Here is a 142,534-nt window from a genome sequence, read left to right on the forward strand (position 1 = left end):
AAGACATTGAGATGCAAGATACAGGTAGGCCTTCTCCACAGGTGGAAAGATATAATCTATTTTATCAAAAGACAAAGAACCTGTTTCATATCTAGACACATGCAGTGGTTAGATATGAAAACACTCCTCCCGTCACATGCATTGGTTGCAAATGAAAGCTTGCATCCTTGCTCACTGCGAAATGAAGATGCAACGCTGCCAAATATATAACTGAAAAAAACTTGACAGTTCTTCCTGTCAACAACACCCCATCCCCCTCTCCCCGGATGGCAGTATAATTCAATTCCAGCACTGTTAAGTGTATGAGCTGTATGATGGCGTGCTATTGTTTCAATTAAAGGGACTTGTTTCCCCATTCACCCACTCAACAAAAAAAGTACTAATAGAAGTTAAGTGGAAGTGTTCTAATGAGGAACTGAGGTGATTTACAGGAACAAACACAATCGTTTCTGATCTGTGTGACAGTGGAAACTTCTGGTTTATTTATGGCCACGTTAAAGTGTTCCATTGAAAAGAGTATTTGATTGCCGTGTGTGTGTCGGGGCTTCAGAGTGTCCAGTGCAATACATATACTTAGAATGCGAAAAGGTCACTTCCTGGAAGGAGAACAATGCACTGACATTCTGTCCTGGTCACCTGGTCATGGTTTCCCTGGAAGAAAGAAAGTCTGCTGAATAAATCACTTGAGGGCCAAGAAACAGTGTTTTTGTCAGCATTGGCCGCTTATTGTGTTGTATAAATCATTTATGTTAGTTATTTCCTCTGTCATCTGATGTAGAAGTAAAAGCATGAATACAATTGAACTGTGCCCTAACGGTGTGCGGTGGTCTGTTAATAAACAGACCATTGTTACATTTGGCTTTTATAGATCATTGACTTCTGTGACCCCTTGTTTGAATAAAGTTCTCTACCGGGCCTATATTTTTGTGTACATACACAGGCTTCATTTAACAAAGTGATAAGGTGGCAGCGATATCAAGGACAGGGTTTGTGTCTTGCGTACGCACAACTGTGATGTTGAAGTGTGTGCATGTGGACCTGGCGTTGTATTAAAACCGTTGTCAGAGTGCTCAGAGTACAGGCCCTGATAGCTCTTCTAACTCATTCTTAGAATTCTTTCCGATGGAAACAATCTCGTTGCTGATCCCAGTGTGTCAGCAGAGTCTAACCCCTTCAACCCTCTCTCTCTGGCTCTCAACTATAGTCAACCTCCAGCCCCCGCCCCCCGCTTCACTGCTACACCCTCTTTATGCACCCCCAACATCCCCCCCCCCCCCCCCACATCGGACATGTCACAAGAGCAACATACATGCTCAACTCATTTGCACTTCCTCTCTGCACAGTGCGTCGGTTATTAGTTTTGGTTAATATGTCTCTCTCTTTCTTTCTCTTTCTCTCTCTCTCTCTCTCTCTCTCTCTCTCTCTCTCTCTCTGCATGTCTGTCCTGACTTTTAACTTATTCTGTTCAGTCTCCCTCACTTAACATGGCCTCAGAAATTATACTTTGCATTCCCACAATAGGGGAGGCAAGGGGGGTTATGTAATGTAGGTTAACACTTTGAGGACAGTGCCTCTAGTTCAATACCTGCTGTGGTTTGTGCGTTGAAATCCTGTCTCACGATGCACACGAGAAGCCTTCTCATTGTGGATGTGCGTGCGCACGTTTGCTTTAGGGTGTGTGCACTGTAGTGAAAACAAATATAGGAACGTGTGCCTGTGGATCTTGTTCTGACCCCTGGTGTGATGGTGAGTGCCATGTGCGTAAGAGAAAGATTATTTTCCCATGGTTCCTCAAGTGTGAGAAGAAAGCAGATCTCTGAGGACATGAAGTGAAAAAATGTGCCCTGTTATTTATAACCTGTCTGGAAGAAGAGAGAGCGAGTAGACACATATCTGGCACTGTCAACAAAGGGGGGAGATAGAATAAGATATAAAGGAGAAGGCAGTGGACCGGCGGAAGGAGAGGAAGTTGAATGAGTCACAGAAGAGAAAACATTGGGAGCTGAAGGTTTAGAAGACAGCCAGACAGAGTGAGAAGAAGTCAACTGAGATAATACTTGAGGATGGCAATAAGGGACACAGCTCATCTAAGACCACCTGGCAAGTGAAGCATGGTGACCAAGTGCAAATGCCCCCTTGAATAAAAACAAACAGATATAGATAGAAAGCCCTTTTCAGCGGACAGAATGGTTAAAATAATTCTCCGTCATGTGGTCTTTCTTCCCCTGACCCAGAAATAATCCAGAGACTTATTTGAGATGCTCATCTGGGAGGCAGCGTAATGACGCACTGATTACTATTCAAAACATAACCCCAGCTGACATCGCGATTAATCAAAGTCTGGCTCACAGTCAACACTGCTGCACAGACCTAAAACATGCACTCCCAAACAGTCGACGTAGACTGTGTTGGCCATAACGCACACTGGAAGAACTCAGCCACATTTAACATTTATTCAGCTCGATGACATTTTCACAGACGGCCCCCCGGGCCTTACATAGGGATGAGGTAACGGTTAGAGCACATCGCTATCTTGCTCTGAAGCTGATTTTCAAGCTCTTATTAATGGAGATGTATTAGGTGTGTGCAGTTGCCTAGGTTACTTTCTAACATTTAGGGCTGGGGGTCTGGGGGTCGTACCTCAGTCACTTTTTATGTCAAATACTTATTATTCAAATATTAATTTCCTGCATCCTGTTGAATCTTAAGGCCTCATTTTGTGCCTTTGCTGCATCAATTCATGATGTAAATGTCTATTTACACAATGTCTATTTCAACAAAATATTTAAATATATTGCAGTATGACTCTCAGGCATTCTGTATTGCTTTCAAATATGTATGTGTGTGTGTGCGTGTGTTTGTGTATGTGTGTTTTTAAAAACACACACAAGACCTAGGAGTGAGAGTCAAAAAAGACCCAGTGCTGAACATAATAGACCTGCCGCAGTCAGAAGTATTGTTGCATCTATGAGTAAGGTTATGTAGTTCTTAAAAAAAAAAAGTCCTGTGCGTCATTCATTTTCTTTGGGGGGCGGGGGGGGGGGGACAAATGCACGTGTTCAAAATATTGAGTGAGACATAAACCAAGCATTCCCCGAAAAATCTACGGCTATGGATGTGTGCCCTTGCGTGTGTTAATGTGCTAAGCCTCACACTGCCTCTCTTCCATAGGCTGGCTGTGATATAAATAGACAACTTATGCCACCGCTACTCTAATCCTTATTGCCTAGAGACCATGGTTGGGGGTGGTTGGGGGTAAGAGATAGAGAGAGAGAGAGAGAGAGAGAGAGAGAGAGAGAGAGAGAGAGAGAGAGAGAGAGAGAGAGAAAGAGAGAGAGAGAGAGAGAGAGAGAAGGATTGAAAAGAGGGATTGTGTAAGGTGTGCCGACCTGAAATACATGGCGTGATCTTCGAACCTATTGGAGGCACCGATACAACCCAGGTGACACTGCTTTTGAAATCGACATGCATAGAGGAGGAGGAGGAGGATGAGGAGGAGGAGGAGGAGGAGGAAAAGCAGGAAGAGAGAGAGACATGTGGAAACCCAAGAGTCGAGTCCAGAGGTGAAAAAAGAAGATTTATCTTTTGAGTAAAGTAATCCACGTCCCCACTGTGAACCCCCACCAACCCCTTCCTCCTCGTTTCAGTTGGCTTTCCATTACAAGGAAGCACAGGGGTCCATAAGAGGCAAGAATTTCTAAAACCAACAAACCAGATGGGTTCTATTTTCAACAAAGCCTAGTTAAAGGACTATCAATAGACTCTTCTGGGGGAGAGAAGAGAAGGGGGTGCTGGGGGAATCAAAACACAGAACGGTGTTAAAGGCCCAAAAAATGTTTTGGTTTCTTAACCCCCAGGGACTGGCCTAAGTGAAATGGCATGTACATGGCATTTACAACTGCTTTTTGATCTCTCCTCTTTAATCTGGTATGTTGCTCCTCCTCGACCTCTCTTAAGGAAAGAAAATCTTACTTTGAAAAAGGTTCTGACTGTTAACATTGTTGGCCCCTTGGACTTCTCAGTGGAGTTTTAGTGTGGGTAGCTTGTGACATTACTGTCAATTACAAGGAACAAATGTCTTGAATGCGTGCGGGTGTGTTCAGAAGTATAATACATTTAACTAAAGCCACTGTAAAATACAACAATACAAATATAGATATGCCTATAGGCATAGTTTCCAGTGCTGTTTTGACCTGAGGTCAAATGGATCACGGATTAAGAATGCAAGTGAATTGTGATGCCAGTTAAACAAGTTGTATCAGTATTGTGGACATTAGCATACAGGGAAGTCAGAGAACACTTGCATCTGGAAGTCAAAAGCACATCCGATATTACAATATGAAAACGTCCAGGTGTGTTTCTCTGCCACGTCATTGGATCGCACTAAAGCAACAAAAAAAGGTTGTCTTTTCCTCCTAAGTGATGTATTGACCCTTGGCAGTTTATACTGATAAACCTATACAGCCCATCCACTCAGCCTCTTAGATAGTGCATGCCACAGAGTCCAGCTCATGGAAAAGTCTTGAGTTTGACTAAGTGCACTCTCTTTTTTTGCCCTGTCCTTACTTCAGTCACAACTCACACACACACACACACACACACACACACACACACACACACACACACACACACACATACACGTATGCAACACACGCATGCATGCTCACTCACACACAAATGCACACACATGTAAAGACATATGTGCACACAATCTCACGCACATCATGAATGCTGAGTTAAATGGTAGACAGTAGATCATTCACTGTCTGTATAATAAACCATGGCAACGAAAGATACGATTTACACAGCTTTACAAGGACTACATGGCAGGGTCACGGTCGTTATCTGTCATCAATACATATTTCATATAATTACAACAAACATTCGGACATATCGCTAACATTACATAACATAAAGTCTTGTTATATTGATGACCGTCAGCGATTTAAAAAGCAAACAGGCGACGCAGTTTGTACTGCAGTCCATGGCTGCAGTGCTGCTCAGTGTATGTCTACCTGAACAGCGCCCTCTGTATGCATCTAGCCGCAACTACATAGCTAGAGTTAAAAGTTGAGAGGTCGATTGAGCTAAATAGTATGGCTACGTTTCTGATGCATTCATGGGGGGATGCACTGTCAACACAATCTGACAATGAATAAGCATGTATCTGAACACTTTTCGAAGTGTAAATACACCGGTGTGATTTTCAAGTGATCCGGGAAAGTAGCTTTTGCAGATACACATGGTTACATATGGAAACTGAGATTATGACATGCTGGCCGCGCACCTCTACGAGCTAACAGCTAACTAGCTGTTTGAGCCAAGCTGCTCACTCTGCTTCTAAGAGGAAATTAAAAACAACATCTAAAGGTGGGTAAGATTGGCACTTGTAATTGTGTATTTTGCATTTATATGTATGTACTAACGCTATCTAAAGGAGTCTGTTCAAGCATAACTTCACCATTAATAGTAGCGACGCTATAAACTACGACGGTAGCATGGGTCATGTAGTTGCATTGCATCCAGAAGCTGTCATTTGCTCTCCTTTTTGGACATATTTGGGTTTTGATCGCTTGAAGCTTGTTATGGCTTGGTCCTAAAGCATTTATAATGTAGTAACCAAGCCCTGATACACGTCCCAGATTATCTTTTGTTATTGTTGTTATCATTATGCATGTTGTTGTTATTATTAATGCCATGGTCGCAAATTGGATACTAAGGTTTATTTTAAAGACTGTCTGACTACGTATCATTATTATGTGTCAAATAGGACGATGACAATAATTACAATAATCAACGAATACCGTGATTAAGATCCGATGCACGTAAATGTGTTAGACCATGTGTTATTTTGTCATTTATTATATTGAATAAATGCTAACGTGTTTCCTTCTAAATGCACCCATTTAATAAAGAATAATTATTTATTTTGGAACTCGTATTCTAAATGTATGAACGTATCTAAATGTATGAACTTGTTAGTACAAACATTAGTCATCATTTGTACAAACAGCCACTTGCACCTTGGCAACGCCTAGCTTGTTGGCAAGCTGTAATACTCAAGACAGTGAGACCTTTTGGGATTTCAGTGATGGATGATGAATGAATAACACGCTGGTTCAAAGTAATATTGGCAGTTAAGTACTATGGTTAATGTATTACAGTAGGTAGTTTGGTAGCAGAGCTTGTCACTGCCTCTTGAAAGAGTGCATGTACACTGTATTGTATTCAGGTAATCTATGGTTGGATAGAGCAGTTGTTATAGTGTGGAAGTTGCAGATAAATAAACAAGTACATTTGCATATGGTGGCTGGGGGACAGCAGTTTGAGTTTGAGATAGTATATTTTGCTTCCCCAAGGAGGATCACCACTGGATCACTTACAAAGTTGTTTTTTCTGTTTTTGTGTCGCGCCATTAGATATCCTTAATACAAATAAAGAGTTGTCCTTGGTTTTTGGCTGATAGAGAGGGTCGAAATTGACTTTTTGAATTTATCTATATATTTATTTATATACTACAGGCAAATAAGTCATTTGGAAAAATGTTCCCTTATGGTGTGCCTTTATGAAAGAACGGTGATTCTAGTCTATGCTGTGCCTGTTGCAAGTCCAGGCAGGTGGAGAGGAAAAACTGTAGTCCGACACCACCTGACGAATATCCATATGCGTATTAGTTTGAATCATCTGTGTTCATATCTGATTTCCAATAAGTGTGTTCAACGGGCGCAGATCAAAATGTCTCTGGACCTTTAGGATAGACCTGCAACCAATCAGAGCAATGAAGCGTTAAACGTATTCGTGGCAGCCACCTTGATTGTTTGTGAAAATGCCACATACCTTTATCCAAACATTGACAAAAAGGTTTGCCAAACAGTGTACCTTTATGATTCAGGCCAACATTGGAATAGCAATGGCCCTGTATGTTGGTTAGAAGAGAAATAAATAAGGAGGGCATCTAGACCCATACCCACATCCCATAAGCACTGGTTAGCATGCGGCGAGCTAACTCTAACCCTATCTCTGGCTCCCGGCTCAGCTCAAAGGAAGGAATGCAAGATGCTAGCCAGAAAAATTCCAGAAGAATTCTTTGTGAGCACTGAGCAGTGTCTTGTGCATTACATTCATGTTTGTGGAAGTGCTTTCAGAAAAATCGCCCAAGTGATTAAATGTTCAACCCTGGCCATTTCGTTTCTTAATAAATCATCCCGACAAGTGGCTTTGTTTGTAGACGGGCGAGAGGAAACGACTTGCCGCTCTGCTCTGAATGGAGCAGTCTAAATATTCAGACTGCCTTGTTGAGTCCAAGCCCTCGTGGGCACAGACTGGGAAAATAACATGTTGTGTGTGAACTCTTAGAAATTGCCCCCTTAATAGCCCATGATTTCCATTCGCGAGCTCACTCCCTAGGTGTGTCGGTTCGTTATACATCAAATTGCCCTCTCCCATTTTGTTCCACCCAGGGCACCCAAGGGTGTGTTCTCCGCACAAGTCGGGGCATAATTGTGACAATAGCGCTGAGCCAGCTTGCTGCTCTCCGCTCGCGTGTCTCATATTTTCCGTTGTTAAAAACCAACAACCCTTAGACCCCTATTGCTTGTGTGTAAGTGCTGTGCACACACATGCACACACAAGAATGAAATGCACCTTCAGCCTGCTTGTGTGCTGACCCAGGACCTGCTGTGTCATGGTTGCTGGGTTTGCCAGGCGTCAGCGAGGGAGGAACTTAGAGGGGAACTGCAGGCTTGTGCAATCACAGCACTCATGGGCCTTATTCACCTAGCTGATGGTGGAACTAAAGGTGGAATTCCACATTCAGTTCCCCCCCCCCCGTCCCACCCAGATAGTGTAGTACCAAGCCAGAACCAAGATTGGCCCTAGGTCAATAAGGGCCATGGAGGTTAAAAAGTTTTGTATCATGGGTCTTGTGAGGCAATAAAAAACACCTGCCAGACGACCTGGTTCCCTGGTCAATGTATGTAGTGCAGTATCCCCGTGTGAGCGGCCAAGGCCAAATCAGATTCTCACTTCTGGATATCCATCGTTATCTACTGCTAACCAAGGGTCATACAAGGTTACGGACGGTGTTTGCCTTGCCCATGGGGCTGTGCATCTCGGGTATGCTGTAGCTACAGGAACTAGCGTGTCTAACCAGTATGTGGTTACATACTGTTCCTCCTCAGGGGCAATATTCACGTTTCTCTTGTTGTGCTCTCTAGTCTGCCCAACCAATGTCTTTCAATTTATACAACTCTGAAACCACTGCTTGTACTTAACATTCAGGAGTCAAATTAAACAACAACCAAATAGAGTGCAGATTAGCTGAAAAATGTTGGGTAGAGTGCTTCTGTGAATCATAACGTAGCCCACAATGAGTATCCCACAGTCAGAAATTGTTCCCCTATTTACATTCCAAACAAGGGAATGTCTGCCTCGTATTTTCCACTGTTCGTGGGGAAAATGTTTCGGAAGTATACGTAACCATTGTTTCCCCTACATGCATACAGTAGTGGTGCACTGCCACTGCTGAATTACCAGCATCACTGCCATCAGCCATGCAACCTTTTTCGTAATTTGTTTAATTCACAATGATGCTGAGTGCCCCTACAATTATATTTGTGATTAAGAACATGTATATCATGTGCACCCAAATTGTTGCATTGTCAATGGAGATTTCTTTTGCAATAGTGTGTTGACAAAAAAATGCCTTAAAGTCCACATGCATGTGATTTGTTTCTATGTTATAATGTTAAACAATTTCTCTCCATGACTGTGCCAATCAGCACCGTGCGCGCACACATCAGCACTAGGGCTGGGTGAAAAAATCGATTTAATCGATTTTGGATAAATTTTGCATAATCGATTCATAGGGCACGACATCTTTATTTTTGATTTTTTTTTGATTTGTTACCATTAATATTTTTTTTGCACTTTAAGAAACAATGCCTTAATGTAATTTGCAGTGATGGAATGTTGTAGTTCAAGTACAATTTCACTTGCAATTCCTTTCTAATTTCAAAATTGCACTTTTGAGACTTGAGACAGTTTTGTTTACAGGTCAGGTTTAAACTGTCCAATTTCCAAGTTTGCACTTAAAACCTGTTCTTTAAGATGAAGAGAAAAAATAAAGTACATTTGTATTTTGTAACACAGTTGAGCCATTTTCATTATTTAAGAGCGGTTTGAATCTAATCGAATCGTGATTAATCGATTCAGAACCTTATGAATTGAAATTGAATCGATTTAGGAAATTGGCCACGATACCCAACCCTAATCAGCGACGTGTACACAGACATCAGCACCGTGCATGCACACATCCGCACTTTGGCCTCACGCACATCAGCTCATAGTTCACCTCACACACATCTGAGCAAAGCTGCTGTTAAACTTTTATTCTCTAGTTAGATAGGTTAGTTAAATAGGGGCTCCTGCCAGCTGAGGTCTGATTTAGGAATGAATCCCATTGAAACATGATCCCAGCCATCCTCCACACAATAACCCTATCGTTATTCAATACCTAGAATAGCTTCCCGCAAGTCTGATTTGGGCTCCTTAAACTATGAAACTCAAGCCATAGGGTGGTGGATGCTTTTATCCGGATAGCCATGCATTACAGTGATTGATTGCATCTATACTTCCCTTGCTGGGTATTCAACCTTCTTTTTTTCTTTTTTTTACCGGTTTCTCTCTCTCTCTCTCTCTCTCTGGTCTCCTCAGGTATGGCGGTGTCTGTGAGGGGCCTGTACTTTGTGGTGACCCTCTTCTTGGGCAGTTTCTTCGGGAGTGTGTTCATGCTGGGCCCCTTCCTGCCCCTCATGTTGGTGTCTCCGGCCTGGTACCGCTGGATCACTGACCGCATCGTAGCCACCTGGCTCACACTGCCTGTGGTGAGCGACAGCAATGTTTTTGTTACATCACATAAGAAAATTGGGCCCTTCCCCTCTCATTTACTGATAATTATTCAAGCATCTTTCAATATAGGCTGTAGACATATGATATTGAACCCAGCCAGTATTCCATCCTGACCCATTTCCTCTACCTATCTTCCTCCCCCATTTAAGAATAATTATCCAAACTGACTGACTGATACTACTATGAACTATTGGCATACAGTCTTGTTCAACATGATTTCATTTCCTCTCAGTCTGACTCCCATCTCCAACTTCTTATTCTCTGCATTCATGTCCCAATCGTTCTGTTCGATCCCCTCTCTGGCCCTGGTCTCCAGTCCCTGCTGGAGCTGGTGTTTGGCGTGAAGGTGGTCATAACGGGCGACGGCTTCGTCCCGGGTGAGCGCAGCGTCATCGTCATGAACCACCGCACGCGCCTGGACTGGATGTTCCTGTGGTGCTGCCTTCTGCGATACAGCTACCTGCGGATGGAAAAGATCTGCCTCAAGGCAGTCCTTAAGGCTGTGCCTGGCTTCGGTGAGTAGTGCCCTGCCGGATGTAGTGGTAGAATGACATTTAAATATACTGTAGTTCCCATTGGCTTTGATCAATAGTTTTGAGTTTACAGAACATGAGATCATGATGGTTTCACCATCAGGCTAACAAAGATATGCCAACCTCTCACTTTTTATGCTGAATTTGCAGATTTTAAGTCATTCACTTGGATCGTGATCTGTAATACTAATATTTTGCCTTAGGGCTCAAGACTGCGACCATTAATCATGTGGTGCAAGGTAAAGGCATGAGTGCCTGATAAAAAAAAAAAGTATATATATTTGCAGGGTTGTCCCTGTAACGTTTAAAAAAATGGTTGCGACAAAGAAATTTGATTTCTGAAACGCTCTAATTGGAAACAGTTTTATTGGAACAACGCTTTCAAAAGCAAAACTCTAATATCAAGTCAGTACTGTGTGGAGGACTTCACTGGCTTTGGGATCCACATTTGTTCCGAGTCCCACTCTGTCTGTGCAGAGCTTCAACGTAAAGCGTGTCGCACACCAGACGAGCCCCGCAGCGCCATCAGCACTGCCCAGTAGAAGGACCACACACGTCGGAGGATCGGATTTAGGTCTTGTTCTGTGTTTAATCAAATGAGTGGTAATGGATGGCGATGCATGCCATCTGCCAAGGTTTTGTCAAGTGCTGGAAGTTATAGGGTAGAGTGTATTGCGGCGCCGGTGTGAGTGCTCTATTTGGAAACAAGACCCACTTAACTTTAAATGAAGACACGCTGTTTTGATCAAAAAAGGAAAAAAGTTTTTTGTACATTGTACAAAGTGTCAGTGAAATTGCACTGCAGCACTAGCGCTATCCAAGAGCATGGGAAGAAATGCATTGTTCTTGATGACGGATAGCCAGAAAATATCTTAATTGGAGTATATCCCCCAATTAGCAGCCTCTTATTATTACCAAGTATTTAATATAGGAGGAGGAGAGTGATGAGTTGGTTCATGAGGAAAGAGATGTTGATGAGCTGCTGGTTAAAAATAGAAAAGGTCCCCTATGCAACAAAAACTAAATCTAAACTGAGTGAATCTGTTCATATGAATGAACCAAATTAAAAAGTTTGTGGCATCAAAGCCTACAGTAGAAAATGTTAGTCTTGAGCCCTGGCCTACAGAGCAATGAATTTACAGTCGAGTGTTGCCGATACTGTCTGTTGAAATGCATGGATTCAAGTCAATAACTTATGCACTGATTTGACCCAGTCATGCTGTCATGATGATGGGTACTTCGAATTAGGCAGGCATTACTTACTGTAGCTTACTTTCTTGAAACGTGAGCTTGCTGATTAGCACACTAACTTAATCTCATTCCTCAAATCTCTTCAGCCGTATTCCAGAGCTCATCTCTGAATTTAATAAAGGTCGACCGACAGTTGAATTTTAAAGGCAGATATAATAACGAGAGTTGTTATATCTGGGGAAGAGGCTGATGGCTTTGGCTTATAGCGTAACGCCACGGCTAATAATTCTCTTACACAACAACATTACAAAAAAATGTGCCACAGTTGGATAGGGGATTACTCACCCCACCTAACTTACTAGAACTTTTTTTTGTTTTTAATCTCACACTGTTAAATTCCAGTTGCAACAGCATGGCCACCCAATTTTGCCCTACAGTAATAATAAATAAAGTTGCAGGGTACCATGACCAGGTCCTACTGTCCTCTCCAGGTTGGGGATGTTGAAGCCGGTTTATTGTTAAATCTGCTGATAATGATACATGGCCTGTTGCTCCATGTTGCCATGTAGGAGCACTATCTCTGAGTGTGTGTGGTGATTAGAGATGGGCGATATGGCCTAAAATCCATATTGTGATTGTGATTGCAGCCTCTTGCGTTAACGATATATATCACGATATAAAATCATAAAATAACCGTTTCAGAACAGGTTACATAGACCCTAAGGAAAGCCAAACTGCTAAATGTATTTAAAAAAAAGAGAAATATAGTATGTCATTTCGAGAACATTTATTGTGAAACACTGTAATCATACAACATAATGTTGCAGATAAATAAAATTAGTATTGGGTTTCTTTCCTTTAGTGCAAACCATTCTAAAAGGCACTACACTTAGTTTAAGTCCTTGGTTCTTAAATGCCACCCAAGATGCAGAGAACAGGAAAAACGGGTGTCTTTCTAGATAAGGAACAGACACTGTACTGACAATTAGGGATGGGCATGATTAATTGATGATCGATCATTTATTGTTAAGATTTTTGTCGATTACGTGATATTTTTAACCATCAAAAGGCGGTTGACCCAGCCGGAGAGGTGGTCTCGGAGACGTTGCTCAACATGGAGCAAAGAGGAGACGGAACGTCTTTTGGATATTTGGGTCCGATATCCAAAAGACATTCCTTCTCCTCTTTGCTCCATGTTGAGCCACCACCTGACGGTCCGACAAAAGCAAGTAAAAAGTATGCTGGAAAACATAACTTAAAAATGCCGATGCATTTAACACATTCCGAGTCAGGATGAGGGAGAAGGAGTTGGACCAGTCCGCAGATCAATGTATATCACGCTGGATATCCATGATTGTTGACTTTCACCGGTGCTTCCCCCCCCCCTTTTTCTTTAACGCTTTACAACGCCCCAGACCTTTTTGTCCAATGATTTAACCCATTCAGACCGGATCACGCATCTGTGCGTGTTTACCTTTAAGACCGGATTGCGCATCAATGCGTGTTTACCATTAACCCATTTGTACCTGCTGCGCGGAGCTACATTGTATCTACTAGATACAATGTTGCGCCGCACAGCAGCCGGTACAAATGGGTTAACGTTCTTTGCACACATGCAGGTTTGTTGACGAATTCTGGCACTGTTGCGAAAATTGCAATGTGAAAAGGAATTGCACCAAACCAAAAATTAAACATTGTATTTTGCGTCATCAACATGCATTATCGCGATAGAGCGATAGAATCTCTATCGTAGGCAATTTCTTTATCGTTTATATCGTATATCGTTTATATCGCGCATTACTAGTGGTGATCATGGCTGGTTTTACCTGAGCACAACAGGAGTGCAGCCTCACCCAGCCTCAGAGTCCAGTCAGTCTGACTCTGCCCAGGTGAGGCTGCTTAAAGCAGCCGTCATCCACACACACTCCCACAATTTGATCCAATTTAAGCACTTTAGAAAATGATAAGTTGATGATTACTGGATTCTGCAGCACTGTTCTCCGCCTGCTACATATACAGGCAATGTCTGAATGGATTGTTGCTTTACTGAATATTCAGATATGCGTTTGGAACAGCTTGAAATTATGTATTCAGGCCAGCCCTAACTCTAGTCTGGTTGAGCGAGGCCAGGACCTTTTTAGATGTTTTGTCCCCCAGATCAGAAAAGTCCCCCAGATATTATCCATTCTTCAAAGTTAAAGTCAAACCAAACGTGTCCTTTTCCTTTTTAGCACAGACAGGCTCATAGCGTTTTCTACTGCACCAAAAAACAACCAGAGGCAGTCGGAGTCTGTCTACTTCCACTGTCACCCTTTGCTCAAGGTGCTCTATACTTATCCTGCAGGATGGGCGATGCAGATGGCGTGCTTTGTGTTCATCCAGCGCCGCTGGGAGGACGACCGCAAGCACATGGAGAGCATGTTGGGATACTTCTGTGACATCAGAGAGCCTCTACAGCTGCTGCTCTTCCCCGAAGGCACTGATCTTACCGGTAACGTTTTTTTAAATTTTTTTTGGTATTCATTTTGTATTGTCTTGTTTTTGTGTTTTTCCAAATAAGCGTCTTATCCTGCTTTCACATGGATTCAGGTAGACTGCAAACAGGATATCAGTGTAGTGGAGAAGAGCAGGAGGTAATATTAGGAGAGGCTGACAGAAAGTACCAGCAACTGTAATGGTAGACGACAGTGCCGTCCAAAGTTAACATATTGCACTTTTTGCTGTCCTCTGCGATGGATTTATAACCCCCGCGGGACCAAGCTCCCTGCCAGGGAGAAAACGGGGGTGATATGGACAATGAGAAACTGATATTTTTTTATTAATGACCCGATATTTTCGATTTAATTAAAATAAATATCTGCAATAGAATATTAAGAGAAAGCTGAATTTCATAGTTTCTTGCATTACCAGAGCAACTACATAAAATAAGACTCAAATTAATAGTATTTATATATTTTATCCAATCTTTGTAAACAAAATATATCACCAGAGCAATCTTTCATCAATTCTTTTTATTTTTGCAATCCTGCAATTCGGTCAGACTTTTTTTCTAATGCTGTCCAGAAGGTGTTGTTTGTCTGCCGTCTACCATCTGCCTGAATACATGTGAAGCCAGCATTAATGTATTTAAAATACAATTAAACCGGTTTTTGGTTTTGTGTGCCTTTTAGTTTAGTCTTGTTTAGGTTTTTCAAAATAAGTGTCGGGTGTCTTTAAAAAAAAGGTTTAAACAGGGTTTTGTTTAGTATGCATTTTCTATTGGCTTCTTTTAACTTTAAACAATAAGGGTCTTATTGTTGTTTTGTATGCATTTTTTTTCGCCCTGCTTAGTTTTTTTTTCTAAATAAGTCTCTGTCCTTCAAGTGACACAGTGTGCCTGAGCTAAGGCTCTTATTTTGACACCTCCCCTAGGTCATCGCAATAGCATGTTGTGCAAAGGCTCATTTCAGCAGTGATGAGACCACAGCTGAATCCCTTTTTACCACATACATGCTTCTCTCATTTGTATGGGATTTTCTTTCATTTTTTTCCCATCAAAATAACAACGGTACCGCATGTGAAAGCCTCTCAGATCCCTGGCTAAGCCAATTGATGATCCCAAGTGGTTAGAGCCAGGGTCGAGCCTCACTCCCCCCGTGACGTTGGAGATGACCAATCGGGCTTCGGACGTTATGTCATGTTGGGCTTTGCGGGTTTTGGCCCCTTATAGCCGTCCAGCTCTGTTTTCCTTTTCTGTGTTAGGGTAAGGGTCAGTCTGTGTCTCTGTCTCAGTCACGGTCTGTGATGGTTTGTTTGTTCAACCTTCCCTAAACATTTGAGCTTCATTCACCTTCACACTGGCACTACCTTATCATGTGATGGCTTGCACACACACTTACACTTAAGTCTCAAGGGTGCACGTAAGCCCCTTCACAAATTTCCCATCGCCTTGGTTGGAGTCAATGTAATTCAATTTAAGAACACAATATGGGTTTGGGTGGGCACTTATGTGAGAGTGAAAAGTTCAACCTAACACGCCCTTCACGTTGCAGACGCCCGTTACATAATATGAATAATAGGACGTCCATGGTGGTGGATGTGGAAACCAAGCAGTGCGGCAACCATGTGTATACGGACACTTTGTGGCTATTCTGGATGTAAAACGTCCTGTCCTGGCTAGAGGACTCTGTGAAGGCCATTCCATCGGGCTGCTGTGTGATTATTAATGACAAGTCTTGGTTAATCGTTTATTTTAAGAATGACATTTTATGTCATTTTTATGAAGTGGAGTAGTATTTTATTAAAGGTACTGTTTTAGTTTTTGTGATTGATCTACAGTTTACTGATGAATAGCAATATAAACAACACTAAGAATAAAAGTATGCTAATAGATCCGGTGCACATTGTTCTCTCCTTTGCAGGTTTCATATCTCGCTATCAAAGGTTAAATCTGAACTTTGTGTTTCTGTTGCAGAGAACACCAGAGCGAGGAGCGATGAGTTCGCTGTGAAGAACGGCCTTCCCAAGTTCGAGTATGTGCTGCATCCCCGCACCACCGGGTTCACCTTCATTGTGGAAACACTGCGCAAAGGTCAGAGGTCACTCCCAAGATCGTTTTCAAATGAGCGGGGGGGGGTAAACGGATTCACCCGGTATCTGTCAAGAGTCAAACAGCAGATTCGAGCAGTTGCTCATGACTATTATGTGCCTATTGAACACTGCGGTGGAAAAGACACCAAAGGCTTCCACCAACACTGGAGTCTCTGCTGTGCACGGGGGGAGACAGCGACACATTCTCCCTCGGTGACCTCAGGGGATCCAGCGGTTGCGTTATTGGAGGTGGATCATACCTGTTAGTCCTCAGGCCTCGAGACAACTACTTCATCCCCGTGCCAGCCATTACAGCATCCCGCGAGCGTCTCATGTTTCCCCTGTGAGCTAATCCTGGCAGCCCTCCAGTCGCTTCCCTTTGCTCAGACAACGCTCTGGCCCCTCTGGACACCCAGTACGGCACTTACCCTTCCCAGCAGGTGCTGTGAATCACAGTAGTGTCAGCGGCCTCGACTAGGCCTCTCTCTCTCTCTCTCTCTCTCTCTCTCTCTCTCTCTCTCTCTCTCTCTCTCTCTCTCTCTCTCTCTCTCTCTCTACCTCTCTCTCTACCTCTGTCTGTCTCGGTCTCTGTCTTCCTATCTCTCTCTGTCTCTCTCACTGTTTACTCTTTGTGTATGTCTCCTTGATGTCACCGGGCTTAGCTAGGTCTCTGTCTGTCTGTCTCTCTGTCACTCTGTCACTCTGTCTCTCTCACCCTCACCACTAACAAGTCATGTCTGTGGGTCTTTGTCTCAGTCTGGTGCGGTGCTCTCATTGCTCTATTAATACCAGGGTAGCGCTAAGCTGTACGTTGGCTAATAATACAGGCAGGTGTCATCCCGCCTGGCATCATGCTGTGTAGGGTAAGTAGAGGGGGATATGTGTTATGTAAGGCGGGCTGGGGTTGGTTGTGGTGGGGAGGACGATGTTGTGAGAAGTGAAGGAGGGGGAATCATGCAGCACTAAGCCCCTGGTTCAATTAGAGGCACGCATGTAATGGAGTTCAGAGCTTTGAGGAGTGCCCAACACAGTGCTTATTAGCGGGTAAGAGGGATGAGGATATAATTATGTTGCACGTAGAGTGAACTGTACTGTCGGGTCTAAATATACACCTCAATTAAACATAAAATTTGGTGTAAAATGTCTGGATAGGATTATGAGGTTAATTTGTATGTTGTGTCTTTGTCAAGGGTAGAGGGGGTAGTGGCTGGGCGAAGGGTGCTTGGTTCTATCCTCCATGTCCATCATCCAAGCAAGATGCTTGGCCCCTTAATGATCTAGGAATTAAAAAACTAAAACTAATCAAACAAAGTGAATTGGATAAGTACATTTGAATAACTTTTTATGTTACCCAGCATATTTGAAGTGTTCCACTCCAACCCAAAAACAATCTGAACTCCTGTCCCTCTCCTTCCCCCCCCCCCCCCCCCCCCCCTCCCACCCGCTCAGCGGACAACCTGGACGCCATCCACGACATCACCGTGGCCTACCCCAAGAACATCCCGCAGACGGAGCGCCACCTCATCATGGGCCACTTCCCCCGCGAGATCCACTTCCACGTGCGCCGCTACGCCGTGGCCTCCCTGCCCGCCTCGGCCGAGCTGCAGGCCTGGTGCCAGGGGCGCTGGGCGGAGAAGGAAGCCCGCCTGCGGGACTTCTACTCGGCGGAGCCGCGGGCCTTCGACCGGGAGGGCGTGGCGCGTGTCCCGCCCTGCAAGACGGAACTCCGGGTGGCGCTGATCAAGGCGGCCTCGCTGCTCTACTGGAGCGGCTTCATCGCCTTCTGCTTCACAGCGCTGTGGCTGTGGGCGCCCGTCAGGCTCTACTGCCTGGCCATGGTCGGCGTGTTCCTGGTCCAGCAGAAGCTGATAGGAGGGCTGGAGCTGCTGGAGCTGGCCTGCCACCGCTACTGGAAGAACCTGGCCGGTGGCAGGGGAGAGGGGGCAAAGGTCTTGGACGGCAAGACGCAGTGATAGACGAACGGACGCAAGGGCGGATGGATGAAGAGGCCGCGCTGACTGGAATGTGTCTCGTCGCGGTTCAACCGTCCTTAGCCCAGGGGGGGCCCGGGGGTGGGCTGAGGAGTTGCTAGCCCTCGACCGGACTCAGAACCCCTTGGTCTCGCGGACTCCGGCGTTGAAGCCCTCCAGTCCTCCTCTGCTTCAAGAGAGCGAGGAGGAAGATGCAGCTACAATGGGGCGGTGTGCATGGCTTGGATAAAGGGTACGGTTTTTAGCGTATGGTGGGACGCGAAAGGAAAACCACGGAAGAAAGAAAGAAACGTTCCTTGGAAACCACCAGTGAGCCACCGTGAACTTGCTTTATAACATTATATCGTTCCGTCCATCTAGTTCCCAGCTGTTAACTCTGTGGAGTACAATCATAGGATCTACTACCATGTCCAATACAGTTCCTTAGTTAATGCTTTTATAGATGATCTAGTTTGTGATCAGTGATCATCCAGAACCCTGGTGTCCGGTTTTATAGTGTACCAGACGTTACTTGTTTGTTATCGTAATAGTCTAGCAATGATTTTGTTTTAATTTGATTGGTTTTAGGGTTTATTTATTTTGTTGGTTTCATGTGTCATTCAGGTGAGGGAACACAGCCATAGTACAGCACACATGATAAGTGCCATGTGGACATTTTATTCTTTTTTTTGTTTTATATATATATATTTGAGTCCATATTTGTAGTCCATATAGATCCGTTTTTACGCCAAGAGAGTGGCTTTCTGAAGAAAACACTCAAAAAGAATGCCATTAGAATCAGAATCAATAACCATACGCCACAGCCATAGCTTAACTTGATTGCATTTAAATGCTGTTAAAAATCCCTGTCAGTCCAGTCTGGCTTATACATTTTAAATGTATAAGGGGTTGGATGTCATGCTTTGGATTTGTCACATGTTTACCGCTGTTTAGCCGTGAGAAAACAATGAGTGTCTTTGCATGCTTGCTTGAATAGCTTTTAATCATAAAAGCCAAACGCTAACCTGTAAAATCAGCATTGCCATCCGTAGCTGTCCTCTGACTTGCGAAGGGCCAAGATCTTACTGTGTGTCATTTTTTTAACCTCTGCGAAAGAGTGGCGGCCAATGACCTTCCTCTCTCATTTCTTTTCCGTTTTTGTTCTGGGGTGAACCAGGGGATGCCTTGTAAAGGCAGGACCTGGTTGTCCGTGTGGCCTGGGGCATCATCCCCCCCCACGGCTGCACACAGGGTGGTACGGAAAAGGGCACCAGACCAGACTTGGAGTGGAAAACTGTTCCCCCTGCGATGGGATACCTAATCCCAAAAAACCTGGGTAAGGCCCACCTCTCTGTGTGCCCCTCGGGTGGGGGAGCTGGCATTGACGCATGCGTGTGCTGAACTCAATTAGCCACTGACAGCTGGAGAGGTACTTGCTCGCTCAATTGTGCCAAAAAAGGACCGGAATCGAAACATTAGTTGGGGTGGGGGGGGGTGAGGGGAAGCGGGGCTTCCAGTCAGGTCCGGACACTCTGAGTACCAAGAGACAGCATGCCAGACTCCGATTTGAGGAGGATTCGCCACATGGGCAACGAACTTTAGACTATCATGACACTGTGCAATGTAGAACCACTCTACTGACTGTCTCGGTGGCTGCAGGTTAGGCAATCAATCTGTTGTATAACTGTATTTTTTACATGCCGGAGAACGGTCTGAAATGTCTTGATTTGTTTGTCAGAGTCCGTGACCTCAATAGTTAAAGTCTGGTTTCAGTCACTGTGATAGGCTCTTGACAATTATCTCGTCTGTACGTCATTAAACGTACAATTAGTTTCCGCAAGCCAACTTTTTTGGAGGTTATCTCTAGAATCTTCTTTTCTTTTTTTCTCTGTTTGATTGTTGTGTTAATTTTATGACATATTTACAGCCACTGGCCTCAATGAAATGCACTGATCACTGTAATCGACCTGTCGTATATGGATAAAAAATAAATGAATATAGTTGTTCACTGTAGTTTGTTCCTTGTAATATTTTATTGATTGTAATGCGACTTGTGAACGTTCAATTCACATCCTTCTTTTTTTCAATGGACAATAATCTATTTCCGTGTTCCTTTAAGTGAAGCGGTCACATAGCAGCATGCAGCGTGACGCACACTGCAGGGAGTGACGCGACACAGCCCTCTAAATGTGTGTTATACAACACCAACAAGTCCTAGTTTTATGCTTCCTTTTCACTGGACACACACACACACACACACACACACACACACACACACGATGGATATAGAGGTCAGGAGATTTGAAGGTGAAGTGTGGTTCCCATAGCGATTAGTGTTGACTCCTCGTTTCCTAGCAACAGGATATGGTATGATGTCAATGGAAAGCATGCTATTTTGTATCTCCTGCTGATGGAATGATGTCATTATTTTGTGGGAGTGTCAGAGAGACAAGAGGGGTGGACGTGGGGAGATTTGACAAGTAATAAGCCTATATCATTGTGTGTAAGTAGTGTGGCCTAATTTTGCGTTAGGTAAAACACCTGGCAACGGGGAGGGACAATGATGACACGTGGTTAGTACACTTGAGGTATAGTGGCACTTTATAAATATCTTCCAAGGGAATATGAATCATTGGCTAAGTATATATGCAATTATACGAAAAGTGTTTTTGTGTTTTTTTCCCCAGAATATCCCCTGATACAGGATAGAGGTTAGCAGCGTGAATCTGGTAGACGGGTCTGTTTCTTTTCGTTTTTATCAACATGTATCTGATAATCGAAGGTCGAACATAGGCTATTAATATAATGACTAGATTAAATTATTTATGGGGGCAATTGAAATTGATGAGTATTCATCACATATTGAAATAGAAACATAGGGTTTTGTTGTAGACTCATAAGTAGGCTACTTTAGAACTTTGCTGTTAACTGCATCTAGATGGCTTTTCAATGGCGTCTCCATCCCGGGGTCGGCATTTGGAAGTGTAAATGCCCTCTTCATATATTTGTCAATTGTTTTCGCATACTAGCCTCTTCGGTATACGGCTGGGCTTCGGACGTCATTAATGGTTCATCACTGCAAGCCTATTGTTGATTATTCCCCTGAGATGGCAGACGCAAGTCAGCCGTCTAACATCAACACTATAAATAACACCATGCACTGCCACTGTATTGATTAGAAACGCATCGACATGGCCTATTAAGAGCCAGTTTCAAACGCCAAACTTACTTCTCCCAAGTTGTATTTTGCACTGCAAGCTGTGTCACACTTTGTTCCGATTGCTTTTGTCATGCCATGTATTCAACACAATCATGTAATGTTACAATGATGGTTTTTCTTTTTTTAAAGTCTTGAATACGAAAGATAATCTAAAGCAAAGAGCCATAATAATTGAAATGAGTCATGCTTCTCAGCAAAAGCTTTAGAGGCACAATTTAGAGATAGGATAATTCCACATGTATGTAGGCCTAGATCTCATCCCGTTCGTCAATATCATACTGCCATCTAGCGGCCATCTCAGAATACGAAACATTTTGGATCTGTAATAACATTTGTATTTACATAATAAAAAAACTACTTATATTCCTATAAGGATAAAATTATTATGGATAATTTAAATTATTTAGAACAACTTGATACATTTCCTATGTATTTATTTACAAAATAAGACAAACCCAGCAGGACACAGGGTTTATTCAAACAAAGAGTAGGCCTATACACAGCAATACTGATGTCTTTATTCTGAAATAATCACAACAGAACTACTGCAAAAGCCTTAAAATCGTAATGTCAAGAAAATTATAGATAAAATCAAAATTATAAACAGTAATCATCCTGGAAAATAATCATTCTACAAACACTAACACAATAACAATATATCAATAAAATTATAAAAAATTAACATAAGTTATAACAAATTCTCTCAAATATATCTATTGCAAAGTACATTGTCAAATGTCCCAAACAAAGTCACCCATCCGCTTGGAAATCTTTTTTTTTTCTTTTAACAATCTTAATTTTGCGACACTTTTTGTACAACAGAGGCATGTAATTATGCCTCTAGCTTCATCTGTTGAAAAGCCAGTTGACTTGTTATACTCCAGTTCTGTTTTCTCCAGGGAACCATATTGAATATTACGGCCTAATGCTGTTTTGGTTTAAGCCAGTATGTCATTGAATGGGGGTCTGTCAAAAACGGACCCAACACACATTTTGTTTCCCTCCTTACACTGCAAGACAAAATGGCCGAATAGCGTATGATCCCAAAGTCAGAGCCCCTCAAAGAGACTTCTCCTCCCACCTCACACTCACAGTGGCTAAGAAATCCAAACAGAAGAACTGCAGCGATAACTGAAATTTGGCATGCAGAATAGTCTGAAATTTAAACAAGAATGGGCAAAGTAACGTACACATTTTACCATATAAACAATGAAACTCATCAAGTGAAGCCAGTCAATGCATCTTGCATTTATCACATACAGTGATTACTGTTTTAAGTGAGGAAAATAGGCTGTTTATATTATCAAGTGATATGACTGTAGATACTGACCCTGTATTACATTTCTCAACACATAGCAGAAATGTGTGTGTGTTAAGAGAATGGGATATTTGCTCTAACACTGTTGAGTAGTTACTTTGTAGTTTCCTGTTTTAAACTCTTTATACATCTCAAAAGGTGGTGCTGACATGACTAGTTGGATCATCATCGGACTGCAATTACACATGCATTTGAGTACACTGTAACAAATGTGGTGCATAGTGCAGTGTTGATATTCTGTGTGGACATGCACTTAAAAACAAGTCGTATTCTGCGTAAATTAGTTTCAGAAAATGTTAACTTGCCAACCAGTGTTCCGCTCTGCTGGAGTCATCGGTCATAGACAAGGGTAGAAGAGGTGGAGGAAGAGGAGGCGTGTGTGTGTGTGTGGCGCCAAGACATCGTCGACCACTAAGTCTGCAGAATGGCGACGTTCGGTGCGGAGGCAAAGGGAGGACGGTGGTGCTAGAAGGGGAGGAGGTAAACAGGAGGAGTGAGTTCTTCTCCGCTGTTCTGTCAAAGGGCTGTAGGGCCTCACGAGTTGTCGGACGGGACGTGCTCCTCGAAGCCTTCGCTCTCGCGGACCAGGGCCCGCTCCAGGATCACGCGGCCTTCCTTGTAGCGTTGGCTGTCCTCCGTGGCGAACTCGTAGATCCAGCCCAGCTTGCTGTTGCAGTTCTTGCAGCTCACGTCCCTCACCATGTGCCTGCCCGTGAGCATGACTCGGTCCTGTACCTCGCTGTACTGCAGGTTCACCACCTGCAGGTTTAAGGAGAGCAGTGGATATACATTGGTGGACAGTTATTCATGATTATGGGTTAAAGACACCCTGAATTAGACAAAGGAAATACTTAAAATCGAGAGGTTGTAACTTGTGTTACTTCCTCTCCTACCGCCGCTATTTCCTGACTTCCTCTGTGTATTGTTTATTTTAGCAGATGCTTTTATCCATAGCACTTTACACCGAATTCCGATACATCATACAGGTCATTGAGCAGGTAGAGGTTAGGCTGTTGTCCAATAGTCCAATTCCATAACAACTATACTATGCTGCCCCCTACTGCTGATTTTGCTTGTGTCTGACAAAGGCTGGCTGTCTTGGAAGGCTAGAAATTCCAGCCATCATATAATATGAGGCTTGATATAGTTCCTAGTTGACTAGTTCAAACACAGCTGGCTAGCATGTGTAATTACTTGTACCATCCAATCAAAATATGAAGGAACACCTTTGACCTTCTTTTGGACGAGTTTAGGAAATGAGACAGAAAATGAAATTGATTAAGTTAAGTAAGACTACAACAATAATATTTAAGTGATGATCAATAATAATCACAGACATTTATAAATCAAGCATTGGTCATGTGCATTTCTAAGACCTATTTAAGTTTCCACCACCACCATGCACCTTATTAAAGAGGAAGGCTCTGCCGGTGGCCCCGGTGAAGCGTGTGGAGATGAGCTCAGATCGATTGGTGAGGATGGTGTCACAGTTGGCACAGGAGAAGAGGCGTGTTCCACCGATGTGGTCGAGGAAGATGCGCCCCATTGTCCTGTCCGCTTCAGTGGGTCTCACTCTATTTATTGCTTTAAAAGGCAGTTAGTAAAAAAAAAAACATGCAAACCATATTAGTCTTCAATAAGAATAATTCAAAACAGTAGGGCTACATCTGTCTTTTCAACTAGGAACAAGGTACCCACTCAAAAATACTTGTCATGAAAATACTTGACAGTAGATGGCAGCTGTGTCGTTTTGTTTTGTTTGAGAATACATAGTTCCAATGGCAATCAATTGTAGAAACTTAAAAGGCGTTGGGTACTGTTAAAACTACAATACCAGGATAGTTTGCTAGGTTGTATTGTGTTTTTTTTATGCTTTTGCGTGTTAGTTTATGAATCGTAGTGATCTCATTATCATGACGAGCTCTTCCGCTAACTGGATGGCTACAGCTACTGACAAGAAGACAACAACCCCCAACGATCGGTAATCCCCGGAGAACGGTTCCCTACCTAGTCGAATGACTTCCCGAGTCGAATACTTGTTTGACCTGAAACGATGTCAACAATAAAGTTGTTATATTTTCGTGTCACTGCGCCGTTGTAGGGATCGTCGTCGTTGGTCGTGGCTTTGTTGTTCTTTTCCAGCTGTTCCTGCTTGCGTCGTGCTGCTCACTGCTACTATCAACATCCGGTCATGACGTCAACACTGCGACAGTCTTCCCTTTGTCCGCAAGGCGGCAGCACCGAGCCATGGAAGCTGTCACACAGAGTTGATCATCGTTTCCATGATCTACAGGTAATGTATGTTTGCCTTTAACACCAAAACCAAAATAGGCCTAATTGTTTCATATTGAGTCATCCAGCAGACGTTTAAACCAAAGTAACCTAAAGCGAATTGATAATCTAGGATGCCTGCAATTAGACTGCCATATCGCACCAATAATCTGTTGTCTTGGAATTTAGGACCCCTACAACCTTTTCCCTGGCCCCTTTTCTTTACTGGGGCTTATTTAAAATGATGTCAGAGTTCAACCGAAACCGGAATTACCAAGATAAAACTAATCGGAGTTCAGCCATTGCAACTCATTCTGTTAACCTAAAAGGGTCACTCACTCACAGGGTATCTCATCTAGGTTCAACCTTGGTTAATTCTTTCCTCGAAGTGGACACCGAAAATCTGTGGCTGGCTGTCGCAGCAATTTAATATGACCATCCAATCCTTTCATTCTGGCCGAATGAGGATTGGATTACCTTTCTGTCAATCTACATACACATTGCGCATAACCGGTGTCTTCCAAAATAGTGCGGTCTAGTCACAAGAATTGCACAAGAAAGTGCAGCCAATATTTGAAGTCCCACCTCTACCCAAAGACAACTTGCTACGCTACACAAAGTAAGAAAACAAAGAAAGTAGAAGAGAATGCTAGGACCAAAATGAGTTTGGCTAAAGCAATTGAGAGACAACATCTGTAGCCGAGGGTGCGCAGTGCCATTCATCAAGAGACCAAACCTTGTACATCGTGACATCACATCGCAACGACCGCCAAGGAATAGGAATGCATAGGAGCATAGGCATGTTATTGGTACCAATGGTGTTTTGGTAATTGTTTAGTAAATGAATCGTCTATTTGACATTATTGGCTGTTATTTTGTTTAGTTTGAAACTTCCTCAGTGTTTATCATGCGAGACGTGAGTGATCGTATCGTAATGCCAACAAAAAAATCTCATTATGAATTCTGATGTAACAGCCCTAAAGCCTTATCTGATGGTATTTAAGGACAACAAACTCAACAATACGGCGCCTCTAAAGACCATGCATGAGCAACTTTCTGTCAATAAGTCTGTAAAGTCTTTGTCTTTTTCAGACCTGTTGACAGAAAGTACACAAGTTTTCAATCTGTTGAGAGTTTTGGGTTAAGTTTCAAGATATTCTAACCTGTTGATGAATGAATTTATCATATTTTCAAAGGGTACAAGAACGTTTAACATGCTCACAAAGTTAGCTACGGATGAATCATATCTTCAAAAGGATGCATTTGCACCAATTCCTTTACAAAAGGATCAGGATGAAGGATTCATCTTCTGATGTGCCTCCCAAAAGTTGTATGGTCTTCTCATATATTTGACAAAATAAAAAGTAGTTAAGTAAGTAGATACTTTATTCATCCCCTTGTGGAAATTCAGGTGTTTAGTAGCAACAGAATGAATGGACAAACAGTAAAAGTCAACAAAATAAGTCAATGCAAGTCAATGCAAGTCAATAGAAAGTGAGCAATATTGCATATAATTAAAATTCCTTAAAAAAAGAGCATGAGGTTGATATAAAAATATAAAGCAATTGCACATTTCCTAGTGTGAGTTGGGGTGGGTTGGGAGAGAGCGAGGAATAGAGAGAGTCACGATAGGCCTCCACCCTCGCCTGAGGTGTTGTAAAGTCTGATGGCTGTTGGGACAGAAAGGATGTTCTGTACCGCTCCGTTCTACAGCTAATCTTAAATACTGATATTTAAGTTCTAGACTTCTGCTCAAAGCATCCTTAGACAAAGCATTGCGTTTTATTGAAGATGGCTCTTTTGTTTATATATTTATATATATACCCCCCTAAAGAACATTTTTTAAGTGGTATCAAGCAGTTACATTAGGTATAACAATGCAAATTTTCCAAAGCCTTAGATCCAGAAAAAATATATCCTTGGTCAAACCATTATATCAAATACTATCACTAAGTAACTACTAATTAATCCAAATAGAATCTACTCTTAATGCTTCAAACCTTTACCATAAAATTAATCAAATGTATGTTTGAGAGGAAGCAGTAATTTCCAATAATAGTAATAATAATTTAAAAAGGAATTGGGATTCAGTCACTGATTTAAACATTTCTCTACAAAGTTCAGAATTGGCCACACCTGCTTTTAAGGGTCCTGCTCCTCCTCTTTTTCTCCACCATATAAACACCACACAATGACTGGTCGGTTTATTCATATTTGGTGGACTTTCGTAAATGAACACCTATTTTTAAACATTTATTAGGTGTGGGCAGTGTTTTAAGATTTATTGGTTGCACATTTGAAGCCCTACATTTTGTGAGACCATTATTGTGGTGTATACCCAATACCCAAAGATGATGGTTAGGACACTTCTCAGGGTTTCTGTGCTGGTGGTGGCTGCTTATCTTGCAGGTAATATAGGTTATTGTTTCACACATGTTGCTTTGAAGAATATCTTTTCACCCATTATGCGTTGTCACAGTTGTGACCTTGACTGTATTGTACACTTCCTGCTAGTGCCAAGTGTTATGCTAGTTAGCTATCAGTATTTTTATATTCAATGTAGGAGCTGCTTAACAAATGTTTTTTTTTTAAAAGTCAAATATAAGTCAAGTTTACTGATACTGTATATGTATAGTTACGTTTATTTTCCAATTTTCACTTATATAGTTGCATAATAGTTACATTATTATAACCGATTGTTGTGTTTCTAGTTATTCATTGTTCTTACAATAACGTGTACTTACTATAATTGTAATTTGACGTTATCAGGGATAATAATAAGGAAATGATTATTATCTGGGTTGTCCTGTTTTCAAGTAACATTGTTAAATTAAAAATAATTTATATTAGAAATGCCACTTTTAGATGCTGGTGATATCACCCAATCGAAAATTCCGCGAGATGCATCAGGAATATACCAGAAGGTTTGGGTTTCATTATGTTGATGCTTTTCTTTGTTTGCAAATCCGAATATTAGTGTCATAAACAACATGGTTGGAGATATGCTTTTATTTAATAACCTACTATTGTTATTTTTCGGTTTCAGATTGAATATGAAACCCCATCCGAACCCGAACCTGCCTCTTTACCCCCACCGGACTCGGGTACATGTTTTAATACAAGATTACAATTATATAAACAATTCAAATTTACTGAGGCAAACGCTGTAACCAACCAAACACTAAAATCAAGTCACAGTGACAAGTGCTATCTCTGCTATAACACACTTTATTGTGTCTGGTGATGGTACAATAAACTTACTATAAAGACAAAAGAGTGCACTCAGCAACCTATGTTTCATTAGAGAGTTGTGTTTTTCTGATCTATTGCAGAATTTTAAACTACCCATTTTAAAGGTTGCGTCAGATCTTCATCCTACACTCTTTACATAATAGTGACTGTTCAATATTACTTTTAATCTCCAGTTGACTCTCTCAGACCGTCTGACATATCCCTGTTTTCTGCCATGGGAATACCAATATTACAAAGGTACGCCTCCAAAATACTTCAAAAAATCATCGGTGTTCGGTGTTCCAAATCATGTGTAATTTCATAAGTTTTTTGTTGTAAAGTAAGTGTTCATGTGCTTACAACTGAAGTTCATTGTGAACATTTTCCCCTCCTAGGTCAATGGCGAACAGAATATTAAAAAAAGTGGCTGGTAGGTCTGAATTTTCTTCTTTATGGCCGCCAATACGATGTTGTTTTTTGTTATATATAACATCATTGATGTGGTACAGCAGGGGATTCAAATGTCTATATATATAGTTGAAGTTATGTTGTCTATGTGAGATTATGAAGATATTATTGATACATATTTTAAATGGTTTAAACAATTGGTTTAATCATTATTAAGAGTGATTAATATGATTTTACAATAATATTTCACTATGATAGATATGTTATAATCTAAAAAATGAATTTGTTTTCATATCCATTTTGGTTGAACAAGTACATATCGGTTTCAAAATCTGTAACACTATGATCATCTCAGACACCTTCCTCAATGGATAGCTGACCTTGTCTGTTGAAAACTTTTTTTTCTGATGCAACGTGCGTCAACATTATAAACGATAAAGATAGTTTGAAATGTGTTTTTTATCTTTGTGAATCAGGCGAGGCCACAAACATAGGTCAACAATAGATAGTCCCAGCGACAAGGGAAAGGAAGAATAACTATCATAAAAAGCATAATCACTTATTTTAATGTCATGCCATATGCTATTACATTATCAGCATGTCTTTTCAATTAAATTGATTTCAAGAGATATTCTATACGGATAGGGGATAGATAATTATCTCTTTATCTCGTCTGTAGAGGTGTCTATCTTCAATGCTGACGTCTTCTCCTTGCCCTTGGATCTGGAATTGGATAATGGGTAACACACACACACACACATACACACACACACACACACACAAACACACACACACGCACACACACAAACACGTTTTTCTTTTCATTCCGATGCAGGAATCTGTTGGAGGAGGCTGACCGTGTTTCACACTCCCTTTCCCAGCATCAGGTTCGACTGAATCCCTCGTACCAATTACAAAAACTACATTCTGACAATCCTATCTTAAAGCTTTGGAGATTTAAAGATTTACCCTCTCATTCATAAAACAAATCCATTAAAACAATCAATTGTATATGATAGAACTTATGATAAATTCGGAAAATGTAAAACATAGGGTTGTTATTGAGATTCAACTCTGATTGATCTTCTATGTCCTTGCAGGCTACAGACTGGAAGTTTGTGTTGCTTTTTGTTCCGGCAGATTCTCTGTGGTCCCACACACAGCAGGTGAGATTCCATGCAGTCATGCTGGCTGCTTTTTCTAGTTTCAAACCAACTTACAAACAAACAATGAAAAGGTCAAGCGAATGAGAGACAGAGTAAGAAAGAAATGTATTGTTTTAAAATATCTATAAACTGAAGCCGTTCCAGTTTCGAGCTCTTGAGATGAAATTAAACCACAAAAAAAGGTTCTTCCCTTTTGTACCATAGGCAGCCATGGAACCTGAAACTATGGTGAGAGAGGTGGAGGCAGCGCTGAAGATATTGAAGAAAAAGGTATTACAGATGAAGAGCCCGAAGCGGTGATCACATGTTACTTATCAATGAATGCCCTCTACTTGTAAGTTATAATCATTTGAGTTTGAATCTTGCAGCTGCATCGCACATTGGTTCATACAGCTGTCTGGAGCGGGCCCATTGCATTCGAAAAGTGAGTGTTAATCATTTAGCATATACTCCTTAATCATAGAATGTTATTTATGTTACAAAGCTTTATTCAACTATACATACATGTGGTGTGTGTTTGTTTTTATCATATGTACAGCCACCAGCTTGCAACTGATATCAGCATGAAGCAACGAATCCAAAGAGCTTTAGATGTACAAACACTACAGGTACAATTGGATCACATTTAAAAGACTGATTCCCCTGTCCTATCAATGTGGATTTTGCTTCATGATTCAACCATCCCTCCGTTTTCTAGGACTCTCTTCAGCGTGCCATGGAAAGATTTAGTGAGCGTGAAGACTTTGCCGTCCTACTGCACCCAAAACCGATTATCTTGGGTCCAACCCTGGATTCAGTAAGAAGGGAACCTACAGGAAGCGTCCTGATTCTGTTTAACCTCTGTCCTCCCTGCTTTGTTGCATGTTACCACGAGAGACACCTGTGTATGTAACCAGTGCCTTGTTTTGTTTCTCCATAGGAAGAGTCCAACTTTGAAAACTTGAACCAACTAGCACTCCAGCTACTGGAAAACATGGTACATTATGTACAAATACATTATTTATAAGTTTGGTACACAGCAATCTACAGTACAATACACAGCGCTGTGTGATAACCCCACAAGGGTTTTGATCGGCGTTCTGTTCCTGGAACACAATGATGATTATGAAGCATAACGAATTGTCCTCCGCTAGAGATTAGATAAGAGTTTACTGATCAAGAGATTATCTTGGAAGGATTTTGAAATTCAATTACAGTTTGTTTACCAGCACAGATATCTATCTACATGAAAAAAACTGTATGTTTTATCGGCACAATCTAGCCTAGCTGGGCTGCTTCGGCTGCGTCCGATAACGCAGGCGTTTTATCTCAATAATAAGGTTCTTAAATTACCAATTAGGTCCTCTTGCGTCCACAGTTTCATTGGACACTCACAGGTGAAGCGACGGTCAAGGATAAGGATGTTGGCCGTACAGAGGTGAGAAGGGAGTTATTGAGATTATGTAACTCTGTTGCTTCTGTTATTCTTCTTTTGTTTATATGAGCCTTCATCTTCAGAATATAATAAAACGGAATATAGTATCACATTTCGAGTACAATTTCAGTGAAAATAATGCTATTGATTGTTTTCACTCTCTGTTTTACGGTATCAGGCCCAATTTCTGCGCACACAAAATAATTCTCCCAGAGAAAGGACAAAAACAACAACAGCGTACAGCAACACTTCCCTGATTGACCCTGTAAGTCTTGGTGAGCCTCTATGATGAACCTGCAGGGTTGGAACTGGCAATAATTAACACACATTCCTGTTCATGCAGGCAATGGGTACAGAGATGATCTGTGTGGATCGTGATCCTTCCCCAACCACCCCAACCTCGGGTACGGATTGCATTTCTTACCCTCATGTCAATAATAATAATTGTAATAATTATAATACTAAACCCAACTCCATTGTTTCTTTTGCGTTTTCAGTTCATGCACTTAGACCTGGAGACGTCAAAGTAGTGGCAGCAGTTGGAGACTCACTCACGGTCAGTGCTCCTCCGTTTGTATGTGTGTGCTTCTTTTTTGTGTGTGTTTGTTTATGTGTGGGTGTCAGGGTGGAGTTGAAAGAAGACGTCAAGCAGGAAGATGCGAAAATTATGTGATATTATCCAACAAATAGTGAGGTCCTTAGAAATTGCTATTGTATTGTTTACAGTCCTTGCTTATTATTATTAATTTGGCATCTACTGTTGATTTTTCTCTGCAGGCAGGTAATGGTGTCGGTGCCAAGACAGACAACCTTCTGCTAGTGGCGAATGAATACCGAGGTCTGTCATGGAGGTGAGAAAGCATACAGCAAACGTGCGTGCTTAACCGTTTGAGAGCACACAACAATGGATGAACCGAGGGGTTTTCCTCAGTTTTATGTCAATATTGACTTATAGTTTGAGTTTTTTCTTTTCTTCAGCATCGGTGGCGATGCCAATCTTGCCAATGTGACCACTCTGCCAAGTGAGTATTTCACTGTCACGATATTCATTTAGTTATAATTGTTGCTATTCTAATTGTTCATTTTCTTCATTTGTATTATAGGCATATTACTGTACACATCCACAAGGTTCACATTGCCACAAACGGGAACTTTCAATGTTCATATTATCTGCGACATATCTAAATAAAATATTCAAGACACAACAGAAGCTCAGATATAATTAATTGACCTTAAAGTAGTGTTTTATCATCAAATTATATGATTACTTAGTATTTGATAGATATAATATGGTTTAACTACTACAATAAAATAGTGACAGTTGACTTATCTCATGAAGAAATGCCCCCACTATCTGGTTCAGTTGCACTTGGTAGATAGTGACCCCCAATTTGACACTTCACTGCATTATCTACTATTCAACTATCAACAGGTATCGCGATGACCTTAAAAAGTCACCATGTCCACTGCACACATTCATTACTATGGGAAATTTGAAGTGGCTTGTCATCTTCCATTTCCCTTTTGAACCTTTGTCCAGACATCATGAAGGAGTTTAACTCAAATCTAACTGGCTGGGCTGTGGGGATCGGTGAAGAGAACGATCCTCAAGCCTTCTTGAACCAAGCCGTACCAGGGGCCAAGAGTGGGTAAGTTTTGCCCATGTGACCTTCTTTTAAACCATTATTGCCGTCTACCCCTACACTATGGCCTATTTGAATTTATGCCTTGTGTTTCCAGCGATATGGTGAAACAGGTGCGCACTCTAGTGGACAAGATGAAGAATGACACGGTGAGCATATTTGATTTGAATGATGTGAAATGTGATTTGAATGAATTTAAATGCAGGCAGACACAAACACACACAAAAACACCCACGCACACACACACACACACACACACACACATACAATATGTAACATTGAACCTGAGTATAATCTTAAGTTGAGTTGTTGTGATCACTTGCTTCCATCTTTGCAGCACACTGGGATTGTGTGGCAATATTGAGAAAAGTGAATGATGACACACAAAAACACAGAATTATTGTTTCAGCATGTTTCCTCAATCTCTAATGACATATCTTGGACAACTTTTATAATGAAGTTCAGTATAAAGTTTTTATATTGTACCTTTTAAGTTTAGTAAAGCCAAAAACATTGATCTATCTACCTTACCGCCTATATTCAGCGCATTGATTTTAAGAATGACTGGAAAGTGATCACCATGTTCATCGGGGGAAATGACATTTGTGACTTCTGCACAGACACGGTGAGTCAAAAGTTATTTCATAACTCATTTTGGAGAAACAAACCTGTGTTTTTACAGTCACATGTCAATAGCCATGCTATTGTCCTGCCATCACCCTATCCGGTATCCATCAACACTAATGGCTCCTCCCTACGTTTCACTGCCATCCTCCAGGTCTTTTTCTCGCCGGAGAATGTGGTGGGTCGTGTCCGCGAGGCTCTGGACATCCTCCATAAAGAGGTAGACTAGCAAGACTCCCTTCAGTGTGGATTGCATCCCATGAGACCCGATTTAACTTTCGCGTCTTCCTCATTAAGCTGCCTGTGCTCCATGGTGATCCCCCATTCATCGCCGCCATCGCTGTCCTATCTCACCCCCACAGGTTCCCCGGGCCATGGTGAATCTGGTGGAGCTAATGCACATCGTTCCTCTCCGCGAGCTGCACCAAGAAAAGAGCCTTAAGTGCCCCACCTTCTTTGTGAAGTACGTGACTATGCCGGGAACTTTGCTCCTCATTGTCCTCCTGTAGCACCAGTGTCTGTGCTTCAAATAGATTATGTGATTTATTTGTACCTCTACATGTCCTCTCCAGAATTGTTTGCCCTTGCATTCTGACCCCTAACAAGGGAACAGCGGAACTCCAGAAGGTTGAAGATATAAACCGAGCATACCAGGTAAACCACCACGAAGTACAAAACATTTTCTGATTATTATTCTTGTTTCCCCAGCCAATACTGCGGCTTCATTAAACAGATAAAGACATAAGTCATTCAAACTATGAACATAAAGTATACAGCTGACTCCCAGTCAAATGTTTCTGGGTTCAAACCTCAATGTCTTCAATATGCCTGATACCTTCCTGTTCATTAATGTATTTCTTAGTGAAATGTATTCTCAAAGTAAATCAAATAAGTTCCTGAATGATCATTTGTCCATCCAGAACGGTATGAGGAACCTTGTTGACTCCGGTCGCTATGACACCCATGAGAACTTCACTGTGGTGCTGCAACCTTTCTTTCGGGAGGTCATCATCCCAAGGCTAGAGGTAAAGACTGATATTACGGAATGTACAGGAACACTATGTGGTTAGAATTTAGATGTCCCCCTATTTGTCATCATCACTCTCGCTCACCATCTACCCCTGCATTCATTCTAAAGGACGGACGCCCCGATCGCTCCTATTTCTCCCCAGACTGTTTCCACCTGAGCCAGAAAGCTCATACACTGATGGCTCTTGCACTTTGGAACAACATGGTATAGTACTCTTTAACAATATATATTAATAATAAGAGATGGCAAAACGTATATTTATTTCAAATCGAAAAAACTAAATAAATTCTCCCATTGTCCCAGATTGAGTCCGTTGGCAACAAGACTTTTAGCCAAGACTTCACTGCTGGAGTTGATTTGAAGTGTCCTTCAAAGGTAATAACATATGTCTATATGAACCACATACATACATATTCCTCCCACGGGTTATATGAAACAATATAGAACATATTCCGCCATGGGTTCTTTTCCATGTAAGAGAGGATGATCTGTCTATTGTTTTGTCATGTCGTCCTATGGATGTTTTGTTAGTTTTGTGTGTTTTATGATCATCAGGAAATGCCGTTCCTCAGGACGGCTCAGAACAGCGACTACGTCTACCCTGGCCCTCAACCCAGTCCTCCTCCTGTTACGGTAGGCCTGCCTTTCTACTGTGATATTATTTAATTATTTATTGTTAGGTTCAATGTTACATATTTAGCATGGGTAGCCTTAGTGGGAACCAAATGCCATGCTATCTAGCATTTTAGGTACAAAAGACCAAATTCCTGCCACATTTCTCTCCGTTGTCTCTCTTATAGGCTGGTAACTCACATTCTACTACTTCTGCTAATAAGCATCTTCTTCCTTTAGAACTGGGGCAGTGATTTCACCTGCACTAACACCGCTCCCTCGGACTCTGTGCCTGCTTCGGGTGAGAAGGCACCACTTCACCTCAGATATGACCTGTAGTGGCATTGAGTAGAAAGTACAGAGAGAGGGGGCTTGAATGGTGTTTATGTTTTGCAGTGCATAGGTTGCGACCTGGCGACATCAGAGTGGTGGGCGCCATGGGCGATTCGTTAACGGTAAATATAGAACTACGACTAAGAATATTTTGACACGTCTTGTATGTGTGTGTGTCTGTGTGTGTGTGTGTGGGGGGGGGGGGGGGGTAGTGTGCATGCGTGTGTGGGTGTATCTTCGTATTTGTGTGCGTTATTCTGCCGTTCTGTATCTATAAAAGATTTTTCCTAGCGGATTCCGATGTAACATGTTATCCGTGTGTGTGTTTGTGTGTTTGGATACAGACTGGTTTTGGGGCTAAGGCTACAAACATTCTTGCACTGTTTACTGAATACAGAGGTGTTTCGTGGAGGTGAGACTGAACAAAGTACAAATGCAATCAGAAGAAAAACATAATAATACATGTTATGATAACATGACGACATTATTTATTTTTTTCTGTCTGTTTATGAATTAGCATTGGAGGTGATAAAGCCCTTGAGACCGTCACAACATTACCCAGTGAGTCAAATTCTTTGCAAGAATCCACAAGTCAATCAAAATACTCAGCACTAGACGACAGACTTTCTTGCCTGATTCCATGAATTGAATCCAAAATGTGTACGTCACTTATGCAGCAGTATCCCCTGGTTTCTGTCTTTAGACATCCTCAGAAAGTTCAATGCCAACATTAAGGGGATGTCGAAGGGCTGGGGAAAAAGGCAGACAGGCTTCAACATGGCTGAGCGGGGAGCTGTGGCGTCGTGAGTGAATGTCATACGACATATGATATGACATATCATACGACTCAAGTCATACATGTCCCATATTAGTCCACTGTCATCACCTCATATCATAACATGCTTCATGTTTACAGTGACTTCCCAGCGCAAGCCAGACGGCTTATTGGAACCATGAAAAACAATACAGTAAGTGTTGATCTCTCTCTCTCTCTCTCTCTCTCTCTCTCTCTCTCTCTCTCTCTCTCTCTCTCTCTCTCTCTCTATCTCTCTCTCTCTCTCTCTCTGTCTCTCTCCAAACAGAAGAGACAGTAGAGTTTTTCTATCTAAATGACCCCTCTCGTTCTCCATGTAAATACGTGTGAAATTGTGTTGAAACAGGCTGTGGACTTTAAGAATGACTGGAAGCTGGTGACCCTCTTCATCGGAGGGAATGACCTGTGTTCTTACTGCAATGATAGAGTGAGCTCACCCTCCATCCATCATCAGCTTAACCCACACAACATCAGTTAGGAAAGTTAGAAAACACTTTTTATATTGTTTATATTGTATTCTGGGTTTCTTTTCTTTTTTTCAGTCCTCTGTAATTTCAATTTTGCTTTTGTTCTTCCTACAATCATCTTCTAGTAATTCCAATATCACCCTACTCTGATATCACAGAATAGCATCAATGTAAAATTAGCCATCTTAATGTGGTTGTGACCATATTTGCCATAGCCATTGCTGTTGCTAGAGTTTCATAAAAATATAGGATATAAATATGCACTTCTGTTATGGAGGATGTTTGCGTTGTAGTTGACGTTAAAATAATCTTAAAGATGTGTAAATTTGTTTTCTGTTTGGAAAAACCACATAGGCTGCATTTTCAACAAAGAACTACATTCATCATTTAAAGACGAGCTTGGACATCCTTTACAACGAGGTAGATTTTTTAAAATATTTATGTTAAAATATTAAATATTAATGTTTGTTTGCAAAAAGATTGTATGTTAAACAGTATTGTGTGTAAAAAAACAATGTATCAACATATTTCCTCCATTTCAGTAGAGGTGACATGACATTAGTCAAATTGAATAATAAATATTAATAATAAATAGGAATATAATGAGGAGCTGTGTAAAATGTTGAATTAACACACATTATTTTTGTTATTACGTCTTTAGGTCCCCAGGCTACTGGTTAATGTGGTGGAAGTCCTAGAATTTAAGGCCCTTCGCAAAATAAAAAAGGACGCTTTTTGCAATTTCATTCAAAAGTATGCTATTAATTAAGTTCAAGATACTGCATCAATGGATGAGGCACTCAAAATATACACTTATAGTTACATTGGTTTTAAACTTTTCATTATGGCAAATATACATTCTATATTTGTTGTTGCTGTAGTTTTCCGTTTAACTTTATTCTTTATTCTCTTTTTCTTGTCTGAGCACAGGCAGGCTTGTAGGTGCTTTTTGGAACCGAGCGATGATTCCCCCGAGCTTGCTGAAATTAAACGCGTCAACCGGGATTATCAGGTAAATTTTATCAGAAGATCGATTGGTTTCTCTACCAGCTAGTGTTCTAACCATGCGTGTAATGAACGAACATATATGAAATTTAACTCACTTTCAAATATCTGTCTTTACTGTTCTGTCCATAAAAGCACAAATAGTCTCTAAAACAGTCAAATAAATACATTAATACAAAAGTTTTTTTTGTGGTTATAATATATATTTTAAATTTGGTTAATTATTTTCGATTATATTTTATTCTATAGTATGTTTTGTAAATACATATATTTGTGTGTGTGTCACGATTGATATATATATGTATCCCTTTTTTTGTGGTATAATATGATTTTCTGCTGGAATGCAATGTTTCATGGTCTAATAGTTTTGTGTTTGGTCGTCCTCCAAGAGAGAGACGGAGAACCTGGTATACGGAGGACACTACGATGGCAGGGAGGACTTCACCATCGTGGTGCAGCCCTTCTTCAGAAACACCATCCTTCCCTTGAACTCTGTATGACCTCCAGCACATCCAACACTCACACAGACACACACACACACTAACCGCATTCATGCAATTGATGATGACGATGTGTCGTTTGCAGGAGGGGAAGCCAGACGCAAGCTACATGACGGTGGATTGTTTCCACTTCAGCGAGAAGGGCCAGGCAGACATGGCCAGCGAACTGTGGAATAACATGGTAATGCTAGCAACTAACCGCTAACTTATCAGATAGAATCTTGTCCTTTTTCTTTTTCATAGCCTTCAACTGATTAAGTGACAGTAACATTTTTTTGTCTGTTTCATAGTTTGAGCCTGTGGGCAAGAAGCAGACGTACAACAGTTTCAAAAGTACTAGGAACGTGGTCAAATGCCCTGCTGAGGTAAAAAAATACAAAAACAGACACATACATTAATGCATACATGCATTAATGCATACATACATGAACACACACACACACACAAACACACACACGAATATACATATATATATATATATATATATATATATATATATATATATATATATATATATATATACATGCGTATGGTATATACGTACATACCATGAAAAATATCCTTTGTGTCCCACAGGAGCATCCTTACATCTTCACAAGAGTCAACAGCTATTCCATTCCAGCCACTACCCCAGGCCCCTCGTCGACACCCATGCCCAGCTCAACCACCCCTGGATCTACGGCCACGCCTATCTACTCCAGCTGCCCAGGCAGTGTGCCTGCCTGGGCAGCTGCTGTCCTGACCGTGGTGGGTCTTCTCACTGGCTGTGTGCTCACTTGGCTCCTCCTCAGCTACTTACAGAGGAAGAACCGTCAGAAGAGAAAGATGTTGGAGTCTGTGATGAATGGCACCAAGTTTTAAAGCACTGTCTGTGTGTGTGTGTGTGTGTGTAAGTGGGGGGGGGGGGGGGGGGTTACAACAATAGCATTTAGCTAGGAAAGTAACCTTGAAACTATAATGGTAAAAAAATATTTTCAACGTAGAAAATGAATCTGCCAACCAGACTTAAAATTCCAATATAAAAGACAAATTAAATTAACTGGAAATATTTGCTAGGTAATTGCTGCTGAAGGCTGACACTAAATGATAAGTATGTGGTGAACATAAATGCTGTACATTTGCATTGTCATTTCCTCTTCTTGTTACCTCTGATGAGCAGCCTGTGCTCTATCATTGTAGTTGCCCCATTCTTATTTTTTCAAGCTCTGAGTAACATAATATGATAGTCGTAACCTTTTTTTATCAGTCATAATGCACAAAATTTCCAATAAAGAATTTTGTATTTATTTTGTGTCTGTGGATGTATCCCCTACATGTTCCTAGCCACCCTTGTCACTTATCACAGATTGTTTCCTGAATATACAATTACTCTATTGTGCAGATAATAGCACAGTAATGACTTTATTTTCCTGAAATATATGAATTGCCAGTAGATGCTCTATTACGCACACATTCCTTAATGGCTACAGTATGTAACCGCTTCCCTATATCTGAGGAAGAAAAAAATAAATACATTTTTCTGTTGGCCCAGGTCTGCTGCACCATACCCTATAAGGTTTGCTCTCTCCTCGCTGCGTGCCACGATAAATCAACAGGCCAAAGATCCTTGTTTGGCAGAACAACGCCCCCTACCGACGCACCATAAAGTTGACCGCGTCCACATTACTCTAAATATCAGTTGAAAGATGGCGGAGGGCGAGTTGAATGTGGACAGCATCATCTCTCGCCTTTTAGAAGGTAAGTGTTCTTTTAAACCCAGTAGATCCGCGTCTCTGGCTATCTGTCACACACATTTAACAATGATGGCTCTATTGGTCACATCTGCTGTCTCCCGAAAATTATATTTTTGTGGAAAGTGTTTAAATTAGATGGCGATTGCCAGCCTTTCTACTACTAGCTGCGTTGTTTCGCCTAGGCTAGTTTGGGCTAATGTTAGCCTGACATGTTTATAAAAATAACGTTTTAACGGTGAACACCTACAGTATGATGTATTTATTAGTGCAACACGTAGCACCCAATGACTCAACCTGTATCGTTTTTATTTCGCTGAGGGTTCAACTTTATTTTTCCTTCGTCCCCTGTTATGTATGACCCGATGTTTTCTGCGCGGTTTTAGTGGTAGTTTGCATGCCAATATAACTAAACATAGCATAACATATACCGTGTCGTGTTAACCTTTTCCTAGTGTATGTCTTAAAGTCAAGCATGAAAAAAAAAGTGAACCTCTGGTGACTGGTAGCGTTGCATCACTCAGTTTTGAGGGGTGAAGCGTTAGCCGCACAACTCCTCCAGTTATCCATACTTTATTATCAGGTATTCGCATTGAATCTGTGGATATTACTATGGTTGCTCTAGGGATCCCGTGTTAATGTATTGGATTGCTGACGTCTACCGCTCATACGTGTCAAGTCTTTGCGATCAAAGTTGAACGATCAGCTCTGCCGCCCCGATGGACAAACGATATGGCGTGTACATCGTGACGTCACATCGCAACGTCCGTCCCCATTTCGGAAGTTTAGAATAGTTTTGGTGGTAATCGTGAAATGACCTGTCATATGTGGAGATTATTGTTGTTTGAAACTGCCACCATTTTTCCTCATACGAGATGTGGCAAACAGTTTTCAATGGCCTAGGTTAGAGTATATTTACTTTTATTTAGATCTTATAGTACTAAAATTCTCTCGAGTAATCACCAATGACGCTTCTGACATGCTTAACATTTTTCCGTCTGGGCCCATCTGGATCGTTTCTTGTGAATAACCATTGGTCTAAATAAAGCCAAAATTGGTGAAGATCCTACATGGATGTGCCTGCCTAAAAAATCTATGTGGAATTTAATTTAATTAACACCAGCAGTTATTCAGAAATCAAGATATTGCTGATTCAATGAACAAACAGCCTTAATCAGTTCAATGAAGTCTGCTACAGAACTCTCCCTAAACAGGGCAAGTTCATAATTTTTCTCAGGCAGTTTCAAACGAGGCAGAGGATAGGATTATGTTACTGTTGGGTTTGAACACATAATTATCAGATGGCTAAACAAACAAACTTTCTTGGAAACACAATCTAAATATAAGCCATAATGTTGTGGCTCCTCCGAATACCGATTTATATTTTAGACTCCTGATTAACTTTATTTTTTCTCTTCCGGCTTAAAATCTCTCACTATGACCGATTCCTATTTAAAAGTTGAGCAGCCCACACTCTCAATGTTGTTGCCTCCCTTTATCATCTGCACTCTGAGCCCCACGTGGAGGGCTTGCAGGTGGGAGTGTTCTCGCATTGCAGATAAAACAACCAAACACACCCACGCTGCGACGGATAAAGAAGTAGTCTTCTCTCATGCTCCAGGCATAATAGTCTGTAGTTTCATCAAGTTCACATGGTTTAGCTTAGTATAGGATTTACAAACTTCACTAAAGTTTGTTGTTGGAATGAGGTATATTTGTGTTCCAAGCATAATCAAGTCCAGATGGAGCTTGAGTTGTTGTTGCTAAAGGGAAACAAACACTTAAATCCAATCTCCATGAGAGTATATGGATAAAGGTGGTAATTGTATTCACCGTTTTGATTTGATCAGATTTGTCCTGGGGATTTCACTTCAGATAGGTTTGTAGCAAGCAGTATCACTCTGCATCGGGTTTTTCCTGAGCCGATCAGAAAGGGTAATTGCAATGCAAAGAGTTAAACCACTGGTGGTGCAGTTCCTGTGTTTTAATGTTTTTAACTTTAACGGCCCCTGATGCAGCTTTAATGCCAAACGCGTCCTCCTCTGTGCTCTCCAGTGCGAGGATGTCGACCGGGCAAGATCGTCCAGATGACGGAGGCCGAGGTGAGGGGCCTCTGCATCAAGTCCAGAGAGATCTTCCTCAGCCAGCCCATCCTGCTGGAGCTGGAGGCCCCGCTCAAGATCTGTGGTCAGTAACGCCATACGTCATTCTCCTACCATTCACTGTTTGTCTCAATGCTGTTCCGACACATGCACAGTATTAAACATGTATTTAGTTGATATATCCTCCATGTGATTACCAAGGTAAATGGAAGGTGCACATTGTCAATACAAAAAGTTTCTAAATATATGTTCAATGTAAACCAATTTAAAGCCTGTGAATCTTTTGTTAGGGTTAGACATCGAAGTATCTGTGAAATTGCCCATCCAGGCTACACAAAGTAGCCACCTCATGTAATACCATATTTTATACTTATTCCATTATAAAAGAAAGAAGAAAATATACAGGCGTGATGACATCTGGCTGTAAATCACTTAATTATTTGCCAGTCAATAAAGAAACTTGGCAGGTCTGGCAGCTTCCATGCTGCATTCGGCATTGTAAGAATATTCCATTTTACTTATTGAATCAAATGCAAAATGTATTCACAGGACTCTTAAGATCGTATGCCCCATTATATCCCTCTCCATCCACCACAGCTTATGAGCATTAGTATCCCTTCAAGCCTAATTCCTCATTTGTTTTAGTAGTATGATGTGGCTATTGAATTCATTATCTCACACCCTCCCTTTTTCTGTTATTTAGTTCTGTTGGCTGCAGCTTTTACGCAAATGTGTTTTTGGAGCAGTTGTATTGCATTCGCTGACGATACACAGGCTAGGGCAGCATCGAGTAAACAACGTCCCCAGTGCTCTCACCAGCATGCAGCCAAATCTCCAGGGCCGGCAGTAACAAACCACTGCTTTGATGCAGCTCCGATCTGACAGGATGATGTAACCCGCCCCCACGTAACACATCCTGTGCCTAGGCCAGATTAAGTCACAATTGCTCACTTGACTTATGAGCCCTCATGTACTCTGCAGATGTAAAGAGGGCAAAGGGGACATTTAAAGGTACTTCAACACTGACATAACATGTGTGTGCATGTTAACTTGGACTGCTGCTGCTGCGTGTCTCGCTGGCTGAACTGCAGACAGCGCAGTATCTTGACCCCCACTTTTCGTTTGTCACAATATGGGTCTTTCTTTAGCCCTTTTTTTTTTTTGCTACCAGAACACTCTGGCGCCCTTATCCCTCTTCTCCAGAGTGGTGACGCAGCGCTCCTCACTCAGCTCTGTTGACCCTGTTCATTTATTTACCAGCTTCCCTACAGACCTGTTCTTGCCCCTACAATGGAGTGCCCGGCCCATCTTGGCTTTCATTTGGGCACAGGGTGCTTCCCTCAGACGGTGACTAGGCTAATAAACAGTTCCAGTCCCTGGATGCCAGCTTCAAGGCATTGCTGTGGGTAGCTAGCTGTCTGAAATATGGCTCCTTTTGTTAATGGTCAATTAACGTTAACAACCGTTAATGGCTGTTTAGCTGGTGGCCCTAATCATATTGATAGCCTGCTATTCATCATCTTCAATTTCCGTGCGGTTTAATTAGCAATGGGCATAACCGATAAAAAAAAATTGAATCAGCCTAATGTGTTTTTGTTGTTCGGGGGGATCAGTGTTTCCTCCCCGGCCTTTGCATTGTTATTGATGAACTTCTAACCCTGCTTGGGTTGGCTGCCTCTAAGCCACGCCGGGGGTGATGTGTTCCTGTTAATCTCATGCTGACCTTGTACACTGCATAAAGTGTCTTCAATAATTCACTGTGGTGTGTCCTATCGGTTTCTGCTCTCTGCTTTCTGAAACTCTCCGTTTCACACGTCAAACTTTCCTGGCACTGACACTTCAACAACAGGCCCTCAAACATGTTTTCCTTTTTAAGTGATAGCAATGTGAGAATTAAGCCCATTTGAGAAGAGAAAGGGTGACCTCTTTCCGCAAATGGATGCAAATTTCCTGTACAAATGGGGCGCCCCAAGCACGCTAATTTCATGTTTTCGCCTGAGGTGAAATATTTGAACTGGAAACAAAAAGTAGAGGGCCACAATAGGGGTCATCTAGGCAAGGGCTGGCTGAAAGAAACGTTGGTGTTAACTCGAGGTAAGACCCTTGTTCTTTGCGAGTAAGTGCTTGTGGTTGGTGCAGACAACTCGCACAAGTAGCAAGACTTGAAAAGGTGCTTTTGGTGTGAACACTGCTTTGGAATTAAACCGGTTTACCAACTTGCTTTATCGGTCACTGCAATGAAGGGCAAAACGTCAGGTCTTCCACGGGCCAAACATTACACCGTATAGCCAGGGCTGGGGTGATGCTCACTGTTTAAATGGCACTCTTGAGTTTCCGATCACGCCAGGCTGTGTTGAGTGACGGGTCTGACTCCTCCAAAGGCGCATTGGAGTGTATGGTTCTCGGGTCAAACAGGCTACCGTGGGGGGTTCATTGTGATTGGATCGCTGAACCACCATGGCGGACTCATCAGAAAATAGTGTTAAACTCGTTGGCAGACTCTATAATGAAAGTGATGGGCAACTGTTCACAACCCCATTCACAAGCTGTTCACAAAACGGAACCAAACTTTCTGTTCTTTCTTTCTGAAATGTTGAATGCAAAAAGGGCTTGCCATTGGCTACAAAGTCTGTGTTGTACGTCTTTTATAAAAAATCACTTGTCTGTCTACTTTACAGACAAAATGGTTGCAGCAGAGCAAAAAACGGTTAGGTCTTGTTGGTTGAAACCTACAGTATAGTGCGATTTAAGACCATTTAAATGTTTGTCTGGAATTAGAGACAAAATCATAGGTTGTCATCTTTTTAACTCGTCAAATGTTAATGCACAACACTGTTCACATGTGTGCAGTCTGTAGACATATTATATATATATATATATATATTATTATACAGGCACTGAAACCGTGTACCGAATATTCTGTTGGAGCTTATGGTTCTGCCCTTTCCTTTCCATTTCCTACCACCTTAATGTATGTGGTGATGCTCTCTGCACCTGGGCCCTTCTGGAGCCCAAATTAGAGCAGGTCTTAAATGGTGCAAGGAGATATAAAAGGAAGCAGGTCGTGGCTGGGTTATCAGGAAGGGCCTCTTCCAACGCCCCCCCAGCCCACACCCATGTGTTGTTACCTTTTACACAGGTTCAATTTCATGCACCAAAACACTGACTGGTGGGGTTTTGTTCATGAGATGGGGGGGGTCAGGTGATTGAGAGGTGTGAGCTCATATATACGTGCAAGCGGTAACCTGAATTTTAAGAGGATTCTCCTGCTCCACTTCATGTCCCCTGTGTCCTGGCATTGATGCGGTTGAATTTACAGCAGCTAATTTTGCCTCTCTTGGCTACTGTTTAGAGCTAAACGACAATTTTGTAATTTTGGGCAGTGTGACCTTTTTGTAGTTGGATTTGTTCGTTCTGTACTGCTGAACACACAGCATGGTGTACTTCTGTTGTGGACTCTGCCTAGGCTGGCTATTTTGAATGACCCCTATCCTGTCTTGTATTTTCTCTGCTTGTCGCCCAGTAGCTGATGGCAACCGTATTCCATCGTTTAGTCTGAGAGCCATCAGACTAAACCACTACACGCACCCCCCTCCCCCCATACCCTCAATGCACAAGTTAACTCCTGGACCCCCACCCTTAACCTCCCTCTCCTATCCTCCCCTCAGGTGACATCCACGGGCAGTACACAGACCTGCTGAGGCTGTTTGAGTACGGAGGGCTCCCCCCAGAAGCCAACTACCTGTTCCTGGGGGACTACGTGGACCGGGGCAAGCAGTCCCTGGAGACCATCTGCCTGCTGCTGGCCTACAAGATCAAATACCCAGAGAACTTCTTCCTGCTCAGGGGCAACCACGAGTGTGCCTCCATCAACCGCATCTACGGCTTCTACGACGAGTGTGAGTCATGAATAGCACCACTGCAACGGAGAGTGGACCTGCCTAATGCCCGTAGGCATGCGTGTAAAATGTATACATTGAAAATGCACGCTAACCTCAAAATTCAAAGTGACAAATATTGACCTGCTTTTGAAGCCTATCTTCTTTTTATTCTATAGGTAAGCGCAGGTTCAACATCAAATTGTGGAAGACCTTCACCGATTGTTTTAATTGCCTTCCCATTGCTGCCATCATCGACGAGAAGATCTTCTGCTGCCATGGAGGTGAGCAGACGACAGGGCCGATGGGATGGTATCCGACCTTGACTCTATTGTTAAGCGCTTGGCCGAACCAGTGATCCAACCTCAACCTTGTTTTGTCTCGTACGTTGCTCTTCTAGGGCTGTCACCGGATTTGCAATCCATGGAACAGATTCGCAGGATCATGAGGCCAACAGATGTGCCCGATACAGGTAGAATATCTGTTCCCCCCCCCCTGATGCATGCCAAGCTTTTGTCCAGAACAAAAATAACAAAATTATGTTTTAGCATAGTCATGATTAGTGATGCATCCACGTTGCCCCTTTTTGTATTCCTTATAATGAAGTAGGGCTGCTGGATTAAAAATCATAATCACGATTATTTTGGTCAATAATGAAATCACGATTATTCAAACGATTATCTTTTTGGTTTGAAAACAAGATGCATTTATTCAGCATTCCTCTCCAAAAAAAATCATTTTGTAACTGTGAACTTAAAAAAGGTTTAAAAGTTTCAACTCGATTTTATATTAGTTTTGAGATCGTTTGACCCAAAAAATCAAAATCAAGATCAAAATTGGATTGATTGCACAGCCCTATAATGAAGTTCCCTGTGCGTGTCCTAGGCCTGCTGTGTGACCTGCTGTGGTCGGACCCCGACAAGGACGTGCAGGGCTGGGGGGAGAACGACCGCGGGGTCTCGTTCACTTTCGGGGCTGACGTGGTCAGCAAGTTCCTCAACCGCCACGACCTGGACCTCATCTGCCGAGCTCACCAGGTAACCCAGGCAACGGACAGGACATACAGGCCGCCGTGGCTCAGGGGATTGTCTGTGTGCTTTGGATCACGCTGGCGTTGCATGTAGTACCAACTTTGAAACATGTTTGGTGATGTTGATGGCACTTTAATGTCTATCACAGTGAGGATCCATAACTTGATGAAGGCACATGGGTTGGTGCGGTTCCAACCTATGGTTATGAACTCGGAATGTGGTTGGCTTAATCAACAACCGCATACGCACAAGTCCTCCTGATTCGTCAAGTTATCTGTGTATCCCATTCCACCAATCTCCTCTCCCATCTCCTATATTTTCCAGCGTTTTAAATGTCATGCATCCTTCTCCTCTCAGGTGGTGGAGGACGGCTACGAGTTCTTTGCCAAACGCCAGCTGGTGACTCTGTTCTCGGCTCCCAACTACTGCGGGGAGTTTGACAACGCCGGGGGCATGATGAGCGTGGACGAATCCCTCATGTGCTCGTTCCAGGTGCCCCTGCTTTATCACTGCTTCTTCTCATCAATTCTACAATAAGAAGGAAGTAGAACACCTTATAGGGCTCAATAGTTTTCCTAATGCTCGAGCTGAGGCTAGATCACCTGGGCATCGGGCGGTATCGCGGTCAAGGAGCATTGGGGAATTTGAACAGCCGATCTGCTTGAGCGGCATGAAAGACGACGGCGGCTGTTAATGGCAGACACAACCTTCCGACTAGCCGATCCCGTTTGTCAAGTGTGGCCATATGGTGGTGTCCTATGTAAATGTGTGATGGCCGAACTACTAAAAGACATCCTTATGGGATCCACTGATTGGACAGTGGAGATTAGGGAATAATCCAGAGATTTAGTCTGTTAGGCGAATTACGATACACGGAAACTCAGATTGTAGTCATCCTACAGACGGTCTTCTTACCCCGTGGTCGTTTTTGTTCTGTAGATCCTGAAGCCCTCTGAGAAGAAGGCCAAGTACCAGTACAGCGGCGTCAGCTCGGGACGGCCGGTGACCCCACCCCGCACCGCCCAGCCGCCCAAGAAGAGGTGAACACCAGGCGTTCCCTTGGCTCCCCCTTCCTGTACCCCCACATGACCACCACAGCCTCTCTGGTTCCTCCACCACAACTCTCCCCCCCCCCCCCCCATCCCTGTGTAGAAGGAATACAGGGTTTAACCATTACCACCTCCACAACCTTCTCCCCTTCTCCAAACCCCACTGACGGCTCTTTTCTTAATATGTATGTGTACATAAATTTGCTGTGACCAATGTATTATTATTTCTATTTTTTTTGTTTTGCCTCTCTGTTGGTATTTTTTATATTATACATATAACATTAAAAAAGGATACTTGTGGTTATCCTTGCAATGTAATTCGAGGCTTTCTGAGGTTCTGCATTATTTAAAGGTGACGCTTTCTTTTTAAAGAGGATGAAAGGGGGAAAAGGCAGAGATGTTTCTTGACCCTTTTGAACAGTATAAACATACGGTGGCTTTTGTTTTGCCTCAATCTCTCTGAGCGCAGCAAGAAGCTTCCGCAATTATTTGTAGATTTCTGCTTAACAACACACTGTGGCGTTTAACACACGGGGCATACACAAACTAATAAACAGTTATGGTATCACTAACAGTTGATACGTGTGCGGGACTGTCTTCGTGTGTGTCTTTAAGGCACGCTAACGTTTGTTGGAGCAAATGCACACTTGAGATATTTGACCATTGTGTTGATTTAACAGAATGTGACGAGAGCTGGGTTGTAACGAAGCACATGTTTAATGGTTTGCTGTTGCTGCTGGCAGCGTACATAAATGAACACAAACACAATGGCCACCGCCCCGCCCCCCTTTTGTGCCTCTCTGTGTCTGGAGTCCTCCACCACACTCCTTGCCACTTCTGACACAGGGGTGGCACTGACACTCTCCCCACGTCTTGCTAATGAGATCCCCCCCTCCTCACGTCGGTTATGTGGTGCGCGTTTCAGTTACTGAAAGTAAACAAGCTGGCAAATCTTTGGTTTGGGTGATGTTGAGGCGTTTCATGCTTCCACAGGGTTTTGACTCCTATTTTTCATGGTATGGTTATTCAGTGGTTGATACAATTTTTACTCTTTTCTGTCGAGTCAAACTGGCCGAGTACAATGATCCTTTGCCTACAGTGCCATGTGTTGTGCTTCTTTTTTTTTTCATGTATCTGGGTAGATCAAAATAACAGCATGCCCTGCAGGTTTGATTACTTGCTTTATTATAAGATGCATAAATGGCAACGATTCAGAAGAACATATGCAATATTTACTCAATGTTGTACTGCATGCAGACAACACTGCATTACCTGAGGATGTGATGGTCATATTTTTGTTTTTTTTTGTTTTGAGGATCTGATGTGAGAATTGGACGTCTTAGCAAAGAATCAGCACTAGGGAATGGGAGGAAGTGACAGCTGTCACTCTGTGATAGTAATGCCACCTGGTGTTTAACAATCGCCAGTACATGACATGTTTTTTCATCGACCAGCAACTTCCAAGTTATAGCATAAACAGAATTGAGATGCTGCATCAAAAAGATCATAAGGAGGTGTTTGTTTATTTAATCGTGACATAAGCCAGGTTCACATTTAATATTCGAGTTAACATGATGCGGTGATATCCTTTTGTGTGAAACGGTTGCCTTGTTTAAATTTTGCTTGGTTGACTTCACTTTTATTTGGTATGTACTCTTCACGTTGTTTACTTTTTCACTTTATTCAATTCATAATAAATATAGTATAAACTTTGAAGTGTTACGAAACGTTGTTTGTACTAGTTGGTTTGAAGGTCTGAATGAAATAAAATAAAACTAAATTCAGTATTGCCTCATTTGTGTCTGAGTTTGATGTTTTGTTAAATTAACTAAGATTTTTAGAATCACTGATGTCTAACCGCATCTTTTGGGAACTATTGCTTCAAATTACATCGTGAAATGTGTTACTAGGCCATGGCAAGCGTATGCTAGTACCAGACAGTAAAGTAAATTTTCCTGGATTAATCACCCACTAATTAGGCCAGTGCTAAAGTATATCCACAGATTAACACTTGCGTAGAATATCACATCTGTGTCATTGCGACATACATTGAACTGTATTTTGATACATTTTTTCAAATCAAGATCTGTTAGTTTATTGATAGTCGCGTTTGCTTGTATGCAATGCATCCTCCGGAACGACTGGGGGCGAGTCACATCTGGCTGTCGACTCACACAAGAACACAGTGGACGTCGTTGACTGTTCGCTGTACGCATGACCAAATCTCTATGCTATACGGATAGGCTATAAACTGCTTTTGACGAGTTGTTCATTCGTACACAAACCTCTTGGAGATCAGTATTCAACCGCAGATACCAGAAGTGAACGTTGCCCCCAGTCTGCTGCATCGTATAAGAATAATTTATGAGTTCTCGCTTATAGTATTAAGATAAAGCATATGGAGGACACGGTATTCATGTGGCGAAAACATGCGCCATCCTATCCTGATTCTTCGTCGTATTCAAAATCCATGCAAACCATGTGTCAATGCTGATGTTTAACAAGTCTAAAGTCAATCGTTGAACACGTCATCCCAGGTAAATTGAACAAAACTTATCAAACTATTACGTTTTAAACCTATGCAATTTTCTTGTCTTAATTTATGGACTTCGTTTAGTCAATAATGTCCATCCCGCCCATTGCCGCAACTGCTTTCGTCCGCTGCTGATGTAGGCTAACGTTATCTTCCAGGTCCCGGCTCGGACAACATCCCGTTGGGGAGGTTCTGGCTACCCCAGCTGATCCGTCTCAGGGATGGGGAGTTTATAGCTCCAAGCAAGTGAAGTATGGCAAGGTTGAGGCGCAGAACTTGTATCCTATCCCTAGGGTTGTTATTACTAGTTTTCATTGTAACATTGGTTTTAAAGACCCATGCACCAACAGAAAATCCATTTGATCTGCCCGGTGCTCATGAACTATTCCCACACATCGACGGAGTTGAAAACAAGGCTGACTTGAAATCCGTGCAGACAAAAGTGGATGACCCCCTAGAGGCGGAAAGGGATGCTCAACTGGAAGCAATACTGAAGAAGTTTTCTCCCCCAAACTACAACCTCCATGCCTTCTACTACATATGGTACGGAAACCCAAAGTTCGATGGCAAATACATCCACTGGGACCACCCTCAGATGCCCCACTGGGATTCCAAAGTGGCGCAGGCATATCCCCAAGGGAGGCACTCCCCACCGGGCGACATCGGGGCCAACTTCTACCCAGCTTTGGGGGCGTACAGTTCTCGGGACCCTTCGGTTCTAGAGGCCCACATGCAGCAACTACGGACCGCAGCAATTGGTAAGACACACATCGGCTGGTTTTTGGATCATAATTCAGCTGGGGCAGTCTGTCCATGCCTATGTGATTGACAAAACTTGGGCACATCTTCTTACTGCAGTTCTGTTGTGTTGTCTTTCCTCAGGTGTTATTGCTGTGTCATGGTACCCACCTGGAATGAAAGATGACAATGGGGAGCCTATAGACGACATAGTAGCTATGCTGATGGACGCGGCACATAAATACCATGTTAAGGTCTATACAATACCAACAGTAATACAATGTTATCGTTTATTGTCTTTGAATGGCATTGTATTGTCATGAAATTAAGATATCGGTGAATGGTGAAACACAGTTTCATGGTCTAAATTAATTACGATGAGTAAAAATATGCCCTTAAAGTTATCAAAATGTTAGGTTTGAAATATTAGAGCGCAAGGAAACTAGCTTAAGTTTAAATTGTCTTAAACAACAATTCAAAAGGATTTTAGATTATAATTGAAATGTTCCATATTGCCCGGCCCACCTATCCCATCACATTCAAACACAAAGCGAATGAAACGGATAACAACCATTTATCTTCATGTACCTTGCTTTTGATTTCGTTTAAACACAGGTTGCATTCCACATCGAGCCATACAGAGACAGAGATGAGACGTCAATGCTGAAGAACGTCAAGTACATCATCGACGTGTGAGTACATCAGCCATCCAACCTCAGTCTCACTCACATCTCTGCAATAGTTTGGTTGATGCTATGGTTTGCTTATCGCCTTTAGATACGGAGGCCACCCCGCCTTCTTCAGACACACGACGACCAGTGGCAAGGTGCTGCCGCTGTTCTACGTGTACGACTCGTACCTGCTGAACTCGGAGCAGTGGGCCAAGCTGCTGAAGCACACGGAGAGCGGCAGCGTGCGGGACACGCCCTATGACGCCGTCTTCCTTGCCCTGATGGTGGACGAGAAGCACAAGCGGGACATCCTCACGGCCGGCTTCGACGGCCTCTATACCTACTTTGCCACCAACGGCTTCTCCTACGGCTCCACCCACCGCAACTGGGAGTCCATCGGGACCTTCTGCGAGGACAACAACCTGCTGTTTGTGCCCAGCGTGGGGCCCGGCTACGTGGATACCAGCGTGCGGCCGTGGAACTTCCAGAACACGCGCAACCGCATCAACGGGAAGTACTACGAGAACGCCCTGAGCGCAGCGTTGCAGGCTAAGCCGCACTTCATCTCCATAACGTCGTTCAACGAGTGGCACGAGGGCACTCAAATCGAGATGGCCGTGCCCAAAGCCGGCCAGGCGCCGTACCTGGACTACCTGCCCAACCGGCCAGCCGTCTACCTGGAGATAACGCGCAAATGGGGCGCTATATTTGGGAGTGAGCGCCAAAGGTGGCAGGATTAGTCCTGCACTCTGAACATCCTGCAGTGATTCATGAATGTTAAGGCTAAACAAAGAAAACTGAAAAATAAATGTAAATTAAATTGTAATATATAACTAGTGGGAACAGTTGTACAGAAATATCCAAAGGATTTTGATCAGTAATAAAAAAAAATATGTGAACACGTTTTTGTACTATATAATGTTATAATGTAATGAGATACTAGCTTTATTAATCAATACGACAACGGTAAAATCAACATGATATTTGAATTGCCTATGCACTTCTATAAGAAGGTGTCGCACAAGGGGGTGACGGCTGACTGAACGGCAGTCGGGTGTTTTACAACAATCACCTCTTGGAAAGGACTTCATGAAGAGGAAAAAATAAAAAGTCTCGATGACCCGCTGTCATTTATTCAGATCGTAATTCATAAAATCGGCCAACAACGTTAGGCTTTTTGATCATCAGTGTCCATCACATGTCAGCCTATGAAAAGGCGCGTGGCTGACGGCGAATCTCAGCATCCTCATCATCATGCTACGATGCTACGCTATGCCTGCAGCAGGCTTGTCGGTAAACAGAGAAAGGTAGCGCATGGGCAGCCAGTAGGGAATTATTCCACATCACAACCCTGAGCGTTCATGGCGTCCTCCTCACACACACACAAATGATGCATTTTCTCTCCAGGAGGGAGAGCAGCGGCATCCGGATGCTATTTTGCACCCTTTTGAAACGGGCAATTAAGAGCCTATATGTTTCTGCATTCGTTGGCAGAGGGTGAGAAACGCTGATGGGTTTCTAAGGTATAGCCGTTTCTCGGCTTCAAGACGATGGATGTGCATATCCGAATCCATTATTGCAACATCGGCGACCGGCGCAGATGTTCATTTGATATGAATTCATCAAATGCGGAATATATCGGTGTCTTTGAACAAAACAAGGATCCAGAGGGGAAATGAAAAGAAAGGTCTATTTTGATTCACGCTTGTCGAGATGGTGAGTGCAATTTGACGCTTTCCCCAAACCCGCACTCCATGGCTGAGCATGGTACCTGCTTTTGCAGCCAAATCCTCTCCAGCTAATAATGCATCTCTGTGAAAATGTGGGAATGGACCCAGTTTCTTCGTTTTTTGAATGATTTAATTACCGCCGCAATGATTGATTATTATTAACCAATCGAATCGAAATGTACACGTTTATATTAAACGTTTCTTAATTTACTACTATTTATTGGGGACACCTTTCCGTTATTGCAATACGTTGTTTCACCGCTGCACACTTTAAATGTTCGGATGCTATTGATTTTCATTTATGGGCGATTTTACTGTTAAAGACAAAAGCTGTTTTTTGTTAGAGCACAAAGAGTGCATAAACATCAATACAGCCTATTTTATTGTAAACTTGAATGCAATCGCGAGCCGGTGATTGCCACCAGTTGTTATCACCACGGTTACCTCTTAAAATGACCTTCAGTGTTCATTGGCCGGAAATTAATTCTCACCTTGGATAAGGTGCCCTTTGATAAACGTGCCTTTGGCCAAACGGGCATGGTGGTGTTAAACGTGTACAAATACAGTGTGATAGGCTAGTGCTTATCAGCGCGCACCATAACAGAATAATGGAACAGCACTGGGCCTTTACCTATTACAGGCATTGGTAGTTATTATGTTATTCTATTATTGAATGTTCCTTAAATCCTCACAAACGCACTCTCGCGCACTCTCCAGAGTCCAGAAACACACACACACACACACAGACACACACCCACACACGCGCGCGCACACACACGCACACACACACACACACACACACACACACACACACACACACACACACACACACACACACACACACACACACACACAAACTGGTATGTCCAATTGTTCAGCCGCTTCAGCCTATATTCAACCATGTGCTGCTTTTTTATGCAGCATCACGTCCAAGTGAATTTGAAAAACCGGGCATTTAAAGTATTTTGACCACTGTCAACCGCTTGATAGCTTATCTGGCCAAAATCTGAATGAATGAAATAGTGGATCACGTGTTTCTTAAAGCTCATCCCTATTTGCTGCCAGATAAGATACGATTAAGCCTCATGATCGCTTCAACGTGCATGGTTTAAGATGCTGTTCAGATTTTATTTCACGTTCACATGAACCTGTAACCTGTGAAGAAGCGACCGGGGACGGTTCTAACATAGGATTAATTGTAAAACCTACACCATTTCCAGGGATACGGTCCTGTCACATGATCAGAGTCCTACTATTACATTGAATCCACTTTTTGCTATAATGTGTCTGATATATTAGCATGACCTCCCAGACTAATTCGCAAATGCCTTTAGTCTGGAACCTCTCAAAGTCTGGAACCTCTCAGTTAATTTGTTATTCCCACGGGCAAATTACTACAAGCAATCAGAGCAGAACACCTATAACACACATCAGCAGCAGCCGCCTTTGTTGTTTATTAAAATGCATCATAGGCGCCATAGGGCACTCAACTCATCGTATCAAAGTCGCCCCATTTGAGATAAACAGTTGTGATTGGCTCGACCCGTGCAAGGTCTGCTGGAAATCTTTATGAACGGTAGGCAAGCCAGAAGCATATGACAGAGTAAATAAAACATGAGCTCGCAAGTTCGTCTGGTTCCCAGGCTACTGATATATAGTTGACAATGTTGGAACCTCATCCCTTAGTCGTGTTAAGGAACAGAAATTTGAAAATTGCTATATATTGAATAGTTTTACATTAAAACACAACCCAAAACACATTTAGTTGTTGAACGATAATCCAATAAATTGCGTAATTTAAAGGAATCAGAAGTGTAATGGCCCTACAGTCATAAGCACAAACAGTCAATAAAAATCGACACACACACACACACACACACACACACACACACACACACATGCACATATAGACTGAATCATTCTTTCACTGTGTACATTTTGCATCATGCTCTTTAATGGAAATTGTACAAGGTACAATTCTTACCTTGCTAGTAGGTATATGTTACCCTGGACCTGCTTGTATTAGATTAATTATATAAATTTGTTATTGCTACATGTGTAGATGCCTCAACTATATCAACAGATATGTGTGATAGGCCAATAACTTGAAAGCTTGCATTTGTGAGTATTCCCAGCAGCTGCCTCACCTTGGCTTTCAGTGTTTCAATGTTTTTAAGGTTCACATCATGTTAAACAATAAGAAATACATTATTTTTGCATAAAGTGACACATTTTTTGTGTTTTTAAATGTCTTTGTAATGTAAAATAGTCCAGACATTGCAGTCCAGACATTAAATAAGATAATACTGATAATTTCCCCAATAACATGGATGTGTACAAGATCTCAAAAGTTTTCCAAAGTCTATGAAAAATACATTGACATCACATTGCTTTAAGCCCAGTGCCAAACGGCAGTAACATTTAAAGAGGTAATCACATTATTCCAAACTGGTTTTGCATGTTGTACGTAATGTTGCTATATTAAGGCTGTAAGATTTGTTTACTTTCCAAAAAAGACTTAATATGAAGGTATAGTTATAATTATATACTTACTCGACACATGAATACTGCGGGTGCGAACTTGCCAATTGGCCTTTTACCTACACTACAAATCAGATTTCAACCAACAAAACATTGTTGATTTGTAACTGTTACACAGAGTTGTTCAACTCATTCACACACAGAAAAAACAGAACAAATGTTCCTATAATAACGGTTGTCGGGTGTAGAGGCAAAGATTAAATGGATCTGTCAAAAACAAGGTTTTTGCGCAACATAAATCAGATCATATTGGACAGCTGTTATTAAGGACAATTGGTGTTTGAAATGGGCCTCTGGTTTAATGGTTCAGCTGGAACATGTAGAAGGTCACAGGGCACATAGTGCTCAATCTCTCCAGTCTACATAAATTGATTTTGTCTAGATTTCATTCTATGAAAAAAACATGGCATCTTAGAGCTATTGGTGAATATTATCTTCCGGCTATCACATCAACTTGTGTGTTCTTTTCTCTCTTTTTTTGTAGGAGACATCACTGAGAATTCCCATATGCTCCAGATCAGGCCATCTTCGTTAGATGCCGCATCGTTGTTCTACACTACCACAGCAAAGCTCTCCTCCGCTACCAGCTGTGGCCAAGAGCGCTATCATTTTCCTAAGAGCATTGACAGAGAAAGGAGAGTGATCCCAGCGTTGTTCCGATGTAGCATTGTTTTCCCTCGGAGCCCTTGAGCATCCGGTCTCGCTTGGATTTCCTCACAAAGTCAAATCCACCAGGTCTGTAGTATAATTTGATGCATGAATCAAATATCTTATTCGCTAAAGCTTTTGGCACAGATACAGAGCGGACTATATTGATCCCGGAGGAAATTGTTTAACACCTGATCAGGTCCACCTGACACATCAGAGTAAATAGAATACAATAAACAAAACTTGCAATGTAAACACAAAATAAAATACAGCTTGAATAGAAATGTTCTAATTATAGATACAAAAATGCATTTGATCTAACCAAGCGCGGAATGTAATAGAATATGCATTTAAAATGCATATTAAAATAACTAAAATAATATGTTGGGGTTGCCTTAAACCTTATCTGCACTCCTTTATTGTAAACATCATATTCTATCTCTGAGGTATCAAGAAGTCCTGAGGCTCCCAGGTCCGGGGAAACCCTAGGGGGGGGGGGGGGGGGTTTGGATACTCTCTCTTCCATGATCCCCACTTATCTCTCAGATGTTGAGGTTCATTCGATTCAATGGATCATTCTATCAAGGGTTTTTCTTTTTTCTGTTTGAGCCATCAAGTTGCTTGACAAGTCGGTCTGTAGTGCCTGCTGTTTAACTTGTGGAAGCATAATATTCCCTATGAACCGTCATCGAGGACAGCATAAGCCTCCATTGCATAGTCGTCCATTTAGAGAAGGACCTTAAATAATCTCAGCGTAACTCTCTGAGAACAGTTGTGATGGTCAAGAGACACTGATCTACGCCATGAGCAAAGTATAGGTCAGGGTGTCTAGGTTCCACCTGTTCTCCTCCCAAACATCATAGCCTAAGAAATACTCCACAAAACGACCAAAATAGGTAGGAGGATACTTCCAATAGAGTCACCATGGGGGCCAAACCCTGTCTTATAAAAATTCTGCCTCATTAGTTTTCAACATGCCCATGCTAATGACACTCTTGGGAGCTATAGGTGGCTGATAAACAATGGATATTTATATTGCTCACTGAGGTTAGTAATATAAATAAATCACCCTTAAAACCCCTCTCAAAAAGTGTGTTGTGATGCCAAGGGCTGATTCACCACACATGGAAAGTGTTGCAAGCTGTGTTCTTTGCATGGACGTTTAAAAGGACGTATCGATCATCATTATTGTATGTATAATGGATGTATAATCAGATAATGATTTGGAGGAAAAGGGATATGAGGGATACAATTGGATTGCATGCCTTTCTCACACTTAAATTGATCTTCATATTTTCGAGTTCATGAAGAGATTATCTCTTGGTGGACTCTTGTCATGTGATCTTGTCCTTTGTTCTGATCAGCATCCTGTCTGGGTATCTTTTCTTTGCAGGACAGAGTATGACATCTGCACCTTTCCATAGGATTCTACGACCCCTTTTGCTCGGCACATTTCTACTAGGATGCTTTGTGACTCTGTTTTTGATGTACTTTAAACCATCCACGAGCTGGCTTTCCGGTCCCGTAGAGTCCACAGCATCCACAGAGCACGGGAAGACCCTCTTCTCCACCAAGAGCGACAAGAACCTGACCACCGTTCTGGTCTGGCTCTGGCCCTTCGGACAGACGTATGACCTCACTGTGTGCAGCTCCCTGTTCAACATCGAGGGCTGCCTCATCACAGCGGACAGGAACCTCTACAACAAGTCCGATGGCGTGGTCGTTCACCACAGGGACATCTGCACGGACATGTCCAACCTGCCCCCCTTCCAGAGGCCATCCTTCCAGAAGTGGGTATGGATGAACCTGGAGTCGCCCTCCCACTCCTCCCAGATCCCGGGCATTGAGAACCTGTTCAACCTCACCCTCAACTACCGACAGGACGCTGACATTGAAGTGCCTTACGGATCCATTGTGGCGGTGGAGGGGGAGGAGGACTTTGTTCCGCCGAGCAAAAGCAAGCTGATCTGTTGGATCGTGAGCAACTGGAACCCGGACCACGTGCGGGTCAAGTACTACAATGAGTTGTACAAACACATCGAGGTTCACGCATATGGGCAGGCCTTCGGAGAGTACATCGCCGACCAAGACTACTATCCCACCATCGCCAGCTGCAAGTTCTACTTGTCATTTGAGAACTCAATCCATAAGGACTACATCACTGAGAAACTCTACAACCCACTTTCCGTAGGCACAGTGCCAGTGGTTCTTGGCCCCGCGAGGCAGAACTATGAAAACTTTGTCCAGGGAGATGCATTCATCCACGTGGATGACTTCACTTCGCCTAAAGAGCTGGCAGACTACCTGCTACTTTTGGATAAGAACGAGGAGATGTATCTCAGGTACTTTGAATGGCGCCGGCACTTTAAAGTGAAGAAGGCCTATTTCTGGGCAGAGCACACATGCCTGGCTTGTGATTACCTGCGAAGGCATAAAGAATACAAGGCGGTGAACAACCTTGACAAATGGTACTGGGGTGGATAAGGCTTGCAAGGGGCTATGCAGTCCCATTTCCTTATGCTCTGTTCTCTAGGCCCTTTGTTCCATTTCCTGAGGGTTCTCGCTGTTAAGTGCAGCGATTCCTTTTATTTCTGTTTGTGCTGTCGTCAAAATTGGACATTATTTCCACACTGTTTGTAGGCTTGCCTTTCTTTGCCTTTTTCCTGATTCTTATCTGCTTAATTTATGACTTTCATTAATTTTTTAATTGATCTCAAAACGCATGCGTTTTTTTGTCATACTCTTTGATATCATATTTTGCACTTGATTTCCGAACATATTTGCTGCTATTTTGTGGCATGCTTAATTGCTGTTATTATTATCGTGCAGTGCTTGATTGGATGTATGTACTCGTACAATCTGGTTAATGTTTATGTGTAAAAATGACACCATTTCATTTCCATCATGTGGTGCATACTGGGACTCTTAATCTGTGAGAGAACAGTGTTATATGAACATGTTAAAATATAGCATAACTATTTATTAAACGGAGGGCATGATAAGATAAGACCAGTCTTGTCCGTGATATTGACCCAGTCATTTATCAAGTCTTTACTGAGCCCCAACGTGGAAGTATAGTTCAATTGTGTCATCTCATGTGAAATGTACATACTGTGTAATTTTGAATCTATCAAAACAGTTGTCTCTTCCATAGACATTTTTTTTTTGCTGTTGAAAGACTGCATTTGCAGTGCGAAACCCAGGGGACAGAGGAATAATCGAAGATCTATTTAAAACACCCGATGGGGACACAGTCATGTAGGTCCACTGACTTGTGGGCATATCCCATGTAAGGAAAGTTTGGATGGTTTCCACATGGATGGTGGGAGGAAAGAATCCCTCCACAAAAGTTAGGGAGTAGGGTCTAAAGTATATGTTGTGTTATGGATCTGAGGTGAGAACAAAGACCGGTCAAAGAGTGCAAGTTAAACAACACAAATCAGGAATGTTTTGATTTTGCAGATCTTGGGGTTGCTTTGTTCAGCCTCTGTATCCTGATTAAAATATTGTCATGTTTTTATTATGAGTTCAGATTATGATGAGGGGACCAAGGGGGTGTGATCACGACAAGGCTGTTGTATCATGCAGCTGAAAGGCATCACGATTGGATCGTGATGAATGTGTAGAAGATGTGGAAGGTAGAATATACTGTATTGATGGTATTTGACTATCATGGTTAAACGTAATCACCATGCTTTCAGAAGTTGTCGAACATTCCGGCCCCTTCTATCGTCGCGCATTCCTAATAGCATTTCATGTTTTTTTCCTTGAAGTGAAGATTGTCAGTGAATTAATGACGTCATTCTGTATTCCTGTTTACATCCATGTTTACAGTCGAGCATGAGCGCCAACCAACTTGAGCTATCTTGAAGCTTGACAACACAGTCTCATATTGTACGCAGACACACACAACAAGGACCTTTTCAACCTTACCCAAAAACATCTAGTCTGCTTAACAATGCAACAATGAGCAAGCAACTCTCTAAGGCTGCAATATTCCTGCGAGAGCTGTCCGAAACCCTGTCATGAGTTCTTATGCAAGAAGAGCCACAATCAAAGGCTTCTCCATTAAAGTAGTCAAACTTTTTTCAGGTTCATGTGGCAGAAAATGTAACCTTAGTTTGTGAAGATTTGTTAGGGTCCAGAAGCATATATTTTAAGCAGATGGACCATTACTTGCTGAAAAACCAATAATACCGCTTCGGTTGAACCTGGGAATTGTAAGGCCACATTAGAAAGGTAGAAATACTAACAAGAAGACTGTAGCCATTTAAGGGAGAGCGAAAGAGAGAGAATGTCTCACCATATGGCCATGTGTGCTGGATGTACTACAGTGTGCATATACATCATAGGGATATACATCCATATGGATATAAATCAGTAGCTATATACAGTTCATGAATTAATGATGTGAAGAAGAACCTACATTTGCATTCATTCTTTACATAATGTGCTTTAGATTTACATATCGACCAGTAGGTTATTCAACGGTTATGCAACGATCAATTGGATATACAAGTGATATCACCTTATATTGAATAAAGCATTTATGATATTGATACGGTTATATTTTCTTCCATAGGTTATTTTCATTTGTATCAGTAGTATTTTGTCACTTTCCAAGGGACCATTAATGTAAATTAGGGGTGACTTGAAATATTTTTCTTATGTATAATGGATGAGGTTCAGAGCTTAATAACGAATCTTGTATATAAGACATGTCTAAAGGAAAGTAGCCCACTAACATAGGTCATTTCTGTACATTTAGCAGACTTGGAAACCTCCTACGGTGTTTCCATTGTAAAAAAAACTGTTAACAAATTGTTAATAAACTATGTGTTGTATATATTTCTAGTCGTAAAATCTCTTTCTAACACACAGGTGGCTGAATGTGTTTTCAATCTCCCCGGCCATCATTTAAGGATCTGGTGCTTTGAGAGGTTGTAATATATGGCAAAAGATAGAAAGGGGGGGAATTAGTGCTATACAGACTAAGGTTTTTTGTTCTAGAGATGGACATTCCTTCAAATTAGGCTATTTTACCGCAAAGGATTAGAGGCATTGGTTTTGGATTGGGTCACTATCCCTTTGCATGGCCTAACTGCAGAAGTCCTGCTGAAATGCAGCAAAAATATAGCACTTTTATCATCCGTGTTAACTGTGTGGCTCATTCTTCTTGTGTCTCAGACGGAGCTATTCCTGAATTCAAAAGTTGACCCTCCAGACATTGGCAATCCCAGAGTGTGTTATGATCATATTGTACAGTCCTTTTACATGTATGGAGTACAACGTTTATTGTTACTGTGATAACAGTGATTTAGCAAAGTAACAAGTTTTGTTTTCCCTTTCTAGTCTATTCTCTTCTGTTATTTTATTTTTGAAGACAAAGAAAGAAGTGGTGTCCTCTGTTCCTCTGATTACAGAGTATGCAAGTGTGTTTTGTTGCTAGATGGTCAGGGTCATATGATTGGTGATTTGAGCATACGATATTGGGTGTTATCAGTAGATTTGATGTTGTATGACCTGGCAGCTGTGCTGGTATAGCCTTAAAACACCTAATGTTTTATTTAACACAAAAAAACATCTTAAACAATGCCCACATTTGTCAGGTGACTGAATTAATGACTGAATTGATGAAGTACAATTCATTTTGCCGAATCATTGTATTTTGCAAATGTTGTGTTTTAACTCTAAATGTCTGATCGTGTCGAAGAAAAATAAATATATGATCAAATCTGCAAAAAAACTGAACAGATTAACAGTTATTTTCCTTTCACATCATACTGAGGCGTCTTCTTCTATATCTGGCTTGTTGGTTGTTCCCACTCTATTTCACACAACTCTACCTTTTAGCTACTTCTGAATAAATGATGTTAACAAAACACTGTTGGGAAAGAACATCCTCTCCGCACAGTTTAATGAAGACCTATGCTCTGACGAGGACTCGGTCGAATCAGGCTTTGTTAGTAGATGTCATATACTGCTGTGTGTAATTAGGATTCCTTTTCATCAATGGAATGCACTAGTGGATGCACTGTTGGTGGCTGTCTCTTTGTCCTTCTGTCTGTCTCTTTGCCTGTAAAACGTTCTCGCCTTGTGTGTGTCAACCCCAACACACACAAGGCAGCACACAAATATGTAAACTGATGTTTTCAAGTAATCCTCTGATGACAAACTGGGTTACTATTTACACTGCCGTACGTGCCATCACTAGCACTCAGGGCCTGGGTGCTGTGGGGCCAGGACAGACCCCTTCACCGCCATCGGTGGGGGGGGAATCCATCAATGATCCCTGTCCTCCACACGGTTGTAGCTTTATATATGAGCTCTCTTACTTTCGTTCTCCTTGTGTCGCTCCACTTGCAGCAGCTGTGGAGTGTATCCACAGTTGCTGCCCGCTGGATCCAACCGTTGCCCCAGTGCACTGAGCGGTATAAATAGTGAACCCCCCCCAAAGCTCTGCGATAAGTGATAGACGAGCGCCAGGCAAGTTTGTTTCGATGGATACGCCACCTCCACCCGGGGGCTGTTGTTGGTTACCCTGTCCCCTCGCCAGCACCCTGGCATTTGCAGTGGATCCCTCGTTGGCCGTGTTGGGGCGACCTGGAGGCCCACAGCACACTGGGGCCCTGGCTAGGGATGTGCATGCGCTGAGTGGAACGACGGTGTAAATAATACCCCGGTTTATCATCAGAGGATTACTGCTAAAGTTCAGGTGACATATTTGTACTTCGACCTGCGTGTTACGGGGATGGGGTGGGCTGGGGTTAGGAGAGGAGGAGGGCGGGGGGTGGGGGGGTATAGTGGGGTTAGAGAAAGACAGACAGACAGAGAGAAAGACAGATGGCAAGGCGGGATACTGCCGCTACATCCCATGTTCTTTCAATCTCTAGCAAGCGGTGTACAAAGGCCCAGAGAGACAGACAGACAGAGACAGGTCATCAAGTAATGCATTCCAAAGATGGAAAGGAATCTTGATGGCGGCATATACCAGCTACTAACGATATAACAATGGGATTATACATAGACACAGCGCAACTCATTACTGATTTACTGGATGAAATACCGAACTGTGTATATATATCTACCACTGTATACAAAACATAATTTTTTCATGTCACTGCTTTTGTAATGTAGGGCTTTAAAAATAGCAAACAAAATACAGCTAATTATTGCTGTTCGAATTCTATACCCCCTGAACCGTGGCAGACGGTTGACCAGCACACAAGATAAAATTCCCTGTCTGCCACTGCCACTTTTGGAAAGCATCCCAGAATGTGGGATCATTTCAGAGTAAGATGATGTATTTGTGGAGTGTGTGTATGTGAGGGGAAGCTGGGGAAAGTATCTGTGGTGTCAGAGCAGTCTCAGTCTTATAGTCGCACACAACTATGTTTAAACACAAACCTTTCCCAACCTTTCTGTGGAGCTGCAAAGCTACTGCTTTCCAACCTTGTGTTAGCCCTACCTATAGTTTGTTTTTGATGCATGCATGAGGAGGACAATGAGGCAGTGTAATGGAATTTCCCAGATTTTTGAATGTGTCACATCCTTCCTTCCTTCCTTGTGTGTATATATCTGTGTGTACATCTTAACCAAATGTTTATTCCGAGCAATACACAGCAGCCTGGCTTCCTCAGCAAGTGAGCACATGTCTGGCTCCCTGACAAGGTCTGGCCACCCCCCACTGCGACTGGACTAGGACTATAGGGCTTTTAGCGGTGGTGGTGGTGGTGATGGTGCTGCTGGTTGGCTATTATCTGGGCCCATCCGAGCACCTCCCTGAAGTGGTGTAAGGTTTTGCTAGATGACAGAGTTAGTGATTATGCCCCCCGCCCCCCTGTTTGGCTATCCTGTTCAGGTGTGAATGCCCGGCTAAGAGGGGCACTCCTCTCCACGGGACCGGGGGAGTGCAGAGTGCCTGTTCTGAGCTTTGGTTTGTGTCCTCTCATTAACCGCCAGGACCTTCACCTCCTCGCCGTCTCATCCCTCAATGGAGCCTACTTATCCTGTCATCGCCATGCCAACCAACCGTCAGCTCAATGGTGCGCGGGGGCTTTTGTGCGTGCGACGGTCGACACATGTATATGTCTGACCTTCCGATGTGTACCAGGCGATACCTCAGGCGGCTCTCGTCCCATACTAGTCGCAAAGCCTTTTCTGCTCTTTTGTCCATGCATGTGATTTGGAGGAAACAAAATGTTGACTGAGATGTCACTGTAAAGACTGGAGATGAATAAATTAATTAAATATAAGAGGTCACTTGAGTCCCGGTCAGAGAAAGGTCTATTTATCGGGCTTGACAGGCAGTGCAGGACGCCTGTTGGCAGCTGCCTACCGGTTGACCTCAGAGGATTATGCATGCAAAGGAATATGCAAGTCCAGCAGGCTTTTTTGTTACCCTGTAACACACAGGGCACAGTGTGGGCGGGGCATTTAACGATGAGACAACCACAGTCATTGACTCATTGAGTTCTATTATATGCAAACGATTAATGTAATTATATGGATATCATATTGTGTGTAGGAAGCAGTCAAAATCCAAAAAAACGTCAAACACACCCAACCACCCACACATGCACACGCACACACACACACACACACACACGCACACACACACACACACACACACACACACACACACACAAACACACTTATTAACAGATTCCTATTTGAGGACTTACTTTGATGTGCATTTCTCTATCCACTACCGTACATGGACAGTTCACGGGTCAGAGATTAACATGAATGTATTTTCATTTGCCAAACAAGATCTTGTGGCCCTTCTTGGTATTACACCAAGAGATGTCCGCACTGACCGGATCAATAAAGCTTAAGAGCTTTTGAATGTCCACTATCATATTTGACCTATTCGGGGGGGGGGGGGGGGGGTATTTAAGTGGATGGCTTTAGTCTGTGATGTGCAGCTGTCGTGGGAGAGTCAGGCAGCGACACAATACAATACTTATATAATGCTCATCCTGGCATAATGCTCACAATCCTTCCCTCTTGTAGAAATTGTGTTTTGGACCTGCATGTGATTTGTTGTGTAAAGCTGGTCTCTCCCGATGAGCTTTTCTACACCTTCATTCCTGGTTGGATGTTGTCAGCTTTAAAGAACACGATGTCAGTGATTGGTTCACACCCAGCCCCCGGGATGTGAACATTGGATGGTATATATATAACCCCTTTATTAGCATATCTACACAGACAGTTCCACATTCACACAGGATCTCTACCGAAAATTGATTGATACGGGTCCAAAACAATTATATGCACGATTGTGCTATGTTGATGTGGTTGGAAATATACCATATATGCTGACATCCACGAGACCCTTCCTTTAATAACATGCGTCTTTACGTTATTGCATCGCCAGAAGACATCAAGAGGCAGGGAGCCGAGGGGTGTGTGATGAAGACGAGAAGAGCTAGAAGAGCCTTCCAATCATAGCTCCTTCCGGCTCTGTCTCTATGTGTGAATTTGTGTGCACGTCCATGTGTGTGTTTGTGTGTGTGGGGGTGTTTTTGTGTGTTTGTTCATGTATGTATGAAGGATTAGGACACAGGGATCCACGGCTGGTAATTCTGCTGGGCTATTTTTACGAATGTCTGCCTCCTGATTGTCTTGCAAGCCGATACGGCCGTGTTCCCTGGGATGCCGCTGAAATTAGTTGGCCCTGAGCCAGATCATGATCAAGATTTGCATTTGTAAGAAAATAAGTGGGCAATGGACCATTCTTTGTACGGTGCAGTGGGTTTGTCTGTGTGTGTATGTGTGTGTGTGTGTGTGTGTGTGTGTGTGTGTGGGTGTGTGTGTGTGTATGGGGATGGGGAGTGTCATACATACATATACTTCTCGTTTTATTTGTCACCAGTAATACTGTCTGCTAAACATTTGTTTCAACAGAAATATATTTCACTCAAGATATGCCAAAAACTAAAATGTATCAACTTTGAAAGAGAAATCTTGCCCAGATTTTAAAACTTTTCAAGAACAAAATTGGCATAATTTCCTCCCACTCATTTATACGCTTTTCTTATGTGGTAATTTCACTGACATCTGCAGAGCTAAAAAACATACTCATGTGAAAACATGAACGATGGTATTGTCAATGTGTCAAGCCCTTGAGTGGTGTGCCAACGTAGTTGCATGCACTCTTTGAATCCTAATAAGCCAATGACATGGCTCTCCACCAGCCATCTTCATCAATCTGGTTGGTGTACGCATTGGCTCACAGTTGAGTCTCAAATTTGAATTTATTTTTAATAAACTTTACTGCCTAGAGACTAAATTACTCAATGTTGAGAATCAGCACGTTAATTTATATTTTCGATTATTATACATATTTTTGATATGTGATAAGGAAATCGTGATTGGATTTTAGTGATAATCCAATAATGATTAGGATCATGCTTTATTTTCTCATAAAGAAACACACACACACACACACCCAACATCCTGCCAGAACACTGATTCAATCAATACAAACGCAGTAGCGACCAGTCACTCCCATAAAAGGTCCAGAATGGCTTGCATGCATGTCCAGTCTCCCCAGAGAGTCAAGGCTAATAAGAGGTAGAGTATTTATAGAGGATACCCCCGCCCATGAATTCATCCCCATAATCCTACTGCCCTAGCCCCTCTCTCTTCCCCACCCCTGTGGCTGTGTCTGTCCCAGGGTCTCCAGCCGGTCACCCACCGCCTCCAGTCCTCTCATCCTTGACTGAACATCACCTCGGAGGTAAGGGCTCCTCCTTCCATTACTCCATCACAGCACCCCTCTGCAGTAATTCTCATGCTTTTAAAGAGAAAAGTGAGGAAAGACTGCGTTGTGAACTTTTGACTGCTGTAACGTCAAAGCAGGTTCGGTGTGTCTGTGTGTGTGTGTGTGTGTGTGTGTGTGTGTGTGTGTGTGTGTGTGTGTGTGTGTGTGTGTGTGTGTGTGTGTGTGGCGGGGGATGAGGGTGGTAAAGGGGGGGGGGGGGGGGGAATGGGGGGCGGTTGCTTGAATGCTGATTGCAGAGAAGGGGGGTGCTATTACAAGGCTTTTAACCATTCCTGTGATTTTTCCTCACCGTTTTCGAAGCAAGCAGCTGAGAGAGAAGAGGCGACATGTCAGCCGCCGAGCGCTTTGACTGCCATTACTGCAAAGACTCCCTGCTGGGGAACAAGTATGTGATGAAGGAGGACACACAGTACTGCACTAAGTGCTATGAGAGCCTGTTCTCCAACTGCTGTGCCGAATGCACGTCGCCGATTGGATGCAACAGCAAAGTAAAGAGCTATGATTTCCATGCTTTCAGTGAACAGACAAATAAATTGCCCAAGAGTGCTGAAAAAGAGCTAAAGTACTGGTTTTGTGTCGCCTGGTAGCCCCCAGGTCATCATAGTGCACACCTTATCCCCTTACTCCATCCTCATCATCACTATCCGTACCATCCGAGGTCATGCTGAGATGTTGTCCAACAGCTTATCCATCTCTACACCAACCACCGCTAAAAGTGCACGATACCTGCTCTGACACTGACAGGACCTCTCCTACAAAGACCGCCACTGGCATGAGCAGTGCTTCAAGTGTGAGAAGTGCAGCCGCTCTCTGGTGGAAAAGGCCTTCGCTGCAAAGGACAACCAGCTCCTGTGTACCGAATGCTACTCCCATGAGTACTCCTCCAAGTGCACCACCTGCAAGAAGACCATCATGCCAGGTATGGAGTGTGGGGGTCGGTGTATGCATTGTGATGGTGGCAATAATGGTGGTGATGATGGTGATGATGAACAAGATAATGATGGAATGAGGATAACTGGGGAATGTGTTGTTGTCGGTGATGATGACGAGATGTATGACAAGGCTGAGAATGATGGTGATGATGAGGAGAAGACAAGAATGTGGAAGATGAGGATGAAGATTATAATGAGGTTAAGAAGATGATGAAGGTGAGAAGATGAGGGCAATGAAGAGATGTAAAAGGAAGACATTGAAGACCGGACAAATGTTGAAAACTTGCTTTACTCTGTAAACGTCACTTTACAGAAGCAATGATAGCGGTTACATTGACAGCAGCCATGCAACCAAGCTACTCTTTCAGCCACCATGTTAACACATAATAAACTATACTCGTGTAAAGCAGCATAGTCAACACAAGGGAAGGGAATGTCCCCAGGGATCAATTAACGTAGTGCTTTTACGTCCTTCCTGAGCTTCCAAAACAGGTACTTCAAAGAATAATGAGGCAGACCTACGTCATCCTTTCATTCGTTCATCCAGCCACAGCTTGCACAGACTTAGCAACATTATTCTCAGCACCTCGACAGCAGCAAGTGTGTGTGTGTGTGTGTGTGTGTGTGTGGGGGGGGTCTGTCTCTAAAGCGTGTCTTTCATCCAGGGGCCGCATGCTGACTAAAGGTTTCTTTTTTTCGTTTACTCGTCCGCCAGGTTCTCGCAAAATGGAGTACAAGGGGAGCAGCTGGCATGAGACCTGCTTTCAGTGCAACCGGTGCCGGCAGCCAATAGGAACCAAGCCCTTCATCCCCAAAGACACCGGTTACTTCTGTGTGCCCTGCTTTGAGAAGCAGTTTGCCTACCAGTGCTGCGCTTGTAAGAAAGTAAGAAAGGAAATCCGGCCCCGGCAGTTTTTTTGGTTTGTCAGTTTGTTTTTCCCTTTTTTTCATCTTGTGTTTATAGTTGCAGACATTCCCTCGTAGTCTGAGCTTAGTCACAGACTACGCTACAACATTTAAGATGTGGACAGAAGTGAATTGATGTGTCTTTTACGTGTGGATTAGTGTAGCGTGCACGTTTGTGTGTGTGTGTGTGTGTGTGTGTCTGTGAGAGTGTGTGTATGTGTGCATGTGAGTGGGTGTGTGTGGATTTAGTTGTGTGTGCACCATGTGCATTTATGCATGTGTGTTCATGAAGTGTTGTCGACAAATCTGACTTTGTTTGTGAGTGTATGTTATGGGTGTGTGTGTGCGTGTGCGTTTTGTGTGTGTGTGTGTGAGTGTGTGTATTGTGCAAATGGTGTGCAGGCAAAAGTGGTTGGGTAACTTAATACACGCATATATATCCTGCACACATTCACATTGTGAATGAGGTGGGCCGCAATGTGTTTGCGTTTGTGTCGTAGTGCGGGTAATTGTGCGTGTTTGTGGGGGCAACCATACCTCTGCGCGTGTATACAGTGTATGCAGTGTGTATCCCTGCCCTCCTCCAGGCCATCACCGTAGGCGGGGTGACCTACCAGGAGAAGCCCTGGCACCGGGACTGTTTCCTGTGCATCGGCTGCAAGAAGCCCCTGTCTGGGAAGCGCTTCACCTCCCGGGAGAACTTCCCCTACTGCCTGGACTGCTTCAACAACCTCTTCGCCAAGAAGTGTGTGGGCTGCACCAAGCCCATCACCAGTGAGTCACCAACACCTCCCAGGGAAACTCTTGTTATGTGGCATTTTTTAATTGTGTGCAAATCTCTGACAAAAAGAACCAAATCTCTGACAAATGTGTGTGTTTGTGTGTGTGTGTGTCTGTGTGTTTGCGTCTGTGTGTGTGTGTGTGTGTGTGTGTGTGTGTGTGTGTGTGTGTGTGTGTGTGTGTGTGTGTGTGTGTGCATGTGTGTGTGTGTCTGTGTGTTTGCGTCTGTGTGTGTGTGTGCCGGTACATGCGTCTCCTCCTCCTGCAGGTCTGGCAGGGGCCAAGTACATCTCCTTCGAGGAACGCCAGTGGCACAGCGAGTGTTTCGCGTGCACGCTGTGCTCCGTGTCTCTGGTGGGGCGGGGCTTCCACACCCAGCGAGACAACATCCTGTGTGCGGACTGCGGCAGAGAGAAGTGACCTCATTGACAGGAAGAGGAAAGGGGGTGTTGCGTTCTTGATCAGATCACTGATCAGGATCAGAAAAAGAAACCCTTCTGTGTTTGTGTCTCTTTTGTGTATTTTCCCCAAAGTAGTCAAGCTCTGATTGTGATCGTTAGAGGAAAACACATTTGATTGTTAGGATAGGCCCGTTATCGCAGTTGTGCACATGCCTACTCGTACGTCTCAAGTTATTAGTAGAAAGCTTTTCCAAAGTGCGGAGGGAGAGAAGCTGATGTAGTCTTCCAGCCCGAGATGAAATATAAACCCCTGGGTCTCGATACACAGCCACTTCATGGATAATAGTGAGGTGCTCAAATTGATTTCTTCCTCCTCTTACGCTTGTAGCATAAACAAGCACACCCTTCATCCCCTTGCCTTGGGAAGGTCTGAAATGCGTTTCTCTTTATCGAAGCAATCTCTATTCAAGACCGCACCACATTTATTAGTTAGATAAAGGAGCCGATTTCAATTATCGCAGGAATTGAAATGGAGTTTTCTGTATGCCTCTGTCTTTTAATCAATAAAATGCACACAGTAAGGTCACAGCTAATTGACTTCAATATCGATATGAACATGTTTCTATAAGTATCCTATGTAGGAGTGATAGGAACGCTGTATTGGGCCCTATAGATTATTATTATTATACAGTGCAATAAAGAAAAAAGCTTTTCCTTTAGTTAGGGTTAGTTAAAGGGCATTGCCCCTGGCGGTTAAAATTAATTTGCAGAACCATAATTAAGTGTATTAAATGTATCGGTACACAAGGGTTTGATGTTTTTCTCCCCAGACTGTTTTTATTTACCCTTTAGAAAATCAATTGAAAAGTGATTTAAAAAAAGCACTCCTCTGCTGTGTGTTGTCTGGTGGTGTTTTATTAAAAAACATAAAAATAGCTGTGCAACATCTTCAAAACACATTTCGATTTAGACTCTGGATGATGATAGCATCGAGGCTAACGCTAGCCCAAATGAATTGTGAATTGTCAAATCGGGAATTTGTGTGAACCCTTCAGCCAGAGTTTTTTTATATCCTTGTAAAGAAATCTGCCACACTCTTGGATGAGTTGTGCAACTGTCCTTGAAGGCTGGGCTTAGAGGCTCAAAACGCTGACCCACACACTTCCTCCCCGGGTCGGTCACATGGGCAGGTCCAACTAACTGAACATTTAATAAACAGACACTTACTGACATTGAGGAAGAACACTTGGACAGCAATACCAAGGTACAGCTGTGTTTATTCACGTTTCCTTTGTAGAGGTAGTAGAAACTTAGTTTTGTGATTGATCACTGCCTGGGCCACCATTTACAAGGCTATTAAGCTGCATTTATTTTTTATTGCGTAGAGTAATCAAAAATGTAGGACCTTTTTTTAAGCTTCAGAGGATTTAATCAGCAACCATACTTATTCACAATGGCTGCAATAGCTTTCACGCAAACCCATGTCTATACTAAACAAGCCGGCCCAAAAGACAAGGATAAATACTGCATCCAGTGCCTCGAGTGCTCCGACCGCAACATTTACGTGGGGACCAGAGACTCAACGGTCCAGTATCTCACCCTCGACCAGACCCAGACCCAGGCCAAGGCCCAGGCCCAGGCCCGGGAATGCAGGACGAGGAAGCTCGGCCCCAGCAGCCCCATCCAACAGCTGCGGGCCGTGCCGCTCTTCAGCCACCTCCTGGTTCTGTGGGAGCAGTGCGTCGCGGCTCTCAACATGTTCTCGTTGGAGCCCATCCCCGGCCTGAAGGCCATCCAGCACAGCTCCTGCATGGAGGTCTGCGGCCGCAGCTCCACCTCTTCCTCCTCGACCCCACAGGCCCCCTGCCACCGCGAGGGAGACAGCGTGGAGTTGATCACCGCCTCTAGCAGGAGGAAGTCGGTGCGGATCCACGCGGTGTGGGTGGACCGCTGGGAGGTCCTGCGGGAGGTGTCGCTGCCCCAGGACCCGGTGTCCCTGGCGGTGGACGGATCCTGTGTCTGCATAGCCACCGTCGACCGGTACCACCTCGTCAACTACCACGCTGGGAGCATGTTGGAGCTGTTCCCCCACGACCGCAGCAGGCACCAGGGGGCCATGGTGGTCCCCACGGGGGGAGGCGAGTTCCTGCTCAACGCCCCTGGATCCTTAGGTACAATTTGTTTTTCAGAAACTCAAAAAAGATTTCCAACCATTTTTTCCCCTTCCCTATTCCACTTAAAGGTGAAATATTATACCACCAGGTGTGAGTGTGATTAGCCGTTACAAGCCGTTTGGAAAATCTGCCTCTTCAGACAACACAAGTTGGCGCGTCCACCTAGATGTATGACGGGTAGATGAGCAACCTGGGTAGACTGGTAGGTTTATCTATCTAGCACACATCTAGGTGGACACGCCCTGTTGTGATGTCAGAAGAGGCAGATTGCTTTACTTTTTAACTTTACGAAGCACTATGTAGGTTTAATAACAGTCGTGAGGCTGTAAAGGAACAATGTCGATTTTCAAGAGGGTCAAGAGGCCCGCAAACAAAATGTCCGATTTTTTAGGTAACACAGTAAAAATGAGCACACCCTCCTGCTTCACATTCAAAGCGGCGACCAGTGAAATGTATTCGGCCAGGGGGAAAGCAGTTCATTGAGCCTGGCTCTAGCATACAGCAGCATCCTTCCAACCCACCTGCGGATCAGCTTAGTATGAAAGCATCCTTCTCCATTTAGTTTCTGTTCTCCCTTCCACGCCCCCCAGGCATGTTTGTGATGAGCACGGGGACTTGCCAGCGCCCTCCCCTGCCGTGGCCCCGGGAGGTGCTGGCAGCTGCCGTCTGCTACCCCTACGTCCTGGCGCTGCAGCCCCGAGGACTGTCTGTCTACAGCCTGCTGGATCACACGCTCAAACAGACGGTGGCTCTGGACGGGGCCCGGGGCCCGGTGCCGGGGCCAGGTACACACACACGCTCCGCGCATGGATCCAAGGCTGCTAACACTACTAATCCCCTGGTGGGGGGTCACATGTCACCATCCCGCCTCCCTGGTGGATCTGGGAAACACGAACACAGTACATAATCGAATGCATTATGCCGTTGATGGGTCTGTGTTGGTTTACTGGTTAGTGTCTTAATACTCAGGGTCCACAGTTGTTTGTCAAAGCTAAAAGAGAGCCTTGGTTTAAGTGTTTTATGATCAAATGCGCAGTAGAACATTTTGCATTTTGTAGTTCTTATGACAAGACCAGGTTAATTGAGCAACATCTAAAACACACAGTGATAATTGTGATAATAAGTGATAAAGAATACAAAATAGTTAAACAAGCAAATGGAAGATACAATTATGAGATGCATAAAGTTGCGCAGGTAGAAAGAAAAACCTCCCGTTTGAAAAGTGGAAAAATTAGCCTTCATTTAGTGATCGACTCTTTCTGTCTTCGTCTCCCCTGAGATGATTATTTCCATCAGTAAACCCTCTCTCTCCCTCCATGTGTGGGGCTCAGAGGGCGTGCTGGTTTTCACGGACAGGCAGATCTGGGCTCTGTCTCTGGTGCCGTTACAGGAGCAGGTCCAGGCTCTGGTGATCTGCCAGAGCCTGGACGAGGCCTTGTTCCTGCTGGACGGGGTTCAAAGCCATCTCCCACAACACTCCTACCAGGTGAAACACAGTCCAACATGCATATAATTTTTTGACTGAGTTTCAAGCGACAGTCAGACCAAAACGACTGAACAGTGAAATGGTATTCACTGTGTGGGCAAAACGGAATCCAGATCCAACAGATGGCCGGCAGAGGAAGGAATGATGAAAAATGTAAATCTGAGACTCTATGTAATGAAAAAAGATGTTACACTATCGCAGTCGGGCGGATGGAGGGATAATACACTATGTCATTTCATTTACACTTCTCAGAAAGACTAAAACATATTTCCCCACGCGGTTTTAAATTCACCAGCGTATTAACTATGCAAACATAAGTCCACGGAGCTTTGGCGTGCATACTAGGTACGCCATTCAAAGAGCAGCAGGAGTGGTACTACAATGTAAGAATTTAATATTCCATTACTGCACGACAGATTAATCCGCCCCACTAGAGGACTATACGCTCTGGCGAGTTCGGGACAGTAGGTGTGTCTTGGCCGGATCAGAGAGGCTGAGAGTGCACCAGATGGTGGCTAAGATTCGGTGTAATCTCCCTGATATCTCAGGTTACAGGTCAGATGTTGAGGCAGAAAGCCGCTCGACTTTAATACCCAAACATGCGCATTATTTATGCTCTGGGTGCGAGTGAGGGGGGGGAGGGGTGGAGAGCCTTGCCTGGCACGATTGGTTATTCATAGTTTGATGACAGGCTGCATCAGGCTCCTATTACGCCCTCGTCGTTGAATCAAGGGGAAATAAACATGCAATGAAATGAGAAGGAGGAGGAATGTGCTTTGCTTAATGTGATCTGCGTGGTGAATGTGTGCGTTCGTCCTCACCTCTGCAGGAGCTGCATAAGGACATCTCCTATCTGGCGGGCATGCATCAGTTTAACCAGGGGGCCTTCGATGCAGCCAAGGAGCTGTTCATGTGAGGCAGAAACACACAACGTAGTGCAGGCATCATGAAAACATTACCCATAAGCATATGACTCTAAACTCTGTATAAAAGTATGATTTGTGGGGATTTAGTCAGGCAGTAAGATTTAACTGTTTAATAACGTTAACATTCATTGTGCCCTCTTAAGTTGTTGCTCAGCTTGTGATCTGGTGACTCATACCACAAACACATGCTTTGATTTCCGTTGTAAAGAGCTGGTGACCTGGACCCCAGAGAGATAATCAGCCTGTACCCTGACATGAGGCCCTGCCTGGGGGATGAAGGTTTCGTCTCCCGGCGCGGGGAAACAACGGTGGGTCAGGAGGTAACAGATCTGGCACGCCTGCAGCGAGAAGACGCCGCCACTTACCGGCTCTGCCTGGACTTCCTGGCCGACTACCTGGCCGTTGTCAGGGCGACGGGACGGGGAGGCCCCAGGGAGGCGGTTGATTGCGCGCTCCTGAGGGTCTACACGGAGCAGGGCGCTCCTGGGGAAGGGGGGGCGCTGAGGCAGCTCGTGGCCTCGCCCAACGCCTGCAGGCTGGATCGCTGCGTCTCGGTTCTGGAGCACTACAACAGGTTTGGACAACAGAGTATTTATTCTGTATTGTGTGTGTGTGTGTGTGTGTGTGTGTGTGTGTGTGTGTGTGTGTGTGTGTGTGTGTGTGTGTGTGTGTGAGAGAGCGTGTGTGTGTGTGTGTGTGTGTATGAGGTCATCATGGACTACTACTGCAGAAAATCTCGACAGATTTGAGGATGCAGCTGCAGGCCTATGAAATGAGATCTGTCTTTTTTTTGATCAGCTGTAGACTGTAATTCTGTAATGTTTGTGCATATATATTTTGCTGTTATTTGCTCAAATGATATAAAACGATTATTTACTCTAACATATATAATGCAATTTATTTTTTGTTAGATATTTTGTACTAGGTATGCTCTACCAAAGCCATGGCAACCATGTTAAAGCAATCAAGGTAGGAATTGTTTTTTTCTCTAAATATACCAAAGAAGTTGAAACGTATTCTCTCATTGAAAGTCGTGCAATTGTTTTACCAGACGTGGGTGAAAATCGCAGATGGCCACTTTGAGGACCCCTCCTGCCCAGACGTTTATGAGCACATAGTGTCCACTCTCACCACGCAGGATATTGATGTGGTGTGGATGTTCGCAGAGTGGGCTCTTCAAAAGAATCAAGAGGTGCCTGGCTGCATAGTTCTCACACCGCCAACAGAGGGCGCAGTTGTTCAAAAATAAAAAAATCCCAGCGTTCCAAGTTACCAAATAAACCTTCTCAGTTGATACAATGCAATATAAGCCCTCAACAAAAAATAAATCACATACGATTCAAGTTGTGCCTCTTGACATCTGCCATCAATGTACTTAAACTTCAATATTTTTTTGAAAAGGTGGGAGTCCAAATCTTCACCAAACATCAACAGGAGAATAACGATCAAAACACATTTGGGGCAGAAGAAATCCTCAAGTTTTTGAAAAACTACCCACAGGCCTCTCTGTTTTATCTTGAGTTCTTGATAAACAAGGAGAAATCAGAGGTAGGAGTCAGCCACGCATCACACTGAGGACCGAAACACCACATGAAATGAAATGATATAAAAACAGCAACAACACTTTTGGTATGTAAACATTGTAATGTCTGTCCTCAGACGGAGGGCTATCACACTGATCTGGCGCTGGCGTACATCACCCAGACCCTGCAGGCCTTCTCAGGGCAGGATGAACCACCGGAGGCAGGGGAGACGCGGGGGAAACTACAGGAGCTGCTCTGGAGCTCCACGTCCTACGATGTCCCAGCCATACATCGTATGTGGACACGCTGTGCCATCATACTCAATATCCTGGCAATATTCTAGAGCAGTGAGAGTAGAAATGAGTCAAGAGGATTAGACCGATGGTTTTATGCTTATAGTGAGGGCGAGATAGTGTTGTGGGCATACAGTGTTCTACTGTAGGCCTAAAGTAGACCTACTGGACTCTATCCCACACAATGTCCGCACTCTACTTATAGGCATCCTTGGGTAAGATGCCCAAGGATGCCCTACCTGCTCTAACCCCTACCTGCTCCTAAAATTACCTGGATGGTCTTCAATAAAATGAATGAATTGTAAATGAATGGTAGTCGCACCTATCTTTTTCTCACGACAGAGCGCATCATGGCCACTGGGCTGCACGTGGAGAGAGCCATCGTGCTGGGCAGGTCGGGTGACCACACCCAGGCCCTCAGAGTGCTCGTTCACGAGGGCCGCGAGCCCCACGCCGCTCAGGCTTACTGCCACAGGGCCGCCCAGGAGCGGAGCCATGTGAGTGGGCCGGGAGATGCAGCGGGCCTGAGGCAGACCCTGCTCCTCACCCTGCTCACCACGTACCTGTGCTCGGACACCCTCGCCAGCGAGGCCTTGGAGCTCCTGGGGGACGAAGCTCTGCGCTTCCCCCCGGGCAGGGTGCTCGAGCTGCTGCCCGGGGCCTGGTCCGTGGGGCTGGTGTGCCGCTACCTGGTGGGGTCGCTCCGGGAGACCCTGCACCGGAGGAGGATGGGCGCGCTGCAGAGAGCCCTGGCCCATGCTGAGTACCTGAGACACAAGGTCCTGTGGGTGAGGCCCTTCCCTTGTTGTCAAAGCCTTACTACCACTGCTGCGTGCTTAGCAGTACATGCTGTTTCTGATGCTAATTAAAGCTGCATTATTCCACGGCACCTTTGCTCACTATATTATGTCTATAAATGTTAAGTTAACCAAAATCCATGTGTAATTGGGTAAGATAATGCAGTGTTTAGGGTTCCCGACTCCAAGCTTAAAAGAACTGGGTTTGATCCCCAATGTCCGCAGCCTAACCTGTAAGTCTCCTATCAAGCAAGATGCCTAACACCCACCTATTATCGATAATTGATTATTGATAAAAGCATCTGCAAATGAATTAATAGTAAAATAGTCCATCTTTTTATGTTACTATAAAACCCATCCACCCATAAAAGTAATGGCTGCAGTGAAGGTGAAAGTACATAGTGCAGCTTTAATGTATAGCTGTAAACGAATAGTATTCATGTATTCACTCTCACTGTCTCCCACCCAGACACAGGCCTCTAAAACCATGGTGAGGGTGCACAGGGGCCAGAAGTGTCAGGCCTGCCAGAAGGAACTGACCGAGGCCTTCATCCGTACCGTCGGGGGACAACTCCTGCACACGAGCTGTACTAACACCCAGAACCACTAAGACACAGAGGGGGTGTGTGTGGTTGTGTGGTTGTGTGTGTGTGTGTGTGTGTGTTTGTTTGTGTGTCTGCGTGTGCGTGTGTTGTGTTAATGATCATGTACAGATGAGGTCTGTGTGTGTTTCTGTAGACGTGCGCATGTGAGAGTGGGTAAATGTGACCATATACGTGTTGTGTGTGTGTGTGTGTGTGTGTGTGTGTGTGTGTGTGTGTGTGTGTGTGTGTGTCTGTGTGTTTGTGTGTCATCCCTTTCCCTTTCTAATCTTTCTATTGGGTAAGATAAGTACACAGAAATAAACCTTGATCAGAAGCGCAACATCCAGATACACAACAAGCAAGGCATTGATTCACGGACCGTCCACCAGATGTCTTCCTCAATTAGCTGCAGAAGTAAAGGGTTTCCACATCCAGCAGACAACCCAAAGAGCAAGCAATGCACTTTTTTAGGGCCGGCACGTCTGAGCCATTCCCTTGAAGAACTACAGACAGCAATAGCTATAAAGTGTCTCCTGAGTCACAGAATCAATGATCGGACGCTTTTTATAGGGAAACCACCTGTGGTCAACCTTATGACCGAGGAGAACTATTGACCACATGTGTGTTTGTGTGTGTGTGTGTGTGTGTGTGTGTGTGTGTGTGTGTGTGTGTGTGTGTGTGTGTGTGTGTGTGTGTGTGTGTATCCAACATATGTATGTACTATATATATTTATACACATACATACAGTCATATACATATATATACATGTGTATCCTATATTGTTTATATGTTGTATTTCAGTAACCAAATGTGTTATTATACATTCATGCCAAGAAAAATAAATCATAATTTCAGGTTTGAAAATAAATAAATTGTTAAAATCTAACATTAGGGCTTCATTTGGGTTGAATTTATTTCCGTCATGAACTAATTTTCACAAAGTATTAAATTACATGTTTGCGCATGAAGTCAGCAGTAATCTGAGGTTTTGATTTACTTTTAACTGACCAAATCTTCCCATGACTTTTGTGGACCTCGCTCAAATGGTAACACACGCTTGTCGATTTAAAAAGAAGTGAAAAAAAACAGTATGGAAATGTAGTTGTAAATATAGTTAAACACATATCATTATGGTATATGGAAGAACACAGTGTTAGAACACATTAGTTTATTTTCGGTTGCAATTTAGTGATTAAGGCTGACCATATAAGAACAACAAATGATGTTGGCTGATGATGGATGTTGGGGCAAGACTAAAGGGAAAGCCTTAGGGAGCTTTGGTTGCTCGTAGTCTGGATATGAAGTGGATTACTTCTACTGTTACTAGTCTGGATATAAAGTGGATTACATCTACTATGACTAGTCTGGATATAATGTGGATTACTTCTACTATGACTAGACCGGATATAAAGTGGTAGTGGATTTCATCTACTGTGACTAGTTAGATATACAGCAGATTAAATCTACTGTGACTTGCAATGAACTGAAGTGCTGAATAGATTAAGTACATTAAATCTACTCAAATAGATATGAAGTGGATTTACTGTGGCTGGAGATATGCAGTGGATTTAATCTACTTTTGCTGTAGTATAGATATGTAGTGGATTATATTTACTGTGATTACTAACGTTACTACAGTGTATGAGTCTAAAACATCTATTATAGTCTATTATAGTCCTCAACAAAGATATGGTACACCTTTGCACCTTCCTGCCACTGAATTACTCCAACTCTTCCTTTCCACTATCTTTCTCTTCTCTCATTCTTTATTCCCTAAGGCCAATGCAATTGGGATCATTGTTTGACCATTTTTACAAAGAAAAGTCTGCTCACTCTGTTTATGTTAAAAAATCACAAATCAACACTAAAATGCAAAGAGTCAAGGGTATGTCAAAGTAAATTGTCCATGATAAGGTCTCGGAAAAGCACTACAAGGACATGGCCTTAATCTCAGGTGTTCTCTGCGAGGACGTCCTGAAGTCTCATCTTCCTGAGCAATGAACTGAGCCGGCCTGCTCCGGGGCTTTTATCGACAGGGTGAGAGGGCTAGGCCCGCCGTGATTGGCCAAGGGCAGGGCCGTGTCTGATGATCCGTTGACCGTTGTGGGGGGTGGGGCCTACCCTCGCCCTCGGACATCCTCTGGGAACGCCGATGTTGTTGTTCAACAACCTCGTGGTCAGTTGGCCTCAAATATGTTTTTCTCATCTTTCATGTTGACCAACTCCCCAAATGCAGCCGAAAGGTAAACATGAAAAAAAAACAGAAATGCACAGATGTTCTAGATGTATCCAATTTAAGACATTTATAAATTATAAATGTATCATCTGTATGATGTTAAAAACTTGTGTTTAAATAAGTAATGTGATGTACACATGTTACTATGTGTACATAGGACAGCGAGAAATGCAAGGTTGGGGTTGGGGGCATTAAAAACAGATTTCTTGCTCTTGTATGTCTTATCAGGGTTTGTCTTTCAGGTTTGTTCGCAATCTCAGGTCGTCTGTGTCGTCTACCTGCCTGCGCACGGAACACACATCCAAGCAGTTCTGGCTCCCGGCTCTCTAATAGGCTATTTGCCCAGATGGTCCATTCTTCACATGGAAGGAATGGCTTCCTTGGATGTGAAATATGCTACAGTTATGAAGCAAAGCATGCTGACTATCCAGACATTGGTCTCCCAAGATAAATACACACAAACACCACCACCACCGCCACCGAAGACCCAGTTGGAAGATGGCAAAACAAGAACATTTTCTTCTTGTGCTTTTCTAAAAAGACATTCTAGTCTGAGTTGCAGCTTGTGTTTACCTGTGTCTCCTACTTTGGGAGGACTGCAAGGAAACACAAGTTATATTTCTAGATGCTGTTGTGGCTTAGTGATGCGTTACTTAGCGATGCCTTGGTTTCCATATGTCTGTTCTTCAAGGACATACACGGCTGTAAGAGATTGAACGTCTTGCAGACGAGTTACCAAATTAAGACAATTGAGTCCAGTCCAACAAACATAGTCATGTTGGGGACTTTCATGTCCTTTTGAGATTGTTAGTTTCCCAGAAAAACCAACGTGTAACGTGCCTAGTAACAGGTAGTTCCATAAATATAATGAATACACAATGCTTCTGTTTTGCATTCTGGACCTTTATAGACCCGGCCACAAATTACTGATTCCTGCCGCTTATGACAGATTTTTCAGTCTCTCCGCGGTCTCTGGGAGAATCTTAATTTGCATCCCTTTTGGTAGCAATAATGGTAAGGTAGCAGAAAAACCTAAATGCTTGAACCTTCTTTCATTCCCCCCCCCCCCCTTATTTTTTCTTTTCCACGGTTCAAACTAATGCCGTAGCTTTAAGTAAGTTGGTGGGGGAGAAAAAAGTTGAAGACGATGATCAAAACATATCTATTTTTTAACTCCCCCCAATGCAGAGGTATCATTTTCATGGCGTTTCTCTACCTTTGGTTTTGGCAGAGGGCCAGGAAGGGAGAAATGTGCCGGGTGGCCAAGATGGAAACATATAGGGGAGAGGCGGCGACCACAGACACCCGCCAAACCCCTTTCCATGTCCAAATAGACCAGAGAGCTATTTCCATGTCCACACGACATGGGGAAAATTGAAAGCAATGGCTTATGGGTAACAAACTCCTATTATCGGCCTAGAAAATATCCAGCAGATCTTTTGACCCTATTATGTCTATGTAAAGTAATGCAGTTCATGTTCTGCTAAATGGACCAAATTGTCATTCCTTTTGGTTCATGAGTTGAATGAAGTAGCTTATGATATTATTATCAGTGTACTCACACGCTAAGGGTTTTAAGGCCCGGCATATTCTCCTTAGTTGAACTCAACTCAATGACTTGTACCTGTCAGGCGTACAGAGATACTCCAGTGTTTTCCCAACCAGAACTAAATGTATTCCCCAGCTAATTACACAGCATTAGTCTAATCAAGTTCTGTGTACACACACATTAATAACAACTATTTAAGGAGGAGAGTGCGTGGTCGTTTACGGAGAGCACTGTGAAAATTTTTGGCAGTTGCTCATGTTTTTCGCAGTTGGAATCGACTATGATTATGTTAAGCGGCTACACCTCGCTTTCGTCTAATGAGGAGAGGCGGAGAGCTTTGAGGTCATTTTTATGATTGTTTCTTATTTCATTCGTCCCTCTAGGCACCAATTTGCACTTTCCATGGATAATTTTCAGGGATGGGAGGGAGGGAAAGCTAGTAATAGAACACATTGAAAAAAGATTTTTATTTTAACATAGCACAGCTAGAAACAATGACGATCCTAATGAGCTCAAATTAAAAGTGGAACTTTCAACAACATTCAGTAACTTTCTACTCTGTTATGAGCTGTATAGTATTTGCGACGATTGTGGTCACTGTTGTGAGTCAAAATTAATTTCAGAAAAATGATTGATTAACCGTAGCTAGCAGTAGTGGTAGCCGGCCAACATGAGATGAATAGCATCAACATCCAATCACATTTAAGGAATATCTGATAAGGTGAATTGACTCTGCTTAGCTTTTAAACAACCTAAAAGATTGTCAACTTCCTTCCCCCTTCCAAAACCCATTCTTGTTCTCGGTCTGGATATTGTCTGACGTGTGCTACAATGTCACATAAGACAGAATGTACATCTGTGGCTGGGGGGAGAGACTGCGGTGTCTGACGTCCCTGATTACAGAGGAACACACGCCGCCGTAGCCTACCCTGAGAAAGTGGAGATTGTAGTGTTACGCATAATTAGACATTTAGCGCCAACACTGGCCGCAGAAGAACACGCCCTGCGCCACAATAGAGCAACCAGGGAGTTTAAAAAAAGCCCGGGAGCCCCCCTCAGATATATCAACCGCTGAAGTAACAGAGGGCCTGCTTAAACTCTGCCACCAGCCAACCTGCACAAAGCTATACTCACGAGGCTCCGGGGGGGGGGGGGTTCTGGGTGGGTCGGAGAGGTGATGTGGGGGTGGCAACAACGTTAGCGCTAACCTCACATGGCCCCTGAGTCGCTCTCCTCTTCAAGTAAGCGTGCAATTTGCACAATCTGTGTGTATTTTGTTGCACCGGGAACAGCCCCACGCGCTATCAAGAATGTGGTATCTAGCTATCAAAGCCTCAGCCGAACGTTGTGGACAAATTAGAGGTGCTTTCATGTCTGCAGCATAGAATTACTATTCTATTTCCAAGGATTGGATGGATCTCTCTTTAAGTGTCCTATGAAGCATTCATTTCACGAGCTGGCGTCTTTTTTTCCACGTGAAACATAACTATCATGGTGAGCCGGAGAATAGACGGGTTACGAGATGGCGCTGGGCCCATACCGAGCCCGTCTCCTGCAGCCAAATGCCCTAACACGGACCCATAGTTGAGGTGTATTTCAGGAGAGTCCTGGAATCAATATGCGTCCTAAAAGGAGCAACATGCACAAAACCACCAGAGAATGAGATACGTTTCCTTGCTGATTTCTGGCTTCAAAAACAATAAAAGAAGAAGAAAATAGACAAAAGTAACTGGTGAAATAGCACCAAAGGTTGATTTATATATATATTTTGTTTAACACGATAATCATTACAAAAGGTTTTTGAACTGAAAATGCAATTAACAAAGTAAAAGACGGACAAAAAAGATTTTCAAGAGACATCCTAAAGTGTCAACATTGGGGTCGTAGCCCTCTAGGAAGTGATGCAATCAGTTGATGACATAGTGGTATAGGACACTTGGGAGTGTGCTAGAGACCTGGGGTCTGGTTTGTATAAAACAGAGCTTCAAGGACATACAAGTTTATCCAGTCAGTGGCTCTAGCTCAACAGCAAACGATGCAATCCCTCACCTAGAGGTCATCAGAAGTTTAAAAAAACAACTTGGAATGACTTGGGTGACTGGCGGTCTATTTCATATAAAATAGGATCTCAAGGACATTTACGACTATCTATTTCGGGGCTGTAACCCTACAGGAAGTTTTACAAATGGTCATTAGGAGGTCATAAGAAGATTATTTACACAGCCCTGAAATTACTAGGGAGTACAATGGAGACCTTGATGATGATACATTTTGGGGTTCTAGCTCTGCAAGAAGTGATCATCAAATGCTTGATCTCATGATGTCCAACCCCACAGCCCGCTTCCAAGACGCCAGCTCTGTTTATATTCTTAAGGCACAAGTTTCTATTTCTACCGAAAATGGGGAAGTTGAAAGCCTGCCGTACTTACTCTAATGTTGGAGGTCATGCCCCTTTTTGATCAATCTTTCATTAAAAAAAAGGGACCACACGGCTCTAGCTTACTTCCAAGTAAATTTATGCCCAATAAATAATTAGGTTTTTTTATCTTCTGATGATCTCCCAACGACAATTTTAATCTCTTTCTGTAGTGCTATAGAAACAAAATGTATGTTTTTATATGTCCCCAAGGCCCTCTCTCATGTTAAAGAGACCCCAGGTATCTAAAACCCCTCCAAGTGTCCTTGACCCATAAGGTCACCTACTAATTGCATAACTTCCAGTAGGGCTGGAGCCCCTTAAATAATCATTTTTGTTTACCTTAATACACTGATTCATAGAAGAGACCAGATGTCTCTATCTGACTCCCAAGTCATTCTGTGCCCCCATCAATGGTGTGTTCATTCTTTTTGTGGCCCTCTATTATAAATATCTGACCCCAGGACTCTAGCTCCTTAAGTACCCTCACCTGCTATTTACTTCCCTTCCTGTAGGGCTACGAGCCCTGTGTTAGTAGTTTTAGTTGTATTAAATGCACTCTATGGTCTGAAACAGACTATAGGCTCGAAAGCTCTGAGACGACTCTAGGAAACCTGCATATTGCATTACTTCCTGTGGGGCTACTACCCCATGTTGATCATTTAAGTACTCTTTTGAAAATCGTTTTAGAAAACGAAATATACATTTTTCATAATTATCTTGGTAAACAAGATGTTTTTTGGGCTAAGCAGCATAACCCCCAGGGTCACCCTGTGAAAGTCAACTAGCCAATCCCAAAGAAGGAGAATGAATACGTCCCTCCCTGGGGCACTCCAAAATCCATTTTTATTGAAAGTACAACATCAAAACACAAAACATCACAGCTAACTACGCAACACAAAGACAACGATTCAAGCAGGATAAAAGCTATGTGGTTTCAGTGTTAGCAGCGTCCATAGCAACAAGCATAACAATGACAGAAAACATTGTATTTACTAAAAAATATCCTTGACATTCACCAAACAAAGATGACCATGGATTTGGGTCATGGAATGATACATTGTCGGACCAACTTTGCTAAATTACTATATTGTATTACTGCTCCCTACATGAGCTATATTCTCTAGGGACCGGGTCTTTAAGGTGTGGTTTTCTCTGTGGTGAAAGTGCACTTAATGAAGTTTTCTAAAAGGAGCTTTTTCCTTTTGTTTTAACATTGTCTAATCTTCAAAACCACAAACTCTTGAACATATGGTGTAACCTAAACATGTCACTTAACAAAAACAAAACCATGGCAACCATGACTTTGTGTACACATGTATGTGTGAGCCTGCGTCAATGTGTTGTGAATCCATTCATCATGGGTACTGTATACCAGGGGACAGAGTTGTAACCCGTGTTTAAACACTGGGACAGTTGTCTGAAATTAATTTCAAAGTGCCCTGTTTCTCTTCAACTGTAGCACAACGTAACGCTGCAAGTATCTACTCCTTAAATATGTCACAAGTACTGTTCTCTTCTCTTTTTACCACTGAATATATTGATATCAATCATATAAGTCTAGCATAATCTATATCGTATAACTGTTGTTATTCTCGTTTATTGTGTTTGTTACACAGGTAACAATCTCCTTCTAGGTTTTTCATGCACTCTGATTTGTTTGAAAATCAAGAAATATTGACAAAAGGTAGGTATAGGATTAATATCATAAAGGCAACAAAATCTGTGGTGATTAAAAAAAAGTGATTGTGGTTAAGTTGTGCAGTTAAGTACCAGAGAATATTTTAGTATTTGAAGACAGAGTTCCTCTATTTCTGTATCACCTATTTGATACTTTATCGGGGTCCTGAGATCTGAAATGACTCAAAAGAGCTCAGCAGTTCACCTTCTCCACTCCACGCTTCAGAGATAAACACCCAAATGTCCTCAAGCTCCTAGCTTATAGCGGGGATCAGACCTTGGCAGTTGCTCTCACATTAAGAGAGTATCAGTTAGGGAACTTGACAGGGAAAGATTGTGCAGCTTTTCACTCCCAAAGAGGAAAAAAGAGCTTGCCGCTTATAATGTCAGGTTTTGGCACACTTTTCGACCTTTAATTTGCATTGGGTGTTTCAGAGAGAGAGAAGTCCCGGAGCCAGGGATAATGGTGGCTTACAGCTTCTCCTCGTTGTGTGCAGGCGTGGAATATAATTAGCTTAATTTCAGTGAACTGAACCGCTTGTCTCTCTGTGTCACAGATAGGGATCAAAGCCGATCCGCCATCAGCTTTGACAGAGGAGCTTCACATTGTGTTGGTACTGTAGCAGGAGGCCTTTTGAGATAAGATTGCAAAACATTGAGATTAAAGTCTTACACGTTGTGAAACCGTATCCTCTGGGACATTGTTGGAAGAGGCGGGAATGGGTGGGTTACGACTGCAAGGGAACCCACCAATCTGATTTCGAATAGCATACTTTTTGGGGCCTGCAGCGTACAGCCAACTCAAATGAAGTACGAAGTACAAGTTTAAATAATTTCAGCCATTCGTTGTTATCAAGGGTAAATGTATTTGTGATGTCAAATCAGTCATTGTCATATCGGCATGGCTTTTACTGTACTGTATTTCCAGGATCATTCAGGGAGCAACCGGTCTTTTTGCGGTCTTTATATGGAAAACAGCATGATCCACCTGGTTCACTCTGTGCCTCCCGTGTTTAAAAACTGTTTAACCAACAGGCAAGCACACAGTGACAAAATGAATTTTGATATTCATCTGGTAGTGGTTATCTTGTTCTTCTTGGTCACTGATGACGGTAATTGAACACCATGTTGGACAAATGTTTTTTGAGAATAATTGAGGCAATTTCGGAATATATATACACGTTAAAATGTTAACAATACCCAAATGCATGAGCAATGCAGCAGCCTCTCACAGATAGACATCCTTAACTAGACATTTGCACACCTACCACACACACACACACACACACAACACAAACACACACACAGCACAAACACAGACAGTACACTTGGTGTTGATGATGCAGTCTGCATCCATCTTGAGGCAAACACATTTGACCACAGCATCGGCCACTTCAGGAAACCAGGGCCATGCCAATGGCAGTGAGTTTCCAGACAAAGAGTGAGTGTGAGTGTGTGTGTGTGTGTTTGCGTGCGTGCGTGCGTGCGTGCGTGCGTGCGTGCGTGCGTGCGTGCGTGCGTGTGTGTGTGTGTGTGTGTGTGCGTGAGTGTGTTTGTGTGTGTATGCGTGCGTGTGTACACCTGTTAGGTCCGAGACAGAATTCAAACATCGGCTATGGCTGCGGTTATTTAACGGCCAGCAGTTTTGGTAATATGCAGAAGAAAACGGGACAAGCCCAGCGTAAACACAGAGAGAGAGAGAGAGAGAGAGAGAGAGAGAGAGAGAGAGAGAGAGAGAGAGAGAGAGAGAGAGAGAGAGAGAGAGAGAGAGAGAGAGAGAGAGAGATTGGTTTAGGTGTACCAATATTAGAACTGTAATACTCTTTTCCTGCACCACAGTACCTCAAGCATGCCACAGTCGGATATTTTAGTTTGAAATCCACCGCTGAAAATAGCTGAGAAAACTACCACTTGGAAATCCCTTCAAAGTCTGCCATGTGCAGCAATTCACCCCTCCGCCTCGCATCCACTCTGCAGTAAGTACCCAGTAAAATGCAGCATGCCGCAGAGCCAGGCGTCTTGGGTTATATGGATTTTGAGCTGTATTTTTTAGATACTTAAAAAACACATCCATTGGTGTTTCTTTTCTTATCAACAGTTGCTCCCATCTTCCTGGAAAATGAGGTACAAGAGATTCAATGCAAGGAAATACAGGGGAGATTAACGGCAAAATTGTTGGGAAAAGCTGGTCAGACTTCCCAAAAGAAGCCTGGCAGGGCCTATACTCTGGTGCCTCTTCTTCCAGTAAGGAAGCTTTCTATGGTCCTTGACGTATAGGCCCTGGGATGCCAGCTTCCCCGGGACATTGTAATTAGAACACTGGGAAGAAGAGAAAGGCCCTTACATGTGAATCAACCCCAGTAAGCAGTTCTCTCTTCCCTGGTCAGCTAAGACAACTGCTGCGCACCCAAATGACAGGGCAGCACGTTGGTGACTCATGGGCTAGGGCTCGTCTTGGACAGGCTCTGACACAATGAGAGGATGCGCTCTCTCTTCTGCACAGAATCCGTTGTCTCATCAAAACAACAAAACCTCTATCTCTCTTTCATAATATAATGTCAGCCCCCCGGCCCTGGCAGACCAACCAGACACATTGATCATTTTTTGATACGTTGATAAAAAAAGGTGGACACCTTTCATCTTTACACAATTTGACAGGTTATGAAGCTTAAAGTTGAACTGAGGAATCAGAGTTAGAAATGGTCTTGCCAATGGTCAGATGTACAGGGAGCTCATCTTGGTGCAGGTTTTGTCATTCATGGATGAAAGTAGAAATGTAGAATAAAAAGATTAAAAGGATTAAGATTTCTTTAGAACTTGGTAAAAAAGTTTGTGCAGTATATCTTAAATACCCATTTGGATTCCTAAAATCTCAATAGTTTTCATATTTATATTATATAATTGCCTTTATGAATGTATTTATGCTACTTAAACTGTGGCAAGTTGAAGAGGATAAAGGTAATCTTGCAAAAAACCTTCAAACACCAGGCCAGTAAAGTGCACCGTCTTAACACGCAAACCCAAGCACAGCTCATTTCATTCAAATTAAGCAATAAACACTCCTTTGTGCTTAAGGTGACATTTTTCCCCCGGTAGTAATGCTATATTTAAGTATTTATGGGTATTTCATTGACCCTTTGCTGTGTTTAGTCTTGAAGCCAGTCTCCTGCCACCGGATGACCTATGTCCTATGGTCAATCAGTTATGAAACACTTTGGTTTTCCCTCTTTGCCACCCTAAACCTAAAAATACATTACTGGAGGAATGAGGTTTTTTTCTTCTTAAAGCTTGCCTTTCTGCGGAAACGAATGTGAAATATTTGACAAAAACTCAAGATGATTTATATTTGAACCTCTTTAACGTTTCAGGCAAATATTAAGGAGCAAGTCAACCGAAGCCCTCTAAACAAGCATACTGGAAAACAAAACACTCTGAATCTTACAGGTTTTCTTCAGAATATACCGGGAGATGGCTCTCAGATAGTTGACCAGCGAGAGATGATTTCAAAACTTTCAAAGCAAAGTTGTCCCTTTAGTTAACTATTCTTTATTGAATTGGTCCAATGTTAAATTTAGACAACGCAACACACATTTCCATCATGCACAGTCCATGAGGCAACTCATTTGAATTCAACGTAGGTCTGATAAATGAGAACTTCAAATACTAACACAATCAATGAACACAAAAATCTTGGGCGATAAGTAAAGCCTACAATATCGGAATGTGCATAATGGTTCACCTTAACAGTCTTCATTTTTAGAGATCAATTTCATAAAATAATATTTACTGGCCTAGCTGTTTTTACTCTACTGTTCAAGTACATATACAATTTCCTACATGTATGCATACATATTTATATCCCACCACAGACACCGTTATACAACATGGACCTATTTAAGGTGCAGCTGTTTGGATTGCTGTCTCTGGCCTTAACAAGAGCATGTTTCCCTCCCACACCAGCTCCAGGAGCCAGCCAGTGTCCTGTGTGTTGTTGAATTGTCAACCCTGCTCCGGTTCATCTCCAACACTTCTCACCGTGGGAGAGACGGTGACGGACGTTTTGGCGCCAAGCTTTTTTATTTTTATTTTGGAATGGACCTGACTGGATCCAAATGTGCTATCACAACAGTAGCCTAGGCCGAGGCCTATGTCATTATGGCGCAGAGCTAAGTGCGGTATAGAAACTCCTGCAGGAGGAATTGTGTAGTAGAGTAACCTTCTAGGAAGGGTGTCTCGCTTGTCATTCATCATCCCCAAACCTGACACTTTAGATCCTGAACATGGGCTTGGCCACTTTGTATCTTTGTTTTTTCCTTTTTATTTTACCGGTAAAACAAAAAAGGAAGGTTAAGCATACTAAATATATAGAGTAGGAATAGAGTTTAAGAGCAATGTCTCCTTCACATAGTTACAGGTCAGGTGGGGTACAGGTGAGTTAAAGGTAGGCCAAAGACATACAAATATATAAATGCTGCTAGGAAATGGCTGGCATTGTCTGACAGAGACAGTGTTTGTCATTTTTACTTGCCATAGACAGTGAGGCCTACAATTTTCAGCTTGATGTGTGGGATTAGTCGTTATCCCTAAATACAGCACGCATCCAACCCACACTTAAGCCCTGAGGATTCCATTAACGGGACTTTATTTAACTTTGATATCCATGAGTAATGCCAAATTAAGCAAAAGGGGTATTATTTGGAAAAGAAAAGAGAAAAAAAACACACAATGACGTTGTTTAAAACCAAATCAGGTGGCTTACACGACTCATGTATACTTTGGAAGAATGAGAAACCCCCAAATCACTTTTATAAATTTACACCTTTTCTGTTTGGGTCTCACAAATTGTCGCTGCAGAATTCTCTGTGATTTTTGGCAAAAATGTATACAACTATTTAGCTATAATTTTTTGTAAATATACAAGGGTTCTACAACTTCCGGCAAAAAAATATTTTCGGGTTGTTTTCTTTATTTATATGTTTGTTTTCTATTGACTGGGTTTGATGTGATATGCGTTTTGACAACATTTGCCTCTCGCACCTGTTCTTAAGGACCCCGATTACCCTTAAAGTATGATTTGTATCTCCTTCTAAAACAGGGGCAATACCCTGTAAATACATGCCTTTAATTTCCTTGTTGAGGAAGAGCAGAGCACAAGGGGTTAAAGAGGCTGTAAAACATATGACCTTTCGACCTTTGTCACACTGTTTAGGGCAAAGTGTCATTCCTTCAACACCCTATAAAGCGTCTCCTTCGGTCTGCACGGTGGTTTAAAATCACTTTTTGGCAGCCACTACGACGTGTTCATTTACAAAACAAAGCCCTCTAAAAACTGCCACAAACCAAACACTGAGTCAGGACTGGCTAGAACAATCCAGAGAGCCCAAATGATCCTGGAAATGCAACTCTTCAACTCAATTTCAGTCTGGAGTATGTTTGGTTGAACAAAGGTTTTGTCGAGTAACAACAGACAAGACTTTAGTTTTACAGAGGGCCAGTGCAATAAAAGTCAAGAAAAGAGTTTCAGCCCTTCTCATTTTAAACTCTCATTTTTGTTAAAAATAATTTGAAATTAAGAATTTCAAAGTGTGGGTTGCAGCAGGGGACTAAGTAGACAAACTAAATGCATAGATGACCATCTCAGCAATGTCCTAAAGCCATTCTGCCCCCTTCTGCCTCATGTCCCCCTTTAAGATACATGTGTTCATAACTCTGGACACATTTCAATGGACTCAGTTGCCGGTGTGCTATAACCCAAAACACAGAAACATCCTGTTGCCATATTCCTAATTGAAGAACCCCATAACAGCCTTTTTGTTTCTCCTGCGGGCTTCCAGGTCCTGATCTCCGAGGGGGAGGGGTTCCTCACCCCTGACTTTGGGGCCGGAGCTACCCTTTTTCGCCTCTACTTCCGGGGCCCAGCTTGGCCCCTGTGTTTGTATTTTTGGGACCCTGTAATTTCCCCACCAATCACTCCAAGGGGGCCCCCGTCAGGCCTACCATTCATAAAGCTCAAAGTAGCTCTTAGCGGTCTGCAGAGTTTATTGAAACATTAAATTCGTATCCCAGCCGTGATGGTGTATCTTTAGCCATTGCTCAACTCACGTGTCCTGTTCTTTTTGCCTTACATCAACCACCAATTATGTTGCTCCTCTTGGGTGTGGGCTGAGGGTAAGGGCAGCAGCATCCATTCCTGGGCACCGGAGCGGGGGAAAAAACACAGAAAATGTAGAAGAGACATATTGTTACCTTGTTGCTGTACGGTGTGTGTGTATGTGTATGTGTATGTGTGTGTGTGTGTGTGTGTGTGTGTGTGTGTGTGTGTGTGTGTGTGTGTGTGTGTGGACACCCACACACACACACACATAATACAGATTTAATATACCCTCAATGACGTTAGGCCATGTAAGAAAACAATTATGGAAGCCCATATTATTTGAGTAAAAGGGTTTACGTGCCATATGTGTGGGGACAATGAGGTGACAATGGATTATATGCATGGGATTTACATTGGTAACGCCTACTTCATTAAACATATGGGACAGACGTCATACACTTTTAATTGGAAGCTTGTTAAGTGGATTCTTAATGGTAATTGCAAGGAGGCTCGACTACCACATCAGACTACTGGGGGATGTAAAAGAGTCAAGCGAAATTCATAAGAGCAAGAAACCCAGAGAGAAGTTCAGCAGGGTGCTCCCAGAGGCATGGGCAGAGAATAAAAGGAGGATGTGTTATGGGGATACACATCCTCCATGTTCATTTAAGTGTGGCTTGTTCAAATTATTACACGCAAACCAATTTCTGAACACTACTGTTTTAATACATGAATGGGATGAAGAAGATGAATCATAGAAAGAAAGGGAAAATCAACAGAAGAAAAGAAAAAGTTGTTGATGGTGTTTTTTCTCTTTTGAAAGAGCATCAAACGCAATCGAAACCTTAGGACATAATAAAACCTTTACTCCGCCCTCCCTGGCTCTGTCATTTATACATCTAAATCTGACAAGGGCTGGCAGCATCGCCTGGCTTCTATCGAGACCATTAAAAAAAGGCCTTTAAAATCACAAATTATAGCCAAGATATGTAAAAACAACTTTGCATACGGAAGATTTTATGTGGCAGTTGGCATCCAATCAATGATATTTTACATTTCCAACCACCCTCTTTTTTTATTTGCAAGAATCTTTTATAATTTCAAGACTCAACCTGTATCCAGCTCAAAACTCAAACCCTGTCTTGAATTTATAGTCGCACCATTTAGAAATGTGCTTTTATCACCTCAGCATTAGGTCTACATGTGACGTGTGGAAAAAGGACTCGTGACAACAGCACGGGCCCACACTGCTGTCTCTTCTATTCAGGAATCATGAACAAATGGAAATGTTTGGATGTTTGGAAAAACTGCAAATTGCATGACATTTAATTTGTAAGAAATTGCAAACAATGTCTGTCACGCATGATTAAGTGCTCCAAGCTGCTTCGAGGTAGCACTTTAGAAAATTACACTTAATTTGGTCTAGTTCTGGAAGAAACGGTTAAAACGAGCCCTAGGTTATCTAGAATCTTTAATTATACCTCCAGGAAAAATGTGTTTCACAGTGGCACTTGTGCTATAGTTTTCTCCTACACAACGCTGCTTAAAGCACTTTATCAGTCAACAGCACACATATCTTGGAACACAGGGAGAGGGTTGTGGGGGGGGGTGCTACTATAGAGTGTCGCTTGTTCAGCAAAAATGTTTAGGGATGGGCTGCAGCCTAACCTACACATCGTTTATGGGTACTTGTGTATGGCAGGACATGTGATTATTTGGGTGTATGCGTTTCCTATGTGGCCTCTGGTCGAATTGAGAAATTACAGTTGGAGGATGCTAAAGTAAGCAGGAAAAGCAAGGTGTATGGTGAAGGGAGGATAATACAGGAGAGTAACGCTGATTGAGGAAATACAACATCATGTGTAATTGCAGTAAAGAGATCTCAAGCTTGTGATCCACAGTGCATGTAATAAGAAGGCCAAAATTAACAACGAGCGACCACAGCAGTTACTCCTCGAGCTCATCAGAGGCTCTCCACTCGAGGTACAGAAGTGCAAGCTGCCACCTGGTGACGGTTTTGCGGAACTGCACACATGGCCCTGACCGTGGACACTGCCCTGCTTTCACATCCTGAGGGAAACAGCTCCACACGACCTTCCCAGATCTTTATATAGCTTTATTAGCAATGTACTGACCAGGGCTCTGTCAAAAATACACCAACTAAGGACTATAAGCCGTTGAACAAACAGCGACTTAAATAGTGTGTTTTCGCACAAAATTGAACGCTTCTCTGTACTCCATGGGCCCCGAATAAACAGGTGGACCCGAATGTAGTTCTATCTGTTTATTTATTTCAAGAGGGAAAAGTAAACGTATTCCACAACATTAGACAAAAATAATGATTTGACATGAAATAAAGATTTCTATATAAGATTTGGGATTTGAGACTTTGCCTGCTAAACGCAAAGGAAAGCAAAGGGGATATATTTGTACCGTTATGTTACAGTTGGCTAGTGTTACACCACATCACACTGTTCTATGTTTACCTTGAGACCCCGCAGACAACCATGGGAAGGCAAAGAGTCTGGTAGGACAGACAGACAGAAGGAGACAGGAATTTATAGGTTTTATTACAGAACAGCTTCAGTCACCTTTTTAATTTATATAAAGCAATATAAATAATATAATGGAAAAAATGTGAAGTGTAATTATCAACGAACACAAAAAACACACAGAATAAAGTTCGAAAATGTTGAAAATGAACAAAGAATATTAACTATATTTACTCTTTAGTTTACATTATACTACAAAGTGAAAGATTTTATAGTTTACATATAAACTATAAAGTGACATGAACAACCAAAAATCAAAAAAGTCTGAATGAGAGACGAAACACAACAGTTTTTCACTAAAAGAGTCACAAAGTTGACTCAATTATAATACATGGCATTTCACTTTCCTTTTTTTTTACGCTCAACTGGTGCCTGATCATTTTGTAGTTCAGAAGTAATCTAAAATAAGTGATAATCATGTGTCTGGAGCTTCAATCCCTGGAGGCACCCTGATGTGACATGCCTGCATTGGGCAGATCTGCCTGTTAATTACAGCTCTGCTCTTCGATGGGAGGCCCTTGGTGCGGTGGGGGCTTTTCCTTTTTTCCTCAACTTTGCACTGGGAAGATATAGTATAAATACTCACGCCATCGTCCTCTCAAGCAGCATATTCCCTCTCAGTGCTCCAACCCTAAGGATACAAAGAGGCACCAGAGCTCAGTGGTGCTGAACATCGCCAGTGTTTTTTCCTTCCTTGTTTTGGATGCCGGTACGTGTGTTTTTGTTCTGCTTCTCTACTCTCTATCAGTAGAGCAAGCATTTTTAGGAACCGTTTTGGGTTCTCATACCCTGGGTCTTTGGACTGGCTCATTCAGGGAGGAATCAGACAAACCCGGCAGACTTGGGGCTGTGTATCTGCAGAGCAGGGACTTTAAAGTCGGCTCTCCCGGCCTGGGTGATGCTCCACAGTGTCTGCCCTTGCATAGCGGAGGTACAGGGAAGCCTAGATAGCCAAACTGATTACAAACTTAGAAGACCTCTTAGAAACTGAACTGAGCCCTCTTGTAACTTTGCTGCTTTCCACCATTTGGATTGTAGATGTAGAGTTGAAGTCAACATTAACTTTACTTCTCAAGTTATCTTTACTCCCTTAATTCATTGCCTTGATTGTTTTATTGTCTATTTGTATATCATACATCATTGCATGAATGAAGCTTAAGACTCCTTCGGACTGAGTTTGACGCTGGTGTGTTCATCCTGTGTTTCCTCTCCTTACTGTCAACAGGTTTGCCATTTGAAGATGGACCTTCGCGTTGCTAGCATCCTCCTCCTGCTGGTTGCCTTGGCAGCAGCCCATGGAGAAAGATATGTGGTGAAGAAAGTGGTGAAGGCCGCCCCTCAGTACCAGCCCTACTCCGTCAAGAGCCAGGGTAAGACATGCTCATGCTAGCGCATGGTTCTTCTCCACTTTTCAAGTGTTTCTTTGCTAACTCAGTTCAGAGCTAAGTGACCTTTTCTGACTGTTGGTTTACTGTTAGGACATCCCGAAATACATTTAAAAAAGAGCTACAGTTTAAAAAAGCCCATTTGTACATGTATATACAAAGGTTCTTTGCTTTAAACATAGTCTTTAATATTGTGTCTTACCTTAGCACTCAGCTGCTGGATTAGCATGTGAACGCCATAGACAAGGCCACTTTTTGAAACTTGAGGCTGAATTTGCCCTAATGCCGGTTCATGCCCTGATTGGCTACAGGGGAGTGAGGAGTGGCCAATGAGATTGTCCAATCAGATCCTGTATTTGTATAATACATAGAGTCTGATTTGCATTGCCTCGTGCTTATATTCTCCTCTGCTCATCCCTTTAGAACTAGTGAAATGCTCGATACAAACGTGCATGCTCCAATCGGCCTGTTGCTTGACCTTATTGCTGCTTGCAGTTTTTTAGGGAAGCGTTCATTCAAACAACTTCACATTTGACACTGCGCTTCCTTGGGTTATCAGCAATAGCCTACAGCCATAAAGTGTGAAGTAGATCGGATGAACAGTTGTCAAAATAAATCATACAAAGACATAGGCCTACATACATACATATATGCATAAATCCATACATCCATACGTACATACATATGTATGCATACATACGTACATACATTATTACATACAGAGACTCCACATTTATATATGTTTTACACATTTTTTGTTTAAAATATGTCCATTTGGATGGGTGTATAATATCATACATTTAGCATATAAATAACTAGCCAATTGAAAAAACGATTATACCATTCTATTAGTAAATAATTCAAATAATAAGTCATTATAACTCAAAACTCAATATAACTAAAAAAAAAACATCATTAAAAAACAGAACATTATAAAAATATATATGATTATTTAATTGTTATATTGGTATGACGGTATGTGGTATGGCCTAAACTTTTCCTCAAACTGTAAACTCATGGATATTTAAATTAAAAGGAACCATGTGACCCAAATAGAACTAGGTTGTGTGCATTTTGTGGACTTATATTTAGTTGGACTGTGACAATTACAGTGCAGTCACCCAGCAGAAGTGTGGTTTGTCTGGGTGTGCCCACCTCACACAGAAGCAGAAACATCTGTTTTGCTTAATTCAAACTGGGCTATGATTAGGCTCTTACAGGCGGGGGTACGCAGCCACATCAAGGCAGTGTATTAAAAATAGAAAAAATATATATACTTTGTAAAGGGTGCTTTACAAACAGTTTCCCCGGTAGTTTTTAGGCTTTACTACAATCTCCATTACATGGGTTATCATTTGAATCCTTGAGCAATATTTAGTATAAGGCTTAAAACATCCCATTTAGGGGGGCAGGAGATGAACTTTAGAACTCTTAAAAAATCATTTTAAAAAAGGATTAGGTTGAGAAAACAGCTTGGCGTATATGCCTTCTGTCAACATATTTAATTATACAATAATGTAGTTAATCTTTCATGCTAATCAATAAGCTCACAATAAAAAAATCAATCAATCAATTAACAGTTGTGGAGATAATATGAACACATTATTAAAATATAATTTTAGAAATAGAATAGAACGATTATTATTAATATTATAAAAAAGTATTAGATTATTATTATTATTTTGATAATCAGCAATATCATCATTATTATTTATCATTACTATTACTTTATTATTTATTTTTGAATTTGGACTGTTTTGAATGTATATATATTTTCTTTCTTTTTTCATAATGATGTGTGTTTTATCTCCACAGTGGTCGCAGGTGAGCCTGGAGCCCCAGGTGAGCCTGGCCCCGAGGGCCCCGAAGGGCCTGCTGGCCCCCCAGGTGAGAGCGCTGAAGGTATGCCCGGACCCGAGGGCCCCGCTGGACCCCCTGGCCCTCCTGGACACTCCATTGCTGGCAAGCCTGGATCTGCAGGTGGACCTGGAAAGCCTGGCATCCCTGGTGCTCACGGCGAGAAGGGAGACACTGGCGCCTCCGGGCCCCAGGGACCCCGCGGCATGCCCGGCCCATCTGGTAGCCCCGGCCCCTCTGGTCTGTCCGCCACTGGCAAGCCTGGTCCGTCCGGTCTTCCAGGAGCCATGGGAGCCAGAGGAGAGACCGGTCTTAAGGGACACCCAGGTGTACCTGGCCTGACCGGCCAGAAGGGAGATAGAGGGGTGGGAATTGTTGGACCCCAGGGTGAGACAGGACCCATGGGACCCGAGGGTCCCACTGGAGCCCCCGGTCAGTCCGCTGTAGGTAAGCCAGGGAAGCCAGGTATGAGCGGTGAGCCAGGAAAGCCCGGCAGCTCAGGTAGGGACGGTGCCGCCGGCCCCATGGGACCCCAGGGACCCAAGGGACACACCGGTGCCCCCGGTATCGGTATGTCAGGCAAGCCAGGTGAGAACGGTGCCCCAGGCATGCCTGGATCCGTCGGTCCTAAAGGCCACACTGGACCTGCCGGAGCCACTGGTGCTCCTGGTGTCCCCGGCTATGGGAAGCCAGGTGCTAACGGAGAGAAGGGGGCAATTGGAGCCACAGGTAGCACAGGTAGCACTGGTCAGAAGGGAGAGCAGGGAGCGACCGGACACACCGGCGCTACTGGTTCAACTGGACCCACTGGCCCAACCGGCGCACAGGGCTCAAGAGGTTTCCCAGGCGAGAGCGGTGCTGTCGGCCCCAAGGGTGACGCAGGTGCCACTGGAGCTCAGGGACCTAAGGGATACAAGGGAGATCAGGGTCTGCAGGGATTCCAGGGAAAGCAGGGTTATCCAGGTGCCGCCGGCCCCACCGGACCCAGAGGAGCCACCGGTGCTCAGGGAAACAAAGGCGACCTCGGCGCCCCTGGCGCATCTGGTAGCAATGGTGTCCCCGGCCCCGCTGGACCTAAAGGTCACCCCGGCCGCGCAGGCGAGAACGGTGCCTCCGGCGCTGATGGCGCCCCCGGCTCCAGAGGACCCGCTGGGCCTTCCGGTGCAGTTGGTGCTCCCGGCCTGAAGGGACATCCCGGTCTTCCCGGTGCCCCCGGCCCCGCTGGCCTGACCGCCAAGGGCATTCCCGGCCCCCAGGGTCCCCCCGGTCTCCCCGGTGACAACGGAAACGATGGATCCGAGGGTCCCGCCGGCCCTCCCGGCCCTCCTGGCCCCCCTGGCGAGGTTGTGTTTGAGAAGAGCATGGGCATGGGCGAGGTCATGGTCAAGTCCCCAATGTCCGCCTTCACCGTGTCTCTGGTCACCCCCTACCCAGCCGCCGGCACTCCCATCAAGTTTGACCAGGTTGTGTACAACGCCGAGAACCACTTTGACACCGAGACCGGCATGTTCACCTGCCAGGTGCCCGGCGTGTACTACTTCTCCTACACCATCCACGTGAACGGAGCAAACGCTCTGGTGGCTCTGTACAAGAACGGCCAGCCCGTCATGTTCAGCTACGACGAGTACAGCAAGGGCTTCCTGGACCAGATGTCCGGTAGCGCCGTCCTTCTGCTCGACGAGCAGGACACAGTCTACATGCAGATCCCCGACGACGAGGCCAACGGTGTCTTTGCGGCAGAGAACGTGCACTGCTCCTTCTCTGGGTTCCTCATTGCCTCCACGTGATGGGAGAATACAAGCACTGGCGCAGGGTTTCCCCTAAAGCCACACATCTGAATTTGCCGTCTATTTCTCAAATTATAGCACCGACTCGCTGTTTTGGTTTCCTCAGCCCAACATGGGCAGGTAGTTGAGTGTGTTCTTTGAGAAATGGTAGCATATCAACTTGAAAACACACACAAGAAAAGGGTGCTAGGAAGAAGGAGATTTAATTTATGAAAACAGGTTATCAGGGATAGGGGAAGCAATCCACAGTTACCAGGGAACTTTTTGCAATGGAAACAGCATGTGAAAATTAAGGTGTTGTGTCCTGATTATTTCTTTCCCAATCTAATTCTTTTTTTTTTTTTACGGATTTCAACTGTTGTTTCTTATATTTGTGTTTGTCTTTTGTGATTTTCGTACAACCTTTTTTTTGGGTGACCAATAATCGTATTAAAGTACACATAGTTTTCCTGTGCAAAATGTTGTACCTGTCTGTATGTGGCTTGAATATTGTGAAATGATGATGGTCAAATTGACTGTTATAATGAGACATGATATCAGACACAAACAACAGTTTCCTTCACAATTGTTCAACATCATTGTAACCCTAAAAATGCATTATGTCATGTAAAGCATGATGGCCAAAATAAAAGATGACTAACTAAACAGTTTTGTCTTGAGTAGTTGTTCTGGTTTTGCAACAAAGTAACTCACTCTGTTAAAATAATGACCTATATTGTTCACATAAAAAGCTAGACCTTCTACAGGGGTTGTAAAAAGTCTCTTAAGGATGTGTGAAATTTTATAGACAGTCTTACATTTTTCCATAGTACCCTTCTTCCTCCAATCTCTTTCCTTCAAAGCCCATAAGGGAAAGTTTAAAATCACAGTTGAATCGTAAACAAAGCTAATTAAAGTTGAATGGCCTTGTTTTAAACATTTGGTAAAGCTGCAAATCTGGTAAATCTTTGAAGCTTCACAACAGCTACAACCATCTACCTCTCTCTCTCTCTCTCTCTCTCTCTCTCTCTCTCTCTCTCTCTCTCTCTTTATCTCTCTCTCTTCCTATCTCCATTCCTTCATCTCTCTCGATCTCCACCTCAACCTCTCTTCTTACCTCCGTCCCGCTCTCTCTCCATCCCAGCCTCCCTCCCTCCCTCCCTCCCTCCCTCCCTCCCTCCCTCCCTCTCCCTGTTACATCTTGTAATAACCCTTATTTGGAAATCATACACCATATATTTTCACTGGACATGTCACAAAAAGTTTGCAAGTGCCATCAAATTATGTTGAGCACTGACAACCTCAAAGTAAGTTCAAAGCGAGTTGATTGGCCAACAATATAAAGCAAGATACATAAATACAAAAAAACAACTGTACAGAATAAGAAAGGCAATGCAAAAGTCAACACACAACTGCGGCATACCAAATAATATATTTGCTTCCCCCTGCTGTTGTATTTTCTGAACACTCTTTAATGACTTCCTATATAAGTCCTTCCTGCATTGGAGCCAGCCTTTGGCAGAACGTTACAGAAGGCAGCATCTGGAGGAGGTGTGTGCTGAATATAGCTGCTGCTGGGGAGGGAGGAGGAACAGGGAGGATCCTCTGGTTGGGCAAGACACACTTTGATCATCCCTGGGTAAGAGGCCTTGTGGTATAATGGGTCCGGAGAGAGAGAGAGAGAGAGAGAGAGAGAGAGAGAGAGAGAGAGAGAGAGAGAGAGAGAGAGAGAGAGAGAGAGAGAGAGAGAGAGAGAGAGAGAGAGAGAGAGAGAGAGAGAGAGAGAGAGAGAGAGAGAGAGAGAGAGAGAGAGAGAGAACTGCCGGGGTTTACCAGCCACAAGCAGCTGAGGAGACCTTTGCAGAGACGGGCGTCTGTTGGCGGTCGTGTGTGGTGCTGAGGTGGTACATGCAGGATGGGAAGGGAACATGTTGGCGGTGGCAATCGATGGAACCGACTGACCTTGTCAGGGATCGGTACAAAAATAAATATGTCAGTACAAGAATAAATATGTCCTGTGTGCACTCATTTTAAGTTTAGGCATACATATATTACAATTTTGGTAAAGCCACTTGTGTGCATTTGTTCACTGCTGACCTTTGCCTTTGATACATGTTAAATCTTGTTAAGTATTCCAACCGTTTGTTTTATGAGCATAAACTAAACATCAAGATTCGTACGACATTTAAAGATATCTTACTACCTGCATGACGTCCCCAACAGCGATGGAACCAACTAAAGGAGGAGAATAGCACACTGGGATAACATGAGAATTGGTTTGAGGTGGAAGCGGTTATAGTCTCCACCGCGTGCTTCCATCCAAAAGGGACACGCTAGAGTGGGGACCGAAATATTACGCATTAAAACACACCCGTCTGGCGGTTGGCTGGACTTGAAGAATACAGGGTTAATCTGGGAGCGAAAGCAAATAGTTAGTTTAAAAATGGACTTTGGTAAGCCTACAGCTGTAGGAGGTAAACATTCACCCAGAGGATAGCGTCTCCCTCAATCCTTTCATATCTTTCCCTTTTTTTTCTCAATAAGAAGATGTTTATATGGGTTTTTCTCAAGTTCCCTCGAAGAATTCACGACCTGTCAGCAGCACGCGAAGCCGTCAATTAGCCCCGCGTCTGCAGTTGTTTGTGTCAGACCGGCTCCAGCCACGGCCGCTCCCGGGCATGCTGCTGCCAGACTTTGTTACTCCCAGAGTGAAGTCGGCTGCTTTCATATCAATCTGAATTGAACCCCAAGTCTGTGGCATTGTCGGTCTCGGAGGAGTTTCAGTCAGTTTCCCAATATAGTAAGTATAGTATTGAGAAAGTGAATGTTTTTTCACCCAGCTATTTAGGTCCATCAAAAGATTTTGGTCCAAACAAACTTATTTTGAATGAATTTATAAGAAATATTCAAAAAATTCTGTGCAATATTATTTGCATATAACGGCAATTCCAAATATATGAGATCAGCCGTCAATATTCATGTGGATTTGTTGAGTTTCATGGGTCTATTGACAGTGATGCAATATCTTCTAATAATTTAGTTACAGGCTTACAGCCTATCAATAAAAGTAATCAATTACCTTAGTGAGTACAAAATATGCCTTTATGAGGTAGAATACAACACAAACCTAGAGCTGATCTGATAGTCTATGGCTAGTGTGTTTGACTCACAGCAGGAGCTATCAAGTTCAATCCCCGTCAACAAATCTAACTGGATTATTCTTATTATGAAGTGCACTTAAATTTGCAGGGCACTTAGTTTTCTGTGCCCTTCTTTTTGATATTCTGACACTTGAATAAATTCAATCGAGTACTTAATGAAAGTATTTGGAATTGTATTGCTAAATTGCTTATAATAGCTTCATGCTGGTAGTCCAACACACTAGTCATAGAATATCAGGTCACTTCTGGGATCTTTAATATTCTAGTAATCTACGATGTATATTACTTCCATGAAAAGTAATAATTTAGCCCCTTAGGGTTAGATATAATGGTTTTTGGGATTGCTGTTTCGTGTTTAGGTTTACAGGTTTAATTTAGGTTATGGGGTAAGGTTTTAGTCTAAGTCTGAGGCCAGTGATGGGGTTATGGACTGTTAGTGTTTACTGTCCCAGTACAGGTTCAAGGCACCATGTTTCCAAATAACCCCAGGAAGTCCTTTGATGGGGAACAGTCTAGAGTAGCCCCCACAGATACGAAATCCAGATGACTAAATTCCCGATATTTGTTAAGGGACACCCAGAAATGGACTAGTGTCACCTCATTTTAACAAATGATTTACGTTTAAGCGGATATGGACACCCAAAAAATCTGGTCCCATGGCTAACAGGTACTTAAAACGGAATAACCTTTGGAATAGTTATTCCGACAAAGGGAACCGAAGATAGTGCTTGCCTTCCAACATCATTAATAATTTGGAGTTCTAGTTCCCGACCACCAGAGGGTGCTAAACCCAAATATTCGGCCACTACCATGCAAGTAGTACTGTACACTAGGATAACAAAACTGCTATTTTACAATTATTAAATTACAGGATTAAGCACTATAAATAAGTCTCCTGGACATTTATCTACGGGGCTCATAAGTCCAATTTAACGTTAACCGTGCTTTCGGTGAATAAAGGCTCTACCAATAATTTGTTGAAACCAATCTCCAGCAGATGGCGCTTTACTCCCAAATACGACAGGTTTAATGAAGTAGTTTAGTGCGCCACTATCAAATTATCGTTCACTTTAATCTAGGCCAATATACAAATTGTAATCACCACAACTTGATCCAGAAATTGCTTAAAACATCTCCCAATTTTATTTCAATCTTACAAATGGTGAAAATTAACAAACAAGAAAACTTCATTTACAATGGGTCATTTGTTAAAAACTTCAATTATTTAGGTACATCTCAGTCATAAAACCAGTAATATCAAAGTCTATACAACGTGCATTACTACAGAATCTTGAGATGGTGGAATCTAATAGAAATCCATGAGCACCTATTGTTTCGACATTTAACTAAAAACTACTTTTAGGAAATGGAAATGTGTCCACAGAAGCATTGAGCTTTTAAGTTGTAAACAACTGTGCACTGCAAAGACGACATTTAAGACTTGGGTTTTTTTTATCTTTTTTTTTTCCTTTTTTTAGTTCTTTCCCTTTTAAATATCACAATGTGTCAAAACTTGCAGTCACAGCTTCAGCTGCTACATCCAAACGCCCAGCACCAAATACTTCATTTAAATACGTCAAAAGTCATGCGGCCAGACGCCAACGCAGTCAGTCATGGTTTCATGTGTAGAGAGAAAAAAAATTATAAAAAAAAAATTCACACTCACTTTCGCACACGTACATTCACCCACGTCACAATTGCAAACACCAATGAGCAGTCTGGAAGCAGAGCAATCCCCCATCCCCCCCCCACCCCTTACTCCCACCACTGCCAAGGAACCTGTTGTCAAGATGGATGGATGAGACAGTCGGCAAAAAACAAAAAAAGGTCAAACAAGGAACAAAAGAACAAAAGAAGAATAAAGTCTGGTTCTAGACAAGTCCTCGCATTCCCTCAAACACACCGGTTCCCCTCCGACTCCTCTCACTTCAGCAAATCATGGCGCAGGTTGCCTGCCTTTACTCGGCGGCCGCAGGGGCCTCCGGACTGGCGGGCGTCTCGGGCTCGGCAGGTGAAGCTTCGGTGGGCTTCTCCTCCGCTGCGGGCGCTGCCGCCGCCACCTCGCCTTCTGCCTTCGCCTGCTCTGCTTTGGGCTCCTCTGCAGCCGCCTCTACTGCAGCAGCCGCCGCCGCCGCCGGCTCCTTAGCCTCCTCTTTAGCGGCCTCCTCTGGTTTCACCTCCTCTGAAGCCGCCGCACCTCCTTCCTCGGCGGGCTTCTCCTCTCCGGCGGCGGGCTCCGCCGCGGCTCCCTCCTCCCCCGTGGCCTCCTCAGAGTCCTTCTTGGTCTTCTTGAAGGAGAAGCCGCTGAGCTTGAAGTTGGGCTTCTTGAAGGAGAAGCGCTTCTTCTTCTGCTTGGCGTCCTCACTGCCTGAGGGAGTGGCGCCGTCCTCTGCCTTGGCCTCTCCATTGGTGGCGGCGGGCTCCTTGCCTTCGCCGTTGGCCTCCACTGCCTCTATCTTCTCCTCTCCATCCTTGGGCGCATCCTCGACGGGAGTAGTGCCATTGGCCTGGACGACGGCCTCCTCAGTGGATGGGGAGGCATCCCCGTTGGTCTTGGCATGGCCATTCCCCTTTAAAAAGGAAAATGTTTGTTAATTAAATAATAAAACAAGTGTCATATTTAAGCTTATCAATGCATTAAACCTTAGAAATATGGATTCAGCCATGTAATGTAAAAGACTGGCCGATCTGAAATCTGGTGCCTTGTTTACTTAAATTTTGCCAAATGGCAGCCAATGAGGAGCTGGTGTTAAATCTCCAGCAACATCTGTCACTAGGAAAGTGACGACAGATTAGTAGCTTCCAGCAGCAGACTGGTGGGTTAATCTTCGTTATGAAACCACACCACTAGGCGGCGGGTTGTTTGCTGTGTCGAATAGAATATGGACGTAGGAATTTGGGGGAATTCTATTTTTTAATGACCGTTACTGTAGTACTCTAAACCATCTTTAAAGAAAAGTTATAAAATTGCGTCCAAACTCGTGTTTTTTTGCAAGAAAATGGCTTTCAGTGAACATGTATGTCAGCCATGAATGGAGCGTACCCCTCTTCTTGAACCATGCAACAAAGGCGTGGTGTCGTTTTTAAAATGGCCATGCCACCATGAAAGCAGACCCGAACCATGGCATACATAATGTGAAATATAAATGGTGACTTCGAGAAACAAGATCAGTACGGGTCTTTGATTAAATTAAATATCAAAAAAGAAAACCGTCCTTTAATCCTTGATGAATTCACAAATAGGCCTACTATACTAACAAATCACAACGGAATTGGATGCACCGGCCGGCCTTTTCCATGATGCACAGATACTAACGTTAGAACATAAAATTTATCAATAAATTGCAATATGCACTTTTAAAACACAATATTTAAGTCAAGCAATTTTCCAATATTTCCTTTTCTGGTTATAAATTGGCCACCTAAAAGGGCCTACATGTGGTCACTTTCCCTCAACACCGGTATGCGTAGGGATGCGCTAAATTGAACATGGAGTATGGCGTTGCCAACAACCGTTGTTCAAGATAGGATAACACTTAATTAATTAACCCAATATCAAATACGTTTTTTACCTGTCCGTTTGCCTTCGCCTCGACGGCAGCTCCTTCTGCTGGCTTTTCTGCAGCAACGTCTTCCTTTCCAGCGGTTTTGGAGATTTGTGCTCCCATGCTTTTGGTTCAACAAAGGAACCCAACCGATGAAATGAATGAACAAAGACCGCAAGCTTCCTTCCAAAATTCAAGACAAACGCCGAACACTCCTCCCGATATCGAAGGACGAGAAATAACTGGGTGACCAAACTTAGAACACGAAACGCACAATTTCTTGTCAGATGCAACAATATGCAATGGAAGTAGTGCAAAATCTTTCGATTTTTTTTCGCGTGCAAGATTTGTAAGTGGAGAAATTGCCCCCGCCGCAAATGAGATGCGGAGTACAACGCCCAAGTCGGCTGATGAATGGGCATTCCGGGCTATGACGACAGAGCAATCGCTTTTCGACCAATCACAAGTCTTACAAAAAAAAGAGGGTGTAGGTTTATCCGAAAAAAGGGGTGCCATGGACAATGGAGGAGAGACAACAACATGGGGGCGAAAACTGTTAAATAAATATTTAGTCTGAAACATTGGCGAAACCTTAAGGCTTAGTTGTTTGTCGTGTTCGACCTAACCATTTTAGGTCGGTTTGCAGATTATGCTTCCCTGCTTTCGGGGATTTCAGGGGTAGCCTTCTTGACTTTCATTAACAACGTCTAACCATTTTAACTACACAGCACACGAGGAGACTGCGGCGGTGTGTTATTTGAACTCATGGGCGATAGCACCCCGTCATTACAGAGAAGCTGAAACCCATGTCCCCCATTTTGTTAAATTCAGACAACTTTTAACAACACGGCACGAGGTAGACAGCTGACACGTCCATTCCGTTGTTGTGTCACGCAAAGCGACATAGGTGTCAGACATGGGGGGGGGGGGGGGGGGGGGGGGGGGGGGGGGTGGCAAGTCTGCCATTCCTCCTACAATCATTCTGTCATCGAGCCTGCTTGTTGCTGCTGCTGCTCGTGGATCCCAGTGACCTAGATAGCCTATCGCCGCTCTCTGCTGGTGGCGCGGGCATGCAGTGCTCCTAGCTCGCCACGAGTCTACCACACTCCCTCTCATCACTTCACGAGCAACATCTCCATAGTAACACTGCAGAGAGAGAGAGAGCAAGAGAGATGACTGAGCATCGTGCAGTAGTGTACAGATTAAGATTAAATGTAGACTGTAAACAGAAGGTTGGGAGTGATACAAATGTGGCCCCTTTTGTCTGGCTTAAGTAGGCCAAACTTGTGGTTGTGGTGATTATGCAAAGCATATAATCATCATCATTTTTGTTGTGATCTGCCTTGCCGGTCCAGATGATAGGCCTATGTGTGTTTATGCCGGTTTCTGAATGATAGGGAGAGAGGAGTCAAGTTAATTTATCGTCTTTGTTTTGCAGAGTCTCAAAGGACTTCACAGTCTCACTTTCTTGGATGACAGCCCTTGACCGCAAAGCTGAGGTTAAAAAAAACAACAGCAAACCAGTTGGAAATGAGGAGGTGCACTTTAGGGGGAGGTTCATTAATGGTATGGATGGATAAACTCTGGTTATTGACTTGACTGTTCATATTTATTTTCTGTAATGTGCATGATGTGACGGAGGTGAATGTTTGAGGGAGGATGGATAGAATGATAGAGAGACGGACAGTCATACAGATACATATATATATATATATATATATATATATATATATATATATATAATCAGGATCCGAGTATAAACCCATCTGTTTTAGTGTCCTAAACAGATAAAAGTATGTCCTAAAATGATTTAAGCACACTCATACTGAGTGTGTTTTTAGTCAACAAACTGTTGACTAAAAAGCACACGCTTGAACTAATGGAAAGGTAGCATAATAATGTCGTATGTGTCCTTTTAGGCTTTAGGCGATCCTCCTTGGCTAGGGAATGGAGTTGCAACCGCCCTGTCTGTTTTTCAGACAAGGATGAGTCGGACAACACATTGTAGTCGCTGATTGGCCAGACATACTGCCATTCCAAGCTCCAGTCCGTACGATTCCGCATCAGCCCTACGCCATCATCATCTGTACGCACGGCGACTGGGGCTTATGAGTAGTAGGGTCGGGCATGCCGCTGTTATTTTCTCAATGTAAAAATCGCTACCTCAGAGAAGAAAAATCCATCGATGCATTTCCTACCAACCTCATTTAGGGAAACCCGATGGATTAGCCCACCGTGTCACTGGTAAGGACGTATATTTGTGTTGAATATTCATTTTTGTTGCACCCGCATTGTCCCTTTAGCGCTGTGTAGATTGCCAATGAATATGCTTCTCGGAAGAAGATAAATAACAGTGCTTCTCTGTGTGTTTCAATCGTTTTAACCAAGTTATTTGACATTCTTGTGGAACCACGTAGGCATCGGTTAACTGGCCTGACAGACTAGAGAACTGATTTGCTCCTCTACGCGGTGTTTTTCCCTGAATGTTTTGAATTGATGTGGTTAAGGACGGGGCGCTTGCGTTGCAGCCGCAGGGATGAATGCGCTGCAGAAAAGCTTACCATAGTGGAACAGACAGCAACGCAACGCCGTCAAAGCATCCGATTGATTTATATATATATTAAAAAAGCATTTCGATCAGACCCCCAGCCCTGTTGCATTGCCAACGTAACACAATTAAGCATCAAATGATAACGGTTCCACCACAGCCGCTTGACACATGTCCTCGGTGGTATAGCCACTCCTCTAGTTTAAAAACCCTTACTAAATTATGTATTTATGTAGGCCCCTCTTTTATTTATCCTTCAGAATCTGACGGTAAACCGAGCAGGACTATTTTACTATAACAAGCATTAGATAGACACTAACTGCTATTCTTTTAGGCCAGGAGTGAAGGCTGCACAACATACCTATTTCGCCCAGTATTATGTTGCTCTGTAAATAAACGAATCGCCCTCCCCGAGCACTTTATCCATTTGTCCTTGATGTGTGATATTTGCTAGCTTGATATTTATCAAATCCACAGGACTGCCAATGCAATACAATACATAGCCTGCTCCACCAAGCATGTTTATTTTTGCCTCATGGCAATGTAGGCCGCTGCTGTTGAACGGTATACTTTGAAGGATTGTCGATACACAGCCTACTGTTGGAATGAGCCAAGGTTATGAATGTGTCCAAATCAGCATGTCTCTAATACAAAAATAGCTATATCCATTTTGGTGTATTTTAGCAATAGGATGTTGGTTGAAATGTGTCAAGGCAGTCCAAAATGGGTGTTGGGTGACACACACACACACACACACACACACACACACACACACACACACACACACACACACACACACACACACACACACACACACACAGTAGGCCAACCACATCATCATTTCCACTGAATTAATACTTCAACCAATGTCTTCCTGTTGCAGTATTGTAAAGTACAATTTCAACCAGAATTAAAATACTCTGTATCATGTTGTACAGAATAAAAAGCTGGGTTTAATGTTTAACTAGGCAGTCACAAGATTCACAGAATGGACTTTAGTAATTTTATAATGGGCTCAGTGATTTAACAACCAACATGACTCAACTACTCCAGTCAAGGACAGCGTGGCACCACAACAACGTTCGGGTTTCTTAACCCACGCTAAAACATGAGGCTCAGCTGTGGGCTTCGTCAAACCAGCCTCTTTCATTCAGTACACCGAGAATGCTTTGAAAGGCCAATACTGCATCTCATTGTGTGAGATAATCTTGTGGGTCAAGTTGAAAATGTGGCCATTGTGACGCTGTCGATATATACACTGAATGAGTTCAGTTGTCCGAGTCCAAGGCAAATATTGTAATTAACCAGAGAATGGGACGCATAAGGAAACGCCTGTTGTGCCCGTTCACTGCTGACTCTACACTTGTAGGCTTTGCAGGCATTTAAACCATTATGTAAGCCTAGGAAACAACCTGTGTATTAGATGTCTGTATGGTGCTCATTAATTTTTCTCTCTTTTTTGTAACCGAATGTGTTGTTTGCTATTGATTTCTGATCCTGTATGAGTGGCATGGAGGGAGCAGTTGACCTTGATTTGTGTTTGTGTTGTGTTTGTTGTCTTATGTTGAACTGCAAAGTAACAATGGACCAGAGAAATGTGACGTTGGATACAGATAGTCGAAGGAGTGATTCCGATGAGTGTGGGATTGTACACAAAGAGCCATTTCATAATCATAAATCTGGTCCCTGTCTCCCCGCTATGTCATTCATTCACGCAGACTAAAACACTAACTTAATGTTTGGTCGGTGTAACCAACACACACCAGATTAATACATCTCTATTACAATTCTTGACCCCGACTTGATGGTTTTAATTTGGTTTACCAGTATTCATCTCCTGGCCATATGGGGAGAAAGGTCATCCCATTTCTCTGTTCTCTAAAGTTAATGACAATTTAAAAGTGAAAACGTGTCAAAATGAAGCCCTCGATTTTAGTGTAGTTCATTTCTACTTGTGGCCTGCGGTGCCCAATGAAGCTTCAAATCAAACTTTACTTTTATTATTCATAGTTTTTCAATGGATTCAAGGATTTTCTCTCTCTCTCTCCCCCTCTCTCTCTCTCTCTCTCTCTCTTCCAGCCCCCCCTCATCCATGCTGTTAAATGTTGCAGGACAGTAACAGTGTGTGTGCGTGTGTGTGTTCTCTTCCGTCCACTGGCCCCAGCTCTCCATCACGCTCTAGTATGCTCTTCTCAGAGGCAAGCTGTTCCTTCAGGATCTGAAAATAGCACGACGAGTGTTGGTCTGGGCTTCGATGGTCATGTGACACCAAGATACTGCCACGAAAGACACTAGAGGCTCACAGCCCTGACAACGCCATTTCTTGTGCGTGTGTGTTTGTTTGTGTGTGATTCCTAAACGCCTGGGGTCAGTCACAGAAAAAAGCAGACTATGCATGTCCGTTTTTATATGGTCCACATGTCTCTCCGCCTCCGACGGTGATGGTGTGTTTGTATGGTACAAGAGCCACCCAAGGAATGAGGTTAGAGTAGTGGTCTGTCCTCCTGTAGCTCCAAAATATTGTTTTACTTCCATATGGTTCATTGTGTTCATTCATATGTCTGACTACATACCTTTATCTGTCAAGCGATTGCATCTGTTTGCTTGGTTGGATGGGGGTGTTTAGGACAGCTCTTGGGGCATGGAAGCCAGCATATCTCTTTAATGCAGATGTATTTCAAACATACATCCGTAGCACTTTCACTACTTCAACAAGCCCACACAGTCGCGATGCGTGTACATTTTGATTAGGCTAATGTTCTGCAAACAGCAATGATACCAGGAAGCGTGCATGTAAACACGGAGGATGGCCTAGATTCTAACGCTTGCAAAATGGCCTGGGATGTTTGAAAGCCATGGAGCTCGCCGGCCTCTCTTCATTCAGAGCAGAAAGGTTTTCATAATCCCCCCATGGGCGATATAATGATGTGAGATCCCAGCCTTCCCGTTTTAATCTCTATCTGCCTATAGGAATGGATGCAGTGGGATTTATAATGATGCATTTACAAGAGCATAGATTGTCAAGTCTGTCTCCAACTTTCACGTCGTGTCAATAGTTTGCATGTGCTGCACACTCTCTAGTTTTTTAACTAATTCAAGATCACAGCGGAATCATGGGTTTTATATTTAATACATTAGTTTTTTTTCTATTTCTTCTCTGAGGATATAAAATTGTACAACGAAGATTAAGAATAACCAGGAAGTTTGCTCAGCAAAGCAGCTGGTTTCTGGTCTCAGCATCTGTAATCATGTTCTGGTTTAAGCTAAAGCTATGCTTTGAGTGTTGCCACCAGGACAATTTCTTCCTCTTCTGGGAGGTTTAATAGCGTGCATTGGCAGTAATGGATCACAGCAACCTTCTCTTCTCTTTGCAGTGGCCACCATGCACTGTAAGTGAGACAATGTGGAAGGAGTAAAGGCCCGGAATCCTTGACACTACAGCGTACAGTCGGTGAGTTTCATAAAGCCGGTATAATTTATGTAATGAAAGATGTCATTTATATCTACTGCTAACATTGTGTACGACTGCTGCTAACCAGCGTTTCTCCGGTCCCTTTGCAGAACAGACCTCTAACATTGTTACTGATTACCATCATGAAAGTTAATCAAAATGTAGGATATATATATTTTATTTCATGTTCAGATCGGGATAATGACCCCAGTGTGCATCCCTTCAGTTCATTAATCTCACCGCTACCACATTAATCTTTAAAACTTTACTCATTAAACTTTAAATCTCAGCGACTTCTTTTTAAGTCTCTGAGATTTTCAAGTGCCCCCATCTTTTTGATCTTGACATAAAAGCAGCACAAAATTATGGCATTCGCTGAGAGACATGAAGTTGACGTTTTCTCAGCTTTGGCGGTACCCTGGGTAGGCAACGAGTGACACATCTGTTTGCACTCTGTGTAGGCGATGGCGTTCCTTCGGCAGTTAACACAAAACAGCCCGGAGCCCAAAGGAATGTCAGTTTCAGAGGACGTGGCCCTGTCTACCGTCCAACAGCATTTTTACTGCAGTCTCCTACTCTTTCTACCATGTTGATATATAACGGCCTCTCTTGAGTAGCCATTTTGAATTCATTATATGTGGTGCTTCGGCCCTCACCCTAATTCCCAAATGGAATCGAGATGTGCGGATGAAGAAGTTAGGACTGTCTAAAAACAAGAGTGAAGGAGATTTACATTTGGGCTGAGTAGATTTATAGTCAGAATGGTTTAACGTTGTGTTGCTGCCGTAGCTACCATTGAAAGTGGTGGAACAGAAAAGTCCCAATGGGCTTCTTTTAGTGGTGCAGTCCGCAGCAAACGCCGTGGCATCCTGCCACAGGTCACGCTTGACCTCTTTGATGCATGAAGTACTGCAGACCGTTGGATGACCCTGGGCCGTGTCTCCAGCAGCTGCGTCTCAAAAAACTTGTCTTGGCCAAAGGGGATCGACTTCAGAGTGGTGTTGTTTTGTATATCTTTATGTACCCCCCTGTGGGGACATCTGCCGAGATGCAAGAGTTCACCACTTTCGCTTCATACCCATACATTCATGGAGTGCCTTTAAACAAGTGGGCTTTCAACTAAATATCTCTGAGTGGGAGAGTTAGTGAATTGGCCGCTTAGGTGAGACAATGATGCTGTCAGCTCAGCAGGCTCTCTCTTTGCTAGCCACAATTCCACCACACATAGAAGTTGGCAGAAAGCATCACCATCCTGGGACTCATCACCAACAACGATGAGGCCGCCTACAGAGAAGTGATTAGCTTCTTGGTTTCATGATGCCAGGACCTATCTCTCAACATATGCAAGACTAAGGAGATGATCGTAGACTTAGGTGGGGGGGTGAAGCGATGTGAAGCTCCCATTCACATCGATTGTGCCAGAGAGAGAGTTATCTGCTTCAAACGCCTCAGTGAGAGTTCATCAACAATGACCTCACTTGGTCCAGGCAATCTGACTCTGCAGAAAAAGCCGCCCAAAAGTGTCTTTTTTTTCCTGAGGGAGCTCATCAAGTTTGGCCATGTCTATCAAATCTCTCACTAACTTTTATAGCTGCACCATGGAGTGCATCCTTTCTGGCTGCATTAAGGGTATGGCTGCTGCCCTGATGCTGATCACCAGACCCTCCAAAGGGCGGTGAATGCAGGGGAACGCCGCATTTGCTGTGCCACATCCCTCTCCATGCAAAGCATCTCCCACACAAGGGATGCCTTAAGGAAATCATGAGAAATCACAGAAGACTACAACCACCCAAGCAACAGACCGCTTGCATTGCTGCCGTCTGGTAGACGTTATGGGAGCGTTCAGGCACGGATCCCCAGACCTCAGTAACAGATTTTGCCCCCTGGCCGTCAAGCTTCTCAACCAGACACGATAATCTCAGTGATCACATTGATCACCGCAATATATGCATGCACTGATTACTACACTTTATATTTATAATATTTGATATACTTATTATCATGTCTACATATCCCATCATTACAGTGTCCGGAACAGCTGCTAGTTGTTTTTTTTTACTGTCATGTACGCTTATTTTATTTCTATGTAATTTTGGCTATTATTGATGACTTTAAAAATATATTTTTATAATAATAATAATGTTTCAACGCCTACTAAGTAGTTGTTGCTGCCATGGCCTAAGAATTGAATTGTCCCGAATAGAATACGTGTGTGTAATACTGTGCATTTGATAAATATAATACTTTGAAAAAACTTTCTATGACTTTGACAATTGCCTAGTCCTCCTGGCTTCCACCAGGCCTATACATGAACCTAGAATGTGCATTAGTCTAACTGGGTCTTTTAAAGTCAAGGAAAGGCTCTTTTAATTGGCCTTACTCCTTTAATAGAAGGGAGTTAAGATTTAGAGGCTAAATTCTCCCTATATCCCCCTCACGAGATTTAGGATTGAGCCCAGTATGTTGTTTGGTGGTGCATTGTAATTCACAGTGGTGAAATTCCATTGTGATACTATAGAAGAACTTGTGGCTCCTCGTAAAGCACAAAATAAACGTCCTAGCGTTTCATATTCCTGGCTACTGTGCCGTGCTTGTTTTCACAACAAAAAAATCCACCATAATAAGTACATTGTTGAGGTAAGTATTTACGTTGAGGCCTGCTAGGCTATGTACCCAGTCAAAACACAACCGCTCCTATGATTAGCATCAGTGTTTTAAAGTACTTCTATTTTTTCAGGTTGTTAGGGGGTTTCAAAAGGATCGTTGGAGGTAGTCACTCCCAGGGGATGCTTTGCAATATTATAATAATGAACTGTAATTCCTCCAGTGGGAATGGTGTGTTCGATATAATATTAGCTTCCTGCTATTTCCAGTCCCTCTCTCTATCCTGTCTGTCCAATTTTTGTATATATATAGTCAATTCATTAAATATATTGTAATAGCTACCTGCTAATTTGTAGCTCTCTCTCTCGCCCTCTCCCCTATTCTTATCATTGTCTCTCGACCTCCCGAAAGACAGTGGAGAATGGGCTGTGTCCAATGCAAGGATAAAGAAGCAGCTAAACTCACTGATGAACCGCGGGAGCCTACGAGCCTGCCACAGAACGTGGGCTATCTCTACGGGGCGGACCCCACTCCGCAGCACTACCCCAGCTTTGGGGTCACCGCCATCCCAAACTACAACAACTTCCATGGCGGCGCCACGCAAGGGGTGACTGTGTTCGGGGGAGTTCACACATCCTCCCAGTCTGGCACACTCCGGTCAAGGGGAGGCACGGGTGAGCTGATTGACCTGGCTTCTCCGCAACCTGGGGGAATGTGTATGTTTCGTTTTGTCTGCGATCGGCTTGGATATCTGTAAACACCAAGGCCACCGGCCTTTAAACAGTTTTGATCATCTGCCCCTTCTCAGTGCTTTGAGCAGTGCTTTCAAATGCTGGAACTTCACAGTTTTGTTGCTAGGAGATTGAATGTTTTGGACTTAAGCACAATCAGAGCTGACATTTTTGAGTATTTTCTTTTTGGCGTTGTGTAATGACTGAGTCTGTATTTCCCGTGTGCCGATGACCTCATGTAGTGCTGTAAGATATTCCTCGGTGGCCGTCCAGCGGTGTGCTGGATGGATGGCTATGGGTCTGGGAGTAAATGAGAAACACTGTGACCTAGTTCACTGCCAGGCAGAAGCAAGACCCACATCCAACACACAGCACAAGAAGATCATGTGCTGTGTTGAATTGTGCCCAACAGTACTGAATTAGGGGCAAGCAATACCTTTTCTCCGGTCTTGGATTTCAACAATGTCGTACCGTAATGGATCAACAACTGAGATGTTACCCGCTCCTCTCTGGGCGCTGTTGCATGCATCGTGTTGTGGAGTCAACGCGACCAGCCCACATGAATAAGAAATTAAACACGCAGGGCCAGTCACCTCAACCATCTATAATCTAAGATGGCGGTGACAATGCTACGGCACACAAAATAGATAATTTTGTAGAGGACGCAAAGTACTTTGCACATCGACACACACATTGATTGGTTGATTGAACAATAACTAAATTAACTGCACTTTGCAGTTCCTAAGAATCATCTAAAGTCACACTTATTGATCGATTGATTGACTGATGTATTTATTGAACAATCTCAGGAAGGGTTGTGAACACTCTGGACAGCCTTTGGTTGACAGGAAGATGGAAAAGGTTTTGCAAAGGCACATTCAAACTATGGGCTGTCTAGCGGAGACATTGATCAAATCAAAAAATGAAATTGTTTTTTTTATTAGAAAATCATGGCTATTACAGACTCTCGCCCCGGGGTTCGCACTAAATCAGTATAATCTGATTGTTCCCTGTTATATAGGCTGTCAACTGTGTTAACCGTTTGCCTACCAGCTTTAAAGGTCTGAAGTTTGACCTGGTGAATATGGGCAATAATATAGGCCCACAGAAAAACAGCAAACAAGCACAAGGAAATAATTAAGCGGGCATAACTGCTTCTATTTATTTACCCTTAATCTAACTAAGAAAGGCACACAGAGATGACAAATAAAAAAAAGTCCAAGAGCATTCTGCCCAATATAGACAGCAGCAGGTCTTCACATAAAAGTCTCAGAGAAAATAATAGACAGAAGGACATTAATATGCGTTATTTAGGTTTTAGCATTGACAAACTCTATTAAGTTTGAGTTGTAGCTACAGTTAGGTTGTTAATTATTAACTATATCATCATTGGAGACAGTTACTGTCATTTTGCCATGGTTGGGGCATCTTATTGTTGACAAACATTCTAGTTCAGATATTTTTTTAATGGGCTAAATAGCTGAAGCAGAAAAGTGACAAAATGGTTTTAAAAAAGAGGTTTAAAAAAAAAGAAAAAAGTATTAGCTCCCATCATACACCACAGGTGTTGCTATCCTCTGGGATTAGCTCTCTATGCTAACGCTCTCCTCCTCTACCCCCTCCCATCAGGAGTGACTCTGTTCGTGGCTCTGTATGACTATGAGGCCCGCACGGAGGATGACCTCAGCTTCAGGAAAGGGGAGAAGTTCCAGATTCTCAACAGCATGTAAGTCCCCCAGCGTCTGAACGAGAGCCAGGAGAGGGTTGTGGTCCGGTATTCCCCCCCTGATGTTGACGATTACAATTCCTCTGGAATGATGAAACTGGGCTGTGATTCTCTCATTCTGATGGCGTGACACGTTGTCCTGATGAGAAACATTCATTGAGAAAAACAGAATAGTACACTCTAGCCCTGCCAGTTTGAACCCCAATGCCCTCCTACCTGTAGGTATCCTTCAGTAAGATGCCTAACCCCTACCTGCTCATGAGGGCCATAGAAAAGGAAGGGGTGTCATGAATAGGAGGGTCGATTTGGATAAAATGATCATATAAACGATTAAGTAGTAATGGTAGGAATGACAAAGGACCAAGATCTAATTAAGTCGTGATAGGGTTTCAAGGCGCAGATACAGCCATGCCAATGCCTAAGAGCTTGGCAGTGCACCATATTGCTAAGTAGAATTTTGAACAGTTATTTTCCCTCTGATTCCTCTATGTTTAGAGGCCAAAGCATTTGTTCAATGTAGTCATTATCTTTTTTATTTTCCTTTTGTTCAACATTATTCACCCGAATACCCGAATACTCTTAATAGCAATCTTTTGACACAGCTTTTTTTTTGGGAGCTATTTTCTTTACCCAACAGATACAACAACCAACAATATATGGCTGTTACTCAACCCCCTTCTGCATAATTTGCTATAGTTTCCATAGGCTACACACTTTAACGTGCACCCTAGACATGAACATCCATTAAATTGGTATGTTCTCTTCCTCAGGCTATGTCTTTCTAGGCCCCTACTTCTGGTAATGCGACTCCATTCCTATTAGATATAGATATGTTTTTTTTCCCATAAAGTCTTTCTCCTCTCTTTCTCTTTAGGCATGGGAAATGTCCACTTTGAAGCATTTATATAGTCAATTATACAGTACAATAGCAATCTGTAAATGTACCAACAGTTAAGAAGTGCTCAACTCTTTCTCTCTGCCTTTATGTCCGCTGTATATAATGTAAAATGTCTTTCTCTTTGCCTCTGTCTGTCTGTCTGTCAGTGAGGGGGACTGGTGGGAAGCTCGCTCTCTCACTACAGGAGGAACTGGTTACATTCCCAGTAATTATGTGGCTCCAGTGGACTCTATCCAAGCGGAGGAGTGAGTAAAAAAAGCGCTTTTACACAACACACACACACACACACACACACACACACACACACACACACACACACACACACACACACACACACACACACACACACACACACACACACACACAAACAGCATCGCCCAGTAAACACTGCCATTGCACACAGCTTTAAAATGATGTAGCACATAAAACAATATAAAGGGGGGGAATAAAACAAATGTATTGTTATTATTTCCTGCCTCTCTTGCTAGCTGGTACTTTGGTAAACTGGGTCGGAAGGACGCAGAGAGGCAGCTCCTGTCCAATGGAAACCCCAGAGGCACCTTCCTCATCCGAGAGAGCGAAACCACCAAAGGTACTTCCACAAACTCATCATTGTCATCAAACATGTTAACGTTAATGCTGACCGGTAGTGCACAGATACGCCTAAGTCTATGTCCCAGTCAATGTAGAAAAGCACAGAAAATCTATCTCTTCCTTGAAATGTATACATTTACGGCCCGGATGGAAAATATACATTATAGTATATACTACACAATGTATACAGAATACATTTCAAGGGAAAATCGACTAATACTCAGCTTTTCTACATTGGCTGTAATTAGAAGAAAAGTAAATCCTATGTAATCTCCAACAGTAAAATTCCATTAACCCTCTTTCCTTTCTCATTCAATGAGTTGGCTTTAAGCTTTTTACAAAATATATTGAGCAAAGTGGAGTGGAATACGTTGTCTTTTACCGGATGTTGTCAACATTCAATTCAGTCATTGAGCAGACACTTGTATCCAAAGAGACTTAAGAGTGAGGCTGAGAACAATAAAGCTTAAATCTAAATTGGTGTATCAACAAAGTATTCATGGGCTGCATGACCCAAGTTTCTAAAAAGACAAAAACGTAGCATAATACATAATAGAAGATAATAACAATAATGGGTCATTCATAACGATATCTTTAACATGATGCTTGTCGGCTTTGGCAGGGGCCTTCTCCTTGTCCATCCAGGACTGGGATGACATCAAGGGAGACCACGTGAAGCACTACAAGATCCGCAAGCTGGACAGTGGAGGCTACTACATCACCACCCGTGCCCAGTTTGAGACCCTGCAGCAGCTAGTGCAGCACTACTCTGGTAAGACCATGACCTAGTTCATATGGAGTCATTTAGCAAACACCTGTTTCCAAAGCCATTTGTAGTGATTTATTGTATGTGCAGGCTGGTGTTCGGAAGCATCGTGCTTTACCAAGGCAGTTTTTCCGTTGTAGGTCATGGCGGTCGTTTAACAGTGACTGATCATGATTGAAACGCACATTATTCAAACACTTCTTGACGTGACCCCATCCTTCCTCCGCCCCCAACCAGCCAGAGCAGCAGGGCTGTGCTGCCGGCTGATCGTGCCGTGTCACAAAGGCATGCCTCGGCTGGCTGACCTGTCCGTCAAAACCAAAGACAAGTGGGAGATCCCGAGGGAGTCGCTGCAGCTTATCAAACGCCTCGGCAACGGCCAGTTCGGCGAGGTCTGGATGGGTACGTATCGGGGGAACATGTTCTCCCCGTTCTGTCAGAAATTTGAGTGCCTTCTAATGAATGAATGCCTCATATTGAAATTTAGCTGAATGAATGATTCAGCTAAGAGGTGACATTTAACATTTTTTCCAGCAATTCTTTCAGACATGATGTTTCTTTCCTTAAATGCCCATTTGTTCACTACAACAATAGCTTAAGTTTGTTCTAAATCCATGGTGCGGCTTGGGATGGGCTTTAAACCTTGCTATGCCTCAAATATCTACACTGAGAAACATCATGCGGGGGCTAAGTGTCAGACTCTGATCAACTCACTCGGCCAATCTTCTTCCTAACCCTCACGCAGGCACGTGGAACGGGACCACCAAGGTGGCAGTGAAGACACTGAAGCCGGGGACCATGTCCCCCGAGTCCTTCCTGGAGGAGGCCCAGATCATGAAGAAGCTCCGCCACGACAAGCTGGTGCAGCTGTACGCTGTTGTGTCTGAGGAGCCCATCTACATCATCACCGAATACATGAGCAAAGGTACATTAAGTAACAATCCTGCTGTTATGTAGACGCATGGAGGCAGCAACTCAAGAATAGGGCTACACTGTTTTTGTAATTTTGTGTGTCTTCGATACCTTGCGTAGTCTTTGCCCGCCAAACTTTGTTATTCATGCAATAACATTCACCCTCTACTTCATAAAAATCACCTGTTGAGTGGGCTCCGGAATAGAATTATATAACATAGTAACTAGCTGAAATATGATGCATCATTTGGGGCCTGGCGTCATCTATAATATATTGCTTGCAGTTTTGACCTACATCTCAGGGCTCGCTGGCCCCCTCCCTCCCTCTCTTTCTCCCTTCCTGCCCCCGCTCTTCTTCTTCATCTTTTAGGGAGTTTGCTCGACTTCCTTAAAGACGGTGAGGGGCGGAGCCTGAAGCTGCCTAACCTAGTGGACATGGCTGCACAGGTGAGGCAGACTCTTTGTACATTCATATATCTCTCATAGATCCTGTGTGTGATGTCATTATGGCTCCACCTTAGCTTACACGGAAAAATCCCTATGGGGTCACCCTGTTCACAATCTGTGTTAACTCAAGCTTATCAAAACAAATGTAAATGTTTGCTGACGTCTCTTATTTTGTAGCCTTGGGAACCAGATGAATGAGCAAGCTCATATTTTATTTGTCTGACCTCCCCCCCATTCAGAATGATTTTCAGAAGATCTGGTCTGCTTTGGGCCAATCACAACTGTCTTTCTTTTATTGGGCGGGTTTGATAAGCTGAATATACAGAGGAGTGATCTATCGGAGTGCCGTTAAGGCATTTTAATAAATAACCATGATGGCTGCCACTGATTACAACACGTTGCTGTAAAGGTCCAGAGGCACTTTGGTCTGCACACGTTGATAACCCCCCTTGAATTTTTTAATGAATTGAGCTGTTTGAGACTACTATGCATTTCCAAATTGATCGGGCAATGTCAGGCTAATTATTTTCTACAGATGGCGCAATTTCTTATTTTTGTGTTACAAGCACAAATTGCGAATTTGGGCCAGCAGAGAGCGAACAGCTGTTCTGTTTCAATAAGTCTCACTGGGGTGTTGCTACCAATGCCATATACTGTCATCACTTAGGAGCTATTGCGTCATGCTCCCCAGAGTCTCTAAGGCCTCATTCAGTTGAATCTAATCTTGAACCTCCGCTCCCCGAAACTCTCCCCAGGCTATCTCAGCTCAGGGGCTCAAAAGATCTCTTACCGGGCCGCCCCGGTGGCTCATCCGGTAGAGCGCGTACCATATAGGCTCAGTCCTGAACGCAGCGACCCCGGTTAGAATCCTTCCCGTGATTATTTGCTGCTTGTTCTCCCCTCTATCTCCCATACCTTCCTGTCTAGCTCACTCTATAATAAAAAAATCGTAAAAAAAAAACAAAACTCTCACCGTCCCCCCGATTACTACCGTACCGCCGTCTGCGGGTGAACCAATGGGTAACGGGCTTTTCGTGCAGGTGGCGGCGGGCATGGCGTACATCGAGCGGATGAACTACATCCACCGGGACCTGCGCTCGGCCAACATCCTGGTCGGGGACAGCCTGGTGTGCAAGATCGCCGACTTCGGCCTGGCGAGGCTCATAGAGGACAACGAGTACACGGCCAGACAAGGTACCAGCCGTAGCCATGGCAACGTTGAGGTGTTTCAATCTTTTGGCGAAGGTGTTTGTTTGTCTGTGGCATGCGTCCAAATAATTTGGGTAATAATAATTTGAGTTTGTAGTTTGTTGTATTATGCTGCTGTGTTTCTTGTATTATACTATCAGACTGACCATTCATTGGCCAGGTTCTATTGATTTAAGCAAGTTTAACCATATATTTGAACGGGGTGGTATGCAATAGTACATATGGACCGGTCACAAAGATTCAGGGGCCGTGTGCATTTATTACAATATGCATCACATTTAAGAGCGGTTTAGGTTACGTTTACGTTATATGAATTACATTTTCCTTTATATATATTTTATTTATTTACTACAAAACACAAGATTTATTCTATTATTATTATAATATCATTATTCTAATATTATAAAAACAATAATCAATGTATAAAGAAAAAAATGATCTTCCTCACAGGGGCCAAGTTTCCTATCAAGTGGACGGCGCCGGAGGCTGCTCTCTACGGGAAGTTCACCATCAAGTCGGACGTGTGGTCCTTTGGCATCCTGCTCACCGAGCTGGTCACTAAGGGCCGAGTCCCGTACCCAGGTAAACAACTCTTTACTATTTCCTCTGCCATCCCGCCTCTCTCTGTCAAAAAGCCTATGCGTACCATTTAGACTCAGTCCTGAACACAGCGACCTGGGTTCGATTCCTGCCTGTGGTCATTTGCTGCATGTCCTCCCCTCTAGCTCCCATACCCTCTTATCTTTCTCACCATATAATAAACATGCATAAAAATACAAAAATAAATCAAAAAAAAAAGAAAAGCGATGAGTCTCCCTTGTGTGTTGGAATTTCAACACAACCATCTTTAGAGCAATGTAAAAAAAACATAACGTTTGGGTTGATGATTAATATTCATTTGTTTCAGTCCCTCAAGCAAAGCAAAAGGGCTGCTTTGAGTGTCCTCACGTGTCCCGCTTCTCTCCTTTGGTCTGTCCAGGCATGAACAACCGGGAGGTGTTGGAGCAGGTGGAGCGCGGCTACAGGATGCCCTGCCCCCAGGACTGCCCCATCTCGCTGCACGAGCTCATGGTCCAGTGCTGGAAGAAGGACCCCGAGGAGCGACCCACGTTCGAGTACCTGCAGGCCTTTTTGGAGGACTACTTCACTGCCACCGAGCCTCAGTATCAGCCAGGGGATAACCTCTGAGCGGCCATCCCTCCGTCATCCCCTGTGTGTGTGTGTGTGTGTGTGTGTGTGTGTGTGTGTGTGTGTGTGTGTGTGTGTGTGTGTGTGTGTGTGTGTGTGTGTGTGTGTGTGTGTGTGTGTGTGTGTGTGTGTGTGTGTGTGTGTGTGTGTGTGTGTTATCCTCATGCTGAGCACCAGGGGGAGACAAACAATCAATCACCACAACTCTGGCGCAAACGATTGAGAAATTCGATAGACTTGACATTCTTCACATACACAAGGACTGGGGGGAAGGGGGGAGTGACGGCAGCAACAGGAGAGAAAGACTGACTCAATATCCACCCTGTCACCCTTTTGGTCTGCTTTTGGGAAGTTCCAGTGTTTAAGACGATACTGTGCACCGAGCCAGCTGTCTAACTACGCGGGCAGTCGTGGCTGAGGAACTCTGAAGGATTGGTGTGTGGATGAGACATATTGTGATGTGTACCTTGTATGTAATGTAAATATGAATGCTTGTTTACTGACCCCCAGTATTTTGTTTTATTTGTTTTTATTATGTTTTGGAAAGGTGTGGATTCTTCTTGATACAAAGGCAAAGCTTATTTTGGAATTATGGGTTGTATGAAGGAAAAAAAAAAGTGTGAGCTCACAGTTAAGAAATTGTGAAATAGGCATAATTGTAGGGACTGTAATCGTTTGCCATTGTGGACCACAATACTTAAACAATTTTCTGATGGTCCCCTGCGGACATTTTTTTTTTACCGAGTTAATACAATTGCTAGCCTCTTCTCAAGGCCTGTTTTTGCCTTTTTATGTTTAGTAATATTCTTATAATGTAGGGGAATGCCTTCATGCTTTCTATACACTAACTGAACGCCTATAGCATCAAGGACTCCTCCTTCCACTAGACTTGTACGGCATCTGTGCATCCATCGTATTTGTGCTTGAGCCAATCATTTTTGAGCCAGCTTAAATTATCGTTTGGGTCGTTTTTGGCCTCTTGCAAACATTGTTCGGCTGAATTGCTTATTAAAAACGATCCGTTTAAAATGTAGGCCAACGTTGCAATACTGTATGGCAGCGGGCTGTTTAAGAATTATGCTTTGACACATAGGCCTACACGTCTTTTTAGCTTCTAAGGCCAAACTAAATCAACTGCCGTTACCATGACTAAAATGAAGGATGATTCGTACATAATAACTGTCCCTCCGCAATGTGTATGTGGGGGAAAAACATGTTGATTATGAGACCAAAAGTGTTTAGTTTAAGTTACTTTTTTGTTTTGTTTTTGCCATCCATGTAGGCCTACGTCGATAAGCATAGGTAGATTGCAATTGCAGTGGTAGTATAGATAACCCTGCCTGACTGAATGACGAGGTATATTCCAAGAGAGGTCACCGGTTCCTTGTGTGTAGCTTTTTTTTATATTTAATTTGATTATGAGTATGAACGAGTGAGAGTGAAAATTAATTATTTTTTTGTTTCTCCTTCTCCTCCATTCAGTAGATATAGGCCTACAGGACATCATCTTGGTCATTATTTATTGTCTGTTTATTGTACACAACTGGTTTTCAAATAAACAATCTTGCCACCACAAATTTCTGTTGACCAATCTATCCATTTGATTTTAAATGTGAGTACACTTGAAATGTACAACTTGCCGACAAAAGTGGGGCTTCGTCTGCATAAAATAGTTTTGCTGTCACAAAGAATAATATGCAAATTCATACAAGTCTATTGCTTGACGCAAATGTAAGAGTAAAACAAAGAGTAAAGATGAGCATGTGTCTCAGGTTGTTGCCTTGGGCAACACCTGAGACACATACGTTACTGAAGTGTTATGGAACTTCAGTTATATGCAAATAATCATTCAGACGTCATACCCTAATGAGCAGATCCTTACAAAACTCAACTATTACTTAGTTTTTTAGGATATAACCTGCATTTTCTTTTGCATTTCAGCCTGCAAAATGTACGTGAATGAATTTCAAATCAAAAAGAATTGAAGGTTAAGGAAAAAATGCATTCCTTGAATGAGAAACTTGGTCCCGTCCTGACATGTATGACAAACAAAGACTGCTGGGGTGTGTTCTGGTCCATGATTGGATAGCGTTGAGCTTGATATGCATGGAGCAAAGTTGCATACCTCAGTGTTGGCGAGTCTACTGAACAGGTAGGCTCTGCTGTGCTTTGTTGCTCTCTTCCTTTCTCCCTCTCTCTGAATGTATGCCAACTAATTAGCCAATTATCTGACTGATTATGCACGATTTCCTAACCAGCCTGCTGTTGTAGCGTACAGTTCTGTACGCTACAACAGCAGTTGTAGTGTACAGAATATACAGGTCTGTATATTGTATTTTATTTTTATTTTACTATTGTTAAAATACTGAAAAGTTTAAATATGTTAATGCAATTTTCGTTTCTCTGAGCATCATTCATTCAGTGGGCCATTTTTTTAGCTTGTTGTTATCATTCAGTTTATTGTGGTTGGCTACTACTACTGCCTTTCTCTCATCTCTTTCTCCGTCTCATAGTTTAAAAGGAAGGCAACTGTAAATGGAGGATTACGAGTTGAAACAAGATCCGAAGGGCCCATCTCCACACTGCAGTCTGCCTTGTTTGGCCCCTGGGGTGACTGTGCACCCTAATCTGCTACTCTGTCAACCGTGCCACACAGGTCAACACCACCACCATGTCTGGCCATGGCCTCACCAAGAGCTTTGCTGTCCTTCGGCTGATCTTCCATTACAGCGTTTTGAACCGCTCCACAGAGCGCCATCGAGGGACAGAGATGGATGGACCAGCCAGTCTGAGGACTGTGTTCCTCCTGCTGCCTCACACAGCAGGTGGTTTGGCGCAGGAGACCGCTTCAGATGTTGGGACTGTCAACAAGACGCGACGGTGCGAGCGAGCGTTGACACAAGGAGGTATGAATGATAGCGGGGGGGGGGGGGGGGGGGGAACGCGTTCCCCTTACGTTGGTTGGCAACAGTGGAGGTGGAGACTAATGCTCTTTATTATTGTTGTTTTATCATGAAGCAGAGAGAGTGATTATGGAGACCGATGTCAGGACGACGAGGAGCAGCTCGAGCAACCTTTATCACTGAGGTCTGACATCGATGGCCAAGAATACAGACCCACGGCCCCCTATTACACCCACCTGCCACTACAAAGTAAGGGCGACTTTGTAGTGGGGATAATCTCATGAGGTTATTAAGCCTTATAGCATCACAACGCCATACGATCCCAATGTCTGTATTATTCTCGAATGATTTAAACGCATACAATATCTAAGGCCTAACACACTGCACGACACTCTCTTCTTCAAACACATATTCTCCCCTGCTTACGGAGTGCTGAAGAACAGTTCATAAGAACAGCCCAGTCATGCATATCCCTTCTTTGAACCCCACCTTTAAAAGACACAAATTGGTCATTGCAATGAAGATGAATTGAATCATCTTCCTCTCAAACCTCATCTCTGTCCACAGACCACTCGGCAGATTGGCCACTTTACAATGCACAACATGGACCATTCAGAGAGTTGCCCTATGCTGTGAAACCTTACGGCAATCCACCTCACCCACACTCCGTATCCTGTCAGGATGCAAGACCTTGGATGCAATACCCACAAAACTGGTAAACAGAAATTACCTAAATATATGCAACTGAAGATTAAACAGATCAGTCCCATAATGCCTACTCTCTCTCTCTCTCTCTCTCTCTCTCTCTCTCTCTCATTAGTTTCGAATTAACCCCAGGTGATGAACTGTATTTAACAATTTAACTAATTTCAAACTTCAAGCTTTTCAAGCTTTTGTTCTGCAGCCTGCATTCTCGCACAGAGTCGGCCAACCACTGCAACGCCCAGGGCGGTATCTCCGTCAACGTGCCGCAGATCGCCCTACCCCCTGCTGAGCGGTTGGCACAGGTGAGCGTGATGAACCTGGACCACCTGGGTCTGGATGGCGTTCCACCAGGAGAAGGTGCCTACTCCGACCCCAACGATAGGAGGAAGACTATCAGTCCACCCGACGAGTGCCGTAAATGACCCTTATAAATCCTACAGTTATACAATCCAACCTAAAGTTGAGACGTTCATTTCTGGATGTCAAGGTCAAAATAGGGATGGATCTCAGCATCTTTTTACAGCAAGATGCGTTTACTCATCATCATTCCTACTACATAGTAATGAATTATCAACTGATTTTATACTCTTCTTGCAGGAAACATTTTTATTACGTTCTCTGTGGACTCAGCTTCTCATATGGTGCCTTTCGCTGATTTTCTAACAAACCAAGGATTTCGACCAGCCGTAAGTAATGACATTGACTAATTAATTATATTTATTGTAGTCCCATGGCATTGCATTCGATTGGTTTAGGATGGTTATTGCTGGTTATTTACAACAACAGAACATGTAGCCTACTGTTAAATAGCCATGTTTCACTGTAACCACTCATTCAGATTGACATATTTGATAACCCCATCAGACGGATGGACATCAACAAATGGATGGACAGCTATCTAAAAGATGTAGGTATTCCTGTGGTTTCATCTTTTCTTTTTTTGTAAAGTGTTTTTTTACTAGGAAAAAGAATATGTTATGTTGATTTCATACATGTTCATATAGCATGCTGTCAAACCGACTGATGTTGATTGGTTTATCTGGGATTGTAAAAATTAAATCCATAAAAACTTGAAATGGTACTGCGGTTCCGAAGTTAGATGCCACAAATACTGTAAGACAGTTCTCCAATAACTCAATACCGAACTTGGCACTTTAGCGGCCTCTTCTGTCAGCAGATGCCACTGTTCTCTATGCAGTATTGGTGCACAATTTAATCACAGTTATAATGTTAACTGTTATGAATCCCTTGCTAAAACATATATGTGTTGACTTACAAGGCAAAGGGGCATGATATCCTATTGGGTTGTACCGATTGAATCTACTGAAAGGATCTTATTTGACTTCGGAATTGTAATTTATGTCCCATCACCATGTTGACAAATAAGAGTTGTTTACAATGAATTGATTTAATTGGAAATGGGAAGTTTAAATTAATTAATTTTCAATCCTTTTGCATTTTGGCTACGAACAGTTGGACAGTAATAGTAAGTAATTTTTCCCAAATGGGCACAGCCTTCTGTATTGATTATCATAGCAATCAGCTCGGGCTACAAGGCGGACATCGAGAGAACAGGAATGGACAGACATAGTCTACACACCAAATATATTTACTCTATGGTAAGCATGCTGCGTTTTTGTACTCTTTTTGTATAGGAGGTGGTACTTATAAATGTCGGTTAACAATCACATGCAAACTCCAAACTTTTATTTTTGCCAGATGCAGAATGAGTTTATACAGCAAGGAAGCTTGAATTATCGCTTTGTGCCAGTTCTCTTTCCCCTTGCAACTCAGGTGAGAACTCTTTCTCAAACTATTTACAGCCAGCAAATTAAAAAAACTGGTCTTACAGATTTCATGTTTTAATTAGTATTGTAAAGTCTGTGTGTGTTTGTGTGTGTGTGTGTGTGTGTGTGTGTGTGTGTGTGTGTGTGTGTGTGTGTGTGTGTGTGTGTGTGTGTTTATGCTTGTACATGGTCAAACGTGTGTGTGCAAACGTGTTATTGTTTGTGTGTGTATGTCTGGACCTTTGTGCTTGCATTGTGCGGGTGTGTGTGTCTGGGCCTGCATGTGTGTGTGTACACAGAGCCATGTGCCTGGTTGGCTCCAGAACACGAACGTGTACCGCTGGCCGCAGGACAAGGAGAACCTCCTTCTGCGCCTCCTCCGCGAGGAGCGCTACATCATACCTCCTGTCCCCAAGGAGCTCACCCTCATCATCAGGCCTGTGACGCTCAGCTCCTTAGCCACCTTCTGAGGAGGTGCTGTGTGTGTGGGGGGGTGTTTTCGTGTGTGTTTGTATGATGATGAGCATATCATGTCCATAGCCGTTTTCAGACATGTCCTCCACATTTTTTCAGGATTTTTCCATCAGGAGATTCAACCCCAGGGGGTGATTCAGACTTGCTGCTTTATATGCAGACATCGGTGTCGTTCAGACATCAGTAGAACACCCGGGTGGTTTAGGGGGGTAGGGCTTACAAGGGGCGGGAGTCATGCCGTATATGTTGTTGTTGAGTGTGTGTGGTTGATGGCTGGGTTCACTGCTTTTACAGGTTTACCTGGCCCCAGTCAGACAGACAGACTCTGGGGCTGGGTGAACACCGGAGCTACCAGCCTCAGAGGTGGAGGACGGGAGGCATTGCGCAACCGTCTCTGGCTAGCAGCCATGGAACTAGCCCGAAGCATCCCAGGACCAGCCTCCTCTTTGCTAGCAAGCTCAGCGGCCCGGGAAACCATGCTCCAGAAGGGAAACGGGGATAGTTCATTTTGGGTATGGTAACGCTGTTAATAGTCTGGTTGTTTCTCTTTGGTATTCTAACCCTGGTCAAAACAGGGTTAGAATGTTTTGACCAGGTGGAACAGAGGGGCTTAGGCTGGAGTAAAAGTAGGGTTTGATGGGAGAGGTTCAATGGTAAGGTCGATGGAAGATTAGGTTACTGATGATTAAACTTTCAATGAACAGAATGAAAATAGATCATGTAAATAATGTGATTCATCCAGCTAATTGCATTCAGTAAATCAAAAGCTCATAATTAAAGTTTTATATTTTATATTTGGGTTAGGATGATGTGTTTGTGTGTTCATAAAGTGGCTCTGCTGTACCTGTGTGTCTGTTCTGGCTGTTGTTGTTTTTTTTTTACATTTTCTATTATATATTTTTTTTTATTCATGTCATTAAGCTCAGTTTATATTTACTTCTGAGGCATTACATACTTTTCAATTCAGTATAAGGCTAATTTAAACAGCAAATATTTTAAATGTTTGTGAGTTATTTAAAATTGAATTCAATAAATACAATACAGATTTCACACTGCGTTGAATGCATGTTCACAGTTCTCATAAAGGTTTTCCAAAGAACATGTTATTCTGAAGATATAGGATACAATAAAGAGAATGTTATCCAGCCAGGGAACACAATGTTCCTTACTTGTAATTGTGGGTGTTGGAAGAATTACCTTCTAACCATACCCATTACTAAATTGAAGACACCCACTCAAAAGTACATTCATTCCAACAGTGTCAACTGAGTAGATCTCAAAGGTTTGAAATGCAATCCACATTTAGTAGTTTGAGTGTAGAACAACAAAACTATTTATTGTTGGTTCACGTCATGCAGGAAGCCTCTGAATGCATTTACAATGCACCCCCTTAGATACAAACCTCATCTGCTTTGGACTTTATTTTGGGGTAAAGTTAAACTAAGCAGCTAAGTGAATGAAAGAGCCATACGAATGATTACAGTACCTCGCCAGGAGGGGCTCCCTGTTTAGCCAACTAACGTCACAGACCTCACACACACGCCCTCAATCACCAAAAAAGGCCGGCCAGTGCCCCTGGTGTGCTGAACACCAGCTAAGAATAACTCTAGAACTTGTGTATGTGGGGGATAAGGTTACCTTCGAGGCTCTGTGTGATCCGTTCTGACCTATACCCATCCGAGGTGCCAATAATTGGGTGGGCTATACTCAAAGTTCCCCCGTGCCTTACTCGCTCAGCTCGCCTCTCTCCTCCCCCGATTTGGTCTCCCTTTCCCTCATCAACCCCGTCTTCAATGCTGCCTTTTTGGCAGCACCAAATTCCCAGCTTTCTGTAAACTCATTGATACTGCCATTATAGTCTTCGATTCCTACCTCTTCCTCTTTTTTCTCTTCCTTTCCTTTTTTCCTTGAAACATTCAGCCGGTGGATTTTATGGGTCGGAAAAACGGACGGGTTCCCGCTCTCGTCCCAAGGAAATGGAATAACTCTGGGTCGAACATTTATCAACAAGTGGATGCTGATTGGATTCACTGATAAGATTTGCACATATCCGAGACCAGAGAGATCTCCTCTGTAAATGCGTCTGCCACAAACCCAAGGATTGCAATATAAATAACTTTTTATCACTATGGCTGAAGGTAGGTCCTACACACCTGTCTAAGTGAAGTTAACAGGCGTGACTGACAACAATAATACAAGTAATGAATAACTCATCGCGACACTGTTTGGAACTTTACTTACAGCATATCATGTGGCCAACCCATTAGCAGTGTTCTCTTGAAACATTGTTGCTTCACTGACTTTTTACTTTTTACCACTGATTTGTCTTAACTTGTCAATCCTTTTCACAACCTATATGCTTTATATATATCAGATGTATTGAATGTTTCCTTTAACCTGAAGTTGATGAAAGAAACGCCCTTTGTTAATAATTAATTTGCCCTCTAGGCCTATATAGTTTTAGTTTTTTTTTGTCAAATCTCGCTGGGAGAAAAAAAAAAAAATCCATCAGATTTGTTTGAGGAAGTTAACTGTGATAGACGAGCTTGCTTGGTGTATTTGTGTTGTAAAGTGTCACAGGACACCCTGGCCCCAGTTCTATTTGAGAAACAAACTTGACACCGTCATACTGGTAATGTGTACTGTGTATATTGACGAGTGCAAGGACGCATTAAAATGCTGTGACCAGCATTTTCCAATGCCTCATCATTGGAAACATACGGGTGCTTCTTTTAAAAAAATCTATTTGAAGTGCAATGGGGATAATTAATTAGAATACATGCGTTACCTTAATTACAATATTTGATTGGTTAGTTTTTGTTTAACCTTAATCTGACCTTATGTTGTTTGTAACAGCTGCAGGCTACTCCTGTATTACGGTATCGGACATTATAGGTCATTTTAGGCAAAGTATTGCAATTATTATGCAATTGGTCGTCGGATATATTCTGTTGAGCATATTGACGAGATTGTTACTTCTCAAAGTGATTGAATAAAATAAACTATTTCATTATGATATTTGCCAAATTAAAATAAAATTGGAACTAGGCCTTTATAGCTGAATGTTTTAATACATAAAATCATTCCTTTCAGGACAGACATGGTTTCAAGAATGAAATAGGCTACTTTGACGCTAGTTAGTTGCTGTTGATAAAGCAATTGTACCTGCATAAACACCGATACAACTATGTGATTTAGGATAAGCACTGTATAGTATACACCAGTTAGTATTGGGGTATTATATTCCAGTATTGCAAATATTGAAAACATAAAAGCATAGCACATTGGGTTACATTGGTCATTAAAGTCAGTTGCTCCTTCAGTCAAGGTAAAAGGGGGAACCTGTCTGTCTCTCTCTTTGCAGCCAGGGGTGCGGGAGCTGTGGCCCCTCCTGCAGCCTCTGTCCGGCCCCGTGGTCTGGGTCTGCTGGGAACGCTGAGGGTCTCCGTGGAGCTGGTGGTGGCTCTTGTGGCGCTCATCTCCTGGGGGGTCGTGGGGGTTGTGATGTTCGACTTTGTAGAACATCAGGCTGTTCCTGGTGAGTCAAACTCTCCTATTTAGAGTCATTGTTGCTTGGTTTCTCTCTCTCTCTCTCTCTCTCTCTCTCTCTCTCTCTCTCTCTCTCTCTCTCTCTCTCTCTCTCTCTCTCTCTCTCTCTCTCTCTCTCTCTCTCTCTCTCTCTCTCTCTCTCTCTCTCTCTCTCTCTCTCTCTCTCTCTCTCTCTCTCTCTTAATGCCTTCTGTCTCATACGTGCCAAACCAGCATTTCAGTCAGCATATACGTTTGTGCTTGTGCTCTCAGACATACAGGAGATTATGCTGAATCCCATACAATCTGTTAACAATGCCGTCGATGAAGTCTCAAGCCTCCTCTATAAAGTTCAAGGTACGTGTGTTTCAAATAGAAATCCTGAATCTATGTGAGGATTTTACTAATTTGTCTTCTTTCTTCTGTGATGATTTTAATCATTTGTTTTCTTTCTTATTTTCTCGGCTCCAGAGTGTTCACCGGATTTAAGTGACCCAATGTCGGTAGCAAATTATGCAACGGAAGAAATGGCAGAAGTCAAGGACGCAGTCTTTCAACAGTTTTCTGATAAAGATGGTATGACAAGCCACGCCCACTCCATAACATAAATAGCCTTCTACTCACAGCTACAGTAATAGCTACAGTAATTATATCAGTAATTTATATTGTTATATAGCAGCATAGTGTGAGCAGTAACATGTAGGAGATGATGGGTCTACAGGTCTTATCTAATTGAAAAAATACACCTATCTAAGTTATTTTGTGTGTGATTTCAAACTTACAGGAAACTTCTACCTGAGCTACGTTGACCCGGTGATCATTGGACGAAGCTTCTTCCATTCTACGAATGATTTCCTGTGTGAAAACATATGCTGCTTTAAGGACTTGTTCTGTACACTGTTGGATGTCATACTAGATACTTTAACCAACATCAATGCAGGTATTTACAACGACTTGTGTTTATATCTTCATAAGCTAAAAAAGAAACCATACAATTTCCACTAGATATTGGTTAATATCATTCATGTTTAATTATTGTAATCACAATTGTTACGATATTTTATCCCTTGAGCTTGCTGTCATTGCCATATTTTACAATAAATTAGATTTTCTGAGTAGCTGCAGCATTTGGAACTAGTTGAAGTTTGGGGAGGATGTATTGAATGAGACAGTAATACAGTGAGTTACAGTAGGCTAAGATGGAAGAATTAAAAGCATTTGTTTTTTCAGGAAAAGCTGACCTTAGCACCATTGACCCTGTGGTCGTTGGCAGAGACGTCTTCGCAGCTTCTAATGACCTAACGAATGGCGTGCTTAGCCACGTCCAGGATATGCTCTGCGCTATGGTAAACACTATCCTGGATGTAGGGAAAGGTATATTGGATACTTACTGTCCTAGCATTTTGATAATATCTTATGTAAACTCTTGATTATCAATGGCATTTTAGTTAATGTGTAATGGCTATCGATGTCATGTGTCATAATTAATAAATAACATTTTTTAATGGTATATTTGTTAATATATTTGTTTTATCTTCCTCAGGGGCCACAGACCATAGCTTCACTGACCCTTTGGTCGTAATCAGGGATTCCTTCCATGTTGCCGACAAATCTATAGGTGGAGTAGTGAGTTATGCCCAGGATGGACTTTGTGATGTCCTAGATAGCATACTGGACATGACAAAAGGTACCTTCTTATTCTTCATGTATTACATCTGTTAATATGTTACATAACAGCATAACTAAGGTCAGCATGGGACTAAGTGTTTCTGTTCCTCCAATAGGAACCACTGACCTTAGCTTCATTGACCCTGTGGTGGTGGGCAGGGATGTCTTCAGTGTTACTATGGGCTTTGTAGACGGATTAGTAGGCTACATTCAGGACATGCTGTGCACTGTTTTGGACACAGTTTTGGAAACCGCCAAAGGTAGCTATACTCTTTCACATTCACCCTAATCTCTCTGCATAAAAAGTGTTGCTTGCATGCCTAATTACCACATGAGTACAGATTGAACATTAGAACATAACATCAAATAGGTCCAAAAAGTAAAAAGGTTTGGTTTTCTGTTTGTGACCTCGGAAAGTTTGATGTCTGATGAGGAGAAAGGTTACAATCTCAAAATTGAAAAAGTGGTATTGTGCATCCAATTAAACTCAAACTCCACTGTTCTTACACATGAGATAACGTACTTACAAGGATACTCTTATACAAATTACCCAATATATTAACTATGTTCTATCAATTCATTATTCATGGATCAGGTATCCAGGAGGCCATGGGATTCAGTCCCATGGAGGTGCTAAGCAGAATAAAGGAGATCATCACTGGGGAGGTGAAGATGCTTGTGGCCTACTTCTCCAACCTGCTGACGGATGAACAAGGTATTTAACTGGGACTAGTACAGTATATAACAGTATATAAATGTAGCAGACAGGGATATTTAACAAAATGATGTCATTATTTTATTCATGTTTATCTAATTTATTTTTATCATGATAATGACACCATTTGACGCCCTAGGTCATCAATGGGTAGTGACTCGCTTTATTATGATGGAGATTACAACCACTTAAAAATATTGAAATGTTTATATCTTTTTGTACTCACAAATACATATTGGCATGGTGTTATTTAAAAATTTTAGGAATCCTTCCTGAGGTAACAGTTGATCCCATGCAAGTGGTCACTGATGTTTTGGTGGAAATGACCGACAAGAAAGAGCTGTTGGTGGGTTATATGGCGAGCATGATCACTGGTGATCAAGGTACTTTGTCAATCAAATTCATATTATCATATATTATACAAGCCTCACAAAGAGTGTTCAGATGTGTATCTGTGTATGGATTTTTAATGTTCTGTGTGTTGCTTTTATAGGTGAACCTGTAGTAACACCGCCGGTTGTAACTGAAGAAGGTATGTGCATTTTTCTACATATTTGTTTAGATTAACCAATTGAATTTGTCTGACAAATATTTAGTGAGGAAAAATATCAGTATTGATACAAGGTAAGCCTTATTCAACAGTATGTTATGCAATACAATAAAAAGTCATTTTAATTATTTTGGGATCATAGCATTTTTATATTGCTGATATTGGTTGATAGGGATAATCATATCCTGACGGCTTTAACTGTTAAATTGTCAAGATCTGGAAATTATTAAAGGTGCAACTTATACGATTTGTTAACAAACTAACTCAAAAACTAACTCTAGCTAACTCAGCAAACATATTATCACTGTCAGTTATACATTTAGTTTATCCTGTAAGCTATTGCTTCTCAAGCATAGCCAATGTAAGCTTTAATGGCTGTTTACTTACTGTTGCTAGATCAATAATAATAATACACGTTGAACCTTTAATGTCACATTTCATGCATGTTCGTGCATTTATTTCTATATTACATTTGTCTCAGGTGTCACCTGACACTGTTGTGTTGTGTTTAATATGAGCCCCGCAGTATGTCTGCTGATCATTGAAAAACTGAATCAACAAATCCATGCATGGTCTCATATATTTTTTTGTAATATGTTCACCAAAATAAATGTCTGGATGCATTAAAGTTTGTTATTTGTGGAATTTTAAAATTTTCAAATGTGTGAGTACTAAGCATGAAAATGTATCTTTTATGGAAAATCTTTCTGATTGCACATTCCCTTTTGTCTAATGTCATATCATCCTCTTCTGCATTGGTGACTTCTTTTGGTCAATGATCTTAACTGACATATGTAAACAGTCTGTATTATATTAACGTTTGTTTTCCAAGGAATGTTTTGATTCAATCTTTGCATGAAAGCACATGCCATGTTTATGAAAACCCTTATGCAGCATATTTATAAGTCTACTTGTCATCTCATTTGCCATTTCACTCCATAATTCTCTGTTATAAAATATCCTTAGATTAAACACATCCTTGTTAAAAACCCATATATTATGGGGTTGCAAACAAGGAATGATAGTTCCATAATACAGTTACAGAGATTATGCTTGGTGCCAAAACGGATGCTGTCTCTTCTTCAGAGATCACTGACCACAAAGCCGAAACACTGTCAGAAACAGAGCCAACCTTTGAAGAGCCCAGCAAGGAGGACCAAGAGGAAGAGGTTCAGGCCCTCGAAGCCCAGGAGAAGGGAGAGGAAGGAGTTGATGCAACAGAGGAGGAGGAAGAGACACTAAAGGATATCCTGCTTAATGAGGCTGAGGAACATTTCAAAAACGATGAGATGACGGAGAAGGAGGAAGCAGATGACAATGAGACAGATATGAAGGAGGAGGAGGAGGAGGCCAGGGAGGAAGAGGAAGTGGATGACGATGAGGAGAAGCAGACTGGGAGTGTGGCAGACGAGATAGGGGAACTGAAAGAAGAGGCAGAGAAATTGGAGAAAAATGCATTAGATGAGGAAGAGGTAGATCTAGAAGAGGCAGCCAGGGAGGAAGAGGATCTCCTGGAGGAGGAGAAAGAGGAGGTTATTTTAGAGGAGGTTCTCCTAGAGCAGGACACAGAGGAGGAGGAGGAGGAAGAGGAGGTTGTCCTGGGGAAGGAGGACAGAGAGGAAGAGGATGATCTAGATCAGGAGGAGAATGAGGAGGTTATTTTAGACGAAGAGGAGGTGGAGGAGGTTATCTTAGATGAGGAGTTGGAGGAGAAGGCGGATCTCTTAGACGAGGAGTTGGAGAATGTAGAATTTCGCTTAAAGGAGGGGGAAGAGAATTATCTCTTTGCTGAAGACTGGGAGGATGAAGAAGATTTCTTAGAGGAGGAGTTGGAAAAAGAAGAGTTTATCTTAGAGGAGGAGAAGAAGGAGGTCATCTTAGATAAAGAATGGGAGGATGAGGATTTCTTAGAGGATGAGTTGAAGAAAGAAGAGTCTATCTTGGAGGAGAAGGAGGAGGTTCTCTTTGATGAGGAGTGGGAGGATAAGGATCTCTCAGAGGAGGAGATTGAGAAAGAGGAGGATCGCTTAAATGATGATGGCAGGGAGGACGATGAGAAACTCTTAGAGGAAGAGAGAGGCGAGATTCAGACAGATGAGTACCTTCAAGAGAAGGAGGAGAGAGAGAAAGAGGATGATCTCCTAGAGGAGATGAAGGATGAATTTGAAGAGGGAGATGCATCCAAACTAGACAAATTAGAGGAAGACGAAGGAGAGGAGCTTGGATTAGAGGAGGGGATCCAATCAGAACAATTAGAACTGGAGGACCTCAAGACAGAGGAGGAGGTCTTAGAGGCTGAGGTAATGGTGGAGAAAGATGAGGACCTTGAGTTTGATTCTGAAGACCAACCGACTCAAGATGGAGACACAAATGAGCATCTAGATGATGATAAAGTAGACCTCAGTGAAGAAGGGAAGGCCACACATCTGACTTCTCTTGACGAAGCAGAGACAGCATCTTACACCAAGACGGATGAAACTGAAGAATTCCATACCGAAAAAGACCTTTCTGAGGATGTAGAGGCAGATGACATCGACATGAGAGATGAAAATGTAAGCGCTTATCAAGATCAATATGTAGAAAATGTTGTTCCTGATGAACCAAAGCAACAGGAGGAAGGAGACTACATCATGGATGAAGCTGTCATTACTGGGGAGGGGGAGGAACACAGAGAGGATGACAAAAAGGAGGAAGAAGACGAAATGCTTGTTGAGCACCTCCATCTTGAAATCCTGAGTGCAGCGTCCGAAGTAATCAGTGAAGATGTGCAAATGATCTCGACTTCCTCACCATTCTCTGACCAAGATGACTTATCCGACGACGACGACGACGACGACGACGACGAGAACAACAACAACAGCAGTGAAAGCACGAAAGAGGAACCGAGGAGAAGGAAGAAGGTTTACGTTCGTTCTGATGAGACCAGAAGGGCAGGATTCATGTCAATGTTCAAAGCCTCAAGCCTCAAGAACAAAAATCAACTGGAACAGAAAGGTATACACACCATCACCATCCCATGTCTCATCTTGTGTTTTCATCAAGTTCATATGCTTTATGTTTGTATGCCAACAATGGGCTTGTTTTGTATGTATGACAAGAATATAGGCCCTTCCATACATAATTCCATTCAGTTTTCAAGGTATATTGCTCTGCATTTCAACTGCAGTCAGTAAACTGGAACCTGTGGCGTGTTCCGATATCCATACTTCCCACTCACTATACTTAGCTTGAGCACATAGGGCATTCCAATTACAAACGGGGCGAAAAGAAGTGTACTGAAAGGACCCGGATGGTGTACTCAAAACGGTCAAAACGAGTGTAGATTGATGCACACTTTTCGCAGACATCTTAGCTACGTAGCGGAAGAGGCGGAACCAGGCTGAGCCAACGTCGGCGCATTTTACACACAGCTTGCATTAACGGAGTCATTTTGTAGATTTTATTGCTTTTCAGCTTTTTTATAGCTAGTAGGCTTAAAGGGTTCACCCACCGTTCAAAGCGGGGTGTTTATTGCGGGTGACGAGCCGCGGCGGCAGTCGCGACCATAATTTCCGGTAAGTGCACCACGGAGTATTCGTATTCGTACTGTGTACTACGTTTAAGTGTGCTCATGGAAGTATGGATATCGGAACACAGCACAGACCAATATTAAATACAATATTTAAATACCATAGTGTCTGAGCTTGATTTTTGCTCTCGATATTTTTTTTATTATAATTTGTTTGATGAAATTATGTCACATATTTTTTTTTTATATACTTTTTTTTTTTTTAACACCTGCAAAGGTGCATTACATTGCAATTCAGCCATTTCTTTGCAGCTGAGCTGGATGCATTTCTCAAAGTAACACGCATGTAAGCTTTCTAATGGGAGTATTTTAGAGCCAGCTCAAGCTTTCAATCTGAGACAAAAGGCCAAACCTCAGTCAAAATACATTAAGGAGAAAAATGAGGGCCGACCACCAACAGGTATAAAACAGACAGCCATTGTATAAGAGTAATAACAAAAGGAATAATTGTGTGAGAAAAAAGATACGAAATTCGATCATAGTAATGAGTTAGGTCATGATTTCACTATATTATGGGCAACACTATTAATGCAATATGACATGCTTGATGTTGTAATTGAAAGGGGGTGTGGGGATAACATAGAGAAACTAAAAATAGTAATTCCACTGTTAATGTCCATATTTAGATGTAAAAGAAGAAAAAACAGCACTTTCCAAAGACCTGAAACGGTCTGGTGACCCATCTAAACAAAAGCTTTCCAAGGAAGAGAAGAAGTGGAAGAAATCCTCCAAAGAAGCTGAGGAACCACAAACACCATCCAAAAAAGATGAAGAAATAATGAAACCTTCTGAAGAACAAAAACAAATGAAGGTACTAAGAACCGATGCAAAAGAACCATCTAAATCTATCATCAAATCTAAAGATAAAACGGAACCAAAGGCACTGTCTAAGGAAATGGAAAACATTAAGAAACAATCAAAGGGTGTGAAGAAACTACAGAAGCCCTCTGGGGAAGAAATTGAATTGAAGAAACTTGCAAAGGTAGAAAAAGTAGCTCAGAAACCAACAAAACATGATAAGGAACCACAAAAGCTTTCTGATGAAGAAAAATACACAAAGAAACCTTCAGGTGAAATAACTAAACCAAAGACTCTGACAGAGGAAGGTGACAAAGCTAATAAAACAGATACACCATCCAAAAAGGAGAAAGGCCCAAATAAGTCTTTAAAGGAAGAAAATGTGACAAAATCTTCAAAGGTAGAAAGGGTGCAAATAAAACCATCCAAGGAGGATGAAGTGAAGAAACAAGCAAAGGTAAAGGGACTTTTGAAGGTTAAAGAAGAAGTGAAAGAACCATCTCAAAAAGAGAAGGATGAAAAGAAGCCCTCTAAAGAAAAGACTGAAATAAAGAGACCTGAGCTAAAATCTACATCTGATGAAATGGGCCAGGTTGAGAAAAGAGCTAAAGATAAAATAGATTCACAGAAATCACTTAAGGAAGAGAAAGAACCAAAAATGGCTTTAAAGAAAAGGGTTAAACAACATTCTGAAAAAGTTAAGACATTAACAAAACCATCTAAAGAAGAAAAGGAAATGAAGAAACCCTCTAAAAAAGAAGAGGTTTCAGAGAAGACTTCTGACAAGGGAAAAGTTCTGGAAGTGAAGAAGCCTTCCAAGGAAATTAAAGAAATACCCAAGTCTCATAAGGACGGAAACGACACACAATCTTCTAAAGAGGAGAGAGAACCATTTAAATCATTGAAAGAAGAGCCAAAACAACAGAAACCTTCTAAAGTGAAGGAAGTGAAGAAAGATTTGAAGGACAAAAAAGAGGAAACTGTGCCTTCCAAGGAAGAGGTGGAAAAGCCCTCTGAAAAGAAGGAGAAAAGGAAATCTGAAGTAGAAACCAAACCTTCAAAAGATGCAAAGGGTCCACCACCAAAATCCTCCAAAGAGGAGAAAGAAAAAGCTGCGCCCTCAAAGAGAGAAAAATGTGTCAAAGAGGTCAAGGAATCAAAGAAAACTCCTGGAACCGAGACAGTTATAGAACTCCATAAAGAACAAAAGGGAATTAGGAGACCTCTAGTAGAAACCGAACCATCGAGAGCTGGCAAGGAAGCAAAGAAACTATCTGGAAAAGACAAAGGACCAGAGAAGAAAGAAAATTATTTGAAGAAACCCTCTAAAGCAGAGAAACAGTCTGGCAAACATTCTGAGGAAAAACTACAAATCCTATCTAAGAAAGAAGTAATAAATGAAACTACCAAAAAGGAAAATCTAACTGTATCTGCTAAGGAGCAGAAATACCTTAAGAAACACTCTAAGGAAGAATCAAAGAAACGTCCTGAAAAAGAGGAAGTAAGAAAGCCTTCCAAGGAACTATCCAAGGAAGAGGAACATATGGAAAAACCTTTAAAGGAAAAGGAAATAAATAAATCATCTGAAGCCAGCTTCTTTGCCTCCAAGGAGGCAAAGAAATCGCCCAAAATCACAGTACGGGAAAAAGAAACAAGGAAATTAATCCAATTGCTGAAGGAATTCACTCAAGAAGAGGAAGTGATAAAGCAAAAGAAGCCTTCTAAAAGACAAACAGTACAGGCGGTTCTTCTTAAGGAAGATAAAGAGGCAAAGAAACTTCTGGAAAAACCTGAGGCAAAGAAACCGCTTAAGGAAAAGGAAACATTAAAGAAACCATCCAAAGAAGAAAGGGAATCGAAAGAAGAAATTAAATCAGAGGTTTCAAAAGTGGAAAAACATGCCAAGGAACAACCTAAAACACAAAAACCAAAAAGAACATCTAAAGATGAGAAACAGGCTGAGAAACCATCTAAGGAATTCAAGGAAACAAGCACAACTCCTGAAGACGAGAGAGTTAAGAAAACACCTAAAAAACAGCAGGGGCTTAAGAA

At 42.8% G+C, this 142,534-nt stretch overlaps 13 protein-coding genes across 13 annotated transcripts in view; 11 read left to right on the forward strand and 2 right to left on the reverse strand.

Moving 5' to 3' along the window:
- The window catches only part of lbh (LBH regulator of WNT signaling pathway), a 10,664-nt gene extending 9,497 nt beyond the window's left edge, over positions 1-1,167 (forward strand). Inside the window, exon 3 of the mRNA XM_079753071.1 lies at positions 1-1,167. This exon is cut by the window's left edge and continues 1,943 nt beyond it. The gene's annotated coding sequence lies outside the window, so the exon portion shown is untranslated.
- Positions 1,168-5,082: 3,915 nt separating this feature from the next.
- lclat1 (lysocardiolipin acyltransferase 1) lies at positions 5,083-19,656 on the forward strand. The gene is made up of 6 exons (XM_079753068.1): positions 5,083-5,370; positions 9,715-9,884; positions 10,226-10,424; positions 13,978-14,124; positions 16,087-16,203; positions 17,652-19,656. Exons 2-6 carry the CDS (start codon positions 9,717-9,719, stop codon positions 18,173-18,175), a joined length of 1,155 nt encoding a protein of 384 aa, XP_079609194.1. The 5' UTR covers positions 5,083-5,370; positions 9,715-9,716; the 3' UTR covers positions 18,176-19,656.
- A 2,234-nt stretch (positions 19,657-21,890) lies between these two features.
- Positions 21,891-24,867, reverse strand: LOC307087318 (protein yippee-like 5). Its single transcript, XM_079752851.1, has 3 exons — positions 24,718-24,867; positions 24,116-24,294; positions 21,891-23,469 (listed from the first exon to the last, which is right to left on the reverse strand). The coding sequence occupies exons 2-3, from the start codon at positions 24,254-24,256 to the stop codon at positions 23,245-23,247; spliced, it is 366 nt and encodes a 121-aa protein (XP_079608977.1). The 5' UTR covers positions 24,257-24,294; positions 24,718-24,867; the 3' UTR covers positions 21,891-23,244.
- Positions 24,868-27,295: 2,428 nt separating this feature from the next.
- On the forward strand, positions 27,296-39,182 carry LOC307087022 (phospholipase B1, membrane-associated-like). Its single transcript, XM_079752412.1, has 43 exons — positions 27,296-27,390; positions 27,847-27,905; positions 28,028-28,085; positions 28,407-28,470; positions 28,608-28,642; positions 29,300-29,360; positions 29,456-29,507; positions 29,721-29,786; positions 29,991-30,056; positions 30,155-30,210; positions 30,325-30,394; positions 30,484-30,582; positions 30,706-30,762; positions 31,144-31,203; positions 31,379-31,465; positions 31,544-31,604; positions 31,698-31,756; positions 31,978-32,051; positions 32,179-32,222; positions 32,741-32,849; positions 32,941-32,992; positions 33,388-33,468; positions 33,622-33,687; positions 33,830-33,930; positions 34,040-34,121; positions 34,388-34,492; positions 34,606-34,701; positions 34,801-34,872; positions 35,053-35,130; positions 35,350-35,410; positions 35,506-35,564; positions 35,787-35,854; positions 35,960-36,003; positions 36,146-36,245; positions 36,359-36,410; positions 36,603-36,683; positions 37,078-37,143; positions 37,385-37,476; positions 37,654-37,735; positions 38,118-38,222; positions 38,314-38,409; positions 38,519-38,593; positions 38,805-39,182. Exons 1-43 carry the CDS (start codon positions 27,333-27,335, stop codon positions 39,087-39,089), a joined length of 3,294 nt encoding a protein of 1,097 aa, XP_079608538.1. The 5' UTR covers positions 27,296-27,332; the 3' UTR covers positions 39,090-39,182.
- A 731-nt stretch (positions 39,183-39,913) lies between these two features.
- Positions 39,914-49,813, forward strand: LOC307086835 (serine/threonine-protein phosphatase PP1-beta catalytic subunit; the record flags this gene model as incomplete). Its single annotated transcript, XM_079752184.1, has 8 exons — positions 39,914-39,965; positions 42,014-42,145; positions 45,729-45,959; positions 46,118-46,222; positions 46,339-46,410; positions 46,824-46,975; positions 47,327-47,461; positions 47,909-49,813. 8 exons carry the CDS (start codon positions 39,914-39,916, stop codon positions 48,011-48,013), a joined length of 984 nt encoding a protein of 327 aa, XP_079608310.1. The 3' UTR covers positions 48,014-49,813.
- A 528-nt stretch (positions 49,814-50,341) lies between these two features.
- On the forward strand, positions 50,342-52,890 carry manea (mannosidase, endo-alpha). The gene is made up of 5 exons (XM_079751750.1): positions 50,342-50,555; positions 50,710-51,309; positions 51,434-51,543; positions 51,905-51,981; positions 52,067-52,890. Exons 2-5 carry the CDS (start codon positions 50,805-50,807, stop codon positions 52,698-52,700), a joined length of 1,326 nt encoding a protein of 441 aa, XP_079607876.1. The 5' UTR covers positions 50,342-50,555; positions 50,710-50,804; the 3' UTR covers positions 52,701-52,890.
- Positions 52,891-58,277: 5,387 nt separating this feature from the next.
- On the forward strand, positions 58,278-59,363 carry fut9a (fucosyltransferase 9a; the record flags this gene model as incomplete). The annotated part of the gene is made up of 1 exon (XM_079752077.1): positions 58,278-59,363. Exon 1 carries the CDS (start codon positions 58,281-58,283, stop codon positions 59,361-59,363), a length of 1,083 nt encoding a protein of 360 aa, XP_079608203.1. The 5' UTR covers positions 58,278-58,280.
- An 8,631-nt stretch (positions 59,364-67,994) lies between these two features.
- On the forward strand, positions 67,995-70,706 carry fhl5 (four and a half LIM domains 5; the record flags this gene model as incomplete). The annotated part of the gene is made up of 5 exons (XM_079752332.1): positions 67,995-68,156; positions 68,413-68,587; positions 69,316-69,485; positions 70,094-70,280; positions 70,555-70,706. 5 exons carry the CDS (start codon positions 67,995-67,997, stop codon positions 70,704-70,706), a joined length of 846 nt encoding a protein of 281 aa, XP_079608458.1.
- A 1,230-nt stretch (positions 70,707-71,936) lies between these two features.
- LOC307087362 (transforming growth factor-beta receptor-associated protein 1) lies at positions 71,937-79,266 on the forward strand. Its single transcript, XM_079752910.1, has 11 exons — positions 71,937-72,858; positions 73,452-73,646; positions 74,193-74,347; positions 75,177-75,259; positions 75,482-75,847; positions 76,185-76,242; positions 76,325-76,465; positions 76,675-76,821; positions 76,933-77,089; positions 77,432-77,877; positions 78,356-79,266. Exons 1-11 carry the CDS (start codon positions 72,141-72,143, stop codon positions 78,494-78,496), a joined length of 2,607 nt encoding a protein of 868 aa, XP_079609036.1. The 5' UTR covers positions 71,937-72,140; the 3' UTR covers positions 78,497-79,266.
- A 16,341-nt stretch (positions 79,267-95,607) lies between these two features.
- col10a1a (collagen, type X, alpha 1a) lies at positions 95,608-100,672 on the forward strand. Its single transcript, XM_079753009.1, has 3 exons — positions 95,608-95,707; positions 96,224-96,368; positions 98,199-100,672. The coding sequence occupies exons 1-3, from the start codon at positions 95,702-95,704 to the stop codon at positions 100,025-100,027; spliced, it is 1,980 nt and encodes a 659-aa protein (XP_079609135.1). The 5' UTR covers positions 95,608-95,701; the 3' UTR covers positions 100,028-100,672.
- Positions 100,673-104,954: 4,282 nt separating this feature from the next.
- Positions 104,955-106,862, reverse strand: marcksb (myristoylated alanine-rich protein kinase C substrate b). Its single transcript, XM_079752744.1, has 2 exons — positions 106,740-106,862; positions 104,955-105,737 (listed from the first exon to the last, which is right to left on the reverse strand). Exons 1-2 carry the CDS (start codon positions 106,833-106,835, stop codon positions 105,126-105,128), a joined length of 708 nt encoding a protein of 235 aa, XP_079608870.1. The 5' UTR covers positions 106,836-106,862; the 3' UTR covers positions 104,955-105,125.
- A 1,960-nt stretch (positions 106,863-108,822) lies between these two features.
- fyna (FYN proto-oncogene, Src family tyrosine kinase a) lies at positions 108,823-123,786 on the forward strand (the record flags this gene model as incomplete). The annotated part of the gene is made up of 13 exons (XM_079752010.1): positions 108,823-108,956; positions 112,635-112,711; positions 115,727-115,989; positions 117,676-117,772; positions 118,817-118,915; positions 119,159-119,262; positions 119,887-120,036; positions 120,268-120,432; positions 120,776-120,955; positions 121,313-121,389; positions 122,430-122,583; positions 123,049-123,180; positions 123,578-123,786. The coding sequence occupies exons 3-13, from the start codon at positions 115,737-115,739 to the stop codon at positions 123,784-123,786; spliced, it is 1,620 nt and encodes a 539-aa protein (XP_079608136.1). The 5' UTR covers positions 108,823-108,956; positions 112,635-112,711; positions 115,727-115,736.
- A 5,327-nt stretch (positions 123,787-129,113) lies between these two features.
- On the forward strand, positions 129,114-129,651 carry LOC307086909 (E3 ubiquitin ligase TRAF3IP2-like; the record flags this gene model as incomplete). The annotated part of the gene is made up of 2 exons (XM_079752255.1): positions 129,114-129,188; positions 129,481-129,651. The coding sequence occupies 2 exons, from the start codon at positions 129,114-129,116 to the stop codon at positions 129,649-129,651; spliced, it is 246 nt and encodes an 81-aa protein (XP_079608381.1).
- Positions 129,652-142,534: the final 12,883 nt, after the last annotated feature.

Source organism: Pollachius pollachius (genome assembly GCF_949987615.1).
Source record: "Pollachius pollachius genome assembly, chromosome: 15".
NCBI lineage: Eukaryota > Metazoa > Chordata > Actinopteri > Gadiformes > Gadidae > Pollachius > Pollachius pollachius.

Excerpts from the sequence above, each read along its gene's own strand:
- lclat1 (XM_079753068.1), top strand. The coding sequence starts at position 9,717 with ATGGCGGTGTCTGTGAGGGGCCTGTACTTTGTGGTGACCCTCTTCTTG. Across the intron at positions 9,885-10,225 it reads CCTGGCTCACACTGCCTGTG|TCCCTGCTGGAGCTGGTGTT; the intron begins GTGAGCGACAGC and ends CCTGGTCTCCAG. Across the intron at positions 14,125-16,086 it reads CGAAGGCACTGATCTTACCG|AGAACACCAGAGCGAGGAGC; the intron begins GTAACGTTTTTT and ends TTTCTGTTGCAG.
- LOC307087318 (XM_079752851.1), bottom strand. The coding sequence starts at position 24,256 with ATGGGGCGCATCTTCCTCGACCACATCGGTGGAACACGCCTCTTCTCC. Across the intron at positions 23,470-24,115 it reads GAGCCTTCCTCTTTAATAAG|GTGGTGAACCTGCAGTACAG; the intron begins GTGCATGGTGGT and ends TTAAACCTGCAG.
- LOC307087022 (XM_079752412.1), top strand. The coding sequence starts at position 27,333 with ATGATGGTTAGGACACTTCTCAGGGTTTCTGTGCTGGTGGTGGCTGCT. Across the intron at positions 30,583-30,705 it reads TGGGTCCAACCCTGGATTCA|GAAGAGTCCAACTTTGAAAA; the intron begins GTAAGAAGGGAA and ends GTTTCTCCATAG. Across the intron at positions 30,763-31,143 it reads TCCAGCTACTGGAAAACATG|TTTCATTGGACACTCACAGG; the intron begins GTACATTATGTA and ends TTGCGTCCACAG.
- manea (XM_079751750.1), top strand. The coding sequence starts at position 50,805 with ATGGCAAGGTTGAGGCGCAGAACTTGTATCCTATCCCTAGGGTTGTTA. Across the intron at positions 51,310-51,433 it reads ACTACGGACCGCAGCAATTG|GTGTTATTGCTGTGTCATGG; the intron begins GTAAGACACACA and ends GTCTTTCCTCAG. Across the intron at positions 51,982-52,066 it reads GTCAAGTACATCATCGACGT|ATACGGAGGCCACCCCGCCT; the intron begins GTGAGTACATCA and ends TATCGCCTTTAG.
- LOC307087362 (XM_079752910.1), top strand. The coding sequence starts at position 72,141 with ATGGCTGCAATAGCTTTCACGCAAACCCATGTCTATACTAAACAAGCC. Across the intron at positions 72,859-73,451 it reads CAACGCCCCTGGATCCTTAG|GCATGTTTGTGATGAGCACG; the intron begins GTACAATTTGTT and ends CACGCCCCCCAG. Across the intron at positions 74,348-75,176 it reads TCCCACAACACTCCTACCAG|GAGCTGCATAAGGACATCTC; the intron begins GTGAAACACAGT and ends TCACCTCTGCAG.
- col10a1a (XM_079753009.1), top strand. Across the intron at positions 96,369-98,198 it reads CTACTCCGTCAAGAGCCAGG|TGGTCGCAGGTGAGCCTGGA; the intron begins GTAAGACATGCT and ends TTATCTCCACAG.
- marcksb (XM_079752744.1), bottom strand. The coding sequence starts at position 106,835 with ATGGGAGCACAAATCTCCAAAACCGCTGGAAAGGAAGACGTTGCTGCA. Across the intron at positions 105,738-106,739 it reads AGGCGAAGGCAAACGGACAG|GGGAATGGCCATGCCAAGAC; the intron begins GTAAAAAACGTA and ends TCCTTTTTAAAG.